General features: G+C 34.7%; 12 protein-coding genes and 2 non-coding genes across 25 annotated transcripts in view; 8 read left to right on the forward strand and 6 right to left on the reverse strand.

The window, feature by feature from the left end:
• The first annotated feature begins 3,611 nt into the window (after positions 1-3,611).
• LOC127063870 (uncharacterized) lies at positions 3,612-38,264 on the forward strand. Its single transcript, XM_050994138.1, has 7 exons — positions 3,612-3,790; positions 5,680-5,981; positions 6,468-6,797; positions 13,860-14,048; positions 19,410-19,483; positions 25,797-26,009; positions 31,381-38,264. The coding sequence occupies exons 1-7, from the start codon at positions 3,612-3,614 to the stop codon at positions 31,489-31,491; spliced, it is 1,398 nt and encodes a 465-aa protein (XP_050850095.1). The 3' UTR covers positions 31,492-38,264.
• Positions 37,612-40,186, reverse strand: LOC127064319 (protein farnesyltransferase/geranylgeranyltransferase type-1 subunit alpha). Its single transcript, XM_050995257.1, has 5 exons — positions 39,897-40,186; positions 39,357-39,711; positions 39,074-39,274; positions 38,797-38,980; positions 37,612-38,701 (listed from the first exon to the last, which is right to left on the reverse strand). Exons 1-5 carry the CDS (start codon positions 40,045-40,047, stop codon positions 38,603-38,605), a joined length of 990 nt encoding a protein of 329 aa, XP_050851214.1. The 5' UTR covers positions 40,048-40,186; the 3' UTR covers positions 37,612-38,602.
• Positions 40,187-40,206: 20 nt separating this feature from the next.
• Positions 40,207-41,267, forward strand: LOC127064327 (39S ribosomal protein L52, mitochondrial). The gene is made up of 4 exons (XM_050995274.1): positions 40,207-40,410; positions 40,545-40,614; positions 40,758-40,890; positions 40,990-41,267. Exons 1-4 carry the CDS (start codon positions 40,365-40,367, stop codon positions 41,143-41,145), a joined length of 405 nt encoding a protein of 134 aa, XP_050851231.1. The 5' UTR covers positions 40,207-40,364; the 3' UTR covers positions 41,146-41,267.
• Positions 41,268-41,461: 194 nt separating this feature from the next.
• On the forward strand, positions 41,462-49,729 carry LOC127064303 (5'-3' exoribonuclease 1). Of its 2 annotated transcripts, XM_050995200.1 has the most exons (18): positions 41,465-41,893; positions 42,108-42,545; positions 42,647-43,094; positions 43,196-43,446; positions 43,537-43,679; positions 43,807-44,189; positions 44,355-44,647; positions 44,729-45,015; positions 45,090-45,366; positions 45,511-45,774; positions 45,878-46,038; positions 46,114-46,499; positions 46,591-46,877; positions 46,950-47,030; positions 47,345-47,506; positions 47,618-47,857; positions 47,930-48,367; positions 48,441-49,729. In XM_050995200.1, exons 1-18 carry the CDS (start codon positions 41,819-41,821, stop codon positions 48,594-48,596), a joined length of 4,770 nt encoding a protein of 1,589 aa, XP_050851157.1. In that variant the 5' UTR covers positions 41,465-41,818; the 3' UTR covers positions 48,597-49,729. The 2 variants fall into 2 exon arrangements, with proteins under 2 accessions (XP_050851158.1, XP_050851157.1); XM_050995201.1 differs by lacking the exon at positions 47,345-47,506 and having other exon boundaries at positions 41,462-41,893.
• LOC127064307 (importin-13) lies at positions 49,157-53,620 on the reverse strand. 2 transcript variants are annotated; one of them, XM_050995219.1, is made up of 9 exons: positions 53,488-53,620; positions 53,227-53,385; positions 52,978-53,142; positions 52,668-52,817; positions 52,351-52,598; positions 51,503-52,265; positions 50,495-51,404; positions 50,257-50,403; positions 49,157-50,184 (listed from the first exon to the last, which is right to left on the reverse strand). In XM_050995219.1, exons 2-9 carry the CDS (start codon positions 53,365-53,367, stop codon positions 49,934-49,936), a joined length of 2,775 nt encoding a protein of 924 aa, XP_050851176.1. In that variant the 5' UTR covers positions 53,368-53,385; positions 53,488-53,620; the 3' UTR covers positions 49,157-49,933. The 2 variants fall into 2 exon arrangements, with proteins under 2 accessions (XP_050851176.1, XP_050851174.1); XM_050995217.1 differs by having other exon boundaries at positions 53,227-53,596.
• A 61-nt stretch (positions 53,621-53,681) lies between these two features.
• On the forward strand, positions 53,682-54,927 carry LOC127064324 (uncharacterized protein C1orf50 homolog). Its single transcript, XM_050995267.1, has 4 exons — positions 53,682-53,986; positions 54,068-54,180; positions 54,260-54,478; positions 54,544-54,927. The coding sequence occupies exons 1-4, from the start codon at positions 53,935-53,937 to the stop codon at positions 54,733-54,735; spliced, it is 576 nt and encodes a 191-aa protein (XP_050851224.1). The 5' UTR covers positions 53,682-53,934; the 3' UTR covers positions 54,736-54,927.
• LOC127064310 (dnaJ homolog subfamily C member 11) lies at positions 54,861-58,451 on the reverse strand. The gene is made up of 8 exons (XM_050995223.1): positions 58,248-58,451; positions 57,619-57,748; positions 57,270-57,513; positions 56,866-57,179; positions 56,553-56,760; positions 55,910-56,474; positions 55,694-55,823; positions 54,861-55,566 (listed from the first exon to the last, which is right to left on the reverse strand). The coding sequence occupies exons 1-8, from the start codon at positions 58,317-58,319 to the stop codon at positions 55,544-55,546; spliced, it is 1,686 nt and encodes a 561-aa protein (XP_050851180.1). The 5' UTR covers positions 58,320-58,451; the 3' UTR covers positions 54,861-55,543.
• An 8,606-nt stretch (positions 58,452-67,057) lies between these two features.
• On the reverse strand, positions 67,058-67,140 carry Trnal-cag (transfer RNA leucine (anticodon CAG)). The gene has a single exon. It is a non-coding gene; the product is annotated as a tRNA-Leu (tRNA).
• A 2,496-nt stretch (positions 67,141-69,636) lies between these two features.
• LOC127064308 (nose resistant to fluoxetine protein 6-like) lies at positions 69,637-83,163 on the forward strand. The gene is made up of 13 exons (XM_050995220.1): positions 69,637-70,099; positions 72,029-72,228; positions 73,219-73,427; positions 78,817-79,073; positions 79,173-79,343; positions 79,420-79,513; positions 79,584-79,703; positions 79,804-79,969; positions 80,857-81,032; positions 81,117-81,246; positions 81,724-82,041; positions 82,535-82,696; positions 82,803-83,163. Exons 1-12 carry the CDS (start codon positions 69,637-69,639, stop codon positions 82,658-82,660), a joined length of 2,430 nt encoding a protein of 809 aa, XP_050851177.1. The 3' UTR covers positions 82,661-82,696; positions 82,803-83,163.
• A 5,521-nt stretch (positions 83,164-88,684) lies between these two features.
• Positions 88,685-112,428, forward strand: LOC127064326 (uncharacterized). 3 transcript variants are annotated; one of them, XR_007781629.1, is made up of 5 exons: positions 88,685-90,221; positions 108,181-108,277; positions 109,683-109,868; positions 111,466-111,906; positions 112,060-112,428. XR_007781629.1 is itself a non-coding variant. In XM_050995272.1 (5 exons), the coding sequence occupies exons 2-4, from the start codon at positions 108,193-108,195 to the stop codon at positions 111,609-111,611; spliced, it is 417 nt and encodes a 138-aa protein (XP_050851229.1). In that variant the 5' UTR covers positions 88,685-90,221; positions 108,181-108,192; the 3' UTR covers positions 111,612-111,634; positions 112,060-112,428. The 3 variants fall into 3 exon arrangements, 2 of the variants coding, with proteins under 2 accessions (XP_050851229.1, XP_050851228.1); XM_050995272.1 differs by having other exon boundaries at positions 111,466-111,634; XM_050995271.1 differs by having other exon boundaries at positions 111,466-112,428.
• Positions 109,309-109,430, forward strand: LOC127064335 (U5 spliceosomal RNA). The gene has a single exon (XR_007781653.1). It is a non-coding gene; the product is annotated as a U5 spliceosomal RNA (small nuclear RNA).
• On the reverse strand, positions 111,284-114,295 carry LOC127064320 (surfeit locus protein 6 homolog). 3 transcript variants are annotated; one of them, XR_007781628.1, is made up of 5 exons: positions 114,056-114,295; positions 113,904-113,951; positions 113,273-113,760; positions 112,065-113,189; positions 111,284-111,663 (listed from the first exon to the last, which is right to left on the reverse strand). XR_007781628.1 is itself a non-coding variant. In XM_050995259.1 (5 exons), exons 1-4 carry the CDS (start codon positions 114,171-114,173, stop codon positions 112,968-112,970), a joined length of 876 nt encoding a protein of 291 aa, XP_050851216.1. In that variant the 5' UTR covers positions 114,174-114,295; the 3' UTR covers positions 111,284-111,663; positions 112,966-112,967. The 3 variants fall into 3 exon arrangements, 2 of the variants coding, with proteins under 2 accessions (XP_050851216.1, XP_050851215.1); XM_050995259.1 differs by having other exon boundaries at positions 112,966-113,189; XM_050995258.1 differs by lacking the exon at positions 111,284-111,663 and having other exon boundaries at positions 111,742-112,213; positions 112,966-113,189.
• A 36-nt stretch (positions 114,296-114,331) lies between these two features.
• LOC127064318 (uncharacterized) lies at positions 114,332-116,616 on the reverse strand. Its single transcript, XM_050995255.1, has 3 exons — positions 116,108-116,616; positions 115,849-115,950; positions 114,332-115,743 (listed from the first exon to the last, which is right to left on the reverse strand). The coding sequence occupies exon 3, from the start codon at positions 115,606-115,608 to the stop codon at positions 114,598-114,600; it is 1,011 nt and encodes a 336-aa protein (XP_050851212.1). The 5' UTR covers positions 115,609-115,743; positions 115,849-115,950; positions 116,108-116,616; the 3' UTR covers positions 114,332-114,597.
• An 86-nt stretch (positions 116,617-116,702) lies between these two features.
• Positions 116,703-143,483, forward strand: part of LOC127064314 (homeobox protein extradenticle) — a 46,967-nt gene continuing 20,186 nt past the window's right edge. For 5 of the 6 annotated variants that reach the window (XM_050995237.1, XM_050995234.1, XM_050995235.1 and 2 more), the window contains exons 1-3: positions 117,875-119,064; positions 119,600-119,673; positions 141,621-141,874. In XM_050995237.1, the coding sequence (XP_050851194.1) occupies positions 118,832-119,064; positions 119,600-119,673; positions 141,621-141,874 (561 nt within the window). In that variant the 5' untranslated portion in view covers positions 117,875-118,831. Of the gene's footprint in view, positions 116,846-116,914; positions 119,065-119,599; positions 119,674-141,620; positions 141,875-143,483 lie in introns of those variants that run through there. The other variant, XM_050995232.1, reaches the window with a different exon arrangement.

Consider the following 143,483-nt stretch of genomic DNA (forward strand, 5'->3'; position numbering starts at 1 on the left):
TATTTTTCTCTTTTCTTTTTTCAAAGTATAAACGTAGGTATTATACGATGGTTAAAAAGAAACGAGAAAAAGAGAGAGAGAGAGAAATCTCTTTAAGTTTTAAAAATAGAGAGCTGGAGTGTGCTTTTTAAATCAAATACGACTTAACAAGCGAGAATGATCGATACTGCGGCTTGTATTTTTAAAACCGTGCTCGATGTAATTATCTTGCCACTCAATTATCGTACGAAAACTAGGTGAACAAGTAATATCTATTGGATAGGAATAGGAATTGGAATGAAATAATTAGTCGTCGAAGTAACTCGTTAATTAGCTTTTATTGAAACAATATAGATACTACATAAATAAGTATACAAAAGAAAAAAAGAAAAAAGATACTTTGCAATTACGAAATCTTGGTAATCTTCTTCGAGAGACTTGAGTGATTTTAGTAAATTATTTCATTAGTATTACTTCCATTAGAGATCGAATCTTTGGTAGTACAATACTGCTATTTTAGTACAATAGAATAGTAGTGGTCAGGGAGAAGACGAAACCAACAATAGAGCCATTTGCAAGCATTTCGAAGTACCAATCCGATCTCTCAACGTCGTCCAATCCGATTGGAAGTTCGAGCGGTCTTAAGTCGTTTCTCCTTCCCAGGCAAGAACAATCGTATTTGCTCGGTCTCCGACGTAGGGGCTCGTCTTAGTATCTAGAAACGAAACGAAAAACGTGAAAACCTGAAACAATCGTAATAAAAAACAAAGAACGCGATAACCCGGTTAAGCATACAAAGTTACTCAGCTGGAGTTTTTATATAAGTAGAGAAAACTAAAGAAGAACGCGGAAAGGTAAAACCTACGATGTGGTTGGTAAACGTAGGTAGTCTAGAAAACAAAACAGGAAAGGGAAGATAGAAAATAAGAAAAAAAAAAGAAGAGAAAGAAGAGAAGAGAAGAAGAAGAAGAGGAGGAGGAAGAGAAAAACAACACAAAGGTTGCTCGTTTACCAAGGATTTTCTTAAGCGAATGCTATCGTTGTATCGAATTGTAGGAAAATCATTGGTACGATTTTCACGTCGCTCGAACACAAAATACATATATTGTACATATACATAAAGTACATATGTATACCTAAGTAAAGTGGTATATGCCGTTCGACCGGTCGTCGTCGTTCAATGTACATAGTATATGTGCGCGCGTCTTCGAGGTTGCTTTAATTTATGCCGTCCAAATCGGCAGCCGCGACTCGGTTTGGCGCATACGACAGAATGTTGTACACGATATACCTAGTACCTGTATAACGAGATTAACGTGCACCACTCGGGTTTGACGTCTTTGCCACGTAAATCGCACGACGGGAAGCCGAAAGTGTACTTTGCATTGGTTGCTTGCTGATGTACATAGCCGTGGAAGTGGTATCTTCGTGTTCCTCGAGGTCGATGTCGCTCACCGTTTCGAAAATTATAGGTCCGCACTTTGGAACAAAGTCTATGTAGTCCTTTCCTCGGAACATATGTTAGTATATGTTTATATACATGTGTGTCGAGCTGCCACACGCTTTGCTTTAAGATTTGTTGGACCTGACGCGACTTGTCCTCTTTCTACTCGACCTCCGGAAAAAGGACGAGAGTTCGGAGTTCATTCCAATTCACATAAATCATTCGTCTAACGTCGACTTACGCTTAATATTAAATCTTTCTAGTGTCTAATCAACAATTCAAAAGGAAAGAGATTTTAACTTTTTTTTTTGCTTCAGGAAGAATTCCTCTTTCTCTCTCTCTCTCTCTCTAGCTCTAGCTATCTTCTCTCTAGATCTTATCGAATTACGAAGAGCCGGTATTTCCTCTCCTTCTCAAACGTTTTCTTTCTCTCTTCACTTCATCGTGGAAATTGAGAATGGCGCGCGTCGAGTAGCGTCGAAAAGCAAAAAGGGAAGATTTCAAGGGAGAGAAAAGTGACCCATCGAGACGGTCGAGCAATCGAGATGGAGGAGGGTGGAAACCGATAGCACCCAGGGATGAACATTCTACCGTTTGAAGATGGGGTCCCTCTCTCTCTCTCTCTTTCTCTCTCTGTTTCTGCCCCTATTACCCTTAAAGTAGGACCAGCATACCATCGAATGATCGTTCATGCGAAAGAAAAAAAAGAGAAAGGAAGAGAGAGAAAGAGTTACACGAAAAGCAGTCACCGATATTATCCTTTCACTTTTTTCATTCTCTTTTTCTATCGGTCATCGTCCTGTTTCCTTTCGAAACAATTTTGAAACTGGACCTTCTTGCGGTCGAACGAGAAGGAAGATAAGAATTTTCTACGATAGGAAAGGTACATAAATGGAGTTCGATGAAAAAGAAGAAGAAGGAGGAGGAAAAGAAGAAGACGAATTTTCTTTTCTCAATTTCCGAAGAAGTTGGATTTTCAAGTAAATAAGATGGGCGCATCACGCGACGAGAAAGAGCACATAACTGTGGCTATATAATTTAAAGAGTATACATTCTTATGATTCGAAGTATTATAAGTGGATAAGTCCTTTTAAGAAAAGAAACGTAAAATTCTCACGAAACGATCTCATGTAACCCCTTTTTCGACGAACCTCAAGAGAGAGAAAAAGAATAAAGGAATGGATTAGAGAATTTAGTCACGTACAACACCGACTGGCTCGATTCCAAACTTAAGCCGCTGATTTTACTTTCGATGTTGGTCACCGTTTGTACATACATACATATGACCATTCTCTTTAACTACTATCTTTTTTGAAATAAATACGGATCCTGCTAGTTTCCACCCTTGTTCCACTTCAGTCTCTCAATTTTTCGTTAATTTAACGTTTCCGTTAATAACCTTCAAGAAGTTTGACAAGATCGACTCAATTCTCGATGAAACATTCATTATCTGTCCCGAGTCCACCTGCTTCCACTTCGAAGAATCGAAATTTTGAAGTTGCTACTTTTTTTCTTCGAAAACTTATTCGAAGAAAAAAGGAGAGAGCGAAAAAGAGAAAGAGAGAAAACTTCGTAATAACTCCGATATTGCATTTCCGACAACGTCGACTTATATCGCAGACAATATCATATAGTAATCAATCATCGTACGTACACATAGTCGTCCAACACAAATCGTTAATAACTTAGTTTTGATTTGCCATTTCATGTTGTTTTTAATTAAAGCAAATGATTGAATGATTAAATGATTATTTATAAAACCGTAAAAATGGTCGAATTAAGATGCATATATACGTTTGTTATTAAAAGAAACCAACTAAGGTTAATATACGTTGGTACCGTTCAAAAGTAATGAATTATTTGTGGTACTTTTCGTGATGTCCAGATAAGAGTAGAAATAATAACGAAACGACGTCGGTCACGGTAAATGAGTATCCGTCTCTGTGACTCTTGAAAATTTCAACGCCGTCGAGCACGACGAATCTCTCTTCCACGATCTTCATTTTGGCTCGATGACTTCGCCACAGATTATACTTATTTAACGTGCATACGTATATCTATATGATATAAAATATAATTTATTTTTTCTCCTTTATTTTTCTTCTCTTTTTTTTCTTTTTTTCTTTTTTCTTTTTTTTTCTTTTCTTGATCGTCTTATTTACATCTTTTACAATGTTGATATCTATGGATGTATATTTTGAAAAAATTCCAACTTGTGACTTATGTACGTTTGAAAGACGATCGACCTAACTATGAGATAACAGTAAACGATGCTTTATCGTTGTCTCTAAGGACAAAGGAGAGTCACCATGGTACACCTCGAACTCTCGGACTTCCTGTTAGTCCTTGGGGCTATGCGGTCGCTTGGTTAAGCCTTCGTGACACGCTCGCCGCACTGGGACACGCTTGTAGTCCTTGATTAGCTGGCCGATTGTTCCTGCCCATTTCGAGTCTACCATAGTTAATGCGTGTTCTAAGTGCGTGCGTTATAATACTTGTTGGTACGAGCACAACAAGAACAGGGAGAAAGACATGCAATAAGAGAGATAGAGAGAGAGAGAGAGAATTATTCAACATTCACGTCGATTCGCTTTACCTATTGATTTTTCTTTTTTTTTTTTGTTTCTTTTTTATTACAACATTAAATATATACCTACGTATCTACATCTCGACGATTATCCAGTTAAAAAGGATTTTCTAATAACAGCATAAAAGATAATATCTTCCTCATTACATCTCTCGTGGCTTTACTCTCTCCCTGTTATTTATTCGCTCCCTTCAAACTTTTTCTTACTGTTACGAGCAGACGTTGGAAAGTAAAAGTGCTTGATAAACACGACCCTTCGAAGATATTTTTTTTTCTTTTTTCTTTTTTTTTCTTTCTTTTTATTTTCTCTCTCTAATCTTTTGGTACCTACCGGGACTGGGGGAATTACGTTCGAGAATTATATATAATGAAGAGAGTAATCTGTAGTTAAGGTAAAAGTTACTTGCGAGTTTCTCTTCCTCCTTCGTGCTCTAACATTTTAACCTTTTCCAAAAAAGAAAAAGAAAAAAGAAAAGAAATAAATGAAACGGTTCAAAAACTTTGTGAGCTAGCCAAGTTTTCTACGTAAACTTACCTCAAAATTAACACTGCATTTTCTATTTCAGATACGAACGAAACATAATGAACGAGTAGAAATGTTCACCTCTACGAGACCGTATCGCCTTATATCTTGAATGGAAAAGTTCGACACGTTGCGTGCATATATCAACAAATAGAAACGCCCAAACTAAATCGTCCTCTCGATGAAGCCAATTTCGTCGTAGAAATAAAACGTGAATTTCCGAATATTTTTCTCGGCGGAAAATTATTTTAACGATCGATTCGAATGATTCGTTCTTGAAGGGAGTTCGCAACGGGTTTAAACAAAAAAAAGGTAAGTTCCTTTTTTTTTCTTTCTTTAAATTTCATTTCAACGCTTTTTATTTAAATCCGTACGATCATGAAAAAAGTCGAGGTTCGAAACGGAAACAATAGATGTTTATCGATCAATTCGAATCGATGAGAAGTTTTTAGCGTAGAATAGAGAGGCGGAGACGCAAATCCCTAAAGGATTTTCTACGAAATTCGAAAGTGCATGTGACCGGAAGGTCCATTCGCTATCGTTACGAAAAATGCATAGAAAGATACAGAATAAAAAAAGTCGTTTACGTAAAAGCAAAGTACATTGAGAATTATAAAATAGAATAAAAACATAAAGATAAAAGTTAATGATATTTAATTCCTTCGTATTGTGCTTGCTTTTAAGAGAATATTCGTTGTCCATTGTTCTCTTTGCACAAGAAACCCATGTCAACCACATTTAATGATACGTTCTAAATGAGTTCATTGCCTATACTCCAGAAACATTGGTCATTAAATTCGATATACGAGAATTCATGTACAACAATCTTCATCATCAACAGTATAAGATAAAATCACAATCATTAACGAACAATTATTATCAAGAAAATTTCTTTCTATCGTCAAAATGTCTGTCAATGTAAAAGCAAAGAATTACTTTTTATTATTTTGCATCACATCGATATAGATTAAAAAAAAAGAAAAAAAATATATATATATGGCTTACTGATAGGTCAATATTATAATCACTCATCTATAAACGAAATAATAATTAAAATATATTGCAAAGTAGTAAAAATAAAAAGAAATACAAAGTAAAATCAGCTCTATTGATTAGAACGTTGTATTTTTGTCGTTCGATTTAAAGGGTAGGAAAGGCGCTTGTGCGACTTCAAAGACGGAAATTAGCGGCGCCCTCCTTTCGAAGAAGGGGCACCGCGCGAAAAAGAGGGTGGAAACGTCCTCCTGGGTCCGTCGTGGTGTTGTCCGCCGGGGGTGGCGGTGGCGGTGGGGGCGGGGGCGGGGGTGGTTGCAGGAGCCGTGAATTGGAACGTCGTGGGGGTGGCGGCCGGGGTGCCCCCTGCCTTGCCACCATCAGCTCCTCTGTTGCGGGGAGCGCGGGGGGTTGCGGCCCGGTCGTGGGTCTACCCTCCTACAAGAAACGACAAGGTAAATAAAATCGAGTAAGCTATTAAACATTATAATATATTTTTATCTGAATGAATTAACGATTCAATCAATCCTTATATCTATGTAACAATTAAAAAGAAATTTCCAAACGAAGTGTACAAAATTCCAAAAGAAATTACATATGATTGTAAAAAAACCAAAGAACGAACGCAAGGTTTCGAAATTATTATTTCGATGAACCAAATAGGAAATAGTAAATATAAACAAAAAATAATAATAATAATCTTAACCCTTTAGAATCCCCCTTGATATTAAATTTAATTAACGAAAACAAATCGATAAGAAACATGTTGACGTCAAAAGATGTTTGACGTTTTCTTCGAACGTATACACGTATGTATATAATTAAACAGGACAATCAGAGAATTAGAAAAATAATAGAACAATAGTTATCTCCGATAAAAAGAGATATAGTAAGAAAAATATGTGAATCTGTTAATCGATTGGATATGTTAATCGTCGAAGGCAGCGGAGCAGCTTGGGGCCGTGGAACTCGTGGACGCGGGAGAGGTCGCGGGGGCGGCGCGAACCTACTTGGTTCCGGCGTCGCCCCCGCAAACTATCCTCAAGGACTGCAGGGCGTCGGGCCCGGACTACGGGAGGTCGTGAACATTTTAGGAGAGAGGAATCAAGCTGGCACCTTAACCGGTGTCGGACCACCACCGGGAACCTTGGATTCAGAGGGCACCGGAGACGAGGAAGAAGGAACTTCCACCAAGAAACCACCTAGGCCTCTCTATAGGAGGCTAATCAACTACGTACGACAAGCCTGGACTGGCGTTAAATTTGCTTTAGGTACGATCGATCCTTCACTCATTCTCTCTCTCTCTCTCTCTCTCTCTCTTCCTCTTTTTCTTTCCTAGAACTATTATCAAGTAAGATACTTTGAACTTGGATGCTTCCGTAGTACATTTCGGAAACACGACATAAATTATTCCCTATCTTAACTACTCGATTCCCAACGTCTTAACGCCAATTGATAAGGTCTCTTGCGGCAAAACTACTTTTCGAAGTACATATCTGTTCGAACAGGTAAAGGGAACCTAGTTATATATCTAATAGTACCTTGCCAGTCCCATGGGTCAATTCTTAACAGTTTGGTCAACACTTCATGTAGGCTACTCACGTGTTAAATCGAAGCATTCATATTGTATGATCCCTTACGTCTACACGTCGTACTTTGGCATCATGTGTACTATATATTATTACATCGACGAACGAGCACAAAATCGGTCCTCTTCGAAAGCTTCTTCGAAAGTTCGACGATAAATTTTCTCGAAACTCTTCAAATGACATTTTAAATAAGGTCCTAGGAGATTTAACAAAAGAGTTCTTTCGTCCGAGATAATTGAAGTTAAAGACAAACGAGAACATACTTTCATTTTTCGTTTTTACATATTTTCGATATTTCTACGAACTAGTAGCAGGGATCGTACTAGTATAAAGCGATAAATAGAGCTCGATATTGGCTCGCGTGCGTTCGCAGAAAGAATCTTTTCAATGCAATTCTCCAGAGAGGAAGAACGGTAGAATGAAAGAGGAAGAAAGAGAGAAAAGAGATGAGAGAGAAGTTTGCTGCATATTCTATCTCGACGTCCGGGACTTCTGGGTCGCGAACGGGTTTCATGAAAATTCATATAAATGGTACGGGCGGTTTCGTCCCTAAATTACATTTTAGCTCGCCGATTTATGAAAGAAATATTTTCAAACTGATAACGTCATATACGTGGCTCATCGTGCCGGAAAACAATGCTCCATTATTAAGCTCGCATGCATCTGTTTCGCCGATTATTATTGGAGCATGTAAATCATATTCAGTCTCTTTCATGGTTATTTTTTATTTACGTACTTACATACCTATGATTTGATTCTTCAACGAATATCACCATAATAACGAGTGAAACATAACTTTACGATCTCAAATTTAATTTAACAACGTTCTCGGGCGAATGATAACATTTTTATCAAGTCCAAAAGCGATTATAACAATAACGCGTTTCATCCTTTTGGATTTCCATCGAATCAGCCAAGTTTGATGCATTATCGAAGGTTCGCATCGGGTATTATTCGGCTCGTAATTTGTTTTAGCGAGAATATAATAGTCAGGCGTTAAACGAATCAAATAATAAAGGAGTGCTATAATAATTATGTAGACATGCATGACAACGAACTTGCTATATTTCATTAATATGCAATAATTTTCCATATCACGGATTTATCATATATATATATATATGATAAGGCAAATAGACAGGTAAATGATAATGTACCTGCAATAAAATAAAATAACATCGTACGAACATGTGGACGTATCATCGAAAAATATTCTGTGTAGTATTCGCGCATTCTCCTCTTCATCTTCTCTCGATTCATCGTTTATCATCATTAACTCCAGATGTGTATAAAAACGCGTATATAAACTGATATCTCGTTCGTTCCAGAAAATAATGATATTTTTCTGTCGGAAGTTAGTTTAATCTTTGCCTATGGTGTGAGAAAGATTTCTATATTATTATCATTATTAAACTATTTGTCATGGGGTAACGATCGAACTCGATATAATTTATTCCAAGTCCGTAAAAGGAGGGAAAGAGAAGGATAGATAGAGAGCAACGTAATTACTTTTCCCTTATCGCTCTCGAATATATCACCGATACGTCATCGTTAAAAATGGGAAGACTCTTTTTCCTCTCTCTCTCTCTCTCTTTTTTATTTAAATTTTTTTTCGAAGCCAAACGAAAAAAAAATGAAAACGAAACGTCGAAGGCACAGAAAAAAAAATAGAGTTAGTTTTTGTATGAATATCGATAAACCGATCGATATTTACTCGTTATCAAAAGCGCTAACTTATTTCTTGGCTTCGTTATTACGCGATCGATTATTCGAAGTCTATTATCATCGCATTTTCGTGCTCGTTTCCAGAAACGAGTAGGAGGAGCGAACATGTATCGACGCTATTCGTCGAATGAACACCAAGCGATTTTTCGACAACGTTTGCGAGCAGCTGCGTCCGACGCGAGACATCGTTTTAACCGCTAACGCTTTCGAACAAATGAGAGAGGAGAGAAAGAGAGTAAGAGAGAGAAAGAGAGAAACAGAGAGAAAGTGAAATGCGGCAGATTGCACATGCCGAAACAAGCCGACAATAGACCAACGTTCCACACATTTTTCATTCTCGTTTTCGCATGCGTTCGATGTATCAAAGAAAAAGAGAGAGAGAGAGAGAGAGAGAAAACAGCAAAACTCGCGAAAGCGAACGCATAACGTGGCGTCATTGTCCCGTTTCCGGAAAAGAGATATCGTCGAACAAATTTAATTCACACTGGTGTGCCGACGATTCGTTAAATAAAATATTCCATGTCGTTCCCCGTTTCGCTCCCGATACGCATTGATATCCCGCGAGGAAGTTATTTTGAAAAATAAAATATATGAGGACGTTGGGAGAAAAAAATCAACAAATTTTTTAACGATATCCGGTGGTACGCATAGAAGGATCGACGCAATGCGACCGTGAATTTTTAATTTGCATAAAAATAAAATTTATTCGACAACGACAACGTTGTTACTTGAAAATATAGACTATCGATAAATAATTCGTGATAAGAACGTGACGCGTTTCATGAAATAAAGATAAGGAGATATAACGACGTCTTTTCTCTTTCTCTCTCGCTCGTAGATCGTACGATAAGAATTATCTCGGATGTAACTTGTAATTATAGTCGCTCGTTGATCAATCCTCTAATAAGACGATTTTAATCGAACGATAAAACGTGGGTACAACGACGACATAACTCGACGAGTAATTCGAAGATTGATAAATCGATTAAAATATTTGTCGTTACATGAATATTCCCTCTAATCATTTATTCCGAACGTCAATCATCAATTTTATTTAATTTTCGATTGAAAATATAAATCACGAAGAAATATTTCGATTAAAATTTCTCATTCCCGTTTACATTATTTTATTCATAAAACGTTATCTCTTCGTATATATGTTTATAAATATACATTTACTCATTTACGCGTAACATGTTACACTGAACGTATTAATCTGCAATAGATATTCTACGTTATTTCTATTTTAATATCGTAAAGCTCCCAACGAAAAAAAAAAAAGAAAGAAAGAAAAGAAAAGAAGAATACTTTCGATCGTTTTTCATCAACGACCACTACAAAAGATCTCGGTTTCAACGAAGCGAAGCTACCTTACACGTGGATTTTGTAAGATCAAAGGACGTCAGTCGCACGCTCGCATCTCTTATCTCGAAATTCGTTCGTTCTTGTCGTCTTCGTCCTCGTTGTAACATACATATATCTACCTGTACATATCTAAAGCAAGGACGGTTTAGCCCGCGAGCATTTAACTCGTCCTTCTCACAAAGACGCATGATCCGGACAAAGCAGGATGCATCGTGCGATCGCATACACATCACCTGCAAGAGTCAGAAATCTACGAAAAATTTTTGTCAGATATCCATGGTTCTCTTGTCAACGCGAATATTCCTTCGCAACGAGATATTTAGCTTCTCTCTTTTACCTGACATTCGCAGAGAAAAAGAGAGAGAGAGAAAGAGAGAAAGAGAGAGAGAAAGAGAAAAAGAGACAAATGAGAAAGGGAAAGAAAAACAAAAAGTACCATTCGTCCAACGATGAGAAGAAAAGACGCGTCCATTGGGAACACCCGTCGACCTTTTTCGAATCTCCTTTGAGAAAGAACGAATCTCGAATATAAATGAACATCGGCCCCCTTTTACCTCTTTCGTCTCTACCTATCTACTTAGATTTCTCCGTCCGTTCGAATGCTTTTCACTTCTCAAATCTCACGTCATTTTTTTCTCCACCCAACCCCTAACCCCCCGCTAGCATACAATCCCATTCTCGTTTTCCCGTATATTCGACGATAAAAATATAAAATACGCAAGTTATCCTACATATATCGATTTCAAATTACAGCTGACTCCTTTAAACGGATACGATCAAGGCACACACATTTGGCGTCCGTTCCCATATAATCTTGTTCCAAAAGCGATGAAAATGTTCAAGTCGTTGGATAGGGAAAAATGGATAATCTCGTATCAGCCGTTCGTCTCGAATATCGTACGGGAACCTTTACCATATAGAAATGGATTATTTATTGCCAAAAGAAAATGACGTAACATCGTTTCACACAGCACAAATCGTTTCGCGTATGTATCTATGCCTGACCGAGTTCGTGCTAAAGCTGACAAGGAATATTGGAAGATCTGATCTATCGCGATTCGTTGAAATTTTCCCTTTTCATATTAGTAATACGTAAGTACGTTCGCTCGTTCGCTCGCTCAGGAGAAAAAGAAAAAAGAAAGAAGAAGAGGAAGAAAAAAGAAAGAAAGAGAGAGAAAGAGGGAAATAAGTCATGGAGCTTAGCAAAGCGTACCGACGCTACTTCAATGTGAAATTTTTCTCGTGAAAATCACCGACTACTTTTCGTCGAGTTGCGAACACGTTCATACTCTTCTTCTTCTTCTTTTTCTTCTTCTCGTTCTTCTCCTCCTCTTTCGACCACACTACCATCATCGTCACGTCTTCGTATACTCGTATTCCTATTTTCAATTTTTCAATCTTTCCGAAACGTTGTTCTAGTGTTCTTCTTTGAAAGATATCTTAGAGAAGTCACTCCGTTCTTTCGCCTTTCTTTCTCTTTTCTGATCCTTTGTATCGTCCGAAACTTCTCCTTCGGTTCAAATCACTTTTCGTTCGATACTGAAATCAAGGGAAATTGAAACGAATCAAATCTGTGGTTTGAAAACGATAGAGAGAGAGAGAGAGAGAGAGGGAGGAGAGAGAAGAGAGATAACAAAGAATCGGATGGAAAGGGTTTAGGTAATTAACGGACGCAACTACCGTAGTGCTTTTCTAGCGAACTTCAAGTTCAATTAGAAATTCAATCTCGCGGGCGTTGTTTAGATTCACGGTGTAATTTCAGTCTCGTCGCCAGTATTTCGAACGTATTCAAAACTCACATCTGTCAGCACCGTAACATCTGGTCTCTCCATTACTAAACGTATAAATATCAGGACATCGACAAACTTGATATTCGAAAGACCTCGAACTTTAAATCTCCTTTGGCATATCGTCCATTCTTTCGTCTATTCTCCAAAGCGTTTTCTAAAGGGAAATCGATATTTCTCCTTTATAAAAAAGAAAATGTAACGTTGAGATCTTCGTAGGATCTTCAAAGTTCAACAAAGTTTTCATCGCTATCATAATGTAAAGAGAAAAGCAAAGACTAACGTAAGTAAGAAAGCAAGAGCACAAATTTCGTATAGTTCGCGAAAACTTTCTGGGAAGATCTGCTAACCCACACAAAGCAATTTTCTCGTATACTTACGGTTCTTCGCGCAAAAGCCCAGAATGCTTTTGACTTTTGACATTCCTAATAACGTAACTATCAAGCGTGACAGTCTCTTCATTTTGTGAACTCATAAACTTGCTTGGTATTGCAAAGGGCAAACGAGAAGCATGTACACCGTACTTCCTCTGTCTTACTCTCTCTCTCTCTCTCTCTCTCTCTCACTTCCTTTTCAGAACGATCGCAGTCGCCTGAATTTCATGGTTAGCATCCCGGACACGAAGAGAATACTATTCAGAAGCGAACAAAAGCTCGCGCAATATTGCGAGTCTCGATTTAATCGAATTACAATAATCGTGAGGAAAGTTTCCAAAGTCCAAGAGGTTTCTTAAAAAGAGAAAGAACTTATCCACTCGTTCTTTATCTCTTTTATCTCGTTAACTCTTTCATCTTTCTTTCCTCGCATCAATAAACGAGTTACTCCTTTCGTATGAGTCTTCGAACGTACCTACCCATCTATCCGTTCGTAACTTCGATGTTTCAACATCTCGACGAAACAGAAAAGGGATGCCTCGAGGGAAATAAAGCACAACGATAGGAAAACGTCTTTCGTCTGACATCGAACTTCACGAATCGTCGTAGTTGTTCCTCGTAGGATCAACTCGGAAATTCTTCATAGAGAATTTTCACACGAAAATAAGGGCTATCCTCTACGTTCGCGTGAATGAGAAAGAAAATTTTTTCATAAATCTTTTCTTAAATTTCTTTCTTTAGTGTGATGCGTCATGTAAAAATATTCATACTAATTTATTATACATTCGCGTGATAACGTCATTTCAACTAAGTTCGTTTAAATACAAAATTACATTAGAAAATTCACTAATTGCAGTAAGTAGCATTTAGAAATTTCAAGTTCGAAGTTAACAAAATTGGCTGACCTATATAACAGACCTATATAACGCGTTAATCATTGTCTTTCTCTCTCTCTCCCTCTCCCTTTCCTTCGCACATAAATACACTCGTATCTACGTGAAACACACGATTCAGGCATTACTGCATATTATATTCGGAACGCGTTTCACATGGCTCATTAGTGCTCCACGCATGAACGTTAATCCAAGCTCGTCGTAACGCGAGCGTAAACGCGTGAAATCGCGATTTTATCACAAGGACAAGCAAACGTTATAGCAAACGTCCGAAGGCAAGGCTTCCCTTTGCTTTACTGCTGCACTTTACCTCTCTGTGATTAGTTAATTAGAGAATTTCTACGTACTACAGAGTACCTTCTATGTTTAGTTTTAGACTCGGCTATATCAGAGAGATTCGTGGGTCTTCCCTTGATAGGGCTTTTTAGTCTCTCTCTCTCCCTCTCTCTACTCTTTCCACTCTCTATTTATTTCTCTCTCTCTCTCTCTCTCTCTCTCTCTTTCCTTTTTGTATGTATTTTTTATCTCTTTCTCTCTATCTCTCTTTCTTTCCTTCTGTTTAAAACTCGTCAAGAAACTCCGTTCGCTTTGCGTTCACAGACTCAGAATACGAAGAAGAACAAACGCCAAGATACAGGCCGGACTCTTTGGCAAGTCTCTGCCGAGCGACAAGATTCACAGAGGCTGAGCTCAAGAGGATATATCGTGGCTTCAAGGCCGAATGCCCCACGGGAGTCGTCAGAGAGGAAACTTTCAAGTGCATCTACTCGCAATTCTTTCCGCAAGGAGGTGAGTATCCACTTTCCTATGGCTTTCCATTTTACTTAACTCGACTTAAAGTTAATCGTCTTTGTCGGTAAATCGTTAAAAAAAACCAATTTCTCGAACGTATTCGTATTAGTTAACGTTTATTTCTAACATGTTTACATTAATCTCTTATTAGTTTACAATTCCATTGTTATTTTAAAGCTATTATATATCGATGACGAATTTGACCTATTCAATATAGCAATGAGATATGACTGTAAACAAATAACAGATATCTAATAACTCAGTTCGTCGGCATACTCGGCTCTGCAAACATCGCTCCAGCTATTCGTAGGTTATATTAGAAAAGTAAGTTAGAAATATAAATTCTTCTACGGTTTTACATATAATTTTATATTTTATTTGTGATATACGTATATGCGCATATAAATATATATATACAATCTCCATTAAAAATACGTTTTAACATTGTAAACATATAATTACTCTCGCATGTAACATCATAGCGTCGTACCGTCGTAGATTTTTTTTTTTTAAATAGCGTATTTCAGAGAACCGAATTAAAACATATTGCGTAGTTAATTCGTACGTCGTGAATATCAAGAGGACACGGACGACATTTTTCAGATATTTTATATTCAATTTACAATTCTTTTATTATCTCGTGGCATAGCTAAGAGAAATAATTTCATTAGGATCGATTCGAGGTTAGCCGAGTCAAGTGGAGGTTTTCGGTAAAAGGAAACTCGTTTGAAAATAGGGACCAACGGTTCTCTTCCTTTACCTTCCTTCATTCGGAGCGGATACTATGCATTATTTACGGAAGGAAAAGCGTCTACGTTGTTTCCTAAAGCGCGTGCCTGAATAATCGTGGTATACTCGGGCCAAGGGAAAAAGGAAAGAAGAAAAGAGGGAAGTTCCAACAGCGGCTTGTATTCCTTGTTTATTCGTTCCTTCGATCGGTTAAGGCAACAGAATGGGTTTTTAAGTCACAAGCTTTTCGTTCAAGCCAAAGTAAAATTTATCTTGCTAAAAGGCTCTTCCACTTTTTCTCGAATAACCTTGCTGACCTAACCAGCCTTTATTTATTCGTAGCACGCGCATTCAAATTCGTAACGATGGTTTACGACATCGTGCTGGCTATCGCATAAGAAAAAAAAAAAAATATCAACGATTTCTTCATTTCCATAGAAAAATGACAGAACGATTCTATGCGTTATGCGTCGAGAGAAAGATATTTTCTTTCTTTAAAAAATTAATCGACGAGAGCCTGCAAAAATTCTACGATACGTATTCAAAAGAAGAATACAACAGAATTCCACGAGTCTCGTAATTTTGTTCTTTATCTTTTTCGTTTTCCTTCTTTTCTCTTTTCTTTTCTTTTCTTTCTTTTTATTTTCGAATAATACGAAGAATATCGTATACATGGGAAAGGAAAAATTCGTAGCGGCAACGTTAACGTATCTTTTGCGTGTAACGAAAAGCATAGGAAAAACGGAAAATAATGGGATGTCGGAGAGCACATTGCTAAAATTACACTGTGGCCGTAACTTAGCGACATGGTGGTGCCATTGCATTTAGCGATCGTACAAAGTATGGGTAATATGAGAGCGTGTGGAAAATTCGTAACGAACGGAGCTACGTTCCAAATTTTCTCGTGATTAACGGGTGTTTATAGTAGACAACATATATATATACATGTTTCGGTAATCGTCACTCGAGCGTATAAATTAAATTCATTTATCGCTACTCTTCGTAAGGTTGATAATTAATGGTTGTCATTTGGCGATTTGTAATTTACGAGAAAAATTATATCTCTTTTACGTCCTTCGAAACGGTCGGCACATCGGGAAATGGGAAATTTACGATTCACGATTAAAAGTAATAATCTAAAAAGCAGCTTGATTGAATGGGTTAAGAGAAGAGAAATTTATAAACTGTTAGTTAACACCTCGTGTTGATTAAAAATATATTTCAAAGCTAATTGAAAGAGAAAGGTAACGCAGATTAGGCTTGTTCCATTATCTTTATGTTACATTGCTTAATTATGTTTTCTCTTTATCGTTTCAACGTAGCAGCAACACTTTAAAGTCTCTCTTTCTCTCTCCTTCTCTCTCCTTCTCTCTCCCTCTCTCCCTCCCTCTCTCCCTCCCTCTCTCCCTCCCTCTCTCTCTCTCTCTCTCTCTCTTTCTCAGAGATAGAAATAATTTTGGACAAGAAGAGTAGAAAGCGTAACGAAAGTTACGTTTAACGTCGCTAACAGCTGCCGTTTGTTCCTCGCTTTTAATAACGTGCACTCTGTACGCGCGTTACGAGAAGTACCACAGCGGAAAATCTTGGCTAGAACTCGGTAGACCGTAAAAAAGAAAAAGTATATCCCCTTTTGTGGAGGATTTCATGTCGCAAAAAGAACATTTCTGTACTTATCTGTAGCCTTCCAAAGGAGAGAAGGAAAGAAAGAGAGAGAGAGAGAAAGTATGTTCGGTAGTACGTGAAATAAAATTTATATCCACGAGAAAACTGGCTTGGGACATATACATGTATATATAGATACAGAAACATACTGAAGCAAAATAAGAGCACATTACCGAGATCTTGTCGTTTAGGGTCGAATAGATAAATTATGAGTTCGCATTAAATTTCATAGTCGATCGTGAAAAGGACGGTGGTATCATCCTCCCATACGTATGCATTTATTCAAGCAAGTAAATCAACAAATCTACGTTAGGTCAAACAGGTAAACAGTTTGTAGAAGTACGAATGTGCGAACGAAATGAATGATCTTACGAAAGAGAAAAAGAGAAAGAGAAAAGAACATAAATTTATCCTCGTCTAGCTTCTAGACTAATGCGTTATCGAACTTTTTTCTTTCTCTCTATCTCTCTTTCTCTCTCCCTTTCGATTCTTCCTCTCATACTTCTTGCAAATTATTCTCGAGGTAACCAGATAAGGACGATAAATTTTTCGGAGTAAAAGCACGTCGTACGTCATCGTCTCTCTTTCGGAAACTCGTCATGCAGGAGTTTTAGTAAAACTCTTAAATCGGTATTTTCCTAACGAGAAATCCCGACTGTTTCCGAGAATTTATTTTATTCGCAACGCTACTCTCTCACCCTTTTCCTTCACCTCCTTTCACTCCTCTCGGGAAAGAAAGATATCGCATGGAAAAATGGTGGGCTTTTCCGCGACCTTGCATAAATTTTCTTTAGTACAGTGCGCTTGTAGTTAGTATCTCTTTGCTTTCTTTGAAGCATATTCCGCGGAATAAATTAAACGCAACGTATCGATCGTGACGCCAATGTTACGAGCTCAACTCTCTCTCTCTCTCTCTCTCTCTCTCTTTCTCTCTCTTTCTCTCTCTCTTTCTCTCTCTCTTTCTCTCTCTTTACAGAAACTTTATTTCTTTCTCTTATAATTTGCCGAAGGGTATGCAATGTTTCTGAACAAGAACATGTTCTTCTATTCTTGTCTATTTCTTTCTTTATTTATTTGTCTATCTCTCCGACATTATAGCAGTATCATAATTCTTTTCTACGAGGGCAATTTTAAAAAATCGCAGATATTTTTGTACTTTTCTTTCTTTCTTTTTTTTCTTTCTTTTCCTTTTTCTTTTTTTTTTTCCAATGTAGACATAAATTTCATTCTTAAAGTGAAACACGTCTCAAAGTGATAAAAAAAGACTGCATATTTTTCAAACTGTCCTAGTATTTCACCTTGAATGAGCCCCTTATGGGCTTCTTTATACTCATCGTATTTTATGTATATATACTTACTTCTACCTGTCCTGTTATAATCTCGATCGGACTAATTAATGAATTTCTTGCAAAAAATATCACGTTCAATGCGATACTATCTTTCGTAACACGAAGTCTTCTCTATACTTTGGATATTTATTTAATCGATAGAACATTATCGTAAGATAACTTGCCTCTCAATAATTACTTATGTATATGTACCTACCTATCTTAAGTAGGTAAAGGAAATCGATATTTTCTATGATCGATCCATCATTCTCTTAGAGATTCCTCCTTTTTATGTTTTTTTTTTCCTTTCCTTTCTTGTTTCTAGCACGTGAATGAGAAATTCTAAGATAGCCAAAGTTCACGTTTCCACACTTCTATTCCAAGCACGTCGGCCAACCCTAGACTTGTTTTTTCAGGGTCTCCGTTATTTCCTCCTGGGGTCATAAAAATGGAAAGTAATTTTCTGTTCCGACACCAAACGACAACAGTAATATTCCGCATGAGTTGATATGTGATTCCTGAAGAATTATGAACTTAATCAGATTAATCCATTTTGAGACTTTCGCGCGATACTTTAAGAAAGAAAACTAAAGAAAAATAGATAAATAGAGAAAGAGAGAGAAAGAGAATAAAGGAGTAAGTTTAGATTATTAAGATGACATAATTTAGTTCACAAGATAGAAGCAGATTATTCATTTCGATCGAACGAATTATATGCAAGGATCATCTTTCACGCAATTAAATGAAAATTAATCATTATGTAGGATAATTGTAAAGATGATTTAATGAGCATCATTTATTATTAATGTCTAAATATTGATCGATTAATCCATGACTTTATGGTCATTTATATAACAATTCATATCGACAGAGATCGTTCAGGATTTAATGTATTTTCCTCAAGGGAAAATAGATAATGAGGTAAATACAGTATGAATATTTACTAACGATTGTTTGCTTTATAAATCATTTAAGTTGTAAATTGCATTGAATTGATATCATCTCAACGAAGAACTATCAAACTGTATCGAAAGATAATCAGTTTAGTAACTATCCCTATTCTTAGACTTTTTCTTATCGATCTTGAAAGATCATCTAAAAAGGAATGGATCAGCTTGTTACTTAGCTTAGGAAATTGAAGTTCTTATTAAGGCCAACTTTCCATTTCCTCGAAGAAACCATCAAAGTCATTACCAAAGTCAAAGCATTTTTATATTTCTTAGAAAGTCGGTCGAACAAAATGCCATCATAATTAATATCGATTTGGAATATTCATGCATAGTAAAGATAAAACAAATATTCGGTTATTGACTTTTCGTAATAATTAATTTTATGATAAAAGATTATCGTTAAATACGTGATGATACCGAAATAAAACTCAAACGAAGAAGAAAAATTATTTTTATAGATTGTATAATATATATATAATGGCGGACTTAAATATTTATAATTACTATTAGAAAAGTAGTTAAATCCTCCACTGTATATATTCTTGTATATAGTCTGTATCTATTCACACACATACACACATATATATATATTTTATCTTATATATTTAGATATATTAAAAAATATTTAAGTATATTAAAAAAAATATTATATATATAAATGCATTCTGACATCGCTTTTCTTTGCACAGCAAACACCAGCCAGTATGCGCATTATGTCTTCAACACTCTGGACCAAGATCACAGTGGTCTACTCAGCTTCGAGGTAAGCTCGCATCCCATTTGTCATAGTTCTTGCTCGTACTCTCACATTATTCGTTCCGTCATTGTGGCACGTAGGACGTCAGCTGCAGTTGAAAGTGCATTTTTTGGCACTCTTATCGCGCATCCAGAATAGTCCAGTGTTAAAATATGAAAAAAGGACGGAGACTGCACTGAGAGGAGCATTCGACGAACGACAGATCGCATTCGATGCAATTTTTCATTCGACGCTTGAAATCGCTTAAGTACTTTCTTCTTTTCTAACCTTTCTTGCCCAATTATTCAAATACAATTTTCTCGAGAGATTTTCTTTTCCCGTAAATCGCTTCGAACGACGCGAATAATTCAAATCGCACGGAAAGGAAAAGCTTTCTCGTGTTTGTTCAGAAAAAATGTTCCATTCCGATGGAGATTACCAATATATGTAACTAAATTCGAACGCTTTTGAATGCTTAATTAATCGCTTATAAAAAAAAATTTTTTTTAAATAAAAAGAACAAAAGAAAAGAATAATTGACCCGTTAGTTATATCCTCGTGCGAATAACTAACTGAAACATGAGCATGATGCACACATTCATGTGTTAGATATTTCGGCTTTAATAGGAATATTTATATCTATAACTATTATACAAATCGGCCTAAAATGGATGACCCGTTTGAACAAAATCCGAGCGTTATACTCTTGGGAAATAACACGAAAATTGTTTGATTCGGAAATGCATTTAAAAGTCGTGACAATGGACGTGGGCTTTCGAGCGAGATGTCAACGGTGAACTGGGAGGGTTCGTTTTAAAGCTCGCTATATATTTTAATAATGCTAACGCGTTCAAAATGAATACGAAAAGAAAAAAGAAAAAAAGCAAAAGAAAAAGAAAAAGGATTAAGAAGATAAAAAGGAATAAGAAAAATATGAAAGGGGCCAAGGGGAAATCGTCGGTGGATTATTATAGGAATGATAGTGTTGGTAGGTTAAACGTATAGATAGGAGAGGGGAGGACTAACATAATTACCTCCCGTAGCTCGAGATCGTGATTGTACTTTGTATAATTAACCCGTGGAGTTGCCTCGAGCTGGCAGAAGCTTCGGTGGTCCCCATCTAGTCTTTCACATTTTTCACCATCGCCAACATTCTTTTCCTTTTACGGGAGATAAGGTCTCCATATTAACCTTTGCTATCCGGTCTCATTTAATTAAGTCGACGCGGATTCATTCGCGAATATAAAAATGTAAGTATGCTTTTTACAAACGTCATACTTTGAATTTTTCTCGATCGTGTACACGTCCCTATATCGATTTCGTTTTTTCACATCGGCATACCTACTATCCATATGAGTATATATAATATATATATATATATATACAATATATATACATAGATACGTGGCAGAGTGTTACCATAAAAAACTCTTTTTCCAGGATTCTCCAGTTCCACATTTCTTTTCTAACGTCCATAAGAAATGTTCGACCCTCGTACAATGCAACACGGTCACTTCGTTCTTATTTATAGCGTATTTAGAAAAGCCTTTATCTGTTCTTCTCCCGATCCTTCTTCTTACGACGACCCCCATAAACTTGAATCGTATAAAACGGGTCTCCCTAAAGTCTATAAATGCCAAAAAGATTACCTCAATAGCCAGTCGCCGAAGATCGTACTTTTCCTGGCTGATATTTCTCTCTTCCTGCCAACCAACAGGACTCTTCCATCTTCCAAAGTCTTAGACTCTTCTTTACTATTGTTATCCTTTTCTCCTTTTCCTCTCATCTTACAGCTACTATTCAATGTGCTTCTTCCGCGTAAAGTCCGGTGACCGTTATCCTTAATCGTATTACCCGCGTTCTCCCTACTCTCCGACATTTATCTATCTCTCCCTTTCTCTCTCTCTCTCTCTCTCTCTCTCTCTGTCTGTCTGTCTGTCTATCTGTCTCTGTCTCTCTCTCTCTCTCTCTCTCTCTCTCTCACCTTCTAAAGTAGCTTCAAAGTTGCAAGCACAACGCTTTGCCCTTGCAAAGCTCCTCCATCGTAATACGGTAATGTGTTCGCTCTCGAAAATCATACAATCTCGTCACTATTCGAGCGACAAGCTTTTAAATCCGTTAGGCATCTCCCGAATAAATAACAATTTACGTAGATACCGAAATTAAAAAGATTCCATAGTCCCACCGAAAGCAATTATCTCCGTTTTATTGTCTATCCTTTCTATCAACGTGAAAATATATAAACAGAGAATTGCATAGAGAGAAAGCAATATAGCCTCGAATTTTTCAAATCATTTTCCTTTTTTCTCCCTATTTCTCTGTTTCTGTCTCTTTGTCTCTGTCTCTTTATCTCTCTTTGTCTCTGTCTTTCTGTCTCTCTCTCTCTCTCTCTCTCTCTCTCTCTCTCTCTCTCTCTCTCTCTCTCTCTCTCTCTTTTATTCCTTTTATCTCGCATCAAAAACTTATCGACGAACGAATCAAATAAACGCATAAAAAATATTCATCTTATCGCTTTCAAAAGTACGCACTTTATCATTCGTGATAAATAAAATTTTTCAATTAAATGAGTGTTTATTTTCAATTCATTGAATTGAACAAAGAGGGGAAGCAAGATCTGTTCTTCGTAAACACAACAAATGGTCTCTGTAATAAAAGGTATTTATAATAACAACGAGAAGAGTAGAGTCTCATTCGAGGTCGTACCTTCACGCGAGTAACATATCATACAAGTATACGTCGTCCTATTAAAATTCAACGTTTTTCTAAAAAGCCGTAACGAGGAGAGAACTATATCGAAAACACAATTTGATAGTGCATTTTCGTTGTGGCCGAAGGCATAGCCGTTACTTAATATTCCGTAGTTGGAACTTACACCCTCTAGTTGGATGCCGACCTGAAATTATGGAGACAAACAACGGAGAAGGCGGTATGCAGAGAAGAAGAGAGAGAGAGAGACAAAGACAAAGAGTGATAGTAAGTAAAGGGGAATGGGATGAGGGGGTAGGGGGAAATAACAGAATCAAAGTCATTTGCATATCCGCGGAGTTCACATGTGAATCTGGGCCAAGAGGTTAGAAAGCATTTTCGTGTATAAGCTTTAAGTTTAAATGTCCCCCTGACAATGAATTATACCTCGTTTTTTTCCGAATTCTTCAATTTTTTCATAATTTTTCTTAACTCTTAATACGATACTCAATCGCTCTTCGTTCAACAGTTGTAACTAGGATCTTGTTGGAAAGTTTTGACAACAAGGAGTAATAGTAATTTGAACATTATCCTCTATCTCAACCGGATCGTCTATACACAAACGGAACAACCAGTATAGATCGGATTTCAGTAAACTCGCAAATAATTTGCATGGAGACTTCCATTTCGTGACTCTTCTTGTCTATCGGTCTGTCTATTTCTATCTCTATTTCTCTCTCTCCCTCTCTCTTTCTCTCGACATAATCACAGCGACCTGAATCAACAATCACTATTTGTTCTGACCGACAACGACTATTTGCCGTTAAGGTCGGTGTAAACGCGATCGGTGTATTTGCGGACTGGGAATTCCTACTTTGACGTTATATAGCATTTGATTACACCGGTAGGAAAGCTATGCCCACGCGTGCCTACGCCCTAACAGTACGCGAGTTGCCTTTAAATTCGGAAATCTACACGAATCTATCTGACTCGTTTCGTCAAGAGTTTAACGTTCGAAATTTGCTCAACGAACGCTACGATAATTGTAAAAATTTTCGAGAGTCAGAAAAAGAAAGAGAAAATGAGAGAATGAGAGAAAGAGAGAGAGAGAGAGAAGAGCAAGACGGTGAAATAATTATGTACGCGTGAACTATGTAAACAAAAACTTTTTCCAAGTAGATACTGTAAACTAAGCAAGAAGAAGAAAAAAAGCAAAACAACTTCGTTGTATCTATACGAGGGTATATTGTCCTTTCTCTCTCGCTCATCCCCATTCTATCTCTCTCACATTGTGTGTTAACATTACCGAGCTCGAAATAACAAGGACGATAGACGACGACAAGACACACCATATTCCCAGGATTATCCTGCATCATTTGCGTAGCAGATTGTGTCCGATAATTAGGCCGAGCTCGTAATGCGGCAAATGAAACGGTCGTGTGATATCGTAATGATTCCTGGCACCAGCAGACGTTTTTAATAGCGAAATATCGTTCGTTATCGTTTGTTTGAGGAGAGAATTTATGATTCTTTATTGTTCGTTTAATTTCACGAGATCGTCTCGATCTCGTAACTCCATTCGTCTTTCTATTCACTCTTAAATGAGTGGAGCTATTGAATATAGTCGGATTCGTTTAGATTCTGTCAACAATAAATACCTAGAGTTAGATAAACGTAATAAAGATATAAGAGGAAGTGTGAGGAGTGAAGATGAATAACGAGATAAGATATCGGAGTCGGCGCGTAAGTTGAAGAAGAGGAGCGATGAAACAAAGGACCACTAGGAAAGTTTGACTGCCGGAAGTAAGTAAGATTAAGTGTCGACGGCAACGATCTATGACCAGCTTTACCTGTTCTGTTGAAATTTACACGACATTCGACGACTTTACGCTACCCTGTATCTTGGCTCTGTTCCCTTCTTGCTTCTTTATCTTTACCTTTGTCTTTTTCTTCTACTTGTACTTCTACTTCTACTTCTATTTCTATTTCTTGTGTGCTCTAGATTCAACCTTAACACCTGATTTTTAATATTTCATTGTAACCCGAACTAAAAGGGGAAATAATTTGCGAAAAAGATACGAGCAAATATTATTTAACGACGCGAATAACTAACCGCGATTGTAAAAATTTTCGATATTTATTTGACTTGGATATTTATTTAAATTACTAACTAATTTTAATACTTACGTAAATTTTTCATTAAAGCGTTACAATTTCACAGAATTTTAACGAAACTAAAAAAAAAGAGAGAGAAAGAATAGCATTTCTCTATTTTATTCAACCAGTACTCTGTTTCGCGCTCAATTCCCAGTCATTTGATTCTTTTTCATTGCAAAACGCAATTTGGGCGCACTAACAGCTTCGACGTAAGCGCGTTTTGATCCGGTAAAAGCGCTTCGAAAACCCAACGACTCGTAACCACAAACACTTTACCAATTCTTTTTCGAGAAACGTTCCGCGTGCAAGGAAAGCAAACGTATTGTCGAATGTAAAAGCTCGCAAACGACGAAATCGTAGCGTGATCGAGCCAAATACGAATAAGTCCTACAATGGAAACTACGTGAAAGCCTGAAGCAACTCATCTATCTGTCTCTCTCTCTCTCTCTATGTCTCTGTCTCTCTCTCTCTCTGTCTCTGTCTCTCTCTCTCTCTCTCTCTATCTATCTATCTATCTCTATTTCTATCTCTATCTCTTTTATTCTCTCTTCCTCTCTATTGCAAGAGAGTACCTAGTATTCGCATTTCCATATTAATTGTTACGGTAGAGCGATGAGAAGCATTCAACTTCGTAGTCCCTCTTTCGTTCGCGTGTGGTTTACTCATATTATACGCTAATAATCCTTTCCACTTTACTATAGTCTTACCATTTTCCTCAATTCGATTCCCATTCGCTAACTTCACCAACTTTATCGCAAGAAATAGATATATATCGTATCTATTATCGTGTTGTCTTCGATACTCAAAGGAACGGTGTAATTATTAAACCCTTTTGCTTAATGCTACCTTGAATTAGAATTTCTCTTTGGTAATAATAACAAAAGGTTTCTTTTAACGTAATACCATATTTTTAATACTTTATTTAACGTTCTCGATGCCATCAAAATGAAACCATGTAATTTAGTTAATTAGAATTAAAAAAAAAAAAACAATTTTTTTTATAACAATGATTTAATTCAGTCTCTTCCCTATTATCAAAAGTTTCATAAAACACCAGTTATAAATTTTACGTGAATTACCGTGAAAACAATATTGTAATCCAATATATTCTATTATATTTCATTATCTAAGAAACTCTAATTGCCAGTCGTAAAGTTTGAAAGACGATGCTTTATAACGAATACTCGTTACCGGTTAAATCAAGAACGACCATTTCCATCGTTCTAGATACACCTACTACGTCGATATTTCTGTACATTTCTTAGTGAGTTCATTCGTAGAAAAGCGATTTCATTCGGAAGCATCGATCTTCACTTTTACTTGCCACGTTTTTTACAAAGTGCCTCTTTTGCTTCGCACAGTGGTAGTACCGAAGATAGAAGTGCACTCGATAAATCCGAAATGTTTTCACCATTTTCGGAAAGAAAAAAAAAGAAAAGAAAAAAAAGGGAGAGAGAGAAAGAGAGGAAAAAGGCCAATTCCGTTTTTATAACCGTAGGACTTTGTCATCGGACTCAGCATACTATCACGTGGCTCGATAGACGAGAAACTACGCTGGACATTTTCCCTTTACGACATCAACGGGGATGGCTGTATCACGAGAGAAGAAATGACGGACATTGTCACGGCGGTCTACGAGCTCATGGGAAAATTTGCTGATCCAACATTGGACCACGAGGGCGTAAGAGAAAAGGTCGACCGTATGTTTCAGGTGAGAAATACGTGGGAGAGAAAAGCGAGAGGGGGTAATAGAAAAAAAGAAAAAAAAAGAAAAGAAAGAAAAAAAAACTCGTCGAAAATCTCGAAACGATTATCGCCGTCGTTCGTTGGTTAAATTATCGAACTTATGGCTAATTCTTGGTAAGAATTAAACGTGCAAACGTTGTATGAGAAGACATTCCGCCAGTAGTAATAGTCCTTGCTATAGTCAGACGGTACTACTAACAGCTATCTAAATATAGACACCGCGCTTTAAGTGAATTACTGAGAAAATTGAGTTACCTTAGTTACGCGGAATGCCTTCCCCGTTGGAACAGTTTCGAGGTGTTAGGACTGCTCTCATTTAGCCATTTTGACGTTTCCTTACATCCGATTACCAGTAAGAAAACAAAGATCTAAGATGCTTTTAAAGAGAATAAGCTTCCAAATGAACATTTCGATTCGAAATGAAACTTTTGTTTCCTTTCTTTTTTTTTTTTCTTTCTTTCTTTTAATTTAAATAAATTGTTCGTAATTCGTAAGCGAATTATCCTATCATTTAGAAATTATGCAAACGTAGATAATAGAAAGGTCTGAAGTAACGTGTAAAGTAACGTCGATCAATTTGCATCGGAAGGAATAATCGAATGGAATGGAAAAAGTTTCGTCTCGTTTTGTAGAACTCGATTTCAACGTAGAAACTCGAAGATTGGACGATCAATACTTCATCGTTCGGCATATACGAAATGACAATGCGCGGAAACAATCGACGTCGTAGCACGTCGACAACTCCACTCGTTCGCTTCGGCGATAGAAACTAGTGTTTAAGGGAGGAGAAGGAGAAAAAGGAGAAGTAGGAGTAGGAAAAGAGAGGGAGAGAGATAGATATATATAAAAGAGAAAAAGAATGAAAATACGAAAAAGAAGATAGAGTGAGGAAATACCTCACGGGTTTGGGTGATACAAGAAGCGAAGATTTGTTTGTATCAGTCTGTCACATTGTTAGCAGTAGATGACAATGCCTGTGGTATTCCGCTTATATCTACTACCCGTCCAAACAACAAGCTTGAACCAAAGCTCTTCTTCTCATTGTGTTGTTTGCCTTTTTGAATTTTTTTCTCATTTGCTTTTTTTCCATTTTTTTTCCTTTTTCGTGTTCTTTCTTTTTCGCGAAAAGACGCATAGGAAACTATTCGTTACAGGAACGCAGATTTTCTCGCGTTAGTTTCATTTCCAATTATTTCATCTATCTCGTTTCTTTTCATTAATATGTAACAAATAAATGAATAAATATATAAATAACGATTGCGATTCATTGTCATTTTATCTTGAATACTTGTCTCGAGAATTTTATTCTATATATTTTAATCGAGAAATTATATAGTTCGAGTTTCGATACGTGCACTAAATTCCAATCATTATTGGCTTCTTTATCCTTTTTTTTTTATATAAGAATTTCGAAATACTGTCAAGAATTTCGGAGAGGTAACTCGAGTTCGTATTTCTTTGTCGATCGAAGAAAATAAAAAGCTCGCTTCTCCTCCTTTTTTCTTTTTCATTGTAAAAGTACTGAATAATTCGGTGATAATTTAAGCAAAAAGAATATATTACGTACTTTCTCGTTTCTCAACTATCAACGATAATGTAAAAATGTAATAAACCGAGAAGAATCTTACGATAAAAGTACAAAGGACGTTGCAAGAGAGAAGTACCTTACATAGGTCAATTTTATTCGACGATCATTCGATAAGAGTCAAAGTTTCTCAAACTTTTTGTATCGATGTAATATTAAAATGCATACTTTTAAAATCTGATATCGCCGCAGTGATGAAAAGAATAACGACTTTTCAAAAGTACTTTCGAAGTAGTTTTCTTTATCTTTTTATTTCCATTTTTTTTTTTTATATCTTTCTTTCTTTTTTTTATTGTTCTTCTTCTTTATAATTATTCTCGAAGAAAATTTATATCGCATAGGATATACAAATATTTTAGAAACATGCTTACTTTATAATTTTCTTAGCAAAGGAGAAGACGAATGAAAAAAGAGAAAGAAAAATGTTATAGTAAAAGAAGATGCAGAAGGAAAAAAAGTGGATGTATATAATCGACACAAAACTCAGGGATCTTCCAGGTTGTAGTTTTACGTTTTTATCATAAAGAACATTAGCGTGCGTTGGTTGCTATAAATTAATTGCTCGAAGGCCAAAGCGAATTCTAAGGTTGTTTCGTGAAGTATTTGACGTAAGACGAAAGGACTTTTCCACGCTCTAAACGAGCTTTTAGCGAAAGGTTTCCTCGTACACTACGATGCGCGCGTAACATGAACGCTCTTGAGCGATGCTCTTTACCCCCGCCAGCTGTATAACGTATAACACGTCAAAGAGCGAGACTCCACGAGGTCGTTAGCAACATGGAGACGGCGTGGCGAAAAGTGCAAAGAATGTAAAAAAGAAAGAAAGAGAATGAAGAACGATGAAGAAGAAGAAGAAGAAGAAGAAACTAGCTAGAAGAAACGAAAAGTAAAACCGTAGAAACGGACCATGTGTCTTATAATGTATAGTTAATTCTAGGAAACAAAGAGACAAATATTAAATCATTATATATTTTTATTGACAATCAATAACGATTGCTGAAATGCTAAGTTAAAATTAAAGAATTTGTATTTAGCAAATATTTAATCCTCGAATATGAATTAAATAATCAATTAAATAATTTTTATTTCAAATATATGTCGCATGACGTTGTCTAATATTTGCCTCTTTGTCTTCTACCGACACAAATTTTTACTACGAAAACACATAGTAAGATCAAAAGAAGATCGATCGATTTAAAATGAGTTTCCTACTTTGAATTGATTCCACGAAATTACGCTCGACGACATGCCAAAGACGTCTAATTATGCAAACTGTGAACTTGAACCGATCGCGGTTAACATTGGGTGCGAAAGCAAATTAGCGTGGTCGACTGAACCGCAAAGTGCGAAACGCTCATAGATTAGGTATGTCGTAGATAAAGTGCATACTTCGAATCGTTCTCAAGCTGATCGTCAGATTTGTCGTCGAGAATTTCGCTTTCGAAAGTTCACCGATATATTCACCTACGTACGAACTTTCGTAAGAGAACTTCTCTGAAGTTAATTACAAAACATTAAAATTTACAAAACAACAAAAAAAGAAACAAAACGAAAAATATAAGATGGAGTCGTAAAAAGATGAAAAAAAATTGTTAACAAGTTAAAAAAGTTCTTAGTTCAATGATTTTAGGTAACTTTATTGATAAAAATCGTAAATCGTAATTGTTATCATATACTTGACGTTCTTTATTAAAAATTTATAAATTAAATAACATTTTATAAGTATGCTTAATTAATAAAAGAAGAGAAAAATGAGTTTGTTTTAATTAACATATCGAATAAGTAGGTATATTAATTAGCTATTTGACGGTACATTAACCAGAACATTGTTCATGTGATAAATACAAATGAATAACCTTGTGCCTTTTGCCAAAGCTAATATGGTTAGTCTTTACTTAACGAAAACTGGGCCATGTGGAAGTAAAGTGCCGTTTTGACGGGCATACTATATAAACGAGTTATCGCCCCCAAATGAGATATACTATATATTCAGGCTTTAAGCTCGATGATCCTCCGTTAATCGCACACAATGACTCCATGTGTCCATCTTAGACTCCCTTAGAACAGTTTGGTATGGTTAAAGATCCCCTTTTATCTTTAATCTATAACCACATCATTCTGCATTACTAAAGGATAAATGTTTCATTTAATAAACGGTCCAACTAATTTACCACTATCGTGTTAAAGCTCGAAGTAGTAACAAATAAGTTATTATCCTGTTTATCTATATTTCTTTTTCTTTGATAGAAATTTTCATATAATAGAAAAAAAAAAATTGATCGGAAGAATGTAAAATGTAAAGTTTCATCGTATATTTCATCTTATATCCTCGAAAAGATTTTTCAAAAGACAGATTATTAGTGAAATATGTATCAAAAAAAAAATTAAAAAAATAAAAACATAAAAGAACAAAAATGTGAACGTGAAGCCTTGAAAACTGGCATATATTATAAGCTTTAATGAAATTTTCGAAGCTTCGATGATCGACCGTTACTCGTTGTAAAGCGCGATTTCAATTAACCACGCCTACCGGAACACGATTCTACATCGTCTACCACTACCACAAAGCGCACTTCGCCGAGGCGTACATGGTCGAGCTTTGTTTATCGCGAGAGCACGGTAATAATTTCACGATTCGCCCCTGTCGTCGTACAATTTAGTAGTAGTGGCGCAAAATCCACCGCCTACCCTACGTTCCTATACTAAGCACGAAGAATCCTAGCTGACTTTTAGACCGTGTTACGGCTCTCATAAACAAACCACCAACACTAACACTTTCTATAGGTAACTGCGAAACTAATCAAAATTTGATAATGAAAGCACTTCGAAATTTCAATGGATATTCAAATTGAAGTGATTTTGACCATATCCGTTCTAGTCGTCACTTTCGATAGTTCATGTAAAGAAATCAACTTGTATTTTAACTTCAGGTAAAACTATCGTCCTATAACAGTTTAAATTGGACAGTAATTTTCTTCCATTCAAAAAGTACCCTTGTGATTAATGAACTAACATAAAGTTCGTATTTATTAATTAGGTAATTTTAAATAAGAATATTTGTATTTTATTAACTATTATTTTTTTACCAATTCATTTATTATTAATTTGTTTATCTTATAGAAAGACGTTATTTATCATCGAAAGCTTATAAACATTTTGTTGCAGATCAGTATAAATCATTTTCTCATTTTCAATTACACTTTACATTTTACATTTACAATCGAATAGACAAGGAACATCCTACAATTGTGCATTGATGAGCATATAATCTTGTCTTTTGATAAGAAACCAATAGACCGTAATTATTACAGAATCATCCTCAACAGCCATTTCCTATCAGCTTAAAGCCATTACCTTAAGCCAATGATTACAGTTTATGAATTAGAGAGTCAGAGAGAGATGCGAAACCAAGTGTATTATTAGAGATGTAATAATTTATAGGTACCTCTGATTATAAATGATAGATTTACTCTCTCTCTCTCTCTCTCTCTCTCTCTCTCTCTCTCTCTCTCTCTCTCTCTCTCTCTCTCTCTCTCTCTCTCTCCTCTCTCTCTCTCTCTCTCTCTGTAATTTTAGTAACAACGAACTAATTATTAATAATCAATTGTCGATGTCAAACAATTTATTTTATTAATCCACATTTACTTGTAAAAAAAAAGAAACAATAATATCAGTATCAATAAAAAATTATTTATTTTAAAATCAATAAATCTTTCCGCAGGTTATTAAGAACCTGAAATTTATGTTTTAGAAAATGGATGGAAATAAGGACGGTGTTGTGACACTGTCCGAATTTCTGGAAGCTTGTCAAGCCGATCCGGATATTTCAACGAGTATGGCGGCTTTAGACACGGCCTTCTGACGCTCAACACGACCACGATACACACCATGGACCTGAGGGGTTCAGAGTCCTTTGGCTAGAGATCGACCGTTTGGCATTGTACAGTGCTTCCTGGAACAGAGGAAGCACCTTTCACGAGGAGACTCGAGTCTCCGTGTCCCAGAGGGTTGGACGTTGCTACTCGTACGTTGTTTTGGAATTGATCGTTTCGAGAAAGAAAAGTGTAGGAGACAAATAGAACAAGATAGAAAGAAAGTTACGTTATATATAACGATAGGAGAATGGCCAAAAGATTTCAGGGAATTTTCAAAGGAAACATTAAGACGTTTTCTTCGCTACAAAATGGAAGGATAGAAAGGGTACCTTTTCTTTGAGATCCTATGAGAAAGAAAGGGAGAGAAAGAGAGAAAAGAAAAATCACTTTCGATAGTCGTTGAAAGGAAATGAACGATGAGAGAGCTATTTTGGATTCACTTCGATGATGTTTTAACGATATATCTTACCGTGTTACATGTAAAGTCCGTTTGTAAAAAGCGAACATAAAAAAAAAATTCGTTTGTTGTAGAAAGAAAGAGGGAGAGAGAGAAAGAGAAAACAATTTAGAGATAAAAAAGGAGACCGATATATAATATAAAATATCTTTTCTTTTTCTTTTTCCTCTCTACTTTTTCGTTCTTTTTTTTTTTGTCCGAAGACTTTGAATCGTACAAAAGGGTTTCGCAAAGAGGAATTCAGTAAGGGTGCCAAAAAATTACCGGTGTGTATGAAAAGATATTTGATTATCTTAGAAAGAATTATCAGGGATGATTAATGATTAGAATGAATATCGTAAAACGTTCGTTTATTGGTCGACGATAGACAATACGAATGTGAAGATGTATAAGATTGAATTTTTTAAACAAATTTACAAGAGCTCAATAATTTATCCTGTTTAATGGCACTTCTACACTGAGAGAAAAACGTGTTACGTGTTACGTTACGTAAAAAAAAAAAGTAGAAAAAAATACAAAAAAGAATCAACGAGAGAATCGCGCATATAGAACTGACATTTTATAGTTCTTTAAAAAATCGTACTTATCATCGCGATAGCAGAGAACAAGTGGATACGAGAGACCAAGTTAAGTATAGGTGGCATTAATTTTAGCGGACGCGCGATAATTATAATACGATATTGTACGACTAAGTTCACTGTAAAATGAAATTTATAATTCCTAGTCACCGTGACCAAAGTACTTACACAAGGCAGCTTACGATGTGAAATAGGAAACAAAAAAAAATTAAAAACTCAACAAAACTAAACCAAAAAAAAAAAAAGAAGTAGAAAAAGGAGTGATAGTAAAGAGTTATTATTATATAATCGATGTTTCTTTCAGTGTAGACATCGCGCAAAATCGTCTCCTTTATTTATTTATTTAGTTTTTTCTTCTATACCTTTCGCTCTTGGATTTATTTTCTTCCTATTATTTTTCTACGCGTTTTAATGCGTAGAAACGCGATTCTTCTATTTTACAATTAAATGGCGACGCATCGACGCGATGACCGCATCTTTAACCGACGTCTTTGCGCTCCCTATTGATTATTTTAGAAGCTAGACCATGAAAGGTAGGTGCGACGGGTAAATGAAAGTCACTCGAGAGACGAGCGATTTTTTCGAATTTGTATCGTAAAACGAAGCGTAATGTCGTAAGCGTGTGTATATATATATGTATGTATACATATATATATACATACATACATATACACATATATATATTAAACACATACATATATGTATATATATATACACATCGCTGGTTTTCAGTAGGTCAAGTCAAAACGGGTAGAAGTAGACCTCGTACGATTTTTAACGACAGTTGTGCAATTTCGCCTACAGACTAAACGTACGAGAGTTAGAGAAAAAGAGAGAAAGAGAGAGAGAAATAAGAAGAGTGACTGTACGTGTGAGAGAATGTGAGAACGGCAAAATAAAAAAGAAAAGTATCATAAAGAGAGAAAGAAAGATATATATATATATATATATATATATATATATATATATAATTAGAATGGATGAGAAATTAAGTGAAAAGAGAGATTTAGAAAATTTATCGGTAAATCTCGTTCTGCTGCCAAGTACATAGAACAAAGAATAAAAAAAAAAATAAATAAATAGAACAGAGAAAGAAAGATCTTAAGAAAGAATAGCAAGGGATTCATTGTTTCTAGTAAATAAGTGAGTAGGTAGAGAGTAAATAACATAAAAGCATTTATTTTTGTGACTGGTAAGCAAACGTTACCCTTGATAAGATTTTAGCTCAGTAAGACTGCGTGCTGCTAAATGTGAAGCTGAATGAAAATTATAACAGAAGAGAATCGAAGAAAAAGAGATATAAAAAGAGAGAAAGAAAGATATGGGGCACGGAAAACGACAAAGGGTCGGTTGATCTTCCATTCGAACATTCTTCGGTCAAAACACAACCCGCGCGCATAATTGTTATCCACATACGCACATACAAATATAATATGTGAACACTTTCCAGCGATCGATTCGCGGAAAATGGACCAAGCAAGGGCGAGTGCGAATGACGATTAACTCGAGAGAGATTATACATACATACATATATATATGTACGTATATATATATATGTGTATGTATATTTGATTTTTTTCCAATCACTGCCTACTTCTGGTTAACTATAAATTAAGGAAAGGTAGAGCAAGAAAAAGAGAGAAAGAAAGAGAAGAAATAGAAATAAAAGAAGAAGAGAAAGAAGAAGATGGAGAAAATGGAAAAGATGAAAAGATTAAAAAATTAACGTTTCAATTATAATTACGCGCGCGAGAAATCATTTTTAGAGTTCACCGAGGGATCTTTGTTTTCTATTTTTTGTAAGCGTCTATCGTCGCGAAAGAAAAATCTCCGGCCTTAAGTCGTGATCGAAATAGAAAGTGTATGAATGAAAGAGACAGAGAGAGAGAGAGAGAAAGGAGTGAAAAAAAACGAAATATCGTTAGTCGAAGTGTTATTCGATTTTTAGCAGCGCCTATAGTTTTAGAGCATAAGATTTACGTGTAATACTTGAGATAAACATCGAATGTTGTCTCATATCAACTCGATCACTACCGCATGTCTTTGAAGTTAATTATGTAAGTGGATTGAATGGTAAATATAAGCAGGAGTAGAGGAGAGAAAGTGGAAGAGTAAGATTGAAGAAAGGAAAGATAAATAAATGTCGTGTTAACCACGTCGTCTAGATATTTTCGAATCCGACCTTGTGGAAAAAATAAGCGAAAAAAAGAATAAAAAAAAATAAATAAATAAAAAAGTAAAAAAAGAAGAAAAAAAAAAGAGAACAGAAACTCTAAGATCATCGTGTATATTAGTGAATTAGAAGATATTGATATTTCCTTGTTCTGTGTCTCGTTGGTCGAAAATGCGATAGATCAAACACACAGCGGATCGTCAATGCGCATCGATAGTTGCTTTCCTAAATTTTAACGATTATGTCATTAATTGCACGCGTAAAGAAATGAATTTAGCAGTAAAAAAAGAAACAAAGAAAAAAAAGCACAATTTTGTTACGCCGAATTAGACTGACCTTCTGATAAGACAAAAAAAATAAAGAAAAAAAGAGAAAAAATAAAAACGAAAGAATAAAAAAAAAAGGAAACCAATTTATTTGTCGTTAACGTTGATAATCTTTGTAACATTAGACCAAAATTATTAACGAAGGATAATAATGATAATAATAATAAATAATAATAAATAATAATAATTATTATTATTATTATTATTATTATTATTATAAAGAAGGCGCGACGGAAGGTCTTCATTGCGTGTTAGCTCTATCACATATTATACTTCACCGATGTAATATGTTCATATTCGTCATGCATAGTACTTACTACGTGGATATACGAAGCCTATCGTTGGCAAGCAACTTTTCTCTATTTTGCCGTGTTGTTTCTCTCATAGATGAGGCTTTACATATATAATGTCTAGTGTCTACGATTAGAAACTCTTTCTCTGTCTGTCGTTTACTGTAACTATCGTAATTAACATAACGCACGTCAGCGCACGCGGATCTCTTTTAAAAGGAAGCGTCACGAGCACGCATGGTTCGACGATTAGAATTCTATTCTCACAACACATGACAAAGAAAGAAAGAAAGAAAGAAAGAAAGAAAGAAAGAAAGAAAGAAAGAAAGAAATGGAGGACGAACGTTTTAATACCAATTGGCTCAACAAAATCGCGATCTTAAAACTACGTATGTATGTATGTATTTATTTATTTATTTATTTATTTATTTATTTATTTATGTGCATTCGATCGACTTCCAAAGGCTATATCATCTTTATCGAGCAACATCATCGATACATCATTCTCCTCTTTCGGCGTATAACGTTGCGAAGCAACTATCTTTCTTTTTAACGTATTACGATGATAGATAATAGATCAAAAAAAGGATACCTACTTATTTCGTCAGACGACACGTTATAAAAATCTTGCTATCTTTTTCAAATATCTTCCTTTCTTAATACATTGTTCTCTATACGATGATAAATAATCGATGATATTGCATCGAGTATTCGTTCGATGAAACGTATTTTTGATGATTATCCAAAAATAAAAAGGAATAAAAAGGAATATAAGAAAAGAAAAATATAACAATGTTCATCTTCTCGTAAAGGAAGAAGAAAAAAAAAGGAGGAGAAAGATTAAAGAATATTAAAGCAGGTACAAATTGCGCGTATTATCTTATATCTTACTCTATTACTCAAGAGATTCTCTCTATAAGTAAATAGAATTGTGAAAATCTATCTTCTCTATACAAAATCTATCTCCTTCTCGAAGTAGCTATAGCTCGAAATATCAATCGATACGAAGAGACATACTTCCCTATGATATCTTTTGTACGCGTTATCTTGCTGGACAGAAAGGAAGAAGGTTGATTCGATCAATAATTTAACTCGACTCCATCCTTCGTTAGGGCCACGATAATTAGAAGGATGATTTAAAACGAAACAAAGAAAAAAAATCATTAATGATCGAGCGTAGAAACTCGAAGGAATATTAAGTGATCGGGCTGTGCTTGTACTGGATGACAGATGGTCCAAACATAGACTATTTATTATAAGGGGAAACATAAACGAGAACTTAAAAGAATAGCCTAACAATTTTTTTTTACGTGGCACGTATCTAATAAATTACGAGAAAAAGGGCGTAGTGAAGCAAATTAAAAAAAAAAAAGATTTAATAAAAAATTGTGGATACTTTCTTAGCATCCTAAAGAATGCGAGAGCAAGAGAGAGAAAAGCACTTTTACTTGTAACTTGGTATGTGTCGCGTAACTAGACACTATAAATAATAATATAGACAAAAATCACTATACGATGTTAAATATGATGGATTTTAAACGAAAGATTATAATAGTAATAATAAAAAATAATATTGATGATGATGGTAATGATGATGATAAAGATAATGAGGATGATAATGACGATGATAAAGATGATGATGATGATAATGATGACGATGATGATAGTTAAGGGGAAAGAGTATTCAGACAGTGATATATTTTCAGTGTAAATCCAATATATATACATATATATATGTATAAATCCGAGATAAGGCCACGTATCTCATAGATTCAACATCTTGTCGTTGTAACGATGGAAAGAACCTTTGTGCTTCTTCGAAGAGACATCGTTTATCTTTGATGCATTCGATGGAAAAAAAAAAATATATATATAAAAATATGTGTTTATATATATATATATATTAGTATATCTAAATGTACATTGATAAAAAAAGCGAGCTCCGCTCGAAGAAATACAAGATCGCGCAGAGGAGTAATCGTTTGAATGTTGATTGTTAAATGTTAGGATAGATGAACCGTGCTTTAGGATCCCCTCTCAACGAAGAACTCAACTGCTGAGAGCTCAAGCTGAGAGCTTTCTTTCGATTGCATTATTATTCTTTAGCGTTTTATATAAATAAGATCGTCGGTAAAAGCGAAGCAGCGATCGAGTTGTTTTTCTTTTTTTATCACGTTGCATAAACAATATCTTTTTGTATATAATATGTACTAACGTTTTTTAAAGTTACGCTTGATAAAAAACGATCTTGCAAGTTTTACTCGAGATTTCAGGAAGGTCCGACTTCTTTTCTTTTTTTTTTTTTATTATCTTTTTTCTTTTTTATATATAGTAGCTCGTGTAACATTACTCATCAGATAAGATTTCGAACGAAGGATAGAAAGAAGTGTTGTGTTTTTTTATATATTATCAATATGTGTTATCCAAAATAAATACAAGTTTCGAAAAAATATGCTTTCCTATATCATTAGGGTATCGTTAGATCCTACGGAAGGGCCAGAAACTATTAATAAAAACAAAAAAACAGAAAGAAAGAAAAGGAAAGAAAAGAAAAAATTCTCATATCTAGACATAAAAGCGAATCGTCCGGCTCGAGCAACACAGTCACTGCCCGTCGCTTGTCCGCAACGAAAATCGCTTCTCGTTTCAGACGATCCGCTAACTGCCTCCAAAGAAGGCATATATACCTATTTTGAGATTAAAATCGTCTCACATTTTTTAGTAATGAAGCCTCGGTTTTCTATCAGTTTAGAAAGGGTACTAAAAACTGAGCATCCCTCAGAAATAAAAATGCTATATTAAAAGTTAGGTTTTTATGATTAGTTTACGCCAATGCCTAGCTATTTATTATAATGAATGATTATTGCCAATTACTTATGTATTATACACGGGAATCTGTAACTATTTTATAAATAAATAGATATTAATGTTCGTCATTGCACACTACTCTTTCTCCTAAAAACTCCATTCTGTATTTTTAAAAGGTTTCGTAATTGAGGTATCATTTTTCTAAAAATATAAAATTTTTATATAGTTTAGAGTTATTACATTTTTTTATTTCGTGAAAATAAAAAAGTATAGTATTTTCAGAAACATAAATCTTAAGTTACATCGTGTAAAATAAGATTGCCTTATAACCATTAAGTCTTTCCTTAGTATATACATCTTAGCATTGTAAAAGATAAATGTTAATGTATGAAAGTTCCAATAGTAGAACCATTTGACAATGACTTATATGAGCCGCTTGAGAAGCCATTGTTCGATTTAGAAAATATTACGACACCGTTTCTAACTTCTGTAATAATTGATGGCCAATATAATTCCAGTATCGTTCTCTGATCTTATCGTAATTTTCGGATAGCTCTTTGCACAGCTATAAAAAATACAAATATAGAAATAAAGTTCGTATATCAAAGAAATATATGTTTCATAATAAAAAGATGTATATTTATATTTTATAAATATTACCTTCAGAGCATTATTGATGTGAAATATTGATTCGGGTGATTCGTCGTTTATACAACTGTTCTGGCAAATATCAATGATACAGGCTAACAAATGATTGGTCCGATATCCTGCCTCATAAAGTTCTACACATTTTTTACGTACTTTGTCATTGTGAGTTAAACCAGCACTATCATGCATAAGTATACTAAGGACAGAAGAGACATTTTATGTACTTTCATGTAATGATTAAAGACAAATAATTATAACTATTTAAAATAACAGTAAAATATAATAGTACCCTCTAAGATAATTCCAGGCACTTTCATTTCCTTTGACTAAAGAAATTTTTTCCAAAGCAAAATCAACTTCTTTGTTGATTACATTTGATTCAAACTTAGTTGTATTACTTATAACAAAATAACGTTGATTCCATGCAGAATTATTTCTAACATCCTCATTTAATAACTGTTCTACGTATTCCAATTCCTGATCATATAAACTGCAATTAAATACAATACATTATAACTCGTAATCTTCTAAAGGTAAATAATTAATATAATAGAATAAATGTTTATACTAACTTAAATGTTTTAATGCACCATTGACGATGTTGCCAGGCATGGTAATTTTTTGCATCTTTTCGTAAGATAACCTTGGTAAATTCCAACTCTTCTGAAGCATTTTGCAGCCATTCTATAATAACTTTTCTGTGATACCAAACTTGATAATTCTTGGAATTGTATTTTATAATCTTCTCTATATATATTAACTCTTCTTTAAAATCTTTTCCTAAAGCTTTAATTATTTCCCTTCTGAATTGCCATACTGTGTAATTTGCAGGATTTAACCAAATACAGTCTTCTGTCAATCCTAAAGCACGTTCTGACTTTTCCCCAGATTTTAAAATTGCTCGAAAATAATCATATGAATCTTGAACTAAAATTTATAAATAATATATATAAAATGTATGCGAGTAAACATAAAATGAAAACAAGTACACCAATGTAAAAAATATAGTAAAAAGATATATATTTTATAATTTGAAATAAAATTTATACACATTATAATTTATGTTAGTGAAATACAATATGAAATTAAAATATTTGTAGAATAATACTTACATTTATCAGAATAAGCAATAGCAACAATTGGATTTGGACCATCATCTTGAGATAAAGGAGTCACATCGTTCCATTCATCACGATTTCGATATAAAACCCAATTTTCGTCTCCCTCTGCACCGTGTAATTCTTCGTCCGAACTATCCGTCATATTTTAACTTCATAAATTCAATTTAATTAAGAAGAAAAGTTTTATTAAGCCTTTATTATCAATAGGTTCGCTTTACATTCAGCACCGTGCTACACGCCCTCTACATTTATTGGAATACTATTTTGTCTAAACCTAAAAACGTGCTTCTGATTTTATTAGTATTTAATAAACAAATTTTTAGTTTTATGTTTGTGTTTTATCATCCACAATAAGTGGCAAAGTATAATATAAATAATAATTTAATTTCTTATTAAAAAGATTGAAGTAGTATTTAATATCTTTCATTACATTATTAAATAGTACATACAGGAATTAAAATGTTAACCACTATATCAAAAATATTTGGTTATAATAATTATACAAGTTAGTATACAAGTGTTATCATAATGAAAAATACAAAGTGTTTCCATATAATATGTATATTTAATTTGTATATATTAATTCATAATCTATTATAAAAACACACTTTGCAAGGTTATTATTTTATTAAATTTTAGATTGGAACATTCTTTCCAATAAATTTCATACATCTTACATAAAGTTATTACAGCAAGATTGGAGAATGAAGTAAGTTTCTCTCTCTCTCTCTCTCTCTCTCTCTCTCTCTCTCTCTCTCTCTCTCTCTCTCTCTCTCTCTCTCTCTCTCTCTCTCTCTCTACCTCATTGATTGTTTTATATTTTAAATATGTATTATAAATTCATCATTATAGAAAGGGATTAACAGAAAATCCAAATGCTTTTGGACCTTTGACAAATATGGCAGATTATTCATATAAAGATGGAAGACCTACCCCACTTTGTACAAATCAAAAAAGGCGCATGCTTAAACAACAAGAATATGCTGTATGTACATTATGCTTATAAAAATATATTGTTATACAAAAATTTTAATATTCTTCTTATAGATGACATAAAATCTATTAATGATATTTTATTTTTTAGAAAAGAATTCATAAATTAGTTAAAGAAATAGATTATGCGGTTGAAAGAAATATAAAATTACAGGAAATGAAAGCACAAAAACAACAACGTATTCTTGATAGCAAATTGAAACCAAAAGGAGATCTTTTATTAAAGACAAAAAAACCTACTAAATAAGATAGATTTAAAAGAAAAATTTGTAGATATAATATCCCATTAATGTTTTACATTGTATATATATGTGTGTTATAAATATATTTATTTAACATACATACATATTAAATATAAATTTAAGATGACATACATTTATTATTAATGAAATATAAAATATACCTCAAACAATCACAAATAAAAAATATTGGTTCATGGATGAATAATAGAATCATTAATATCAATAAGTTATTGAAAAATTATTCGATTTATATTTAACAAAAATTAAATTTTTTAAATTTACTGTTAAATTAGTTGTTTTGAATAATTTTCATATCCTAAAATAAGAAAACAATAAAAAAAAATTATGACTTCTTTCCAAGTCTCATCAAATATGATTGGTTGTTTACAAATATTTAATGTCTATATCTTTATATGATTGGTTACTTGGATATAGCAGAGTATAACTACCATACAATGTCGCGTGTTGAGTCTCTGCTGATCACAATATTAACACATCGACTTTCCTTTCTTTACAAGTGCGCTTCATCTCAGACGTGTATTAATGTTGGTATAATACACTTATAGTCAAAGTTTTTAATTTTTATAAAAATATTTAACAAAACAAACGATTAAAAAATTGTAATATACGTGCATATCATTTCAAATATTATTGTTGGGTAAAAAAGCACGGACCAAAATGGGCATACCCAAATTTTTTAGATATATAAGCGAAAGATATCCTTGTCTAAGTGAAATGTTGAAAAATTATCAGGTATTTACATATAAGTTGACAGTCTATACAATTATTAATTATTATAAGTAGCATATAAATATAATGTGTTTGTTATATTTCATTAAACCATTTATGACTAATTCTTTTTTAATTTTACTTTATTATTAAATTTAATTTTATTTAAATGTGAAGTGTATGTGTGCCGTGCGTCTATGTATTCGGAACTAAGAAGTTACATTTTTTCATTACACAGATTCCAGAATTCGATAATTTATATTTAGATATGAATGGTATCATACATGCTTGTTCACATCCAAATGATAGTGATATAAATTTTCAAATTACAAATGATGAAATTTATAACAATATATTTCATTATATTGAGATATTGTTTGGTATGATTCAACCTCAAAAGTTATTTTTTATTGCAATTGATGGTGTAGCCCCAAGAGCCAAAATTAATCAACAAAGAGCCCGTCGTTTTAGAACTGCTAAAGCAACAGAACTATTAGAGGCTGCAGCAAAAGCAGATGGTGTTGAAGTAACACCACAATTATTTGATTCTAATTGTATTACACCAGGAACAGTTTTTATGTCTGAAATTAGTAAGCGATTAAGATATTTTATTACGTACAAAGTCTCAACAGATAAACTTTGGCAAAAATGCAAGATTTTATTTAGTGGTCCAGAGGTATTATTTCTAATATTTTATTAAAGTATCCTAATATGAAAAAAAAAAATAAAAGTTGTTAGTATTATTTAAATTAAACATTTATTTTTTAATATCTGTAGGTTGTAGGAGAAGGAGAACATAAAATAATGGATTATATACGATATTTAAAATCACAAGTAGACTATGATCCTAATATTAGGCATTGCTTATACGGCCTAGATGCAGATTTAATCATGTTAGGTCTTTGTACACATGAACGTAATTTTTCATTACTAAGAGAAGAAGTAAAATTTGGCAAGAAACAAAAAAAGGTTTTAACACCTGAAGAAACAAAATTTTGTCTTCTTCATCTATCATTATTAAGGGAATATTTAAGTCATGAATTTTCTCCTATAAAAGATAAATTGCCTTTTCCTTTTGATATTGAACATATAATCGATGATTGGGTATTAATGGGTTTTCTTGTGGGAAATGACTTTATACCTAATTTACCAAATTTACATATTGCAAATGGGGCATTACCAATTTTGTATCATGCATATATGGAAGTCCTACCAACTTTAGAAGGTATATAACAAAATATATTTTTAATATTGTCATATTATAATATAATATTATAAAATGTACACATATAGAGAAACTAATAATAATAAAATCTAAAAATTTAGGTTATATAAATGAATCAGGAAGACTAAGATTAGATCGTTTTGAAATATTCATGGAACGACTAAGTCGCATTGACATAAAGAATTTTGCAGACTATTACTGTGATCTCAAATATTTAGAAGCTAAAATAAATAAAAATAAGACTATAGAAAATGAAGAACAAATTTCTCAAAAAAACGAGGATTCATCTAAAAATTGTTTTCCTTTAATAAAAGTAGGCAATTTACTAAAATTATCCGTGAATGTGGAAATGGTATTTATTTTAGCATATATTATATATATATACGTATATACGGCTTGAATTTTGTAGTCACTTTTGCTTAATATTTATCTTATTTTGTAGCAAGATGCAGAAGAAGAAAAAAAAAAATATTCTCGTGATGATGGATTAAATTATGAATCTGATAGTGATACATATAATATGGAATTTATTCTACACAAACGAGATTATTACATGAATAAATTAGAATATGAAGATGTTAATGAGTAAGTGTAGTTTTTATATTCTATATAAATTGTAAATATATTTAATTCCAATTTAAATAATGAAATTTATTTTTACAAGAATTAAACCACTATTAAAACCTACTTACACAATACAGTTGTTTTTTAGAGATGTTTTGCGCTCCCAAGCAGAATGCTATGTTAGAGCTATTCAGTGGAATTTGCATTACTATTATGATGGATGCTGCAGTTGGTCTTGGTATTATCCACACCATTATGCTCCATATATCTCGGATATAAAAGGTTTTAAAGACTTAAAATTGGATTTTGAATTGGGAGAACCATTCCAACCTTTTCAACAATTATTAGCAGTATTACCGCCTTATAGTAAAAAATTACTACCAGAAGCATTGCAATCATTATTAACTGAAGAACAATCACCTATTATTGATTATTATCCTTCTGAGTTTAAAACTGATTTAAATGGCAAGAAACAAGACTGGGAAGCTATTGTACTTATACCATTTATTGATGAAAACATTTTAATGAAGGGTAAATAATATAAAATGTTTTTTTATAATCTATATAAAATATATTTATAATTGATAAATTAATATAATTGATATTTGTAATCAGTGTGATATTTTATAATAATACTTGACATATTGAAAAAATTATTAATAAACACTTTTATTATGATAAAATATTTTCCTATAGCCATGGAGCCATATTATACAAAATTGACAGTTGAAGAACATGAAAGAAATAAGCATGGTCCAATGTATATGTATTCATATGATAAAGAGATAGTAGGTTTATGCCATTCACCTAGAAATTTACCTGTAATTGAGAATCATGCTCAAGTGAAAATAATAAATTGTGAAGATATCTATGTTCCTAAAGACAAATTAGTAAAAGGATTACATCCACGTATTAAATTAGATTTACATTTTCCTGGATTTCCCACTCTAAAATATATAAAACATACAGCAAATTTAAAGAAAGCCAAGGTATTTTTATATATATTTTCGGGCATTATCATGAACTTTGCATGAGCAATATAAATAAAAATCAAATATTGGATGTAATAGGTGAAAGTATTTGAACAACCATCAAGAGGTGAAAATATGATTTTATATATACAACAACAAGAGGAACCAAATTTAAAACAACTTGCTGCCTCTTTATTACATAAAAACATCTTTGTGGAGTGGCCTTATCTACGAGAAGCTCATGTTGTTGGTCTATCTAATCCTAAATGGAGAATAAATTTAAAGAATCCACAAATAGGATATTCTTCTGACAATATAGTGGAGGAAGAATTAAAAGGAGCTTGTGCAGTTCAATGGACTTCGGAAATGAAATCTATTGTTGAAACGTAAGAAAAAAAATTATTTTTATCAACTTTCTATATATTAGTGATTGTATTATAAATAATGTTTGTGTAAACAGGTATAAAAATCGTTTTGGTATAGACGTTGGAAAAACTAATGTTTTAGTCCATGCACAACCATTAATAGGCAGTAAATACATTTTTGCAGCACAAGGAAAACTGTCTCTAGAAAAACAGTGGCAAGAAGTGCCAACATTTTATGCTTATCAAACTATAGTTAAAGATATTTCTACATATTGTATAAATTCCTTGTTGTATAAAACAATTGATGAAATATTTGTACCAGGAAATAATTGCTTCATGTTAGGCCATCCACATTATGGTGCAATGGGAGAGGTATTTAATTATATTTGCCAATATGTTTAATAATAATTTTTTCTTATAATATGTTTAATAATGATTTATATTAGAAGTATTTTTAATAATACTAATATTCATATATGTTCGCAAAATTTTAATATTAAAGTATTTTTGAAATAGGTTATTGGCTCAAAGACCAGTATAAACTCTGGCAGGATAAAAATATATGTGAAAGTTGTAATTGAACCAGATTTAACTGTGGTGAAACAAGCATATACAGAATCAAAAATACAATATATTTATGGAAGTACAGCTGCTCAGCGACTAGGAATAAGCAGCCATCTTTTAAGTAGAATTACTGGGACAATTTATATTATGCAGAACAATATAAACGAAATTGTTAACGTCGGATTAAATCTGAAATTTAATAAAAAGAATGAAGAAGTAAGCAGTTTCATGGGACATTACAATACGTTTTAAATAATTATAAATTATTTTTTCGAAAGTATTGCGTATAACATAATTCTAAAATATTAAAATATTACAGATACCAGGCTATACCAAAAAAGAAAATGGTCAATGGTTGTATAGTACAAAAGCTGTTGATCTTATACGTGATTATATGGCAAAGTGCCCCAGTTTGTTTGAACGATTGGCTCAAAATATTACAAATGATGTTTTTAATGAAGATGAATTATTTGATAAATCGTATGTTATACACGCTTTATTATTTAATGTCAGATAATATCATATGTTAAAAAAATATTTTATTTTTTTTTGTAGATCAAGTGAATTAAGTAGTATAATAGCTTGGTTAAAAGAGCAACATTTCCGAGGAGTAGAGAGTCGTGCATGTGGAGCAAATATACTCGAAGCAGATATAGTACAAAAGCTAGAAAAAGAAGTGGACAGATATTATGAAATGTATAATGACACAAACAAAGTAGTCGTAATGCAAGTGAAGCCACAATTACTTTTTAAACCTGAATTATATTCACGTCAGCTTCCACCCGATCCAAAATCTCATACAAAACTATTCGATAGAATTGTTTGTATCAGAGGAAGCTTTACTGTACCTATTGGTTATAAAGGAACTATTATAGGAATTCAGAAAACGAAGGCAATTATAGAAAGTGTTTATGATGTCTTATTTGATAAATCATTTTTAGGTAACTAAAGACTCTATTAATCTTTTTCTTTGAAGATGTATGTATATAAATAATTAATGTTTCACTTCATTATTTTAATTAACTTTAAAAGGTGGACTAACGTTCAATGGATGTTCCGAGCATCGTGGTTATAAGTTATCCATCACTGACTTTATTAATATTAGTCATGGTGAACGAATAGAACGTGGAAAATCGGGAGTAGAAAATACATCCATTGAAACAACAGATTCTTGGAGACGATATCAAAATGCAAAAAATCAAGTACACAGTGGTGTTAAACCCATAACACAACATAAGCCTTCCTACGAATTACAACATGCTTCGAAACAACTATCCTGCGAATTTCAGCAATTATGGAATGACTTGCATAAAATAGAGGTCAGTTTAATGATCTCTATAAATATTTTAGGCATTTATAAATTTTATATATTTTTTTTACATATCTGGTAGGATTCAAGCGGATCTTCGAAAACTTCAACCACGACTATCGTAAAATCTAATGAAATCAGTAAACAAAAAAGTAAACAAATAGTAAGTATTCTATTTTGGTAAAAAATTTAACGATTGTTACATACTTGATAAATATATATTTGTATTCGTATAATTTCCTATCTCGTTTTACATGTAAAATGATAATAATTTGCATCAGTGAAACATTGAACTATTTGATGCATTGTTATCAATATTATGTTGTTCCTATCGTTTTGTGCTGCAGGCATATATATTTATTTTTTATTATAGAGTCTTTTATTATTTTATTTTTTTCTGTAGTGGTTTATTATTTTAAAAACGAAATAATTAACGATATTAGCTTAGTTTTTCATAATAATACTTCTAAACTTCAGTCACAAGATCCCAGCGCTTTTTTGAAAGAAGTGCTGAAAATTTCTGATGACAACACGCTGATAAATTTGCCAACTAAATCAAGTGGTACTTCCGCGAATAAAAATCAATCCCAAATCCATAAATCATCGGATGCCCCACCATTAGTTCAAAAGTTATTTGATGTAAGCATATTATTCTTATGCTTGAAGCACAGTTTCCACCAAATTTTTATGATTGTCCATGTTTAAAAAGATATATGCAAAAATATTAATCCTGCTTATCCTTATTTGCAGTACGCTAGACAAAAGAGAAACGAGGCAAAAGACGAAAAAAATTCTATTTGGTATTGTTCACACTTATTAAATCATTATCAAATACTTGGTATGGGTCTACCAAGATATGATTATTTTTTAAATGAACAAACGAATTTGATACAAGCTCAAATTCTTCTACCAGATGCAAAAGTATATTTAGGTGATCCTTGTTTGACTCATGCACAAGCAGCAGAAAGTGCAGCAAAAAAAGTATATGAGGTAAAATTTATGCGACGTAATAAATACGATGATTTCTTTGTTAGATTTTATTAACGATATTTATATTATTAGGAATTAAATTTAGATAAAGTACAGAAGCCTGATATGAAACTTTTATTAAAACCTCCGTCGCAACAATGGGTCAATATGCGGCAAAATAGTTCCTGGTCACAAAACATAAGACCTCCCATGGTATTACCATATATATCGAAACCTTATCAAACTTCTGAAAATCCAGTGGCACATTGTTCAAAATGGAATATGAAAATGCAACAAAATCCAGGGTTTGCCCATATGCCACCTCATAATAGTCAAATTAAAGTACAGGCGAGACAGAAGACAAAAGAATCTAAATCGGAAGTAAAAAACAGTACATCGTTCGTACCGTTGCAAGCCCAAAAGAAAAGTAGAAACGTTAATACAAAACAAACTAACAAAGAAACAACGCAGAATCAGTCGAGTAAACAATCAGCAAAGCAACAAGAGAAGAAAGAAACAACATTCCCTAAGGTTTGTTAACTTGTTGAGTGATTATCATATTTTATATGTACGAGTATACAAAGGACATTTAAATATTTTACAGCCTCCAAAAACACCAAACAAAGCTATTGAGAAAGAAGCACGTGTACAAAACAATTTACAATCATCGCCAAAATTACAAAAATCTGAACGACCTAAACGGTCACGCGTTGCTGCCAAATTCGTTTCACCTCCAGCGACAAATGGAAGTGAACAGTAAAGACTTTAATTCAAGGGGTTTAGGGTTACGTAATATATGTAGATATAGTTGTATTTATCCAATAGAACTCATTCTTTTTTTTCTGCAAGATGTGTAATGCATTATCGATGACTCATCTCTTTCAGCGATCCTTATAAAACATTTCTTTGTCTCATTTTAAAGTCTCAGTATACAAATTAAAGTTCTCCGTCCGAATGCGTATGCTTGTACGGTAACTATTTGTAAACAGAGGTTTAAATATGCTCATATAGTAACACAATTTAGTTATTGTATTATATGTAACAATAAGGAAGTATATGTGATTTTTTGTCATTCATAAATAACATATATTTTACGTTAAATCAACGTTCATTGCTTTTAGGAAATATTTACAAAAATTGTAATTACGAAAACAATCATATTTTAGTTAGAATTTGTATCAATGAGAATGTAATTATTATTATATATATGTAATTAAAACTTTTATTTTATGTATTATAAACAATGAGATTAATGAGAGTAGTCTTAATTCAGACTATCGATACTTTCGTTTTTGGCATGTAATGGATAAAAAAAGAAGATCAAGATAAATTTTACATTTAATACTTTGAGATTATTTGAATGTAAAAAATTTATAATATATGATCTCTACAAATTGCAGAATATATACTTGCTTTTTTGTTTATTTTTTATATGTGATTATAATTAGAATGTATCAGTTTCAACATTCGAAAACAAGAACACAAATATACTTCCAATACACTTTCGTAAAACTAATATATCGTGAAATGTGATACATTCTTTTATACCCCTATTTTATACTTTTACCTCCCATTTAAACATATTCATAACAATACTATGCACAAATACTTATAACACTTAACATTGCAAAAAGTTCGAAGGAACACATAGGAAGCTATACAAAAATGTACATCTAGGATAAAAACAAAAAATACAAACTAGCATTATTAAACAAAAATTAGAGTTGTACTAGAAATATATAAAATTATTTTGGCAGCCATTTTTAATTTAAGGTAAAAGTGTGAATACTCATAAATAAGAATATCACGTTATACTATGTAAATAAAATTAACATTTACAAGTATATAAAATACTGATAAACATAAGTTAAATAAAAATAATATTTTATACAATCACTTGTAAATCAACTTTCATTACTACACATGTTTATGTTTTAATATACACAATGTGGTCAAAAAAATAAAATATGATATTTTTTGACATAGAAGTAAATCCTTAGATTATATCATATTTATTACGAAGATATAATTTCTTAATGATTATACTGTTCCTTAGAATATTTTTTTTAATCTAAATCCATTTATGAAAGCGCATTGTTACAGTCCTATAGTTTTTTGTCGACATTTGAGACTAAAATCTTTTAACGCGTCATAAAGTCGCCGTCTACTTGTCCGTTCTCGTAAAACATTACGCATAAAAATTTCTTTATCCACATCACTAGCTGCAGGTCCAGATTGACTTTCAAGTGAAACACGAAGCCATTCTAACATCCATGCTGCACACATTTTATTTAATGAAAGCAAAACTTCCGCATGAGGTTCTAAATTATTTCGAGGCACTTCCCCTCCTGAAATTATACATATGATCATTTCTTATTACTGTACAACGACTTAAATATTAAATATTATTTTTTACATACCAACACACCGTAGAATTACAAAAACGAGTTCTCGTCCGATAGGTCGAATAAAATCTTGTAAACGTGGAGTTTGCATAATAGCATGAGTAAGAAAACATGCTGCTGCCTTTGCTGTCCCCACTTCGGGAAGTAATAGACAAGTAATACCTAAAAAAGAAAAACAATGTATACGTGATAAAAACAATAATTTTCACTTTTATTATATATCCATATACGTCGATAAAGAGAAGTATTTTACCGCATCGTAACATATCAGGAATTTGGTCTGACACTTGCAGCAACATTTCACCATTTTTTTTACAAATTTGAGCAAGTAATCCTAAATATGCTTCCATTAAATCTGACCAGTCAGATAAGTCACCATGTACTGATTGACATGCTTTAATACCACCTAAAGTGATTGAACTTAATTCTGCAAAAACAGGCCATATAATGCTGTCTGGATCTTTGCCAAATAATAACACCAATTGATTCAATAAATTCAATGCAGCAGGATGAGGCCAGTTCTTGTAAGAAGTTGATAAAATTGAAAGTAAAGGACGTGCATCTGTTTCTGGATGTAATAAAGATGACAATGATTTTTGTGCACATGTGTGCATTGCTTCTAATGTAGCATTATCTTGACTCCATTCAGGATGCACAATAATTTCATTAAATATTGGTAAGAGTCCGTCTAAAACAGCTTTTCCTATAGGACATTCTAAAGTTGAGAAAAACATAGTCGCCATTTTTAATTGATTTGTAACTGCCACACGAGCTACGAATAATGGTTGCTTCAACAATTCTTGTATTTTCATTATACATAGGCCCAATGTTGCATCTAAATGTGTTAATTGTTCTTCCACTGTTGGGAGTGTATTCAATAACTTTCCAGCAGCATACATAAGACGTTGACCTTCTCCTCCTTCCGACGTTACGTTTGGTAGAGTTCGTCCTATTGTATTGAGAATAGATGGTGCAAAGGGTGCAAGATACGCGCCGCATTCTCTCGTTAAATCTTTAAGTGCCATACTTGCACGAGGTGCTGTAATTGGACCTTTCCAAAGACCCAATGTTACAAGATGTAATACTCTCTCAAGCCAAGGATCAGGGTGTTCTCCTATCCACTCAGCATATGCTCCCATTGCTGAGCATGCACATGCTAATACCTATGATGGAAAGAAGAATTAAGTTGTATAAAAAAGATATATTGACAATAATTAAGAATATATGTATGATGTTTATTTACTATAAAAATTATACTTACTTCTCCAGGATAAAGATCATAAGGTATACGGGATACGATTAAATCCATCAAAGCAGGAATGTAATGGAATTCTCCCAAGCCAACTCTGTCTGATAAAGCTTCAAAAGCATGTAATGTAGATTCTACATCAGTCCATTTTTCTGAATTATCAAGTGGCTCACTCAATCTCTGTCCAAGAAGTATTAATAAATCTTCTCCTAAGACTCTATAAGAATAATCCAATGTATCTGCAGCATCTTGTCGATAACATCGAAAGAGTTCTCGTTCATCCGCGTCTCCACTTTCGTTTGGAGATGAAGGTAATGTAGATTTTCTTAATAATGCATTTGCTAATCGTGCATATATTGGTTTTAAAGCATTTAGTGCATGACTTTCGAGTGGTGAGTCAATTGTACCTAAATCGTCTTGCAATGTAAACCAAAATGCAAATGGAATAGAGCTACGAGTTTCATCTGTAGGATATCGTCCTTCTTGTTCTGAACACTCTAAGAGTAATTCAATTAATCCTTCCGATGTCCATTTTTGAGTTGCATCACCTTCGCCCGCGAGAGCAAGTAAAAATGTTCTACTATAGGCTTCTCCCATAGCTGTTAAAATTTCACAAAAATATTTTCCACTATGCTCCCGTGCCATTGTGACCAAGCTTCTTGCCCATTCCCAAAGTGTCTGTGGTCTTTTGTGTAACTCAGGATGTGTTAATATCATAATTAAACAATCTTGTACTATTTCCCAACTACTAGTATTGTCCTCATGTGAATTTTCCCTTAAATAAAAATAATGCATTAAATATAATGTATTTAATATATAACAGAAATGTAATTTATGAAGTATATATATTTATTATCTACCTGTTTGGTGCATAATGTGATGCAGCAATTAATAAATAAGGATAAATTTGTCCACTTATCTCCAAAGGTAATTGACCAAATTTAAGCCAAGAAAAGGCACATTCTAATCCCAAAAGATATAATGTATCATTTTCCTGGCCATTTGGATTACATGATGCAAAAACTTGTTGTAAAAGCCATATTGTTTTGTTCCAGCTACTAACTAATCCATCTCTCACTTTTCTTTTTACACCTTGTCTCATTTCAAACTAATGAAATTATAATAAGAATATGTTGATGTAAATATCATAATATTTTTTTAATTTATTTATAATTACCTCTCCAGGGATAGAAGACAATACTCTTAATAATAATTCCAATTTTGGTGGTGAATCATATGGTAATATTTCTATTAACTCTTCTACTAAACTCTTCTCCTTGTCTTTACTTTCAAAATCATTATTACTATGTGCCAGAAATGCAGCTAACTAAAATATATATTTTTACATTACACATCTGATGTATATAAATAGTAGTTATAGCTTTATAAAATTTTATAGAAACTTTTTATGTATCTTTAACTTTCTAAAAATATTTTATACTATTAATTTCTATATAAAAAAATAAGAAATCTTGTGAATACATTACCGCTTGGCAAAGTTTTGAAAGTACAAACTTTGGAGTATTTGATTGCTTGATACTACTAAGTAAACGTTCACGTAAAACAGGGTATTCATTTTTAGGTACTTCATCCCATTGTTTCGATATTTTTGCATGTAATGTTGTAGCAGCAAAAAACTGTACCTCCCGTGACTATAATATCAATCATATATAACTTATTAATAAAAATACTTTAGATAAAGATACTATTACATAGTATCTATCATTCGTACTAACCTTTGAAGGATCAAGAAGTTGCCACACAAAAGTCCATGCCTCGGGGGAGGCTTGAACCTGTAGCAACCAAGTGTGAGCTTCATTATTTCCTGCAGCATAAAACTGCTTGATTGCTTGATCCACAATAGTTGCATAATCCATTCCACGTTCTTGAGTCTCCTTATAAGGATTTGTTAATAATTGACAATATTTCGTATATTTAAGAATATAATTATCGAAGCGAAAAATAAGATTCTTCTTTCGTACAAAGTCAATACTAACATTGGTATCGTTGTTTAAATTTTTAATATTTTATCCATCAATCATTTTATTGTAATTTACAAATTCGAAGGATGCATAACCTATGTACACAACATTGAACACAGCTGATTCCGCTTCTTTTGCCTCAGTGGTTTATATATGTATGGATATGTACATGTATGTGTATATTTACAACGAACTACAAACTACGTAAAGAACCCATAAAATTTGTGTATTAGGCTTCATCTTATTTTATTCGTCTGTTATAAACAATAATATCATTTAATAATTCTTCAAAGTTTCATTGTATTACTCTTATTTGTTAATTTAATTAATTTAAAAGCTCGATAAAAAAAATAGATCGATATTTCAAGCATACTGTTATATCATGAGGTTAGAATGATTGTACGTGATGAATATATAAATTGATATGATCACTCCTTGTGTCTCTCTTTTCATATAATATACATGAAACGAATTCATACGAAAATGGACAATTGTGACGAATCACCTAACAAATGTATAATAAATTTATAATAATAATTTTTATGGTTATGTGAGTATTAAGCAATTATTATAACGATGTTATATATTTTTACAGTAGCCCTTGTTGAACGAAATTACATGCCACAAGGTATACATTTGGTTGATCCAAATGCTGTAGCCAAATCATCGAAACAAGATTTAGTTGCATTAGCAAGGGAAATACAAAAAGTATATATTTGTTAAGAATATATATATTTTGCTTGAATATACAAAGTCGATATAACAAATATAACTGTTTACTTTACAGGCTGATAATTACATCAAAGCCAATGCATGCAATAAGTTGCAAGTGATTGCAGAACAAATGAAATTTCTTCAGAGACAAGCTGAAAATATTTTATTAGAAGTTAAGCAAAATATGAAGTTGCATCATGCTGCTTGTAATTTTGTAAAACATCCTGGCCAAGTATACCATTTATATGAACGCAAGTCAGGACAATATTATTTTTCTATGCTTAATCCAGAAGTAAGTACTAAGTATAATCTGTTTTAATAATGTATCATTGTTATTTTAATATTTATATTTTATAGGAGTGGGGTAATTCAGGTCCTTCTCAAACCTATAAAGGTTCATACAGATTAGAACAGGATCATTCATGGACACCTATCTCTGATGTTCATACAAAAGACAATGAATTAAATCTCTTTAGTAAATTGCTTTCAAATAATGAAATGTTAAATAATAATCTAGATACACTTACTCTTAATATAAATTCTAAATAAAAAATATTGTTTTTATCATGAGGATACCAAATTTGTGATAAAAAAATATATAATAAAATATGATCTTATGTAAGTGTAAAAATATATAAATATAAGTATGTACAAAAAATTAAAAAACATAGTCATCCAATTCAACAAAGCAGGATTTATTTGAAACTTATATTAAATATATGTAGTATTCAATGTTTTTAATCTTCGAATAATTCTTTTTCTTTGCTTAATATATTTTCATAAATTTCAGATATTATCTACATAATTACATATGTATACTATCTTCAATTGAAGTATTCTATACATTAATCACTTATATCCTTAACTATTTTCTTTTTATTAATTCAGGTATTATCTTAATGTCTGGTTTTTATCTAATGTCGAATATTTGAATATATTTGGTAAACTTCCATATTTTTCTAAAGGCAGTCATTACATTATTTGCTTCAATAAAGAGCAATACAATAGTACATAAAAATTTTATTTTATACGATATCGAAATAATAATGTCGTAATTCCGATCGGTAGCCTTAATTCCAGATAGATTATTATTTGTGCAGTAATTTCTCATATTTTAATTTTTTGCAGTATATGCAATAAATTTTGTAATAAATACAACTGACAGCTACATTATACAAGAACATTATTATTAAAGACAAATAAAACTATATAAAGTATTCACCAAAGAATTAATGGAATTGTAAGATTTTTGAAAATGATGTTATTTTTAAAAATGAACAAAACCTGATTAAAATGATTAAAGTCACCAATGCAGAATATGACGGCATCTTTTTATATGTTCAACTTGTTCTGTACGTCATGTTGTGTTTACTTTGTGTGCTGAAAATATTTAGATGTTATTTAAATATATTATATTATATTAATATGCAAAGTAATTATTAATATTTTCTTAGTATTATATCATCAATAAGCAATATATCATAAAGATAAATTATATAGTTCTTACAAGGTACTGGTATCCTGAGAGGTTCTGTATCTTTTATAATACATTCGTGCGTTTGATTATGGAAAAGATACTGTATTAAAAGTTGTTTCTCTTCTCCAACACATGGATCGTAAAATCCAGGTAACTGACTCTGTAATATTACAACCGATGTATCATGAATACTAAATAATAATTAGGAGTAATTTGAATAGTGTGTAATAAATTGTAATCAAATACCTTTGATGTATCGTGAAGAATCAATCTAGAATCTCTTACTAAACATTGCAAAGGAATTGTTACGTCTATAACTTCATCTCTATTTCGACCAGTTTCTTCTACAGTAGATCTATCTTGTAAAGGATAAACAAATCGTCCATAAGAAGCTTTTGTTATAACCAATCCTTTCTTAGATTCTTCTTCTGCTCTAATTCTACTAAACGTAGCTCTCATTAATTCGATAGCAGCTTTGGCTTCTTTCTGTTTTTCTAACATTCTTGTCTTATTCATTTCTTTTTGTTTCTCTTTATCTCGTTCTTTTCTCTCTTTTACTATTGGGTCAACAACAAATTTCTTGACAACAGTCCATGTTATAAAGGGTACTACAGTTGCATAGAACACAGGAGCTGGAAGAATTTCTTCACTTATGTGAATTGGAAATGCATATGTTTGTGAAGCTCTGTTTAATTTAACTTTTAATGTCACTCCCGTTGTTACTGAAATTCGTACAGTGGCCGCAAGTGAACTATGACGAGAAACTTTCTTTTCTACGCCATATTCTAAGAATGCACCGAATGTACCTATTCTGTATGAAAAAATAATTTAAACATATGCTTAAGTTCTGTAAAGCAAAAAAAAGATGCAAGTAATTCTTTCTACTAACCGTATGTTTCCACGTATTTTGAGCTCCTTTTCTTTCATTTTATATACATAATGAAGATTAATGTAAGAATGTATAATACCTAAATGTATTAAAATTGATGTATAAGAACGAGATGTATCTCTTACAAGCATTGTACTCATTGCACTTTGAATTCCTGCTCTATATGTTAGGTATCCAACTGTATGTTTATCCAATTGCATAGCTAGGGCTGTAAACAAACAAATCTGATAAAATATTTTCATATAGTTTAAAAGTTTACATAATTTTATAAATTTGATTTTCAAACAATGTTTATAAAAATTACAAAACATACTTCCTACAAGGCCTGGTCTTACACCATGTGCTGTAAATTGTAATATTGTTTCACCATCACAAAAAAGTCTTTTTGTCAATGTTCGAAATCCTTTTAGCGATATAGTTGGACCATTGCCTGCACCTACATCTAATTCCACCCATCCTTTAGAAGACACTAATTTTTTTGCTGAGACATTAATGGTCCCATGACCAGTTCCATTCTGTGTCGCCAATGAACCATATAAAGTTATAGTATCTTTTAAAGTAAGAGGTGCCTCAATAGATTGTGTAAATGACATTCCACTGACTTCAATAGATGAAAAAATATCCATACTACAATATTATTTAAAATATTCAAATATTATATATAACACACTTGAATTAATAATAAGAATATATTAATCACTAGAAAATATCCATTACCTATTACTATAATCTTCATCATATTTACTAAACAAGTCTGTAGCATTAATATACACAGTTACATTTCCTTTTGGATTTGTATGCTCCTGAAGCCTTCTCTCTTCTCTTTCCCTCTCTAAACGCTCATATTCTTCTCTTATTTCTGAAGGTGTTTTTGTACGTTGAACAATTTCCCATCCTTCTGTTTCTAGTCCTTTAATTCCCACAGTATCAAAGATTGCTCTTTTATGAGGATCGCTAAGGACTAAAGCATAAAGTAGAAAATTACTTGAACAAAGTATTTAATTAAGTAATATATTATCTTAATATTATAAAAAGATAATACCAATATAAAAATTCAAATACATACCTTCATATGCTTTCTTCGTACGATTGAATAATACTTCTGCTTCCTTTTTAAGCACTGGATCCACATGTTTATCAGGATGATATAATCTACTTTGTCTACGGTAAGCATTGTTAATTTCTTCTGGAGTAGCCTAATAATAAAATTTGCAATGTTTAACAATATAATTTTGATAAGCTTATTTTGTATTCCATTAGTTCTATGTTGTATTCCATTAGTTTCATGTTCTATTCCATGAAATATCCATTTCCCATTATTTTTATATTATTTTTAAAATAGTAACAATTTTAATTCCATTACAACGTTTAAGCATAGAAGATCTTTGATGTGTTTGAATGAATATGGATAAGCCAAATAAATGTAAAGAAATAATTCATTTACATTTATTAAAAATATTATTTATATTTTTGTCACCAGCATTTCCGGCATTTTCGAACTAAACACATTGTCAAGATCCATAAAGAAACATATTTACTGATATCTTTGGCAATTGATAAATTCGATAACAAAAAAAAGTAAAAGAAAATTAATGTTTAGTTACGTCAGCATTGCAAAAATGCGTCATGTAAAGGGTTCAGAAATAATCTCTTGCCGGGAAGTCCTATATAAGAGGAATTGTTAATTATTCTCACATTTTTTGGGACGTTGAGAAACGTGTAATAGTCATCCTCGACTACTATTTCTTGCTCATTATCTTCCTCCATTTGAAATACCGCGAATTTTACTTCTTTTCAAATTAATTTGTTGTAAAAACAATGAAGGCTATTAAAAAGTTAATGATATTATATCTAATTCGACCTTCTGCTTTAACAGGTTACGAAGATTTCGTCAGCGAACCGGTCCAAAGGAAGGTGATATAATTTCCCGATAGATGGAACCATAATAGAAGAGAAGACGCGGGAAACACATAAAAAATAATTTCATCAAGTCATCAAAATGATATATATAATAGGCTATAATGAATATTATATTAAATGTACGCATAAACATTATATTATATAAAAAATTAAGTTAATATATATAATAACATCAAATTATGTACTGTAATAGTAAAAAAACAGAAATAAAATTTTAATGTAAAATTAATAATGGTGCATATTTCATTATATAATAATACCAATACACCCACAATCCCAAAAATATCCATACGAAAACAAATGATATTTAAAATAGAACAATACAAAATTCCAAAAACTGGCAAGCGATTAATGCTACTTCTTTTATAGTCATATTCTCCTGTTACAAATTTTGATTTGTGGAGAAATTTTTCCCTATGTCCGTAAACTGAGGTTTCTAACAGGAGAACATAAGACTCAAGGAGGTGGCACGTGTTCTCGTGCTACCTCTACTCTCGTCATATTCTCCTGTTACAAATTCTGATTGGAGGAGAAACTTCCCTATGTCCGTAAACTGAGTTTTCTAACAGGAGAGCATAAGACTGAAGGAGGTATCACGAGAATACGTGCCACCTCTACTCTCGTCATATTCTCCTGTTACAAATTCTGATTCGTGGAGAAACTTCCCTATGTCCGTAAACTGAATTTTCTAACAGGAGAACATAAGACTCAAGGAGGTGGCACGTGTGATCGTGCCACCTCTACTCTCGTCATATTCTCCTGTTACAAATTCTGATTTGCGGAGAAACTTCCCTATGTCCGTAAACTGAGTTTTCTAACAGGAGAACATAAGACTCAAGGAGGTGGCACGATCCCACGTGCCACCTCTACTCTCATCATATTCTCCTGTTACAAATTCTGATTTGCGGAGAAACTTCCCTATGTCCGTAAACTGAGTTTTCTAACAGGAGAACATAAGACTCAAGGAGGTGGCACGTGGGATCGTGCCACCTCTACCCCCGTCATATTCTCCTGTTACAAATTCTGATTTGTGGAGAAACTTTCCTATGTCCGTAAACTGAATTTTCTAACAGGAGAACATAAGACTCAAGGAGGTGGCACGTGTGATCGTGCCACCTCTACTCTCGTCATATTCTCCTGTTACAAATTCTGATTTGCGGAGGAACTTCCCTATGTCCGTAAACTGAATTTTCTAACAGGAGAACATAAGACTCAAGGAGGTGGCACGTGGGATCGTGCCACCTCTACCCTCGTCATATTCTCCTGTTATAAATTCTGATTTGCGGAGAAACTTCCCTATGTCCGTAAACTGAATTTTCTAACAGGAGAACATAAGACTCAAGGAGGTGGCACGATCCCACGTGCCACCTCTACCCTCGTCATATTCTCCTGTTACAAATTCTGATTTGCGGAGGAACTTCCCTATGTCCGTAAACAGAGTTTTCTAACAGGAGAGCATAAGACTGAAGGAGGTATCACGAGAATACGTGCCACCTCTACTCCCGTCATATTCTCCTGTTACAAATTCTGATTTGCGGAGAAACTTCCCTATGTCCGTAAACTGAGTTTTCTAACAGGAGAGCATAAGACTGAAGGAGGTATCACGAGAATACGTGCCACCTCTACTCTCGTCATATTCTCCTGTTACAAATTCTGATTTGCGGAGAAACTTCCCTATGTCCGTAAACTGAGTTTTCTAACAGGAGAACATAAGACTCAAGGAGGTGGCACGTGTGATCGTGCCACCTCTACTCTCGTCATATTCTCCTGTTACAAATTCTGATTTGCGGAGAAACTTTCCTATGTCCGTAAACTGAATTTTCTAACAGGAGAACATAAGACTCAAGGAGGTGGCACGTGTGATCGTGCCACCTCTACTCTCGTCATATTCTCCTGTTACAAATTCTGATTTGCGGAGGAACTTCCCTATGTCCGTAAACTGAATTTTCTAACAGGAGAACATAAGACTGAACGAGGTATCACGAGAATACGTGCCACCTCTACTCTCGTCATATTCTCCTGTTACAAATTCTGATTTGCGGAGAAACTTCCCTATGTCCGTAAACTGAGTTTTCTAACAGGAGAGCATAAGACTGAAGGAGGTATCACGAGAATACGTGCCACCTCTACTCTCGTCATATTCTCCTGTTACAAATTCTGATTTGCGGAGAAACTTCCCTATGTCCGTAAACTGAGTTATCTAACAGGAGAACATAAGACTCAAGGAGGTGGCACGTGTGATCGTGCCACCTCTACTCTCGTCATATTCTCCTGTTACAAATTCTGATTTGCGGAGAAACTTCCCTATGTCCGTAAACTGAGTTTTCTAACAGGAGAACATAAGACTCAAGGAGGTGGCACGTGTGATCGTGCCACCTCTACTCTCGTCATATTCTCCTGTTACAAATTCTGATTTGCGGAGAAACTTCCCTATGTCCGTAAACTGAGTTTTCTAACAGGAGAACATAAGACTCAAGGAGGTGGCACGATCCCACGTGCCACCTCTACTCTCGTCATATTCTCCTGTTACAGATTCTGATTTGCGGAGAAACTTCCCCATGTCCGTAAACTGAGTTTTCTAACAGGAGAGCATAAGACTGAAGGAGGTATCACGAGAATACGTGCCACCTCTACCGTCGTCATATTCTCCTGTTACAAATTCTGATTTGCGGAGGAACTTCCCTATGTCCGTAAACAGAGTTTTCTAACAGGAGAGCATAAGACTGAAGGAGGTATCACGAGAATACGTGCCACCTCTACTCTCGTCATATTCTCCTGTTACAAATTCTGATTTGCGGAGAAACTTCCCTATGTCCGTAAACAGAGTTTTCTAACAGGAGAGCATAAGACTGAAGGAGGTATCACGAGAATACGTGCCACCTCTACTCTCGTCATATTCTCCTGTTACAAATTCTGATTTGCGGAGAAACTTCCCTATGTCCGTAAACTGAGTTTTCTAACAGGAGAACATAAGACTCAAGGAGGTGGCACGTGTGATCGTGCCACCTCTACTCTCGTCATATTCTCCTGTTACAAATTCTGATTTGCGGAGAAACTTCCCTATGTCCGTAAACTGAGTTTTCTAACAGGAGAACATAAGACTCAAGGAGGTGGCACCTGGGATCGTGCCACCTCTACCCTCGTCATATTCTCCTGTTACAAATTCTGATTTGCGGAGAAACTTCCCTATGTCCGTAAACTGAGTTTTCTAACAGGAGAACATAAGACTCAAGGAGGTGGCACGTGGGATCGTGCCACCTCTACCCCCGTCATATTCTCCTGTTACAAATTCTGATTTGTGGAGAAACTTTCCTATGTCCGTAAACTGAATTTTCTAACAGGAGAACATAAGACTCAAGGAGGTGGCACGTGTGATCGTGCCACCTCTACTCTCGTCATATTCTCCTGTTACAAATTCTGATTTGCGGAGGAACTTCCCTATGTCCGTAAACTGAATTTTCTAACAGGAGAACATAAGACTCAAGGAGGTGGCACGTGGGATCGTGCCACCTCTACCCTCGTCATATTCTCCTGTTATAAATTCTGATTTGCGGAGAAACTTCCCTATGTCCGTAAACTGAATTTTCTAACAGGAGAACATAAGACTCAAGGAGGTGGCACGATCCCACGTGCCACCTCTACCCTCGTCATATTCTCCTGTTACAAATTCTGATTTGCGGAGGAACTTCCCTATGTCCGTAAACAGAGTTTTCTAACAGGAGAGCATAAGACTGAAGGAGGTATCACGAGAATACGTGCCACCTCTACTCTCGTCATATTCTCCTGTTACAAATTCTGATTTGCGGAGAAACTTCCCTATGTCCGTAAACTGAGTTTTCTAACAGGAGAGCATAAGACTGAAGGAGGTATCACGAGAATACGTGCCACCTCTACTCTCGTCATATTCTCCTGTTACAAATTCTGATTTGCGGAGAAACTTCCCTATGTCCGTAAACTGAGTTTTCTAACAGGAGAACATAAGACTCAAGGAGGTGGCACGTGTGATCGTGCCACCTCTACTCTCGTCATATTCTCCTGTTACAAATTCTGATTTGCGGAGGAACTTCCCTATGTCCGTAAACTGAATTTTCTAACAGGAGAACATAAGACTCAAGGAGGTGGCACGATCCCACGTGCCACCTCTACCCTCGTCATATTCTCCTGTTACAAATTCTGATTTGCGGAGGAACTTCCCTATGTCCGTAAACAGAGTTTTCTAACAGGAGAGCATAAGACTGAAGGAGGTATCACGAGAATACGTGCCACCTCTACTCTCGTCATATTCTCCTGTTACAAATTCTGATTTGCGGAGAAACTTCCCTATGTCCGTAAACTGAGTTTTCTAACAGGAGAGCATAAGACTGAAGGAGGTATCACGAGAATACGTGCCACCTCTACTCTCGTCATATTCTCCTGTTACAAATTCTGATTTGCGGAGAAACTTCCCTATGTCCGTAAACTGAGTTTTCTAACAGGAGAACATAAGACTCAAGGAGGTGGCACGTGTGATCGTGCCACCTCTACTCTCGTCATATTCTCCTGTTACAAATTCTGATTTGCGGAGAAACTTTCCTATGTCCGTAAACTGAATTTTCTAACAGGAGAACATAAGACTCAAGGAGGTGGCACGTGTGATCGTGCCACCTCTACTCTCGTCATATTCTCCTGTTACAAATTCTGATTTGCGGAGGAACTTCCCTATGTCCGTAAACTGAATTTTCTAACAGGAGAACATAAGACTGAAGGAGGTATCACGAGAATACGTGCCACCTCTACTCTCGTCATATTCTCCTGTTACAAATTCTGATTTGCGGAGAAACTTCCCTATGTCCGTAAACTGAGTTTTCTAACAGGAGAGCATAAGACTGAAGGAGGTATCACGAGAATACGTGCCACCTCTACTCTCGTCATATTCTCCTGTTACAAATTCTGATTTGCGGAGAAACTTCCCTATGTCCGTAAACTGAGTTTTCTAACAGGAGAACATAAGACTCAAGGAGGTGGCACGTGTGATCGTGCCACCTCTACTCTCGTCATATTCTCCTGTTACAAATTCTGATTTGCGGAGGAACTTCCCTATGTCCGTAAACTGAATTTTCTAACAGGAGAACATAAGACTCAAGGAGGTGGCACGATCCCACGTGCCACCTCTACTCTCGTCATATTCTCCTGTTACAGATTCTGATTTGCGGAGAAACTTCCCCATGTCCGTAAACTGAGTTTTCTAACAGGAGAGCATAAGACTGAAGGAGGTATCACGAGAATACGTGCCACCTCTACCGTCGTCATATTCTCCTGTTACAAATTCTGATTTGCGGAGGAACTTCCCTATGTCCGTAAACAGAGTTTTCTAACAGGAGAGCATAAGACTGAAGGAGGTATCACGAGAATACGTGCCACCTCTACTCTCGTCATATTCTCCTGTTACAAATTCTGATTTGCGGAGAAACTTCCCTATGTCCGTAAACTGAGTTTTCTAACAGGAGAACATAAGACTCAAGGAGGTGGCACGTGTGATCGTGCCACCTCTACTCTCGTCATATTCTCCTGTTACAAATTCTGATTTGCGGAGAAACTTCCCTATGTCCGTAAACTGAGTTTTCTAACAGGAGAACATAAGACTCAAGGAGGTGGCACGTGTGATCGTGCCACCTCTACTCTCGTCATATTCTCCTGTTACAAATTCTGATTTGCGGAGGAACTTCCCTATGTCCGTAAACTGAATTTTCTAACAGGAGAACATAAGACTCAAGGAGGTGGCACGATCCCACGTGCCACCTCTACTCTCGTCATATTCTCCTGTTACAGATTCTGATTTGCGGAGAAACTTCCCCATGTCCGTAAACTGAGTTTTCTAACAGGAGAGCATAAGACTGAAGGAGGTATCACGAGAATACGTGCCACCTCTACCGTCGTCATATTCTCCTGTTACAAATTCTGATTTGCGGAGAAACTTCCCCATGTCCGTAAACTGAGTTTTCTAACAGGAGAACATAAGACTCAAGGAGGTGGCACGTGGGATCGTGCCACCTCTACCCTCGTCATATTCTCCTGTTACAAATTCTGATTTGTGGCGAAACTTTCCTATGTCCGTAAACTGAATTTTCTAACAGGAGAACATAAGACTCAAGGAGGTGGCACGTGTGATCGTGCCACCTCTACTCTCGTCATATTCTCCTGTTACAAATTCTGATTTGCGGAGGAACTTCCCTATGTCCGTAAACTGAATTTTCTAACAGGAGAACATAAGACTCAAGGAGGTGGCACGTGGGATCGTGCCACCTCTACCCTCGTCATATTCTCCTGTTACAAATTCTGATTTGTGGAGAAACTTTCCTATGTCCGTAAACTGAATTTTCTAACAGGAGAACATAAGACTCAAGGAGGTGGCACGATCCCACGTGCCACCTCTACTCTCGTCATATTCTCCTCTTACAAATTCTGATTTGCGGAGAAACTTCCCTATGTCCGTAAACTGAGTTTTCTAACAGGAGAGCATAAGACTGAAGGAGGTATCACGAGAATACGTGCCACCTCTACTCTCGTCATATTCTCCTGTTACAAATTCTGATTTGCGGAGAAACTTCCCTATGTCCGTAAACTGAGTTTTCTAACAGGAGAACATAAGACTCAAGGAGGTGGCACGATCCCACGTGCCACCTCTACTCTCGTCCTATTCTCCTGTTACAAATTCTGATTTGCGGAGAAATTTTCCTATGTCCGTAAACTGAATTTTCTAACAGGAGAACATAAGACTCAAGGAGGTGGCACGATCCCACGTGCCACCTCTACTCTCGTCATATTCTCCTGTTACAAATTCTGATTCGTGGAGAAACTTCCCTATGTCCGTAAACTGAATTTTCTAACAGGAGAACATAAGACTCAAGGAGGTGGCACGTGTGATCGTACCACCTCTACTCTCGTCATATTCTCCTGTTACAAATTCTGATTTGCGGAGAAACTTCCCTATGTCCGTAAACTGAGTTTTCTAACAGGAGAGCATAAGACTGAAGGAGGTATCACGAGAATACGTGCCACCTCTACCCTCGTCATATTCTCCTGTTACAAATTCTGATTTGCGGAGGAACTTCCCTATGTCCGTAAACAGAGTTTTCTAACAGGAGAGCATAAGACTGAAGGAGGTATCACGAGAATACGTGCCACCTCTACTCTCGTCATATTCTCCTGTTACAAATTCTGATTTGCGGAGAAACTTCCCTATGTCCGTAAACTGAGTTTTCTAACAGGAGAACATAAGACTCAAGGAGGTGGCACGATCCCACGTGCCACCTCTACTCTCGTCATATTCTCCTGTTACAGATTCTGATTTGCGGAGAAACTTCCCCATGTCCGTAAACTGAGTTTTCTAACAGGAGAACATAAGACTCAAGGAGGTGGCACGTGGGATCGTGCCACCTCTACCCTCGTCATATTCTCCTGTTACAAATTCTGATTTGTGGAGAAACTTTCCTATGTCCGTAAACTGAATTTTCTAACAGGAGAACATAAGACTCAAGGAGGTGGCACGATCCCACGTGCCACCTCTACTCTCGTCATATTCTCCTCTTACAAATTCTGATTTGCGGAGAAACTTCCCTATGTCCGTAAACTGAGTTTTCTAACAGGAGAGCATAAGACTGAAGGAGGTATCACGAGAATACGTGCCACCTCTACTCTCGTCATATTCTCCTGTTACAAATTCTGATTTGCGGAGAAACTTCCCTATGTCCGTAAACTGAGTTTTCTAACAGGAGAACATAAGACTCAAGGAGGTGGCACGATCCCACGTGCCACCTCTACTCTCGTCCTATTCTCCTGTTACAAATTCTGATTTGCGGAGAAATTTTCCTATGTCCGTAAACTGAATTTTCTAACAGGAGAACATAAGACTCAAGGAGGTGGCACGATCCCACGTGCCACCTCTACTCTCGTCATATTCTCCTGTTACAAATTCTGATTCGTGGAGAAACTTCCCTATGTCCGTAAACTGAATTTTCTAACAGGAGAACATAAGACTCAAGGAGGTGGCACGTGTGATCGTGCCACCTCTACCCTCGTCATATTCTCCTGTTACAAATTCTGATTTGCGGAGAAACTTCCCTATGTCCGTAAACTGAATTTTCCAACAGGAGAACATAAGACTCAAGGAGGTGGCACGAGAATACATGCCACCTCCACTATAGTCATATTCTCCTGTTATAAATTCTAATTTGCGGAGAAACTTCCCTATGTGCGTAAACTGAATTTTGTTAGGTATTTTTATATTTGTGAATTGTAGCAAGGACTTTACTCAATTGTTTCTCGAAATTTGCATATTTTTTATATTTTTACTGGTACCAATGGTCGTATAGATAAGATTTTGTTCAATGGTCATGTATTTATTGTTTATAATCTTATTATTTCTCTTTTTTTAGGGAATTAATTATTGACATTCTGAGGCATATTTTTAGTTTTGTATGTACAACTTACCTTGTAAATATGTTTGATATAAGGTGATATTATAATTTGATACCTTTCAATGTATGTTGACAATGTTGTTATTACCTATATTTATGAAATATCTCGCTTGACGATACAAAAAAAAATGTCAGAAGTGGGATTCGAACCCACGCCCACAGAGTGGACTGCGACCTGAACGCAGCGCCTTAGACCGCTCGGCCATTCTGACATAGATAATACTGTACAAATTATCGTATATATGTTTGAATTCTTGTCTTTCAATAAATATATATGTTAATTGCTATTGTTTTACATTGTAATTGTATCTTTTATAATTCATATAATGCATTCTCTTAAATTATGTCGATGTATTTGATATACATTCATGTTTAATACATTGTGTAATGTTATGATTTATTGTGTCTAAATAAATAATTTTTATTTATATATACGTAATATATTTTTATTGTGTTTTATAATTACAGGAAGTTTTACACATTCCTACATTCTTCTATTTCCAGGTAGAAGATTTAAAGTGTAAATACTTATATTAATGTCAGTTGAGGTGAACTAATAAGAACGTAAGTATAATGATCGATCTTTCACTTCCGAGTTGTGGCCTGTTGCAAATTATATACGCATACGTTCGGTCACGTAGAAAGCTTCGTTGCATAAGTTGTAACCGGATCTTTCGAGACGTAGGTAGCTTCCAGGAGAGAAGCCGAGTGAAAACGGAAGAAATGTTACGACGAAACAAAATGGAAATTGGAAGATAGAATAATAAATTTGGAGAAACTTCGAACTTCGTAATAACTTCGCAATGGTTATATACGTAGTGAGAATAAGTAGTACTGAAAATTGTTGATATCAATTGTATTCCCAATTTCATTGTGCAAAGAACATATCTAAAAACGTTTAAGCCAAGTACATACATAAAACGTCTTGTTGAACGACAATACAATTTTTTATTTTATTTTATGAACAAATATCTCGCCAGTTTTGTTTCGTTTTATGTGAAGAATCATGTTTCACGAGTGTCCTCTTTCTTTATTTCTTTCTCGTCATTTTTGATCAATAGTTTATAGCTAGTATAATGATATCATTTCTAGCGTCTTATATTTCACAAAAACATAACAGATAATGCTTGATAATGAAGAAGAAATCGAAATAATTTTGAAGTAGGGAAAATTAGATAGCTGATTAAAGTTAATTTCATTCTCTAAATTACATACAAATTTATCCAGAAAAGGTTTCATGATTTTTCGTGTTCTATTTTATTGTGTCACCAAGGCTTCAATACCGGAAGATCGATAAGAACACTCAAACGCAATATCTTTTTTCTCTTTATCATGATCTATTCTGAAAGGAAGAATGACATTTATTTTTCAAATTACTTTTTATATTCTTTCTATTTATCGATGTATGTATATATATTTTGTATTTTACATCGAGAATATTGTATATCGAGAATAAAGGAAGCCACGAGCGTTTCATCCATCTATGATAAAGGGAAAATACTATCTCAATGATTTTCCACTCTTGAGAGAAAACTCTGTCACTTATTGTTAGGATCCCTGTCCAGATCAATCATATTGTTGGCCTTTAGAGTCTACTTCCACTATATTGTAATACCTATTGTATTACCCACTGTATTGTCTGATAAACTATAATATAATTGTAATACCTATTGTATTGTCTGATAAACTATAGCATAGAAATACAGTGAAGAACTCACGACAGCTCTTCCCCAAAATCTCTCTCTCTTTCTGTCTATCTCATAGGACGAAAATCGTCAGTAAGTTCGCCCTTGCGGAAATTTCAATTAAACTATCCACTGCAAGGTCGGTGCTCGTCAAAGACACTCGTGTTTGTGCAAGTTACTAAAATTCGTTCGCAAGCTCGCGTCCGTTTAATTGCGTTGAGAAAACGTTTAGGATAGACAATCTCCGTGATCCACGACATTTCCTTGGCTGCCAAAGAAGGAACTACACCGGCGGTAATGTGCATTGCCGAAAGAGAAAGGGGAACTTATTCTGCAGCTGCTGTAAGCCGATTCGCATCATTCAGTGCGTGATCCTTAACGTATATGTGCAAACGTTCCTTTCTTTGTGGAACAAGGTTCGTGAAAGAATTTCATTTGACGGAAGTGTTAGCTAAGTGTTCAATCTATTTGATTTAATAGAGATCCGAAAGAAGAAACGAACGTTTCTCATTAATATCGAGAAGAAGAATATCGAATCTAGTCTATTATTGAGAAGAAAGAAAAGAAGAATTAAAAGAAAAAGAAAAAGAACGTTACGAATTTCGTTCGTTAGTACGTTCGTTGGTACGATTCGTAGAACGACGAGAGAAGTGAAAGAATCGCTCTCGTTATTGTTGAATTGTTTATCGAAGGAATCACTCTTGGAAGTAAGAAAAAAAAAAAAAAACACAAAGAGCAAAAGAGGAAAGGAAAAAATCGGAAATTTCCGTATCTTTGAGGGAACGTGTCGCAGTTTTAAAGTTTCGAGGTAGGATCATTCAAGAATGTTGAGTAGATCGAGTAGATCAAGAAACGAAAGAATCTATCGTGATAATCTTCTAGCGTCGTTTAATGTTTTTATATATTAACATTGTCTTTTTTTGTGAAAATGATGACATCTTAAATAGTTTCATCGGTTTTTGCCGAGAAAGAAAATAGAAAAGTATAACTGAATCAAGTTTGTCGGTGTTAAAGGAAGTAAATATGGCTCGATATTTGAGTTGTTCATTGCTGATACTCGGAGTCGTCAATTTGGCTATTTCGAGAAACGAATCAAACATTCTACGATTGAGTAAATCCCCGAAAGTGATGGGTACTGTTGTCGAGGTGAAGGAAAACGATATTAATAATTCTAGTGATTATTTAGAAGAAAGAAACGTAACGAAAAGGAACGAGTCGCTCGTTGAGTTCAGCAAGCACAATCCTGAGTTAGATTGGAAAAATCATGTTAAGATCGCTATGGAAAATGAAGAGGAACATCATGATTTGGACGTTGATTTTATGAATGAAAAACTTGAGAGGACTGCGAACAGCATTCAATGGTTCTCGGATCTGTATGATCCACTTAAGTGGACGAGAGTACCCGGAAAACTTCAGGATGAGTGTAGAAAGGATATGGATTGTTTTCTCAAGTCTCTTAAGGATGGAAAGCTCTGGGCTGCTAAGAGTAAGTAGCATGCTTTTACTCTTATCCATGTATTCGATGTCCTATCTAATTCTTTGAATAACTTTGTCGAAACATTTTCAAATACGTCGATTCATCGATCGTCGAAAAATCTTAGAGAGAAGATGTTTCGAGCAGTACGATAGACAAATATTTATTAGATTTACGATTCCATAAATTTGTTGTTACTTTATGAAACTCCACAATTTACCGCCTTGTAACACAGTAATGACACAATGAACAAATTGCTTTACGAGTTTTTACCTCGCGACGCATCGATGGAGCGCGTCAAGAGGGAAATTGTATTTTCGATTTCTTTATGAAGCGACATAAATTGTTAACGAAGTAAACAAGAATTTTCTCGCCCAATGGTTTCTTTCTTTTGAACAAAGGTTGATCATCGTGAAAACTTATGAAAACGTTGACGGTCGGTCGTTAACATAAATTAGAATGCAGGCTCGTATCGAAAGATACATCGTATCCTTTCTTTCCTTTTTCTTTTCTTCTTTCTTTCTTTTTTTTTTCTTTTACATTTTTTCGTTTACCTCGACCCACATTTACTCAAGGATTCTCTCGAAAGGAGAAAGCATTGTTCCGATGCTGCGAACAATTCGAGTCAGGCTCGAAGTTCGAGAAAGAAAGAAAACACTTGCAATTGGCCGACGATAAAAATTTTTTATAGCCTGTAACACTGGCAAGTGTCAATCGATAGATGCACGAGATTAAAAAGTATTTTAGAAAGCGAAAGGATGAAGCAGTTGATTGCATGCACAAAGTTATGACGGAAAATCTTGCAAAATCGTTTTTTATCTATGTATATATCCTTTTCTTTTCAACATCGAGAATTTCTGGGATATATCGTTCCTATCGATGCGAGGAAATGACGAAACTTGAGAGAGTGCACAGGTGCTTGCCCGATGGATTCCGCTTGTCACGGAATAATATGTCTCTGTAGGAGTGGGAAGAGAATGAGCTGTAAGCGATGTTCATTGATTATCTCGAACAATACTGCGATTCTCTCGGCATATCAATTACAGACCATGACAGACACGTTCTGAGCGATACGATCGATCCTTTTAATAATATATGAGACAGAAATATGCTAGGTCATTGACCGGTTCATAATTAAAAAAAAAATGTCGAATATATGTAATCTTTCAACGCGAGAGGAGAAACAATAAAATCAAAAAAAAAAAAAGAAGTAAAAGGATAGATAGTCGTATATTTCGCAGTAACGTTGTTATTTCGAAGCATGTCGGTTGTTGCATTATTGAGTAATCTCTCTTCGGACAACTTCGTCGCGCTACGAATTATTTCATAACGTTCCTAATGATTCTTAAATATAGCTGCGTCAGTCATCGTGCTCGTTCTATTACGATTACCTTCTTACACTTGTGAAATTGGTACCTCTCGCTCTTTTACGTTTAGTGTAGATTTCATTTTTTTTTCGTTTTTAATCCTTTTCCTCATTCTTTATTTTCTTCTCTTTTTTTTTTGTTTTTACTTCTTATTAACGTTTAAGTATATCAAGCACGTCGAAACGATGATAATCTAGATTACATAGTCTATGCAAGATAATCGAAGGAAAGTATAGCTTGTGTGTGTGTGTGTGTCTATTTACTAAGAGAAAATAAGATAGAACAAACCATCGCGATGTAATTTGCGTCATCTCATTTGATGTAATCTACACTTTCTATCCAATACTATCGGCTTTAAATTGTCCGGGCAAGTTTATATAACTGATAATGAACCTTTCGAGTTAAGACAACGTAATTGAACCTTCGTATGTAATTGGATCCTCATATTTTATTTATCTCTTTCTCTCTATGTCTCTTTATCTGTCTCTAAAAATATCGAAGCCTCCGTTTTCTAGAATAGTTTGGTGGTCCACACACGATATCTATTTTTTCTTTTTTTTTTCCTCTTTTGCAGTGTCCGATGCAAGTGGCCGATATTCCTCGCAATTTCATTTTGGAAATGACTTTTGGTTGGGCTCGAGTACACTATGCAAAGAGATCAACGTAACGAACGAGAAAAATCTAACGGGTGGTTCGAAAAATGCACCACCTTATTCTGTCAGCTTTCACGTTGCGAGGATGTACCTGACTTTGCCGGAGGAACTTGAATTATCGGTGAGTGTCCTTGTAATAGTAGGAGAAAGGGAAAGAGAGAGAGAGAGAGAGAGAGAGAGGGAGAGTGAGAGGAAGAGAGAGAGTGAGAGTGAGAGGAAGAGAGAGAGAGAGAGAGAGAGAGAGAGAGAGAAGGAGAGAGAAAGGGAGAAATAACAGAAGAGAAAGAATATTAAGAGACACTCGTGCAGCCGGTAAAATGCGCAAAGCTCAACCTACCATTTACCTATTATAATGGATTTTACTATATACGATGGTAGTAACCGTAGGGAAAACGAAGTTACGAGCGTTCATGCAGATTTAAAGCGTATATCCGAAGGGAAAAATGAATCTTCCATCGAAAATATATCCAGAGGGATTATCTTGCTATTTTTAATCCACATGTAGAATTGAAAGGGTGAAAAAAGCATGCATCATTATCATTATCATTACTATTATTACTAATATTATTATGACATCCTACGAATCCATAATATCTAAGCTCGATTAATGTTAATCGAAAATTTTCTTACGATTAACATAATAATCTTCGAGCCTCATGACGAAATGACAAGTAAGTAGGTAGACATGGCACTTGGAGAAACAGAAGCTTTACTCTGTTATTAAATACACTTGAAGAAGCTTGAAACTTTAACGCAGCTGCTGACTGAGGTAAACTCTCTTCTCTCTGGAAAAGTAGTAAGTTCGACGTTTACGATAATCGGATTATGCAACGCCTTATATTTCGAACTTCTATAAACGGCAACATTACTAACGGCGAAAAGAGAGAAGTAGATAGATAGATAGGTAGATAGACAGATAGATAGATAGATAAATAGAGAGAGAAAGAAAGTTCTTTGCGGTAAGCTGCTAGAAAACGAATGAAAAGGAAAAGTAAATAATAAGAAAGGAAAAAAGAAGAAAAGAAAAAGAACACGAAAAGAATATTTCTGTCCTCACGCGATAAAACAGTCAATAGCAATTCTCGGCCATTGATTCACGTTTTACTTTCAGACACGACAAGTATTTTTGGGTCTTTGCCTGCCAAGTTCCTGCGATCGGCCGTCCTTGATGTCAATGTTAAGAGCCAGCGCGGATCGAGTCGAACGAGAGGGTAATTCTACATATCGATCGGTTGGTCCGAAAATTCACATTTTAACCGTGAAACCGGTGCCGTTAAGCGACTACACCGTTTGGCAAGACCCCAAGTTCTACGTGCTCGCGTGAGTGATCGTTAATAATAGATACTCGTGATATCGAAAACCGAACTGTTTGTTGTTGTTGTTTTCTATCTATATAGATAATTTTCTTCGGACCGGAGAACATATCTAAGTTGATCTAAACTTTTGATTAAATTTATGTTATCTTATATTGATTGCAAGATATCCGAACGGATGATTTTTTGGATTCGCTTGAATTAAAGTTATTTAATATTTACGCGATTATATTAAAAACTTCTTAATAATCTTTAAGTAAAAATTTAATAAAAAAATATTAATACGATATCGTTTATTGAATAACACTTTGCCGAGATTAAGCCTCCGAATACTTATTCATCGTAATTGATCGGTATGTAGGTAGCATTAAAGCAGTTCCTAATTGATTGGCCTATTTCCGAGAAATTATTACCGATCGTAACGTGCATCAGTAGCACGAGCTCGTTAGTTTCGCTAGACTTTCCTTCCTAATTATTTTTACAATATCGAATGAACGTCCTAATAAAACTGATGATCCTATTCGCAGCTGACACATTTCCGATCGATTCGACTTTTCGACAAGTAGAATGTGAGATTCGCGAGCCGTGTAATTATGTGAGGAATCGATTGACGTTCATTTCATTAACGGGTGGTTGTGGTAATTAGAAATCTACCCTTTTAATTTTCTACGCTCGTCAAAATATTGTTTTAATAATATCGCGAAAGTTTAAGGACCGTTGAATTTGACTGATTTTTATAATTAGCGCGTTTGCATTTTCTTCGCCAAAAATATAAACTAGTACGCTTAGATTTTCCTTGCCAAAAATATAATGATCTCTCGCGTTTACTTTAAGAAAATGCAAGGTACTTTTCACTTAGCTCGTTTCTACGTTTATTCGACGGTGCGTTGCGACTTGGCAGAGAAGGTAATTACATTTTCTATGAGTTTCTCCTTTGCACATTATATCTATTAACAAACTTATTTAAAGAGATAAAGAAACAGAGAAAGAGAGAAATCAGCAACTCGTCCAACGAGTTTAACAATCGTACGAGACTTCGAAATCTTCGAAATATTATTATCCGTAGCGATCTATAAAAGTGTTTACGTTCAAAATAACTTTCGAACTACATTCTAAAGTGTATCCGTATATCTACCTTTCTAATGTTACGAAACAAAAATAGCAACCTTATCTGCATGCCCGGAAAAGTTTGTATTTTCTTCTGAGAGAGAAAAAAAGACAAAGAAGGAAAGAATAAAGAAAAGCTTGAAATTTGCGATTCGCATGGCAGTATCTCGTATTGCAAATTTCAATAATTCTACCGATATACATGGTTAATGTTACGCGAGCAAAATTTGTACAATTGTTGATATACTTTTAGAAATTTGTTCTAATACAACTGAACACGAAACAAAATACGTGAGCATCGTAAATGCACGCGTTTCAAAAGCATACAGGGATAATACGTTTTTTCGAAATTTTATATTTATGTCCTATGACAACACACAATATTTATGAAGAGAAAATATTACGCGTAGATTCGTATCTGTTTACTTTTACAGGTCACGCAATTTTTCTTTACGAACTTGCGAAATGATAATACATCTTTTATCCGTGCAATCGAGTCTGTGAATTAACATTTCCTTTCGAAAGGTCAGTGCAAACGACAACGTGAAAAGAGATGTGACAAAAATTTATGCGAATCACGATTGTTATCGGTACTAAGCTTTTACTTTACGATTCACTGTCACTGATCGAACCTTGGAATCGTATGTTTACAAGCGTAAACCTTTCTTATACTTTCTTTCTTTATATGAGAGGTAGTATGTCGCTTATTATGTTAAAAACTGATACGTACATTAAAATCAATTCCGATAATAATTTCTTTTTATTGCGAATGTATTGAAATTTTCCATATAAATGTTTCGAGAAACAAAAGATTTTAATGTGAAATCATTTTTCTTCGCTTAAGAATTTATGAATAAAGGGGTTATCATCAATGACGAAATAATAATCCACACAAACCAAGTAGCTCAAATTATAATCCAAGTAACATTATTACTTTAACTTTTAAACAGAGTTTCTATCTCTAAACATTCTCTTTTAGTTGAATTCACACTGCAAAAGTTCTTCTTCGCGTTTCTCTGAAACAAGAGACAAAAGAGTTGAAAATTATTCAAATAATTTGTCTTTAATTTGTCGTACTTTAAGAGAAAACAAAAGTATCATGAATTTCTTGACGAACTTCACATTTTTTTTTTCTGAAGTAATTATCAATGTGAAATATTACGTTGGAAGGAGAGACTTTTCGGAGTTTGCTCTTCCAGAGACTCGAAAAATGATGGATTTTCGGCAATATATAATCCTCTTTATAGCGACAATTCTCTTACCCTTTTTAAACCCTCTTCTCGCTCGACAAATTCGTTTTGCTTTCATACATGACCGTGTCCATCGATCGTCGAACCTGCTGTGACTCTTTAAATTTTAATCAAACGCTTTCCTCTATTCTCTCTCTCTCTCTTCTTTCCTCTCCATCATCGATATGCAAAAATGTTCGACTATTTTTTTACAAATAAACGATGTATAATAACTACGTCTATTCAAACGATATAAAATGCACGATTTTAAATTTACATGAATTCCATCGTTTTAATTTTATCTTATAAAGATTTCATATCGACACTCACTGCCGTACAGTTTTGCAGAATTTATTTTAAACATAGATATATGTATGCAAAATTTATTTGTCAATCCAACCCTGTTTACAATTGAGAATTTAATTTTAACAATACGTAAATATATACAATAATAAATATAATAAAGTATTTATCTTCGTTTTTATTTGATCAAGATCTTAATTGATCGTAATTACTTTTACATTATAGAATATAAAGCATAATGATATATAATAATAATAAGAAGAAAAAACAAACGAAGAAGAATTTTTCAATTAATTGATTGATTAATCATTTTAGCATTCGCGACCTCAACCTATTCTTCACCATGTAAAATGAATAGAAGATTCAAACGTATTAGGATCAAGTTCGTTTTGCGAGCGAACGTAATTCGAAAAAAGATATGGTTCGACGAGCTTGATTTAACCTTTTTTTTATATAGCATGCCTGATTATAGGCTAGTCTCTCGTGTTTTCTCGCTTGCAGTAACAGTAGCAGCAACAGCAATAGCTAACTATTACGTAAGATTATAGAAAGCCTTAAACGTCTGACTTGTGAAAGTGCCACGTTATCGTTTGCATTCCATTGGTCGAATACGGGTTTCGATGAGGTCGAGTCGAATTTAACGAGGACAGACAGGTCATGGATATCGATCTCGAGGGTAACTTTTTATTTGAAATTATCTTATCTTTTCTTTTTTTAATTTAAGAAAGAACCTAACGTGTTCTATTTACCTTTACAAACTTTAAAACGAGAACATGGCGATACGAATTTGCTTCCATTATCGGGATAATTATGGCACTATAATGCATAAGTAATGATAATACGATATCGATTATCGTAAATCGGTCTTGAAACGAGCAACAACTGAAAGAATAGAACGTAAATATCTACATATATCGTGATAATCTTCGATCGTAAGAGAAAATGGCCCAGGCAAATGTTCTTGTAACCTTGGCTGCTGCGTTGTTGCGTGTCACGCCATCCTTAGAATAATTTTCTTAAAGTATTGTAATAATCGTAAATACTTTCTATCTGAAACCCATGGGTTTAGTCAGATGAGGTATTTTAACAAACAGACTCGGAAAGATCGAGATATAGACTTTCTAATATAAGTCTATATAGGTAAAAAGATAAATCAACTAGTTAGAAAGGATGTTTGTTTCATTAATTTTTCTTTTTATTTCGTATTATGTAATTAACGCTATATATCTATCAAGCAACGATTAAATGTTTTTAGTAATATCCTACGTATAAGTTGAATGTTTAAAAAGTAGATACGTATCTCGTAAAGTCGAAGTAAAACGCGATCGTGTTAATAAATCGAAACTTTTTTTTTCTTATTTCGCAAGATATTTTAACAAATTTTATTATCAAAAGTAATCGCGTATACTTAGAATATATACGAAGAAATATAGTAATTTTCAACAAGTGGAAAAGATTTAGTCTGAATGATTCGACCGTTTCATTTTCCATCTACTAACGAAAGTAACTTGGCACGTACAATACAGAGTAATTTTCCAAATAGAGACGCTGGGATTTTATCTCCCTTAGGTAGTACCTCTTCCTTAGTTTCTCTCTATTTCTCTATAAAGACGCATGGGACACGACAAATTTATGGTTTAACGTAAATTGCATCATGCTGCATCTTTCGACGCTCTCCCAAGAGAAAGAGAGAAAGAAAGAGAAAGACGGAGACTAAAGAGAATCAAATAGAAGCAAGAGATGTACGCCTTCAAAGAATACTAACGAACGTCTCTCCCCATTTTTTTATGATTCGCCAATTTTTAACTTGTTACGAGTTAATAAAAAAAATAATTTCATCAAATAAAAACGCGTGTTTACTTATATATATCACTATATATACATTTGTATAATTCACATATATTCGTTGATCAAAAACGATTTGTTTTTCTAAGAAAATAAAACCTATCTTTACTTCGATTTTTCACTTTCGTATTTCCTAGACGCCGATAAGAAGTAGTTCTAGTAAGTAGGTAATTTGCGAAGGTCGTCCTGCAGTAAACGTTCACCTACCAAGTGAGAATGTTATTTCTATGGTAAAAGGAAATCCATGTCACTCCACGTTCAGTTCAATGAATAATTCTAATTCAATCGAACAATTTTTCTACGCAAAGTATACTGATTTTTATTTTTCTTCTATAGTTCAATAAAAAGCATTGCACTTAGGAGAATTTCCTTTTTTCAATATTCATGTACACAGATACCTATCCATTGAAAATTGTATCTACTTTTATAGGTATAAGATCGCTTCGATGTAATTTTGTTAATAGTTTTTATTCGTGCGCTTGTACCGGAACAAGTAAATAGAAGCTTCGTCGAATAAACTATCAATGATATCGTGGTCCACTGAGAACGAAAACTGTTTTTTTTATTTTCGATTTACTCAATGGATTTTTCATTCGTTTAACTTAATTGAATTCTAATACAGAAGTTAAACATTTAAATGAGAAAATCTCTTGACGCAACTCCTTGGTTGGAGGTCGCGTCTTACACGTGTCTCTCACAGTGAAAAGAGGAAAATTGACGAGACTTTCCCTTTCCGAATACCGGTTGGAATAATAAGGAGTTACGAAAATGAAATTCTTCAACGTTATAGAATATATTTCATTTAAAAGCAACTCAATCTAACTTGCAGTGGTACAAGTTTTACTTAGGTATAAATATTAATGAAATATTTTTTCCCTACATTTTTTTTATTTTTTTCTTTTTTAATTCTAGCACCGTCGGCGGAGGTATACTTCTTTTAATGATATGTGCCGCGATCTACGAGCAAAATATCATGATAGAAAGTACAGATATCGAGTCTTCGAATGTAACCAATAATAACGAGAAAGTGATTAACTTTACGAATAAAAATTTAACTCAGGACAGTTGTATCTCGATAGTCCAAGAAAATGGAGAGGAATTGATCGACAAAGGATCGAACAATATACAAAAGGATTTAACTACTCAGATAAAGGATGCTAACGAGAGAGGTAAATTTGTAGTTTCTTTAATCTCTATTTCCTGTAATTGTATATGTATAACGTATATTAAAAAAAAAGAAAAGATTTTTAATTCTAAATATGTTTTAGGATTTTGGGCGAAATGTCTACTCGCTTTCAGTCCTACCGTAAATGGTGGAAAAATTATCAGCACCGAACCAGCTGCTAGAGACAGTTTGACCTGCCTTCATGGTCTTCGAGTCTTTTCATTAGGATGGGTCGTAATGGTCCACACGTATCTTCAAGTTTTTGCTATCGCAGGTGACTATTTCTCTCACGAATTCTTTTCTACAATTCATTCGTTTCTCCTAAAGTCAGCGAATATTATTACTTTTAGAGAATAAAATGCTACGTACTGTCACCGAGAGGAACTTTATGTTCCAGACGATCAGCAATGCTACTTTCTCGGTCGATACGTTCTTTTTCATCAGGTAAGTGATTCAAGTATATGAAATTCAGGTCAGAATAGAACAATGAAATTAATCTTATTTTATTCCTCAGTGGTCTTCTGGTCACGATCTTGTTCTATCGATCGTTAGGAAGCTTGAAAATCGATAAAAGCGATTTTCTGAAAACGAGCACGAGCAAGTTCATCGTTATGATTCTCTACAGATTCGTACGGTGAGTACTATTATCATAACGAAAAGAAATAACTGAGAATTATTTTCATGTCACGATTACTCTCGACCTAATTTTTTTTTTTTCCTTTTCATTCATGAAGATTGACACCAGCTTATCTTTTCGTCCTTGGGATTAACGAAATCTCTATAAAACAGATTCAAGCGAAGACTGTCTTCACACCGGAGATGGCTGATCATTTGAACTGCGACAAATTTTGGTGGAGAAACGCTCTCTACTTAAATTCTCTTTATCCTCGTAAAGAAATGGTAAGTCGTTCGTGCTTATTTTACATTATAATCGATGTAGGTGAAAAAGTTAACTACACGAATCAATTACGTAGAAATCCTTTCGTAATTTTTTCATTTTCTATAGTAGAAATATAGGGGAAAAAATCGCTTTTACATTTTTATATATATATATGTCTGTGTATGTGTGTGTGTGTGTGTGTGTGTACATATATTCTGCAATATATTACGTCAATGTGTTAATCTTATTACATGAATCATATTAATCATTTTAGAAAGGCAAGTCGATCGAGTTCACAAAAAACATTTCATTATAATCGCGATATTATTATATAGAAGAAACTCGATTACCTTGCAAATCAATCAGTGATCTAGAATCATCGCTTCGCTGATCGTTCGTATTTGCTAATTGTCTCGATTGGTGTAATCCTTAATGAGGTTTAACGATTAATGTCCAGACTTAATATTAGATCAGTACCTGTGTCAGAGAAAATGAAATTGCAGGTCTGTATTTAGTACGGTCGTCAGCACACCTGCTCGCGCCAAATGTGTGTCACCGAAATCTCTTCCTATGCGCCCTCGACAAATCCAAGCGAATACATCTACCAATTGGTGGAACGCAGAAAGGTGCTTCGATCGTTTTCCAATAATTAATTCTATCGGTGATGGGAAAGTTTCGAACCGATGAGACACGATCGAGCGTGACAACGAGGATCTCGATAAAAATCACCTTTACGAACGATCGAAGAAGCGAAGTAGTTAATTAGATTTTCGCTGACAGTTCGAAAGATATCCAACTTGAGAATTCATCTTTTACTACTCCAAACTTCTTGTGCGGATTCTATAGAATTATGAAACTTTAACCGTCGAGTTATTCCTACATTTCAATGCGAACGATGAAATTTCAGTGTATGCTGTGGAGTTGGTATATGTCGAACGATACGCAATTCTACGTTCTTGGTATTCTTCTCCTTCTTTTCTCCGTCAAATACAAGAGAATTGTAATCATCCTGGTGATACTTCTTATCATATCTTCTTGCTTCACAACCTTCTCTGTAGCGTATGCCAATGACTACGTCGCAAGGTATAAACGATCATTTAATCATTATTCTTTTTCTATCTATCTCTCTAACTATTTTTCTAAACGCATTGTTATCTTCATATCCAGAATACAAGAACCATTCGCCCTTTTCGACGAACTTTATGATAAGCCTTGGTTAAGAGCCGGGCCTTATTTCATCGGTACAATTACAGGATATCTGTTATTCAAAACCAACTGCAAGATCGAGTTATCTGTGGTAAGTACCTACTTACATAAAAACGTAATACGTAAAATTTTCAACCCTCCTCGAGGTTACATTACAAGATCGTCAATTCTACGAAAATTCTATAGAAGGTATTATAAAAAGCAGAAAATAGGACATCGCTAGACACAATATTATCGGGAGACGTATTATATTTCGCATGAATGGCGTATGCCTCTCTTAAGAGGCATACCGCCACCAAACGTGGCCTCGATTCACCGAATCGATCCTTCTCCAACGACGATTATTTTCTATTTCGCCAACACCAAGTCTAATCTTCGTATTTCAAAACTCTGTTCCATCTCAATATAAAGTACAACAATAATATCATACGATCTTCTTTTTTCTTTTCTTCTTAGTTCAACGACTAGTCTAGTACGAAACAATTAATTGAAATAATAAAAGGGAGAGAAATGTGAAAATAAAAAAAAAAGATAAAAAGAAGATAAAAAATCATCCTTTCACTTTCAGTGCGCGAAGTTGACAGGTTGGTTGCTGTCAGGATTGATAATGTTCTCAGTGGTCTACGGCTTATATCCAGCTAATTTAACGGTTGTGGTGAGTTCAATTTACGCGGCCTTGGGTCACACTGCCTGGGCACTAGCAGTGGCCTTCATCGTGATCCAATGTTGTACTGGTTCAGCTAAAATGGTAGACAGCCTTCTGTCTCTGAGGCTGATGTATCCGCTATCGCGGCTAACTTATTGCGCTTATTTGGTGCATCCTGTCATCATGACGATCACCGTTGCGCAAATGGATGGCCCGTTGCATCTTCATAACGGTATTGTGGTAAGATCTTTTTCTCACAATTATTTTTTCATTTCTAACATTATCAAAACATAACATAGTATACGGGATGCTTATAGGATTTGAATTTTTTAATTTGAAAATAATCAAAGAATCATTTTTCCTGAATTATTATTATTTTCGAAATAAATTTCACGCGTTATGTCTTATCTTATATATGGTATGTGCAAAGACTTGGAAAATACGAGGAAAAAGTGGTAAAAGATGTCATGTATCAAACTATGTGTTGCATCAAGTAGATAACAGGCTAACGCGAGGTAGCATTATTTCAAAATCATTTGTTCCTTTCGCTGCATAGATTATGCTGTGTATTCATATCATACAATTTTATATTCATATCCTTTGGATACTTTGCTTACTGCGTTTAAGTTTTCCAACGTCTTTGTTGCATAGATAAAGAGAAAGAAAATGAAATGCTCTCATAGAAAAAGATATTAAATTCTCATACATACGTTATATGTCTGTGCTTTTAAAGCTCATCGTTTACTTTGGCAATCTTGTCGCCTCCTACCTCATGTCATTTTGCATTTCCATCGCTTTCGAGGCACCAGTTGTAAATCTTTTGAAGATCTTCTTTACTGGAAAAAAACGGACGAGATAGGATACAAAATTTATTGGCTTTCGTCAGTGACATACGGTACGGTATAAATATTAAAAAAGAATAAAAATAAAAATACTTCTTGCATTTCTTTTTTCAATATTCATTAATTCTCCATTCATTAATTCATTCATTGATTTTTCAGAGAGAATCGAGAGAAAAAGCAACGATAAACTGGTGTATTCTTTAACGAAAAAATCCTGCTAGATGATACATATAATCCGTTCACGTTTTTGTAGAAATGTATAAACGTCGAAAAGGTAGTTATACACGTATACGTATATGTATCATTAAGCTTAGAATAGTATATTTTGTAAATAATATATTTTATAACATTTAAATCTTTTTAATGCAAATGAATGTGAAATATTCCGTAAATACGTAGCTAAATCCGAAACAAATGAGAAAAAGAGATAGAAAAATATTATCGTGTTCGGTTTTCTATTGGCCTTTATAACATTCGTTATTGTGTATCGACAAAAATAAAGTGAAGAAGTGTATACTGTGACAAACGAGTCGATTCTTTGGAGAAGAACTTTCTTTCACCTTTCCCAATCCGTTCCCTTCTACTCTGCTAAATTTGCCGATAGAACGTGAAGAACGTCATACAAGTGAACGGTTAGGTAAAAGACGAAATTCATTTAGTGACAGTTTATTTCCTCGTTTCAGTAGATGCGAGGGCAACATCAAAAATATCGTGATAGTGACAAAAGAGAAAAAGAGAGAGAAAGAGAGAGATTCAAGTTGGACATGAAAACACGTTGACTTCTCTCGTCTATCGTGAGATACGAAAAATTGTATAGGAGTATATATATATATATATATAGACACACACACACACACAAATACAAACGTATATATTGCGAATTGATTTTCGATGCTTCGACCATATGTGAATACTTTAACATCCTTGTATCCTTTTTCGCTTATAAATATTTTTATATACATATATATATATATATATATATATATATATATATATATATATATATATACACACACATAGAGTTACATATATTTTCTACGAAACAGACGTTTCTAGGGTGTAATAACTGATCCAAACGATATACTTCATTGATGTACATCGACGCTTATCGAAGTTGGAGATATTGATATATTGTATAGATATATATAGATATACATATCCACTCTCGAGATAGAATATTTCGGATTGAATAAAATATCGCGGAATAGCAAAATTTCATATCTTCGTATCAAATATAGTATACGATTAAATGTCAACCTTACGAACGGTATAATTAATCTTTCTCTCCTTAACATGCAAACGAATAAAATCGTATATTCTATCTTTTGATCAACGTGACACATTTTCTTTTCTTTTCTTATTTTTCTTGTCTTTTTCTTTCTTTTTTTTTGAAACAACGTCAACCTAATTAGATGATCCTCGAGCGACGTTGTCTCCTGTATCCTTTATATCCAGTTAACCTGACAGATAATGAGTATACACGTGCATATAGTATACACTTTCCGACAAGGTAATAGATAAACTTAGGAAGTAGGTAAATAAACGTCGGAAATTGAGACCGTTGATTTCACGTCTTCCGTTTAACGTCGATGGATGAAAGAGAGACGAATTTCAACTGGTACATAAAGATGATGAAATTAAAATTTATATTTCATCGAAAGATGTCGGCTCTAAATTAAGTTTTTTTTTACTTTTTTCTACTTCTTCTCCTTTTAAAATTCTTTTGCAATCAGCTTTTGATTCTAAAGAAAACGTCATTCGTATTGCGTTCATTGAGGCGGAAATTTGAAATCAGAAATTGGCGTAAAGTTTTCGATTCGATTGCATTTCTATCCATATTTCTCTTTCTCTCTCTCTCTCTCTCTCTCTCTCTCTCTCTCTCTCTCTCTAATTATTCCGATTTATTATCTCTCATTATTACGTTTACTCTTATCATTGTTACTCCCGTGATATGTAATGAACGAAAATAATGATGTACAATTAACCCATCAATTAATTTCATGTTACATCCGTTCGTATTTTGTCAATAATAAATATGATTAATATCGATAGTCGTCGAAGAAAAAAGTAAAAGAAAAATAACAGAATTTAATAATTGTAAACGATCGTTTACCCGCGCGATAGTTAATTCTTGTATCCTTTTCTCATTTGTCACAGAGAACATTCTATTTTTCAAACTAAACGATTCTAAATTCTTTCAATTTGTTTTGACTAAAAACATACCTTTTTTCAGACGCACTGTTGATTTCAAATTGCTGCCATTATAAACGTTCTCTTATTTGATAAAGAAGAGGAAGTGCAACGGTAAATAATTGCCCGCATGATACAATCTATTTCGAGTACGCTTGAAACAAAAGTTCGTGAAACGTTTTTTAGAATGGCACAAAAAGTACATTGACAAAAAGAAGTTGAATAAAAGACCATTAGTTTTTGACTCGGACCAATAGCTGAGGATTACATAGTAAACGAAAAACAAGAATAACAATTATTTTGAAAATTTGTTTCAAAAAATGAATAACCATTATTGACAGCGGAAATTGTTGTTGGTTACAAATAATCATTATTGATGACGAAGAGTTATTTTTTGTTTATCGTTAATCATTATCGTTTACAAGAGTTTCGTTTTAGTTAGAAGTAACCAGTATCGATGACGGAATTTCTGTTTCAATTATCGATAACCAATATCGATAGCAGGTTTATTGATTCACTTATGTTCATCATTAGTTTCTTTTTGTTTTTATTAATATTACTAATAATTAATATTTATGTATAATGAACTATAGAATTTATATGTTTTAAATTAAATATGTGTTTATATATATACTATGCATATTAATCTATATTTATATTATAATTTATGTTTTATATGGAGTCATCAACTAAAATAAATAAATGATATATATATATATATATAAATCGTACTTAGCGTAAATATCTGTTTTTGAAGATGCAGCGATTTTGTCAATTATTTCTTTCTGAGAAGAACTCGCTAACGTTCAGGGATAAAATAAAAACAATAGAAAAATAGATATTCTTTATTGTTACTTTCAAGGAACACAATGTTTCTTTTTTTAAATCCGACGTTATTCTATCTTTTATTTCTCTCACTTCATTTTCCTTTTCTATACGAGTTCAGACCAGAGAGATAAAGACAAATAGACACAGTCCAATAATAATTCTTTATAAAAGCGAAAGCGAGAAAGAGAGGATATCGCTTGTTGTTTTGCCCAACTCCTTCGATGTCATCGATACAAAATGTTGGATAAAGTTAATAACACCGTTGGAATATCGGCTATTAAGAGTCGAAACGAGAATTACAGGAAGTAATTCAAACGGTTATAACAAAAAGACTTCTACACTATTTTCTTTACAGAGCTTGACAAAATTTCAAAGATTAGATCAACAAACGATTGCATCGTTAAGTTTTACTTTTTAACCATTAAACATGTAATCTCGTTTCACTCTTTCATCGTTGCCTATCGTCCATGCATTTATCTAGCATTTACTACTTCTAATGGCTCATAAAAGAAATCCAAGTATATTTTAAGAGATTTTGAGATTTAGTAAATTCCAGATAAAAGAGCGAATACAAGTTTAATAGGTCACGCGAGATTTATGATGTCGTAATGATAAATATTATATACATATATATATATATGTATGTATATATGTATGTACATGTGTATATATTAAAGTTTAAACTCTGAAATGTATTATTGTTTAATTATCATAAATATATATATATATATATATATATATATATATATATATATATTCAATTACAAAGTACGAAAACATTATTATACACCAAAATAATTACAGTACAATAATGTAAATTGAAGAGAGATCATACTTATGACGAGAACAAGTAAATCCATTTCACCCGTATACCTAATTCGTGAAACGTTGCATGTTGCTGCTTTCTAAGCGGCTGCTCTACGATGTCCTCCTCTTGGCCTAATGGCTTCTGACACGTTCGCTTCGATAAGGAATTAGGTACGATGTTCGTCGTCCTGCTTGCGATTCACCTCTTATCAGAATCCTCTATCGACCCCTATTTATCGTCCTTTGCAAATACTTTTCACAAAGGAAAGATTATATATATGTAATTTCGTGCGAGTTAACTGATTTGATATAATTTCTGAAACGTAATCTTTTGTAATAGAAATACAATGTTAAATTAAAGGACTAACTTATAATTGATAACAAGCTCATTTTAGGATCCTTATTTCAGTAAAGACAAAGTAACAGTCATAAGGACATTGTCCTTTCATTTGTTCTACGAAGACTCAGGAGATCCTTTGTATACATTTCTCTGAATCGAGAGTACGCATTTGTTTACATCAAGTTAGTTAGAGCGAACTCATGAAGTCTAATTAACGTCTCTTAGAATGCCGACTAATCCACGAGACTGGGTTATAAATTATAATCGGTGGACACGGGCAAAGCATATACACACGCATACACACATTATATATACATATCTCTATCCATGTGTGTATATAGGTAAGCCGCAATGCATATGTCTATTCTTGTATTGGTGTATACCTATCTAAGTATATCGAGTTGGTCGAATGTTTGCTCGTTCGAGCGTAAATTATCTTCTATAAATAACGCGGAACTACGAACCACTAAACCATGCGGAGAAAATTGCATTTCGATGAATCATATTATATTTAATAATGTTTGAAGACAAAATTTCTTTAGAAGCGGGAAAGAAAAAGGAAGAGATAAAAAAAAAAAGAAAAAAGATGCAGAGAAAATGTAAGTATGCATGGTTTGCTGACTCTATTTTCTTTCGGATTTTGTGTCCATTTCGGTTTGCTTTATCATCATCTTCCTCGTCGTCGTTCAGACACTTCCATGCAAATGTAGACGTGACGCAACGAACGACGCTTTCACGGTGTTACGTGGATTTGGTTAGGATTATACGAGCATGTATTTGTGAAAAAAAGTAGAGATAGTAACGGTCGAAATCGTGCGGAAACGGGCCAACCACATTTCGTTCGGAAAACCAATGCAGTATAAAGCCCGATTGTTCGACTAAAATAAAATGAAAAAATGTAAAACCTTATACATATATATGAAGCCTATAAATCTCTATATTACAATATAGGTAGGTGGTACGTATTCTATATATCACATATTATATGTGATATTTCAAAATAGTTTATATTGAAACCACGAAGCCGTACTACGAAATACGAAGGTATATTCTCGTTGATGGACACGAGGGGAAAGTCGAATGATGTTCTGCGTACTCTCGAAAAGTTCGGCTAGATATATAGAGAATCAAAGAGAGAGGATGGGAGAGTGAGAGGGAGGGGGTGAGAGAAAAGGTGGGAGTGGGGAAGTGAGTGAGGCGGAGGGAGTGAGAGAGGTGGGGAGGAAGGGAGAGAGAGAGAGGGAAAGAAACTGATAGACCCTATATATATCACATAGTCAAACCTTTATGTATGAATCTTTACTCTTCTGCATCTTCTATCTTCCTGGTGATGTGTTTGCGTTTTTTAAACAAGCCCAACGTAACCTACTTTCCTTTTCGCGAAGAAAAGGTTAAAAACTTCCTCTTTTCTCTCTCCTTCTCTTACATATATATAGAAACGCAGAATTGATCAACAGTTTCATCTACCATCGAATCCTACACTAAATGCAATAATATTCCTGAGCTATTTGTTATCCGCGTGTTTCCGTAATTATGTTTGCGATCTTCTAAGCCCCTTTGCTCACGAATATTACGTTGATAAGTAAAACCATTTGGAATATACATTACAACGATATCGTATATCGTATTGCTTCCTCCACACCTTCTCTTAGAATAAAGACTAACCAGAGATATCAAATACTTATATAATGATAAGGTGATGAAGTCGGTGTAATAATAATATTCGTAAGGTTCAATAAATTCAGAGAACATTTACGAGGTCGTCCTATGGGGACGTCAGAATTCCGCGCGGAATGTACGCATGTGCGAATAACACCGTGGCGCGCACTGAAAGAGCGCGAGTGGTCTTTGCGATTTCGCAATCAGTCGGCCGAGAGCCGTCGTTCGACGAACATGCGATTTCTTTTTTAAAATAACATTTAAAAAGAGAGACAACGCGTTCGTAGTAACGTGCTCGAAATAGTTCGCATAATACCGATAAACGATTCGTAACAACGTATGTTAACGAAACCGTTGATAATAGAATCGTTTTGAGATAACGTTGTTTTGAAGGAAAAGAAAAAAACAGAAAGAAGGAAAATATATTCGAAAAGGATCATTTAAACCAAAGCGTTAGAACAAATACTCGATCGCTTTTTAACAACGTTTTACAAAGCTAAAGCTTCAAACAACGCATTCGTTAAAAACGCGCTCAAAGCAATCTATTCGAAAAAACACATTTCTACGAAACGCTCGAAGCCAACTATTTCTTCTATATAGAACGTTAGAAAAATCGTTGTTAAAAAAAAAAGAGAAGGAGAAAAGAGAAAAAAGAGAATGGACAAAAATAATATGGGATTGAAACAAGATCTTTAAAACAATTCGTACAAAACGATTCGTTAGAATCGATGGCGATCGAAAAGACAGACAAACGTGTTTAAAAAGAAAACTCTTGGAAACCTTTTTCGAGAAAAGAAACGTAAGGAATACGTAAACGGATATCCTCGCCTCGAGTACAACCGCGTTACGAAACATTCAAGGCTTGTGATTAAATGCCCTTAGGTGTAGAAAAATATATCATTATTCCTACGGTAAAGCCTTCGTGGTCGTTCGAATTTTCAGAAAAGAAAAAGAATGGAAACGTGACTAGATTTCGTAATGGTTTCTATACAACAACCCTTGCGTCGTATGCGACTATATTGACCAACCGAACAACCGACCGACCGATCTACCTCGTGGCTATGCTGAAATTATCGTGAATAGCACACGCACACGCATCGGTGCCTGTTGTTAATTGAATACGGACAATAATACTGTTAAAAGACATACAGTATCCAAGAGAGCGTAGATACGAGATTTCTGTGAAAAAAATATCGATCGAATAAGACTCTTGAAAACGTATTGTTATCGAGTTATCGATATCGCGTACCGAATTCTCATTTTGTTTTTTCATATATATATATATGTGTGTGTGTGTATATATATATGTGTGTGTGTACGTATGTATGTGTGTGTGTATATGTATATACATAAATAAAGAAACAAAGAAAACTATAATAATAACCAAAAAAAAAGAAGAAAAGAAAAAATAAAAGAGGAAAATAAAGGGATGATCGATATCAAGCGTTAATGTAAGTACTAGCCGAGTTTTTCGTGAGTGAAAGAGTTGAGGACATTAAACCTAGCAGATGTTCACCTTTAAATGAAAATGGATCGGCATTAGTTACTCGCGACGTTAAATGCGAATCAGGATTAATTTCCGTGCGGTTCGGTGTTAACGACGAACGAAGAGGAAAGAAGAAGATCGAACGGAGATCGAACTAAAAATGATCACGGTGTCTATTTTCTTGCTGCTCGTCAACTTCTATCAACTTCTCGAGGTCTCGCTGTAACGAGTGGATTTCGGTCATCGGCTTCATTAATAAACTATCTGGGTACGTTGATGATGAATTTTCACCAAGTGCTGTGGAACGAACGATATTTTTATTTTCTATTAAATCGTTACTTCATAGAAGAAGATAAAGCTGTTTGAAAAATATAATGAAAAGTTAAAACGTGAATTAGAGTGATTTGTGAGATATATCTGTATCTCATGGATCGAAAACCAATGCTTTTTTCGAGTATCCATAATTTCACGCACACGTGGGCACAATCTCGATGATAGACATTTTTTTTGTTGGACGGCACATATCGGCTTTCGATACTCGATTTCATCTGCGAGTTACCTCACCAAATAGCCCAGACAGAAAGTACATTTCGTTTTGTTCCTTCCAATCTTACCCTTCGACGATCGACCGAAACCCTCCGGCCGTTATAACGACGAATAACTTACGTTCCCATTTCAATTCTCTTTTTCTTTTTTCCTTTTCTTTTTCCACCTTCTCTTATATTCCTTCTTTTCATTTTAAATGTACCAAACGGTTATTGCCGATAAAACGTCCCCAACGATCTTCCAACGAGCTCGATAAATTTATTAGAAGTCTATTAAACAAAAACGACGATGCGTATAAATATAATCTTCTTTTGTATGAGAACAAGAAACAAAATAAGAAAAAATGTAATGAAATAAAATATATAAAAGAAAAACAGAAAAAGAAAATGGAAAAGATGGAATAAAAATCAATGTTGTTTGTCGCGATCCATCAAGCTCCCATAAGTTCTCATATTTGATCGGAATTATAGGAAAGAGTAAGCGAGTATTCACTCTCTCAGGTAGAATTCTATCTGGAATTGATAATGGCGAGGTCAACGGGTTAACGAGACGGAAAACTTGAATCTCTCAAGAATTCAGTGCTTTTGCCTCTGGGTATCGTTCCTGTTGGGAGAAATATGGTATAAAGGGAGAGAGAGAGAGAGATAAAAACACTCGTGAGCTCACATTCCGAACGATGATCCTTCTCTACGAATTGCATTCGTGTCCTGACTTTCTTCAACAATTTTTTTTTTTATTTTTTTTGCGAGAGATAAAGAAAAAGAGAAAAAAGAGTTGAAAATATAATCTTTCACGTTGAACCTTGGAAATGTTAATCTCTCGAGAGATTTAAAAAGATATCATTGGAACAGGTTAATTGACAAAAAAATTATTTTTCGAGTGATCATTCTTAAAAATTACGATCTCACGTATCAATGCTGCACGATAAAGTGTAATAATGTAATCGTAAAAATTGCTTTCTATTCGGTGCAAAAGAATTGCCCTCGTTTTTTATCCATGTGTGACCTTATCATTCGACGATGAACCGAAATCCGAGTAATCTCGTTCGTGTGACCTTCTTAAATCTCTTACTACGACTACTTTATATATGATTCTCGTATTCGTTATAACAGACAAATATATCTTTATAAGATAAATGTCAAAGAGAAAATGACAAAAAAGTTAAATAACTTTTTTTTTCGTAACAGATAAATTGGATTATCTTGAATGTCGAGAAAACAATTATCATAAATTATTTCGTAATAGATGCGTTAATAAATATATATAGATGAATTATAAATCAAATGATTGATAATCATGAGAATTAAGCATTTGTAATGTAATTCATTTTTATCGCAAATATTTTAATTAACGCCGGTGTTATGCAAAGAGAATGACGACGACTACTACGACGACTACGACGACTACGATGACGACGTTAAAATATCGTTCCATTATCGCGCAATAGCCGAGAAAATACGAGAGTTTAATCGCAGCAGCACAGCACTCTTTTTAAGCTCACTTTTTCCTTTATTCATTTCCCAAGAAAGTTCTGCCTTTATTTATGATAATTTGTCTGTCCCGCTTATTTGTTTGGTGTGAACAAAATTTTATTTCAAAAATAATTAAAATATTTTTTATTAAAGTTTATATTATTATTTATATAATTTTATTAATTTATCAAAATAATATAAATAGAATAAAGTGAAACTACTTGATATGACTACTCTCTCTCTCTCTCTCTCTCTCAGTTTCTTTGTAATTTTATAAATACTCGCACGTATATCAATGCCAAGTGAATCAACCGTACCAATTAGTTCGTATAAAAGCTAGCGGAGTGTGATTATTTCGAGTTAACAAAGTGTCAATATTTCATCAATGAAAGAGTCGATAACAGAGTTTTACCAGCTAACAAAAATTTATATTTATTTTCTTTCTTATTTTTCTTTTTCTTTCTATTTTTCTTTTTTTGTTTTTTTTTTCATCATTCTTTTCGAAAAGAAACAAGGAGAAAAGAAAATAAAAGAAAGAAAGATCATATCTGCTTTCTGCTATCCGCTTACACGTCAAAAGAACAAAAGGAAATAGTAAGAAATTTTGGAAGGGTTGTCAACATGATCTCTCTAAAGAAAAGATACGAAGAAACCGTTTACGGTTATTTTTGTGCTGTCCTACCTTCTATTCTTTTCCGGTACAACGAAGACAAGATATTACTTTCGAAAGGCTATCATCCTTCGTAGAGATCACAAAAGAATGAAATATCAGCTCTAAGACATTTATATACAACCGTCATGAGTACTCATATAGTGTGGATAAAGTATTTCAATCAAGGTTTATAGTTGTTTCCTGATGCGTTGAGATATAATAGATAAAACGTGAGGTCGACAGCTTTTGGCGTAACAAAAGCTTGTCGAGTGAAAGAGCACATAAATCACAAAGGTTTCGAAAAAAAAAAAACAGAAAAAGAAGAGGCACAGAAAGGGAGGAAAAGACAGAAAGAGAGAGAAAATACGTGGATTAGTCTGTTTGGTATCTTCGGCTTTTTCGATTAGTTCATTCACAGGGAAGATCCAAAGGTTTTTTCAAACTCACCCTATCTTATTTTCTTTTCCCTTCGATTAATCACCAAAGTCCCCTTTTTTTAACATTTTTCTTATCTTACTCGAAAGAGAAAAAGGACAAAAATAAAAAAAGGTTCGATGGAATATCTATGAAGTTATATAGTGAGTATTACAAATGCTTGAAGGAATATCGAAGGAAGATTGGATCTTTGTACGCAAAGAAAAACTTCTAAAGCTGAGATTAATCAAATTCGAACGAGATTTTGTAATGGAGGATTGAGAAGGATCAAATAAGTTTGTCCATTTTCTTTTCAGTAGTTCGAATATGATGAATGAGAAATTACCGAGATACTCCCTCGAATCTTCTCGATGATCGAAAGAAAAATGTCTCTTTTTGACGTTGATACGTGCGAATTAAAAGATTTTATGACTCAAATCGTGACGTTATTATACATATAGAATCGAGAAACAATCTAGAAGATAAGTTACGTCTATGTTAGGATCGATCTTCGTAGCTTTTTAAAACGCGACGGGATAGAGCTTTACGACTTTCTATTCCTCGAGACGCTTACGAGCTTTCTTCTTTTCTAGAAAATATATAGTGAACTATATTTTCTGATCTACCAAAGAGTATTTACGAGGATATTTTACGGAAAGCTCTACATCAAGCTTTTAAATGGATAAAACGAAAGGAAACTACGAGTGAAAGTATACAATGGAAGTATCACAATAAAGAAGATAGGTCAACGAAGAATTTATTAAACAAAAATACACATACGAAGAGTTTATTAAACAAAACAGAAATTACAAAATCACAAATAATTCTATTGTAATAATTTTTATCAATACCTACATGAAGAGATAATAATTGTCACGTGTAAGAAGTTTCAAATACTATTCCTATTTTATCAGCCTTCTCTAACATTATATCATGAAATAACCTCTTAACGAAATATTCGCGTTACAAGGAAAGTCTTGTTATACCACCTGTTACACATCATGTAAATATCTCTATATTTTCGACGAATATATACGATGTTTACGAGTTCTCATGTATCATCATGTATAAAGGATACACGATCTAGTAAAAAAAAACAAAAAAAATATATTAAAAAAAAAAGAAAGGAAATTAAAAAAAAAAAAGCAAAAAAACCAACAAGTAATAAAACTATAAAAAAACAACTTGGAGAGTCATAAAACTTAACAAATCCAATTTCCATTTAGGATCTTTAAAAAGTAATTTGAAATGTCGAATAAGATCTCGTTAGTATAGAGAAGAGAAAAAAAGTCGAACGAGGATAATCGATGTGATCAAGATATGATAAAGGAAAGAAAAATTCTCAGAACGAAGTAATTCGCAGAACGAAGACGAGATTACGACGTCGAAGTTTCGATTGTAAAAGGAACGAGCTTGTCGAACTTTACGAATAGTAGAACGAATCTTGCGTGAAAAGCTTCGAAATGGCTTGCTATATGTAGTACATATACATATATACATACATACATACATATATATATATTTTACCACTGACAGAAATCCATGGGAACTAGTCCAAGCTTCAAAAGTTGATCGTTCTTCGGCTTGTCGTCTAAATCTTTTTCTTTTTATTTTTTATTTTCTTTTCTTTTTTTTTTTTTTATTTTTGTACAAAGAAGGGAAAGAGAGAAGAGAGGTAAAGGCAGAAGCAAAGTTCTTCGAAAAGAAGAAGAAAAGAAAAAATTATGAATTCAAAGGAAAGAGAAGAGATAGATAATGGAATCATTCTGGCGTGTATGTATGATTTATCTCGTTCTTCTTTCACCCTTCAAATCCTTTTCGCTCCTTGACGATTCCTTTCATTCCTTTTCTCTTTTTTGCCGTTGCACGTTTTCAATCGCTATCAACCCCGCAAGCATACAAGATTAAAAACCGGCAAAAATATTCTCCTTAGCGAGGAAGAGGAAGACGGAAATCGAGAAATTAAATCAAATTGACACCACGGAAGAAAGTGATTCGAGAAAACGTCGCGAATATATTTTCGATTATTAAGAATACGTAATCATTTTATTTTCATTCGATATCGATTACAAAAGCCAAAGACATATTGCCTACTTTCACTTCTTCATTTCTTTCTTCTTCGATTTTTTAATTGTACAATATTAATAATAAAGTAGAAATGTAATTTTTAAAAAATGAGTAAGAGAAAGAGAAAATAAAGAAAAAAAAAGACAGGTAACTTTTACAAATACTTTCTATATCTATTGTATTACATATAATAATTATCGTTTAAATCAATTATCTCTAACATTTTTAATCAAATATATTGTTATATCGTAATACTTTAATACGATTGAATAGATTTAATGGAAGGTCTATTGTCCAAAGGATCGACAACAACTAACGATGAGAACAACTCGTATAGAGAAACTTCACTCTATGGTCAACTTCTACTAACGCTCTTTCTCTCTCTCTCTCTCTCTCTCTCTCTCTCTCTCTCTCTCTCTCTCTCTCTCTGGGATGGTCCGACGAATATCGACAACTTTCCTACAACAAACTTTAGAAAAAAAAATAAGACATAGATAATAAAAACAAACGACCGGCGTAAGCATAAATTCGTGTCGCAGGTGTGTGCTTAGAGAAAGAAAAGTAGATGAAAAGAGAGAGAAAAAGAGAGAACGAATTGATGAAAATATACGACCACTCAGTATGAACCATAAATTTGAATATGACGATGACGAAAAATCGCTAGCAAAATCTATTGTCGTGACAGTTCTCGAAAAGAAAATACACATAAACCAAAGATAAAATGGTTTTCGATTTTTTTTGTTTTCTTTCAGTGAGAAAAACGATAAAGGAGAAAAAAAGAAAAAAGAGAAAAAACCGAGAATATACAAGAAAACAGAAAAAAATCAAATCTTTTTTCTCCCACAAAACCACCCATCCTCCCGTCTACCAGCAATCAAGAGCGTTACCTTTTCTCCTACACAGTAAACGGTGGGATTAGTTTGCGTGAGCTTTACAAGAACGTCAGTCAATACTCGTACTTACTTCCTTTAACCGGTATTCCTCACGTTGGCTTCACGTTAACCCAAATCTTCAAAACAGATTGATTCCATACAAAGAAGAAGCTATCTCCTTTTCTTCTCTTCTCTTCTCGTTGTCACGGTCGATCGATCGACTCGAACACATTCTCCTTTCTTTCCCCTATTTCTATACCTAACCGAACGATTGATTTTATTTCTAATTCGTTGAAAATAAGAAGACGTTGGATGTCAAGTAATCTGATACTTGAAATCTCTCTACAGATAGTCGATACGACATCGAACAATTCCAAATGCTTTTATCGTTGAACCATAAAATGGAACGAATTGTCATTGTATCCCAATGTCTACGTAGTTGTCGTCCTCGTTGTCCTCGTCATATTCGTCATCTTCATCGTCTTCGTCGTCGCAGTCGTGAAACTTCAGACTTAAATGAAAATTCCATCCCTCGATATCACGAACGTCCAGAAGCCAGTCCGGAATACATACTCGGTGACTTCGCACGTAGGTATAACGCTAGCTCGTTAATTGCAATTTTCATTGAAGCGAGCCAGCAAGCACGCGAGAAACGCTACAGAAGAAGGAAAGTAAATGGGAACGGAAAGTATTAATGAAAGTGGAACGAACGGCAAAAGATGAACCTATGATATTTAAAGGGAGGAAAAGAGTGACTCGTGATATTCTAAAGACGAACCTATACAAAATCTCTTTCTCTCTCTCTCTCTCTCTCTCTCTCGTTCTCTCAACGGATAATCTTCTTTCTAATTTTGATTCCTGCATTTATCGATCCTTTCAATATATTTTCTGTGTCAAGGTTCGCGTAGGAAATTTAAACGTTCGGTGAATAAACTTACATATTGTGTTTGCACACGATCGTTAAGCGTAGAAAATCGAGAAAAGAAAGAAAATAAAAATAAATGCAGCCATTAGCTCAACAGTACTTGCGTTGTTTACAATAATACATAATCGATTTGATAACGGAAGTAATATCGATTGTCCTGGTCTAACCACGTGGAAGTTGCTGCGCTCGAAGACCCACTTTTAAATGAGACCAAAACGATTTCAACGTGCCGAACGAATAACTATCGAACGAATAATAATAATACTAAATTTATAAATAAATAAGTAAATAAATAAAAAAGAAATAAAAAATAAGAAATGAAGGAGGCATTCAACGATGACGAAATCAACATGCGATCGAAATTAAATGTCACTCTAGGTTGGCTTTCCCGTTAATGAATCTTCTCGCATATTTTCTGTTTTCCTTTCTTTTCTTTTTTTTCATGTACTTTTTCTTTCTTTCCACTGAAAGGTTTTCATAACTACGATGTCATAGAAAACGCGCACTTTTAGAGAATCAAATAACTCTTTTTCAACGTCTACCATTTTTATACGTTGAATATAATCATTACCATGCTTTCGTAAAAATCTTGTCACGAAAGAATCGAAATCATTTGTACGATAGAACTGCTTGTAGAAGAAAAAAAAGGAAAAAGAAAAAGGAAATAAAAATAAGAAAAAAATATGATACTATGATTTTACATCTGTACGATGATAGTTTGAGTTTTGATCGGGCTCGACACAACGTCGAGCATTTTACGACACGCTCGGAATTTAATACCTCCAACATCCGCATTCTTCTTCCTCTTCCTCTTCCTCTTTCTCTTTCTCTATGTATATCTTCTTGCCGGATACTTCTTCGAGAAGCTTTATTTAGAATTTGTTCAATGAAAAAAATATTCTATTTTTCAATATATCGAAAACTATAATGATCTAACTGAAGTTCGTTTTTGCTACAAAATAATAATAAATAAAAACGATCGACTAATGTTTCCCTATTAAATTGTTTATTTCTCTCAAACGGCATCGTGAAAAGTCTGATATGCAGACGAACTTTTTCAGTGAGAAACGAAGTTGCAGTAGAAAACTATATCTAGGCTGCTAACGAGAATAAAGTGTGAAAGAGCCAGCGAAAGCATAAGAGATAGAGAGTGTGAGGGAGAGAAAAAGAAAGATAGTCTATGCCAAAACGAAATGCAAACTTACGCGTTCCCAAGAGAATGCTCTACTTTAAAACCATCTTTTTCAATTTCACCAAAATTTCCTTCATATCGATCGATTTAATAAGTAATTCGAAAAAATATGTTAATTTTTTAACCTGAGTTTATATGGAATAAAAATGAGGATACTTGTTCTTTAAAAATATTATATTTTACATTGACCCGAGTATACGAAGAAAAGAAGGAAATAAAGAAATAGGAAGGGAGATAGAGATAAAGATAAAAATAGAGAGATAGAGAGAAAAAGAGAGAAATGGCGATCACGAAAAGGATGTACCTACTTACTTTCGTGTATGTCCGACTCCATAAATTTACGTAAAAGCCAGGACAGTTTACTATGAAGTCAAACGAAAGTGCCGCTTGAATGTTTAGCCAGGCTTGCTGCTATTCTCGAGATTGTTTGGATAATATACCTAACGGGCTCGTTGGCCATCCACATACCAAACTGTCTAATAGCAAGGGCGTTTCAACTATGAGAAACAATAAACCGCAGGGAATAGGAACACGTTCGTAAAGTAGGTATTTTAAATTCAACCTGACATGCCACATACATGCATAGAATCGAGATATTTTCTTTCTTTTTCTAGTTAAAATCTACGGGAAATGTTTCGATCCGGTTAAATCCGAGAAAAATCGAAGGTAGAGAGAGATATATATAGGGAGAGAGAGAGAGAGAGAAATCACTACGAGAAGAGATTCGATATATTTGCGGAGATTGCAAACTCTTTGTATTCTCCTTCGAAGTTTTCATCCTCGATTTTCTGCGTTTTCCTTCTAACATGAATCTTTTACGAGAGAAATGAACTGAATCGTACAGTTGCGAACGTATAAACACAATTTCCGCGGTATTGCTTCGGAAAATAATGCTGAACCTATCGTTTCGATATTCTCTTTCTCTTTCTCTCTCTCTCTCTCTCTTTTTCTATATGTGTATCGGTCTCATTATATATTATAGATCTTGTTAAATCAAGTAATAATTTTAAAAATAGACGAACCTATCGATCTTTAAGCTACTGCACGTTATAACTTATGATTCAGTAACTGAGTTATGTATCTATCTCGAGCAAACTAGAATTATAGACAATACGTCAGTCCTATATATCTACTAATTTACGATCTAATGATTTCCAATGGCAGTCTTATCATGATTATTTCAGATTCCAGATTAAATTAATGCATAAAGTATTTATCTATACAGATAGAATTATTTATGAGAAATTGCCTCTCCTAATTTGGACATGTAAATTGAACGCTCAAATAGAAGCCATTAATCGATCCTAAAAGAATGAAAAAGAGAGTAAGAGAAAAGGAAAGAGATGATAATGAAAAATATGATACATAGTATTATTTTTGAAAGGGATATTAGAGATTCACAAAGACGAAAAAATTATTTATTAAAAAAGATATCAAGAACGTCGAATAAACCTCTCCAATATTTTCTTCAAAGAAATGGAAAATCAACTGAAAATTATTGAAGTATAAATATCGGAAAAGAAACTCTTTCAAAATAGAAAACCTTCTTGAAAGATGGAAACAGACAAATCTAAAGTAGTTGCTATTTTCTCTAGCAAGGTCGAAATTGGAAACAATTTTTTATCCTACAGAGAACGTGGCTGGCTTTTTTTTCGTACCAGAGTGAGTGAGTGAGTGAGAGAAAGAAAGGGAAAGAAAGAGGGAAAGAAAAAGACAGAGATATTAAGAGGGGTGAAAATAAAAAAAAACGGAAGACGAAACGAGCTCAAATATTCTCTGTGCAAAAGTGCAAAACTGCATTGCGTCACAGTGAGAAAACTAAAGCGAAGTAGGTATCTCACCACCACAAAATCTTTGTCTCTTTTCTTCTTGTGCATGTGTATATATATATATATATATATATATATATACACAACATACATATATTACTCTAAAGAAGAGAGAGAGAGAGAGAGGAATGGCGACAATTTCTCTTTCATACAAGCACCTTATTTCATTCTCATTCAGTTCATCAACGTCTTCCATTCTCTCTCTCTCTCTCTCTCTCTCTCTCTCTCTCTCTCTCTCTCTCTCTACCTCTCTCTTTCTCTCTCTATCTATCTCTATCTCTATCTTTCTCTTTCTCTTTCTCTTTCTCTTTCTCCTTCTTATCCACAAGCTTTCTCGATGACGACGTAATTTAACCCACATTAAACTTCGAATACGTATCTAAGAACGAGCTAGGAGAAACTCAAATGTATTTTGTAACGCGCACCACTGCCAAAGGATTTAATTATTTATTTATTATTCGAATAAACCATTAAGATTATCGTGTATGGAGTAATTTTAACGAACCACAATGGATATAGTCGAACAATCAATTCACTTGATTCGATTCGACTCGATTCGACTCGACTCGACTTGGTTTTGAGATTCGTATTTAGATATCTAACTTGACTCGACTAGATCACTTAAGATTGAGTACCTACTACTAAATTCGAGTTGTAGTTTATAAAAAGGATATTTAAAAATTGTCGTACCGTGAAAAAGCAGGCTTTTATTTTATTTGGAACATAACAGCTCGATTTTTAGAATTCATATATTTTATCACGACAACACGAACCGACCAATCAGGAAAATATAAAGGAAAATATTTTTAAAAAATTTTGTGATTTCTGTTTTACGATATATCATAAAATACATATATCCATGAATTTTATGGTACGCCTTTTTATTTACAATTATTTTAATACAAAATGAAATACGATTGAAAAAACTTTTATCGATTATATTTTATATATATATATATATATATATATATATATATATATATATGCGTGTATGTATGTACGTGCATATAAAAGTAATATGAATGATATTAAGGTACCCGTCTAATCTCTTAACGATAAAATTAAATAGTTAAATTGTATGACCCTTTTAGCGAGGACAAGTTGAACATGTACGGAAAATTTGTTCGTAGAACCATGAATATTATATTTCTGGCATGATTCATGACATATATGTATATTCAAGCGTATTATTCATTACAATAGAATATGTATGTATATCTAACAGAATGTACTCTACAGATAATGAGATATTCGGAATATGTGCATTATAATAGTCATAGATCATAGTCAATGATGCTTTTTTCGTATTCATCTTTTATATCGACTATGTAACCAAAGATATAGATAAAATTTATAACTATTATGTTAAAGCCCGTACTATACGGCTTTTCGAGAAAATATTTTGAAAACAAATTATATTATACGATGTGTTCGTAACGAGGTTTCTTTCAACGTTTTCGCATAATTCGTATATCAACAGATTTCGTTTACTTCCCACGTAGGATGGAGTTAAAAAAGCATAAAAACTATAACTCTGATTATCATTAAATAGACATTTATGCGGAATAAAATAGAAATCCGATCAAAATGGAACAGTTACAGAGTTGGATTGGATATCGGATATATTCGATGGCATATTGGACTCTTAAAACACCTTCCGATTATATTTACCAGAATTTTATCTAAAGGATTTTATATATATATATATATATATATATATATATATATATATATATATATATATATATTTAGAGTATTAGCAACGATAAAAAACGATAAAAAAAAGATGGTATATTTCTCTAATCGTAGCTATATTGTAAAAATTTATAATAGATAAAAGAAGGTATTAAAAATCTATGAAATATCGATTGAAAATGTAAGCGATAAATATTAGAACAAACTCACTTACCTCCCCTTTTATCTATGATGTAATCTCTTGAAGGAAGATCACGGGGAGGATAAAAACTGTTAATCTTCGTCCTTTGAGAAATCTCGTGTTTGTGTTGATGGTCGATCGCCGATATTATTTCTCGGGAAAGAATCTTTACGTTGACCTCTATGATTTCTTAGAAAAGAACATCTGAACAATGATTAGGTAACCACAAAAAAAGATCATCTCAATTTTCTTCAAAGTATTTTCTACATCTATTGAAACAATATCAGAAAATTATAATTAATATGAATAAATTAATATGTCAGGGAAACGAACTGTTATTAATGATCTTTGTTTGATAAAGGTACACTGATGATAAAGACAAAAATATATAACGAAATATAAAACATTACAAAAAAACCTGCATATAAAATATTAATATCGATCGTTATATTTTACATGATAGCAACGTTAGGGCGTTAGATAAGATTCTAAGTTAAATGAGACGTGGTACATTATGACAAAATTTATGATCGAAATGTAAAACTAACTTCGTAGAAAGACTGCGTTGTTTACAGGTCGAGATAACGCGATAGACTGAATTGTTGCCAAGCGTTCAGATAGACTCACTATCCGAACGTGTTGTTGTTTATATTCTCGGCGGGAAACAAATGTATATGTAAATATGTGTTACGCGAGTTCTTGTATTTGATTACTAATTTTTAAATTACATTGAACGTATATAGTACAATGTAAATATATATATATATATATATATATATATATATATATTTATCTATGTTAATATATTTAATTAAGTATATATTTTGCATATAAAGAGAAATGAATTATTGAAATGAATTATTTAAATAAATTCTCGTAAATAATGGTCGTTGATATATCGAAATACTAATTAATGTTATTAAATCGCGTAATATGAATTAATGCAATTGCAACTGTATGTCGTTCGTTGTGTATGTGTATATATATATAAAATTATTCAAAGCTTAATATCAATCATATTCTAAGAAAAAATTTCTCACTGAGATATGAAGGAACAATGACCTGATACGAAAAAAAATTTTATAATTTTTATCCTAACTAATAAGATTTGATAAGGCATACATAGATACGTATGTATATGAACGAACCCTTTTATATAAGTTCCGTCTCCCCAAGCTCTTTGATCGTTGCTTCGAGTATCGACTGACCTTTGCACGTCGGTACCACGATCCATTAACCAACGAGGCGTGGACATCCAATATCGAGCTCTTCGATACTTTCCGTAGAAAATTTGTAACCCATGAAAATTAGTGACCTCCCTGTAATAAGGTAAGCCGTGCAACCACTAGCCTTTTCCTGAGAAAATCTATTGCCATGAACAGATGTTATCAGAAACTCATATATATATAATATATATATGTATACAAATATATACATATAGAAATGTATGAGTGTGAGTATGCACTAGTTTACTGTATCAAGTGAATTCGCGAACGAGCAATCTTTCTTCACTTCGAAAGTGTATCATTCTTCTTCCTTCAAGTTAATTATTTTTACGAACAAAAAAGAAAATAGAAAGAGTGAGAGTGAAAGAGAAAGAGAATTTCTTTGATCGAAAAAAAGGGATTGAACGAGCCAAGAAGGAGGTATATTTTTAACGAAATGCCTGAGTATAAAATATAGCAGGAGCTCTTAAAGAAGGAGCCTCTCAGCAAGTAATGTCTCATCTCACTTGCTCGAGGCAGTTTCCACTGCCTCTCTTCCTCTCGTTTCTCTCACCCTTACTTTATTCCACACCATCTTACAGCGTATCCTAAATTAACGCCAAAGGATTCTTAGCCGAATGGAAGGTACAATAGTCGTTTTTTTTTAAGTATCTATATCCTCCTGAACAGTCGTTCTTCTTTATTTCTTGGAGAAAAAAAAAATGTCGAAAGGTGTTATAAGGAAAATTAAAATTTTTATATAATTAAAAAGTTTATTTATAAATATTTGAAAAGATGGAAATCGATTATGGGAGGAAATAAATGGGAGTAACATGATAAGATATCATCGTTATGCAAAAGAAGGAAAAAAGGGAAGAGAAAAAGAAAGAAAGAAAGAAAGAAAGAAAGAAAGAAAGAAAGAAAGAGATAAAAAGCTTTTTAAAGCACTATGAAGGTGTGAGAAGACGTGACGAGCTTTAACGGTTACTCTTTAAAGATTCAACGCCGGGAACAACGTCAACGCGGAAAAAGCTAACAATAAGTACTACGTGCGAATACGTACGTGTTCTGGATCAGTATGGACGAAAGCTCTATCTCGCAGGATATTTTATAGTAACGAAAGAATAAAATCGTAATATTTGACTTTACTTTCGTTTACCTTTCCCATAATTTCTGTGAAATAGCAAGTTAGCGTGGAGGCGAAACAATGACTTGAAAAAACATGAATGTTTCATTTTTATCTCTAAATTCTCTCTCTCTCTCTCTCTCTCTCTCTCTCTCTCTTTTTGTTTTTCTGTCAATTTATTTTGTTTTTGTCCATGAAAATAAAAAGAGGTTAACACATTCAAAATTCATCATGTCGCATAATTAATAGCCAAATTTCCACATACATAGCTTGCATTCTATGCACACGAAAAGCATCATTTACGTGAGAACAGTTAAACGTGACGGCTGTCGAGATTACATGCCACGGAATTCGCCTACCAATTTCTGAGACTAACCACGCTTCTGTGTGACATTGCAGTCCGAACTTGAGAGACTAAACGGCATCGTCGATCTTAAAGCCAGTTGTAGAATGCTACGAAAAGCAAGATAGAGAAAGATCTATATATATAGAGAGAGAGAGAAAGAGAGCGTAAAATCTACAAAGAAACTGAAAGCTAAATAGATTTATCGAACAATTGATTGCGAAGAAAGGAACTTTTTCGAAATGATCGAAAATCGATCGGAGAGAAGATTATTGAGGATCGTCATATAAAAAACGCAAATATTATTTTGCAATATTAATAAATAATGATTAAGATTTTATGTATCATCATTGATAATCTATCGAAATTCTAATAAAAGCGGATAATTAACTTTAATATCGTGCTCGTACGTGCGCCTTTATATGTCAAGTACTTACGTACATTCTTTGTTTTTTTTACGATCAAGAACGAGAAATAAAAATTCAATAACGTATTAATAATATTGTTAGTTCTCTTCATAGATATTATCTCGATATCGATTTCAAATAGCATTTCAATTTACAATTCACTAAAGAATTCTATATATTGTACACGTAACTTAATTAAATAACATTAATTAATATTCTTTTGTCGTTAGAACCGAAAGAGTCTATCTACCTGCTAATTAAAATAAATACACATGTATGTAAAAAAAAAAAAAAAAGAAAAAGAGAAAAAAGAGCTCAATATTCGTTTGAAACTTTGGATGACGGGAAATAGAAAGAAGGAATAAGTTTGAAAACTGCATCATTTTAATACATCATTTCGATGCATCGTAATATCTAAAATATAGTCGAACATCGATGACTGTATACCAGCATCGTGTTTCCGGTTGACTATTTAACGAGGGTAAACGTCGACCTAGCTGCTACGACCGTCATAGTGATTTGCAAGGGTGAAAACCGCATAACTGGGACGAGCTACAAGAGATATCTTCTCTCTCTTTCCTATTCTATATTTTGCTTAGTTCGTTCATTCTATTGAGCCATGTGTCTTTTATTATTCATTCTTGGTCAACTGTCCTCTTTTCTTTTCGTTTTTTTTTCTTTTTCCTGTTTTCTCTTTTTTGTGTTCCTTCTTTCTCTTTCCTTTTCTTTGTTCTTCTCTTACTACATACAAATTTAATACTTAATCCCCTACACATTCTAGAGTTTCGAATTTACGAAACGAGAATTATTTAAAGTTTACAAATGGATTCCGAAATAGCAGGACGAAAAACGAGGAAACCGAATACATAGTGTATCTCTTCTTTCTCTCTTTTTTTTTTTTGTTTTTTATGTCTTCTTGATCTCACTAACTTCAATTATCACAGGGAAGTAAAAGGAAAAAAAACGAAGTGATATCAAACGTTTAGATGAAACATCCCATTGAAAACAATTTTCTCTGAAGCAAACGTTGAAAGTCGATACCTATTGGATATTGGCTTCTCCATCTCTCCCTTCATAATTAAAAGCATTCTATCAATCTTTTGTCCCTATCGATATTTCGTACTTCGTACGATAATATTTCGATATTGGAAGTACCTTTCTTTTTCATTTACTTATGGTCTGACATGATGAAATAAGATATATATATATATATCTTATTTAAAAAAAGAACATTTAATTGTGAATTAACGAAAAAAGAAAATTTATATTTGTAACTGTTCAAAGATAAGATAGAAATATCGATTGTATTAGAAACATCGTAACTCTAATATCGAATCTAATTTTGCGAATATCACTTGATGAGAAGGGCTCGTCATGGTCTTTAGACTTCGATAACGATAGACGTGACAGATTTGAAGCGTATGTGTGCTCGTATATACATATATACATATGTATGTATATATATCTGGATTAGGAAGGTGATAGAAGGTGCTCGTTAAACGTGGTCGGAATATTCTCCTATTCATTGATCCCTGATCGTTGTTACCTCGTCATCGAAGAACGATAATGATGTATGTAGACGTAGGCATTTTTATTACTTACGAGCATATAACCAATTATTATAAAAATAATCTAAGTTATTTGATATATTAAAAGACATATTTTGTCTAATCTGCTATTCTTAACATTTTTCATTTACATTTTTCTCACCAATAACATTTATCATTATAACGAAAAATAATTTTTATATAATTCAAATCCAAATATGCAAATATTTCGAAACGAAAAATATATAATTGTTAGATCACATTTACGATCATAGACTTATACGTACATATACATACATATCCCTGTGTAAGACGATTTCGTATAAGACTACGAAAAAGTTATAATTTATATCTTAAAGCATGATAAAAAAGAAAAAGAATTTATATGAAACTTAATCATTTTTAATATCACCGTCGATATGATGCCATAATATGTGTCTTAGAAAATAGAGAAATATATATAACGATATTATATAATACAGAATGTATCGTTCGTGTTATACTGTACTCTATAGGTATAAACATATTGTATGCAAACAGACTCATATAATATACAAGCAAATCTTGTGACAGGTACGACGATGAATCTAACTGCGATTGCTAATTTATTATGGAGACATAAAGTGCAGTATTAACAGTAACAGTAGCATTCAAATGACAACGCTAGCCGCGAAGGACGATAATGGTCCGAACGTGTACAGTATTGCTAAACGAAAGAGAAAGAGAGAAACAGAGAGATAGAGAGAGCATGGAAAGCAAACGTCAATGTTTAAAGGGGATCGTCATCGAACTCACCAAGAGACCGCGATTAAATTGTATCTGCAGAGACACGTTGATATCTAACAGCAACAAAAAAAGAGAGAGAGAAAAAGAAAGAAATAGAAAAAAAGAAGAATAGCCCGTATGTCAGTGGTTGGAGTAGCGGATCGATACGACATCGTTATCCGTTTCCTTTTGAATCCCATGATCCCTTATACGAGGAGCTTTTTGATACGTCAAAGTCGAGATTTCCTTTATGGTTTCTAACGTAAGAACTATGAGTGCTGTTCTTGTAACGCAATGATCAAACGGATCTCAACAGAAAGATCTCTATCTTTATTTTTATCTCTCTCTTTCTCTCTCTGTTTTACTTTCTTCCTTTTTTCTCTTTCTCATTCTCTTTCTCCGTCTCCTGATATCAAAACGAAATTATGTTATTACTTTATTACTTTGTTACGTCATTAATTTTTAAAGTAGATACTAGTAACTAAGTTATGCGACAAATTCGCACGATGCCCTTTTTAAAGAAAATATGATAAAGTCGCCCTTCCATTTACCTCGTGTTCTCTCAACTATAATTTCTTTCTTTTTTTTTTTTTTTTTTTCTTTTCAACGCACGTTTATGCGTTTATGCGCACTTATGTAGGCTAATTTATAGGTAGAAAGCCGTATATACGTATACATGTAGGTATATAAAAAAAAAAGAGAACTACATAATACTAAAGAAAATGGTGCATTAAAATGAGAGAAGCTCGATATACATAAATACCTTACTATGTACTACTAAACTTTACGAGCGACTACATTCAACGATTTTTCTTTTCCCTTATATAATACAGCTTTATGAGATTTAGTTTGTTAGGAATGCTTGATTCTGTTTTTTTCTCTTCTTTTTTTTTTATTTGTTAAAATTCGTTTATAAAAAACTTTGTACGTATGTACTCATTTACCTATCCATTTACGTATTTATATAAAAGAATGCATTTCGATTGCAGGTCAATTAAAAAATGTCAGCCGACGTGAAAGCTGGTCAACCTACAGTGCCAACTATTTCTCAATCTAAAAGGCCTACCGTTTTAGTCTATCCTACAGGTAAAACCGATTTTATATAAAACAAATTAGTATTTATTTCGAGCTAGAAATATTTGTACGAGAAACAGAAAAAATAAAAAATGAAAATATTAATATGCCGTTGATCCGAGGTGACGATTTGAAATTTCTTATATTTCGAGGGTCAATTAAAAGTTTTTCATTTTCGATCGAATTATTACGAATGTTCTCACTTTATAATGTACTTATGTAGATAAGTATATATGTGTATATCTTCGTAAAATATTATTCGTACGCTACATCTCCCGTTGAAAACGTTTATTTGAGATGCTCGCCGGGGATCGTCGTATTTCATGAAAAGCTGGCCTCGTTAACACGTACTGCCTGTTAGGCTTCAGATATTTCAGTGGTTGAATTTGAGAAGCTAATTAACCAAGGCTTGTTTCTCATGATTTGCAATCTACGTTACATTCACATTTGCAAATTGAAGTTGTAATGCACATTCGGAAGTACTCCGATTATATGCACTACTTCGTTGCTCTATATTCCGTGGCCCTGCTACAGCTTTACATCACCCTTCACCCCTACTCGCCAACAACGCCGCCAACCTTTACTACAATTTTGTCGAAGCGAAAATAAAAAACAAAATAAATCAAAAAAGAATATCACGTGTACATCTGTCCTAATCAGATTTTCTTTCGTCCGAACAAATCTAAATTTGTAATTTTTTATATAATTTCATCGAATATACATTTCTTTGATAAAAGGAAGAGAAAAATGTTATAATAATGCGATATTTTTGAAATTTTTTTTTTACACAGAAATGGGCTTGCTTTACCGATTATGGTGAAAAAAGAGAAAAAAAAAAAAAGAGACGAAAGTAACTAACCCGCGCTTTCTACTGGGAACAGAGCTATCCCACCATTACCTCTGCTCCAATACCAACCATTGGACTCTCGCGCACGCACGTCATCCGAACGTTTGCTTGCAAGACCAACCACTAGGTGGATTTTATTCTCGCTAGCAAAGAGAACTCTCTTCATGTATAATACCCGTTTCGGTAGCGGTGAACTTCACTCTGGTTTCCCTTCAATTCACGCATAAATCTTTCGCCTTTTACTAAAGATTTCCGTGGAGGGGAACAATTGATGAGTCTATAGACTAATTTTTTGTAGACCTGACGCAAGTCAGGTCAATAAGCGTATACCAAACATAAAAACTTTTTTATTTTCAGATATTTCTTTAAAAAGAAAAAATTTTTTTGGCGGAGTTGTTTTCCTAAAATTTGTTCCATCCTAAATTTTTCTTATCACTATAGGTATATATCCCGTTGTTTCCTAAAAATCTATACAGCTCTCCCTCTCTCTCTCTTTTTCCTATTTTTCCGACATTTTTAAAATACGTAACAAATTTTGTTTTTCAAATATACGATATTACTTTTTTACAGTAACTCCAGAGAGCATTATTATTCCCATTGTATCTTGCATACTTGGGTTTCCATTACTGGCTTTAATGGTAATCTGCTGCTTAAGAAGAAGAGCTAAATTGGCAAGAGAACGTGCGAGAAGAAGAAATTGTGATTTGGATCATGGCGCTCTTAGTTTAGTGCGTTTTAGTCCGGTTCATCGTTTAGGTGAGTCTGAGTCCCTTCGTCCTCTTCCTCTCTTCTTTCTTCCTTTTACTACATTACTCTAACTATATAAACTCACTCTGCTGCTATAAAAGCAGGGGATGAATATTTAATTACAATGGATTAAACTTCTTCTACACAAAATTAATCACTGTGATTTCCTCCTTCTCTCGGTTGTATTTCGTATAGTGATGCGCGGGACAAAATAGCTGGGCAATATTGTGTGTTGTCTTTTTCGGTAGGGGCAAGAAATTCATTTAAATCTTCAAGAAGAAAAACTGTCTTGGTTCTTGCTGATATATATATACATATATATATATATATATATATATATATATATATATATATATATAAAACAGATAATACTACTGCATCTATGCCAGGATAGTGTTGAGAGAAAGTGTATAAATAAAAATAATATTTTTCTTTTACTTTTTTCATATGCGTGTAGAAATATTTAAAGCAAAAAAGTTTTATTAATTACGTAACTTTACTCCGGTGTTTGACTTAATGAAACATACTTTCTGTTATTTCGCATCCTGTCAAGTACAGCATCCGAAGAGGATTTAGGTAAATTCTCTTAAGCGATTTTACCTCTATAACGTTTGAATGAAAATTCTAGCGAGTTCTATTCGGATATACATATATTACGCGTAGGAAAACGCTCGTTTCTCCTTTATGATGCTATATTTCTAACGTGCGATTGCGAGTGCCTTTGTTATGCTGCTACCTGGTTACGTTTGGAATTTAATTTAAATTTTGTGAGGGGATGGGAGGGAAATAATGAATATGATTACGCGTCTCTTGTTTTTTCTTTCTTTTTTTTACTTTTCTTAGCCATTTTTAAACATGGCGCATGATGAATAACGATAAAATACGCTTTTACACTGATCACACACTTTATCACACGCTTGACATATGAAAATAAAAGGATGAAAAACGAAAAGTTACTGGATGATTTTAAAAATTAATTTTTTTTTAGCATATAGACTTTCAAAAGCTAGGCTGTATGAAAAATTGGCTTAAAGTTTTAGAAAAATTGTTTTAAAATCGCCTAGAAACTTATGACCCCATCTTACACACATACGTGTGTGTGTGTGTGTGTGTGTATTGGAAAAAATATTCTAGAACAAATGTATAATTTTTAGAATATGTTAGAATAAATGTATAATATAAAATAATAACGACGATAATACTTCCATTCGCAAACTTCCATTCAGCAAAGATGAAGCAATTTTCTTAAGTATTTTCTTGCGTTCGAATTTTATTTTTTTTTTTATAGTGCAAATACTAAGATCGTAGAAATTTGCAAGAGTAGTATAAAGAATTGTTATGCATGCGTATATTACTAATTAAAAAAAACAGAGAGAGAGAGAGAGAGAGAATCCATTAAAAAATGATCAAAGAAAATGCAGTGATTCAAAAGATTTTTAAAAGTCCATTTTTATAATATATAATTAATGGCGGACCAAGATGGAACACAACGTGAGGTTTTAATCTCGCATTTATTAATATTAATTCATAGTAATTATTTAAAATACCTATAGATTGTGTCTTAACTTACTCTCCGAAATTGATGATAATTTTTTGTTTTCTTTAGCTGGCGTTGATCGTCCAACGAGAACCGTATCCTTGAAAAGTGATCGTGGATCAAGAACATTTCCATCGTTAGAACTGGATACCGTTGTCGAGGAACGATCTGATCCTGAGCAAAGTACTGCATTGGAATTGAGTAGTCCTGACTAGCATACAATATTGGCACCGCCGAGGTTATATTTTATTTTACAATATCTTGACTCTGTAAATTTAAGAATAATAAAGTACATATAAATAAGAAATTTTTTGTCACGCCTTTTACGTAATACAATGATAATATTGATCGTCGTATTTTTTATCGAAAAAATAATACTGAATATAAAAATAAAAATCTTCACGCGAAGAAATTGCTCAATGACGCCATATCAATATCCTATAGAACGAGAAAGCGAGTCCAGCGATTGGTTCATGCTTACAGCCAATAAGAGATACGCCATATTTAAAAGTAAGAATTACCGCGAACAATGGTTATTTTCGAAAGGATGAAAATTTTCAAACTTATTGTATTTCTTCATGTCAATTGAATGTTAATATTAAATTTATAGTTTTATTTAATATGTAATTAATATTTACTAATAATATATATTTTTTTTTACAGATCACCTAGATCTCCTAAATCTTTAGCGGTGCCAATAGATCATAGTCCTCTATGGACAGCTTTGACTCAAGCTAATACGGTATCTACTACGTTTGGAGATACCTAGCAGGAAATTGAAGGCGAGGGTAGTTACATCGAAGCTCTCGTCCTTGATCTGCCAATTATATATTAAAATAAATTTATATTCGCGATGGGATATCTTTCTCAAATATCAGAGTAAAGAAAATTGAACCTAATACTTTTTCATGTTTGAAAGTGTAATTTAAATCATAGAGTAGTAACGATAATTAAAAAGATAAAAAGAAATAAAATCTAAGATCAATAAATAAGCTTTACATATGAGAAAAAAGAAATATATAAAAAATTAAATTTTATACTGAAACAATCATCGAATACGATGTATCAGCATTATACACGTTAGCAGCTACAATGATAATTAATTTAATAAGTAGAGATATTTACTGGATATGCTAATCTAAATATAACTGCTAATATAACACAAAAAAGAGAGATAAAATTATATTAAGAATCTTATGAGTAAAGTCTGTATAAATGATATTTCTTTTGCATTCTTTTTATAATTTTCTAATACGATTCATTTTAATTATCGCATGCATTCTGAATGAAAAGCATAGGAAAATATGAATATTGAACTTTCATCTTTGTAAACGTTTACATATAAATAGATGTTGTCAACTCATAAAAATTATATCATCACTGCAAAATCATTGGTACATAATATTAAATATTAGTATATTAATAGTAAATGTTTAAAAGAAAATATTTATATAAGGACACTTTTTACAAACTATTTTCATTTCTTTCATTTTCTTAATAAATGCATATATGCACCATGATTTCACTTTTCACATTTAAATGTTGATAATATGCAAACGTTTATATTACATTTAAAATCCTGGTATCACTCTTCCTTTTTTTGCAGCTTTTTTAAGTTTATTCGTTTTTTTCTCCCTTTTTCTTTTTGTAATGTTTTCTTGTCTTTTCTCTTGTCTTTCTTGTTTAGACTTCTGTACAGACTCTATTCTAGATTCCCATTTTTTGGAACTCTTCTTCCTTTTTAGTTCTTGTCGTTTTATTGTGCGTTTTAACAAATCTGGATCATCCTTAACCTAACATTTTTATGTATTTACATATTACTTATTCTAATGTTAAATAAATGTATTTAATAAAAAATTTAACAAGTATTATTAACCTTTTCCCCGCTGGCCTTTGCAAGAGCTGATTTCCAAGCTTCTTTTTCTTTGATCTCTTCTACTTTATCTTTTTCACCAGACTGTTCTAATTCCTTTAACTTTTCATTCTTCTGTTGCAATTGTTGGAGAATTTTCTTCGGATCTTTTTCACTTTTCAAAGATTTTTTCTTTGTTCCAATTTCAGAAAAATCAAATTTACTAAAAACCATCTTACCTTCAGAGTTAAATATTGGTTTAGGCTTAGGAATTTTTTGCATCTCATTATCTTCAAAATTAAAGTTGTTCAAATCAGTTACTTGCTGTTCCGTTCTTACTGACTTCTTCTGTATTAAACGTTCTTCTTTTCTTGTTTTTTTTTTAATTTTATTCTTTAATGTTTTCTTTAGAAGCTTTTGTTTATACCCTAATTTTTTCACGTTTTTTAATTCTTCTAATTTGGCATGTAATTCTTCGAAAGTTTGTGCCCTTTTTGTTGTTGCACCTGGAACTATTAATATCCTACTATTATATATACATTATTATATACTATTATATGTTATTTATATGTAAAGGAGTTGAATATATACGAAGTTGTAACAAAAATACAAATATATCTTAAATATAATAAAAATTTGTATAAAAGATAAAAACCCCTTCTTATAACATCATCCTTCTCTTCTTCATCTTCATCCTGGTTGACTGTAATAAGAGAAAATATTATAATACAAACGCTATTTTTCATATAAAACATTTTTGTATACATTCCATACTTTTAGGTTAAGCAATCTAAAAGACATTCTTACCTAACTCGAACATAGGCAAAGGCATTTTCGAATATATATTCGAAATAAATTTGTTTTCTTCTTGAAGTATATGCTTTGCTAATTTCGCATTAAAAGTTTTTACCATTTTTAATTGCATATTCTATAAACTCACGTGTAAATCGTCAAAACCTGAATAATCTAACGGAGACGCAATACAGTACTGCAGATACGTTCGAGGTTATCACATGTGAGGAAAACGTACACAGCGCCGCCATTCGTACGTTCGTAGAATTATGCAGGAAAAAATATCTTGAAAATTTTTCAAATTTATTTTATTGACAAATGATTACTTGATTATAACTACAACGATGTAGTTATATTTTTTATTTTCATTGTACTGTACGTAATACACAAATTATATAAAGTCTATAATAGACACTTGTACTATATTTACTGTATACCTAATTGTGTTGTAAATTGTGTATTTTTCATAATACACATGTTACATGATTTTATTAGCGACAACATATAATAATAAAAATAATATTATACTTATACGTTATATAATTAATTTTTAAATTTCACATTTTATCGATTTCATCGATTAATTTGTGATTTCTCAGTACAATAAGACTTTTACCAGATATAACAAACTTATCATACTTTTTTTCAATTGCTAATGCTTGTTCTGGTGTTTTAAAATAAACATGACAATATCTTATAAAAACTTGTGGAATCGTTCTCATTAATGATACTGCAATTGGTTCATATTTCTCAAAGAGATGTAAAATATAGTAAATACTGCAATCTTCATGCACATTAGCGACAATTACATTTTGGGCAGGAATAATTTTAGAGTTTGTTAAATGACTGTTTGCAGAATAGATAAGATTAGAAGGCTCAGTAGTCTGATATGTAGTTGGGTTATTTTTCGGATTATTTAAATCATGTTTCTCGTTGGACTTTTGAGACAATTCGTCCGGATTAGTCGGAGAAATAAATGACTTCCTAGAAATGGACTGACATTTTTCATTTTCAAAAAAGAATTTGGATAAGTTGAAATTATTAGTTGTGCTATTTATCAAGGACGCATCATCCACATCTGAATGTTCAGTGGTATTACATTTATTTTGACATATATTTTTCTCATCAAGTTTCTTTTCATCGGTGATTGATATATCCTTGCTTGATTTATTTGAATTATTAGAGCTATCCATAGTAGCAATATATCCCAATTCTTTCAATTGTGCAAATCCGGAAATAATTTTTCTGCATTTTTCATCTTTATCTATAATATCTTGGATGTCATCATTATCCTTTGTATTATTAGAATTTTCTTCCAACTTCTTTGGTAATAATTTTATTAAATCATTATTTTGTAAACCTTTTATACAATGCATCGCACCTTTTAGATTTTTATACGTTACAGAGTATAAACCATTGATATTTTTAGCAGCATTTACATAAAGTACATTTCCAAATTGATCAAATATATTTTTTATTTCTTTGATGGTTAAGCATTTTTGATTTTCGAATTGTACGGTATAAAAATTTCCTTTCTTGAAGTAAAATTGATGAAAATCCATCGCCATAAATAAGAATCGTCAAGATTATGATGTTTAAAAATGTAACTTCAATGTATCTCTCGTAACTGAGAATACTTTCATCATTTTGTTGTCATACATTCACTGAGACACGAAATCATTATATCTCATAATATAACAATTCTGAAAACGATATCGCAATATTTTTGTCGGCTCTTTAGATTGTTCATCTTTAAACATAACCAATTGAAAACAACATTTAAAAAGATAAATGTATATTATAAGTACCTTATGAACGCAATACGTATGTTCCGAAAAGGTTAGGATTCAGGATTATTCAAGTTATACTCTATCGTCGTCCATGGATGTTTCCGCAGAAATTTCTTATTGCTATCGGATTGATGAACGATACGAATAAATAATGAGGAGGAAAGGAAAAAAAGAAAGAAAGAGTTCAACTCGAGACAAATCGTAAAGAAATAAAAAACGAAACTTTTAACGAAAATTTTATTCGATCGAGATGAGTTTTGGCATCGGAAGGGCTTACCGCTAAAGGAATGTAAAATAATATAAGCACGATGACTTAATTATCGAGTATAAACATCCGTCCAGCTCCGAGGTTCGCGCGAGTTTAAAGAACAAAACACGTACGTTTACAGTTGAGTTACTAATATACTCTCCCTCCCTCCCTCTCTCCTTCTCCCACTCCCTCTCTCTCTCTCTCACTTTATCTATCCGTTTGTCTATCTCTCTTCCTCTCGAATTCCCAAATGGAAAAGGCCAAATCGACAATCGACCACATAAGCTCGAACAAAATTTTAATCGCTAGTCGAATGACGTCACTGCTACAACATCGAAAAAAGAATCTTAGAATAGAACGTATTTACGAATTTTTCATTTTCGTTATAACGCGTTAAAGAGTTTACTGGTTCGACGAGTTATAATAGAAAATGACATCTCATATCGAACTACTGCGATCGATTCCGAATAGAAGGGACGCGTTCATAATCGACATGTTTTCCCGCCATTTCGTAATGGCCGATCACGAGGAGTACGTTGGCTGGAGAGTAACGTGCGTAGTAGTCGGCATTGAGGAGCCGCAAACGCGAGCTCTTCGTTAAAGCCGATCGGTGTTGTTTCTGATCGTAAGTTCGGAGGTACACCATCGTCCGACGTTTCTTTTCTTTTTTGTTTTTCCTTCTATTCTCGCTTTTGGCTCTTTTATTCCAACGAGAGGGGAGGGGGGCGGGGATTAACGCGCGCGTTAAGAGAAAAGCTGTTGGAGGTAGGTGGAGTCGGTATGCGAGAGAGACAACATTTTTCGTCGTAGTTACCTGTTAAATATTTCTCGCAGAGAGCAACGGAGGGAACGGAGAATTGCGAAGGAAAAAAAAGAAAGAGAAAAAAAAAGACGAAGGAGAAGAAGGAGAAGGAGGAGTTGGAGGAGGAGAAGGAGAAGAAGAAGGGAAGGCGTCGACGTTGCGTCGTAAATAAAGAAGGCGCGCGGCAAAGCGACGGCGAAAGAGAAAGAGAGAGAGGAAGATAGATAAAAATCAAGCAACGTGCGTGTGTGCGAGAGGGAGAGACAGCTAGGCTGTGTGGCGAGTGTGCTCAAAGGTGATTGGTCAGTCCGTTGGCTATTATGGCCGGCGATTGGCGCGTGCGAAGGTAGCGCGACGTAGGAGCGCGTAAGAAGAAGCGTCGAGTAGAGTGTGCGCGGAGCGCGGCAGTCGCTCGCGGCCGAGAAGAGTGAAAAGAGCGAGGAGAGGAGAAGAGACGCTCGTTCGCTCGCTCGCTCGCTCGCTCGTTCGTTCGTTCGTTCGTTCGTTCGTTCGTTCGTCGTTGGTTCATCCGCTCGTCCGTTCGTTCGTTCGTTCCTTCCTTCGTTCGTTTGCTTGCTTGCTCGCTTGATCACGGTGGCGCGTTGCCTTGTAAGGCGGAGGAGAGCTCGTGCGCGCTTCTGTGCGCTAGTGTGGACGCGCGTGGAAGTGTGTGTGTGCCCGCGTGTGTGTGTCCTGTGTTGTACGTCGAGCCTGTACGCACGCCGGATGTTCTAACGACGAAGAAGACGAAGACGAGGAAGAAGAAGGAGACGAAGACGACGACTATTATCTCGCGAGGATACGAAATTACGAGGACGAAAAGGAAAAGGAAGAAAAGAACGGAGGACGATCGCCGCCGTCGCCGAGGAGGGCGCGCACGGTTTTCCTCTCGTGGCAGTAGTGCCAAGAAGAAGAGTAGAAGAAGAAGAAGAAGAAGAAGAAATAGTAGTAGTAATAGGAGTAGTAGTAGTAGTAGTAGTTATAGTTATAGTTATAATAGTACTAGTAGCAGTGGTGGTGGTGGTGTGGTGGTGGTGGAGTAATAGTAATAGTAGTAGTAGTAATAGTATTAGTAGTGGTACCAGTGCCAGTGTAGAAGCGGCATGCACGCTTCTGCTGCTGCTGCTGCTGCTTGCTGCTAGACTTTTTGAAGGCGATCGTTCGGGAAAAGATCTCTGGGTGTTGTGTAGCAGACTACGAGGAAGAGTTTAGGGTGCTGAGATAGTTCGTTGAAAAAGGAGGTGAGAAAAGGGTGTCCTCACGAAAGTATTGCTCGGGGAGAGAAGAGCCAAAGGAAAGAAAGAAAAGGATCGAGAGAAAGCGCGTGAGAGAATATACGAAAGCAGAGAGGAAGAGCGAAACGTCGAACGTTAGTACGCAGAGGAGACAAAGGCCACGGTGACGGCGACGGCGGCGGCAGCGGAGGTGGAGGTGGAGGAGGTGGTGGTGGAGGTAACGGAGGAGGAAGAGGAGGCAACGGTAGCGGCGGCATAACCTCCAAGCAACGAGAGACCGACGAAGCTGAGTTTCGTGTCGCGCGCGCGTCACGAAAATATCCATCCCCCCTCCTTTTTTCCGTTCGTTGCGTTTTTCGGACGACGAGGACGAGGACGACGAGAACGAGAACGCGTTTATCGAAGAAGAAGAAGAAGAAGAAGAACAAGAACGTTGCTCGTCCGATAGTAAATCGTGAATCGTTTATTCGAAGGGTTATTTTTTCTCTCCCCCTTCCCCCCCGTTCTCTTATATCATACATCCGTCTCTCCGGGCTTCCATAACGTCCCGTGTGCGAGCGAGAGAGAAAGGAACACGTGTATGGAACGACGCGAAAATTAATACGAACGAAGAAGGAATTTTAATAGAATAATCAAATAAAACGTGGTCGTTCATACGCGATAAATAAACGCGATCCTCGGTTATTATTATCTTAGTGCTCGGCGAAATAGTTGATGGATGAGACTGGCAGGATGCTGCAGCACGGAGGTTCGGGTGTCGGTTTGATGGGAGCTAACCAGGGTCAGGGGGCCCAAAATACCGCCGGTTACGGCACCATGGGACCCGTCGATGGCTCGGCCGCCCAAGGTCCCGATCAGGCTGTCGAGGCTAGGAAACAGGACATCGGCGAGATATTACAACAGATAATGAACATCACCGATCAAAGTCTGGACGAGGCCCAAGCGAGGTGAACCAAAATTCTCTCTAATGATTATTTTCATTTCGGATCGGACTTTGCTCGGATATTTCTTTCGTTTTTTTTCCTTTTCTTTTCTTTTATTCTTTCTAACGCTTTAGAAATTCAATTACTATTCCCAGGTGGCAGGAAGGAAAAAAAAGAAAAAAAAAAGAGAAAGAAAAAAATTCTTTGTATACGCGCGATTCGATTACACGTTTTTCATTGGATATTTATTTCACGATCCATATATATATATATATATATATATATATATATATATATATATATATGATATATGTATGTACCTTCGACGATTTCAACGCCGATCGAGAGAACACGCTCGAGAGCGTACGATAAGAGAGAGCTCTTTATCTCTGCGAATTAATATTTGCTTATAATCGCTAACGTCACGGATCCTCGTGTGCGCCGAATAATCCCTCGGAAACGATTCGTGTTCCGATCGTGTTCTCTCTCACTCTTTCTCTTTCTCTCTCTATTTTTCTCCTCTTTACACTCTTTATATCTCGTACGTTTTCTGTTACAGGAAACACACGCTAAATTGCCACAGAATGAAACCTGCCCTGTTCTCGGTGCTCTGCGAGATCAAAGAGAAAACAGGTGAGTGATTATCCACATGCATAACAATTTTTCTTTTTTTTCACCATTATTTTCTTCATTAAATGTTCACTATGTTTCTTCTCCATCGATATTTTACGTATCGTATACGCGCATGTCGATATATGATATATTTTTATTAATCTTTAGTAACAGGAGAATTCGTTCGACCGTCGATAATCGAACGAGAATCGAAATTGTTTTATTCTTTTTATGTGATTCGATAGCGAACGCTTTTCTTCTCGTGATTACTCGTCAACGATTACGATGACAGTCTGCAGCTGTTTTTTATATATACACATATATATGTATACATAAGATTACATATATATATATATATAAATGTATGTATGTAAAAATCGTCTACCAGGTTCACGATAACGTTCACGATAACTCGAATTAATCAGGTCGAATAGACTCAGATCTTTATAATAAATATTTTCTAAACATTTTCTAAATGGAACGTTTTCTATTTATTCTTTCTTTTTTATAAATATTTCCTTGTAAGAAAAATCGAAATCATCCTTCGGAAAAGAAAGAAACTCGATAAAGAACGAAAAAGAACCAAAATTTGTTCCGACTGCATCATAAGATGACATTTTTCTCTTAAAAGGGCTAAAGGATCAAGGTAAATATTTCCTATGTAGGATCTATTATCTTTCTTCACCTTGACGATCAAATCGGCCACACCCTTTGCTCTTTCCATCGTATCAAAGTTAATCCTACTAAGTTAATCTCATACTCTATTCTATTTCTGTAATAAATAATCCTAATAAATATTAAGTAAGAGGAAACATATAATACGAATCGACGAGACGAATGGCGGCCGATCCTTTCGTGACGCTTTCATTGCGTCGTGTTTCTTGGAAAGGAACGTGAACGTTCTAGAACTAGAAGGAATATTCTAGTTTCTAAATTGTTGCACGATGCTTAATGTTATCTCATTATTAATAATTTTCGAGATTAAAATCGATTCATAAATTTCAATTCAATAATACTATAAATATTATAATACATCACCTGACATTTTCTGTAATATCTTCACTAACACGAGAATGTACAAAATATTGCAATTTATTCAGTCATAAAAAAAAAGAAAAACCTTCACCGACATCGTTGATTATCTCGAACAATTTCTGACACAGAAGAAAAATTATGACGATTGATGATCGAAATAACACACACTTAGAACGAACAAAAATGTGTGTGAACATGTTGTACCTTTAAATTACGTCGTATGTTAATATTAAAGTCACTATGATCGAACAATTGGAACGAAGATCTAACTTAGAACGTATAGAAATTTTTGAATCGATCTTTATATTTCTTTCTGACGATATAGAATCGATTGGACCAACACGAACCCTCTCGTGACTTCTTTATTTTTTACCAAAAATAACTTTGCTTAATGTCGTCGAGCTAATAAGAAAAACTTGTGTTTTCTACGCAAGATGGTGAGAATTTACATATTTTATCGTGCGTTTACCGAGACAATCGACGATAACGTGATTATCGCGTTACTGTCTTGATCTTTTTGAAAAGATGGGGTGATTCTTAAAAAGAGCGAACGAGAGAGAGAAAGAGAGAGAGAGAGAGAGAGAGATCCCTATCTGGAGAAAAGGAATATGTCGTTTGGACCCCTTCCCTTTCTTTTTCTCTCTCCATCTCTCTCTAGCTGCACCCTTACGAGCCCGACCCCTGCGCACCCATTCGAAACTCGTAAACATAATTTTTATGCGATGTTTGGATTACTTTTACGCGCGGATCAAGAGACCACGAAACGCGCAATTATTTTTCGACCGTTCTGCGGGTGTGCTCAAAATGAACGAAATAGAGGAGGGGTTGTTTCTCCCTTTCATTTCGAAGCTTTTCCTACGAGTACTGTTAGTAGGGTGAATTATACTCTTACACTCCCTCCCCTCCTCCTTCCCACCCTTCTGTATTCGTATTTCTTCTTTTTATTTTTATTTATAGGATATATATATACATATATATATATACACGTCGAATATCGAAATTTAGTAAAAGTCAGGATGCTTATGACCGAGCAATCGAAGGGTGCGAATGATTGTTTCTCTCTTTTTCTTTCTGTCAAGTGGACGACGTTTTCTCGATGATAATATACTTGCTAAGGGAAGATACATGAAAAAATATATTTGTGGGCGCACGTGAATTATAGTTAAGTAAGCTCGGAAAGTGGTAGAGATCGAAAGAGAGAGAGGAAGGGATAAAGGAGGAAGAGAGTTGGAAAATGTGGGAGGCGAAGAGAGAAAATGGTGGGTTAGGGAAAAAGAGGGAGGAGAGAGACAGAGAGAGAGAGAGAGAGAGAGAAGCTGTGGTGGCTTGCGCCGGAGTTTATGGGCAATGCCTGACGAGGCAGTGAAAAAGTACTAAAACCAAGAGGAACAGATAAACGCTATGTTAAGCAGACCATTTTACCAGCCATTTAATATAATCGGCTCTCTCGCGAAGCCTCGGATAACTTCGGATCAGGGCCGTACGAATTTGGATCTCTCTCACTCTCTCTGTCTCTCTTGTTCTTTTTCTTTTTTTTTTTTTTTATAGATTTCTATCTCAGTTTTTCTTGATCGAGTAACATCGATATTTATTCGAACTTCTTCGACGAAGAGTGGTCTCGATTTGTCACGGACGAAGGGGTCCGAGTTTCACCATTTGACACTACCACTGATCTCTTTTCTTCCGTTGAAAGAAAAAAAAAAAAGAATAAGAAAGAGGGAAAAAAGGAAAGAAAAAAAGTCGTTTTGGATAAACCCTCTTTTCGCTTCGTCTCGATTTCCCGTGGGAGGACCACGATAGAAAGAGACTCCTCTCGAAATCCGTGGGATTTTCTTTGGCCTACCTTCTCTCTGAACGAACTTCTAATCCCTTTTCCCCATTTTTTCTCTTTCTATCTATTTATCTATCTATCTATCTATCTCTCTTTCTCCCTTTCTTTTTTTCTCTCTTTCTCTCTCTCTCTCTCTCTCTCTCTCATCTTGGACACCCTTACTGCTTAGTGTGGATCCTTTTTTACTTGGGACGATTTCGAGCCTTCGTCCGAAAAGTTCACGAGTTCACGCTCACGCCTCGATCTTTTTTGATCTCGATAAAAAAAGAAATGAAATGAGAGAGGGAGAGAAAGAAATAAGAAATTAACTTATTCGAGTAAAAAAATGAAAGAGAAAGAGACATATGGAATTCGATTTGTTAAAAGCAAAAGAGTCGCAACGCGCTAGTTAACTCCGATTTCGCGGCTTTAAAACAATGCTAACGCGGTTGAGTTCCGGTGCAACAATTAAAAATCCATACTCGATTTGGACGACGGCCAGCGGTATGTAATTCTATTTCGTTGTAACACGCATACATGGTTTCACTTTTGCTCGCTCACACGTTGACACTTTTCCTTTCCCCTCTCTTTAATATCTCCTCTCTCTCCCTCCCTGTCTTTCTCCTACCTTCAGAAGAAAACGACGACGTGGAGGTCATCGAACTTGGCGATTTCGATTTCTTCGATCAATAGATCCATCGATCGTTCGACTGATAGATGGATGGATCTATTGATCGAAGGTAACGATGTTTAACGAGCTAATTGGACGGCATGTTGCTTTAATTAGAAGCAATCAGACGATCTTCCGCATATTATTCTTTTCGTTTTTATTTCTCATTTTATTCGTTCGATTATTTTTTGTTTCTCTCTTTGTTGATCCCTTTGCAGTCTAAGGTGTACGAGGGAAAGATAGCGGAAAAAGATTGTGGTCCTTCTCGAAGATCCTTAGAGGAGAACTCGCGTTGCTGGACCAACGGGAAAGAGAGAGAAAGAAAAAGAGACAAAGAGAGAGAAAGAGAGAGACTTCGTTTCGCATTCCTCTACGTATCTTATTCGTTTTGCGATTTTGCTCTCTTTGCGGCACGACTTTCCTCTTGGCGGTTCCCTAAGGGCTCCGACGGTCCTAAGGCCCTACTACCTACTCCGATATATTGTCGAGGAGATCATTATTTGCGCGCTTTACGAGTCTCTCTTTCTCTTTTCTCTCTTCCTCTTTCCTTGAAAGATCTTTCTCGCGTCTTTCATTCGCGTCGAAGTCTTTCGACAGATACTAAAAAAGAATTGACAATGTGAGAAGGAAGAATCGTGGGATTTCATTTCGTTGTAACTTTTCTTCGTTTAATAAACACTTCGATATCGTACGTCGTAATAATATTAATAATTACAAACTGACATACATAGTAATCGTATTGTTAGCCAGCGCAATGTTCTTATTATGACTCGTTGCTAATTATTACATTTCTTTCTTCTCGTTAATCATTTTCTACATTTGTTTTATTGACGATAAAACGTTGTTACATATGTAGAACATGTACATATGTAAGTCGATGAAAGCGCGAGTCTAAAGGGCGTGCTCTCATTTATCTCGTTACTCGCGAAGATAATTATTAAAATAATTTCGTTTTTCTTTCTTTCATTTTTTATTATTTTTACTAACTTTGTAGAGAGAAATAGGAAGAGAGACGGACAGAGAGAAAAGGAGAGAGAGAGAGAGAGAGAAAGAAAGAAAAGAGCTTTCGATTTTCCAAGAGATGACGCCACTCATCTCGACTTTGCTTGGAATGTCGCTCCCCTAGCTTCGACTCGTTTTCCTCTTTTTATTTTTCCTTCTCTTTCTCTCTCTTTATCTTTTTCTTTCCTTCTGTATTCCTTCTCTCTTTCCACCACACGTCCAGTCCCCACATGCAGATGGGGTTCCAGCAGCCAAGGTGAACCAGCCAGTTCCTCTCCCGAGATTCGAACTTCTTTGGTGCTCGGCTAACGAGATTTGTCCGATTCGAAGCCGTTCTCGCATTGTGCGTTGATTTATTACGAAAGAATTTTCAAAGGAGCAAGAGATTAAACTACGCTTCACATTATAAGCATATGTATGTATGTATTTATGTACGTACGTACATACATATATGTATGTACATGTATGATTGTATACCACTTGTCTCCGCGATCGTTTTATCATAATACGAGTGCTTTAACGAACCTCTCAACGTTCAGAACGAGAATAACATGAACGAAGTGTATAGGATAAATAGACAAAGGAGAAATTCGCAAATTCGCACGGGAATTTGCATTCCCCGACTTTTGCGATGCAAAAGAATGAATTGCACTCGGATAAGCCCCTTTTATTCGCACGGAGTTACTGACCGGAAGCGATTCTCGTCATGGTCGTCGCCCTCGCGTTCTACTCAAACTATACCTTTTCTTTCTTTCTTTTCTTTTTCTTCTCCTCCTTCTTCTCATTATTATTATCCTTGTCTTGTTAATTAATATAGAAACGTCAAATCATGAATCAAAATTTGAACGGTTGTATCCGGAAGAAGAATCTTTAAGCCACACATCGAAAGGTTTTTTTCTCTTGCAATTTGTTTTTTTATTTATTTTCTTTTTTATTTTACAAGTCCACGAGGAAATTCTCTTTCTATATTAGAGAGTCGATTTTTAAAAAGTAAACTTGTGAAATTTCGAGTCACGATTTTATTATCATCGTATTTAAGCTTTATCAAGGATATTTTTTTTCTTTCGGAAAATCGGAGTATTTCTCGAGAGTCGATTCTCGAAAAAATAATCGAGAACTCTCCTAGGTCGTCGGACCGAGCGATAAACGTCTCGAGCGTCGCGACGCCGATGAGAGAGTAAGAGAGACCGCTTTGCGGATTTCCTCGTACGTATGTACTTACACGGTCGTTCATATATACGCACAGAAATACGCGCACACACACATAAGTGCTTACGCGGAGCGTGGTGTAACACGAGAGTGTGTGAGGCTGGATTTAACAAACCATACGTTACGCCGCGATAAAATCTCGCAAACCTATAAACTTCAGGTTCTCGGACTAGGTGCGGGTACGTTATATCATAAAAATCCAGTAAAATAAGCTCGTAAACCGCGAAGGAAAGAGAGAGAAAGAAAAAGAGAAAGAGAAAGAGAGAGGTATCGTACGGTATAAGCTCTCTTGACTTTTGTACGTGTAATTCACGTGCCGGTCTTTTACGCTATGCATAAGAGCATAAGAATAATTTCTAGTCTATTGTGATCGATGACGTTTGGAAAAGAGGAAGAGAAAAGAAATAAGAAAAACGAACTTTTAATTAGATTAATTCTCAATGGCTGGAGAAAGGGATATAATTCTTATATTTCAGTGACACTTTCATTACTATGAATATACGTATATAAAAGAGAGATAAAGGAAGGCTTATATCTAAATGATGAAATAGAAATAATAAGACAAAGTGTGTGTGTGTGTGTGTATTCATTAAACTCTGAGTTCATTAAGAGACCTCATTGAGATCAATCACGTTTGAAAAAAAAGAGAACAACAACGCAAAAATAAAAAGAAAAGGAATGTTAATTAGACGAATTCTCGAAAGATGCTTTCTCTATCTCTTTCTTCTTCTTTCTTTCTCTTCGTTCCTCTTAGCACTGATATGTATACGTAAGAAACAAAGAGAAAAAGAAAAAGAATTTTTTCTGGAGGTAAGAGAGGCTAATTGGAAGACTGTCGGGGAGCATTCACGGTCCCGCAGACGTGCACCAGGGGCAGGTATTCTTAATCGTATGGTAATGTTATGGAGATTGCATGGGCCGTGGAGAAGCTCATCGAGTGCTGTGATCGTTAGGCCCTTTTCATCGACGATGGATATTTCGTGACCCTAGTACGACGATCTTGCAAAGATTTTCGACGATCCTCTTGCTTTTCACATTTTATCTTACTCCAGATGATAATTAGATATTTTATAAATACGATATAAATAATTCGATAAAGTCGCGAATATTATTAATTCAATCGAATCTTATCAACAAATTCGTGCGATCCTTTGCGAATCATTGAGATCACGTAAGGCAAAAACGTAGGAAGTAGAAGAAGAGAGATAGAGAGTGAGAAAAAGGAAGAGGAGAGAGCGAGAGAAGAGGAGAGAAGAGAAGAGAAGAGCGAAACACGAAGCTCCGATCTCCGGCTGGAGATTTCATTAAAATTCATGAACCGTGCGCGACTTGTGCCTCGCCGCGGTGGTCTTTGAGTTTTGCGCGTTACGAAGAAACGGTCGGTACATCCTCCTCTTCTTCTCTCCCTCTGTCTCTATTCGAAGACGAAGGAACGAGGAAGAACGGCGTTAGTTATGAATAATACAGGGAACTTCTAATTGCGCGAGAGAAAACTCCGTACAAGTTCGAAAGTCTCGAAGCCGAGCCGGAGTAGAAGGAAAACTTTCGAAACTACCGCAAAACTTACCACTTGTTTCTCTCTCTTTCTCTCTCTTTCTTTCCCTTTTTCTATCTGTCTCTTTCTTCGTCTTCCTTCTCGAAACCAACTCGCGAAGTAAGCGAAGCTGTCTCGACAAAACTCCGCGGCATCGAAAATCTAACCATCCCTATCTCTCCTCCCCCACCTTCTCCCCTACGTCCTTCTTCTCGCCAACTTCTTCTGATTACTCTTACGGTAAGATTCTCGATCTCTCTTCGATCTCTCGAAGCTCTCGCTTCTTATTTCTCACCGAACAAACTCCGAGTTCGTGTTATCTCGCTCCAAGACTCATGCCGGATATTCTCGAGATCTCCGAAATACGCGAGGCATGTGCTTACTTATCTTCTCTCTTTTTATCTCTCTATCTTTCTTTTTTCTTTTTTTCTATCTTTTATATACGTACTATGTACCTGTGTATCTATTTCTTTACAATGTATACGCGATTGGTTTGATTTCATCGTGTCTAGAAAGAAAAGAGATAGAAAATGTTTCAAGAATATAGATAGAAATGGAGAATAGAGAAGGGAGTTCGCCTAATTGAAGTGGACAAGTTAACGAACGATTCAAAATCGTTCATCTCCTGCCGCAAATGTGCGACAAATCGTCACCTCTCTTCTTTCCTCTCACAGTTATCGTTCCCTTCCTCCCTCTCTCTTACTCTCTCTTTCTCGTTTTCTCTTCATAGGTGTCGGCAATGAGGAGAACAATATCGTTTCCGCGGGGAGGGTACGCGTTCAACCCCCGTACTCAGGGGTCGCTGTAACGTCGCTCGTAAAAACACCGTAAACTCGACAGCAACAGGTCCCGTGTGTCTGCCGCAAGAGAGAAAGAGATAGTTCCTGTTACTCCCTCGAATATGTTTCGAGTGCGCGGGGCACCCTGTCCTAGCTGGCACGCTCCTGCGATTCCCAACTACTTCTGATAGCATAGAGAGAGAGAGAGAGAGAGAGAGAGAGAGAGAGAGAGAGAGAGAGAGAGAGAGAGAGAGAGAGAGAGAGAGCGGGAGAGGAAGAGAGACGAAGAGAGAAATAGATGATCTGGGGATTAGATTTATTTTTTAGACTATTAAATTCCATTTTACGATCGAAGTTACTTCACCGGAGAAGTAAGGTTTATTTTTTATTATACGATCGATTTTAATCCATTTCAATGGATAAATTATAATTGACATTTGAAAGACTCTGTCTTATTGTCCACATTTATGTTTGCGTTCATCAATACGACGGACTATTTTGTAAAACATTTATTTATCCTTTCGTAATTTTTTTTTTCCCTTTTAATGGTAAGAAACAAATATGATCTATATGGATCGATCTTATAAATGTTGAACAAAATTATTTCATATATTCGCTAGGTTTATATTGAATAAATACAATACTTATAGATCGAGATTATAATTGCTATAGGGTAGAATCGTTCATAGTAAACCGATATTTAATGAAAAGGTATTATTCGTTAAGTTTTTGTTATATAAATTTCTTCGATGGTGTCGAATAAATTGGAAGTCGTTTCAGCACAGTCGCTGAGGAGGGTTTTATCTTTCGGGTATTTTAAGAAGCGAAGGGAGAAAAGTAGGAGGGGAAAAAAAAGCGAAATAAAAGTGTTCGAGCGTGAGAAAGAGAGAGAATTATTTTTATTCGAGGTGCGAACGTTTCTGTTTCGAAGGCGCCCATGAAAATGGCCGCCTTCTTCTTCTTCTTCTTCTTCTTTCTTTCTTTGCAGAGAAAGAGAGTAGAAAAAAGAAAGAAAGAAAGAAGAGAAGAAAGAAGAAAGAAGAAAAATTTCGAATTCTCGCCGCGTAAGGAGTCCGCCGCAGCCTCCGGGTTCTCTCGCCTGCTCGGTTGCATGCATTATGCATGCACCACCGATGCTACGAGAAAAATGTCTCGGCAGCCGCGAAAGCGGCCGTCCGCCTCGCATACGCGCCCTTAACATTTATTCTTCTCTGCATAAAGTAAACACTACGCGTCGCCGTCTTTCTATACGTGTCTACGATCGTACCCTCTCCTTCATATACTTATCTACTACCTCTTCGCCAAACTAAACCGCGTTTACTATATTTCTATGATTTATTAACGATTCAAACAGAATCACGGCATCAAATAAGAATGATTTATTTTATATAAATTATTATTTTATTGAATTATTTCATCCATTATTAAGTATACGTATATTATTCTTTTTTCCTCTATTTTCTAAATTACAAAGCTTCTTACCAAGTTAAAAGGAGAGTACTTGATACAAAACGAAAATTTCGTTTTTATTTTGTTTATTAATTGGCAAACCATAGACAGAAAGTGAGAGAATAGTTTTTTATTTTTTTATTTATCTTATAAATTTCTCGTCGAAGATATGTACATATACATGTGTGTATATATATATCGATCGACTGTAGAGTAATTGATATAAAGTTTATTGTGATGAAAATGAGTTTTTTATTATGCAGTATGTCGACGAGTTCATTCTAGAGGCTTTGAGAAATGGCGACGAGGCGAGCTCATCCTCGCTGTTTCTGTCGATGGTTTTTCCACCATTTGTTATCGAACGCTTTTCCAACCCCGTGAGCAGCAGTAATGGAGAGAAAGTAAGAAAGAGAGAGAAAAGGATAGAAAATAGAAGAAAAAGAGAGAGATAGAAAGATAGAGAGAAGCTGAGCCGACAGCAGCGAAGGTCCACCCTTCTTCAGGGACGGATTACCTACTCTGTTCTCTTTCGAAACCGTGCTCCCCGTCTTCGATCCGATTTCTATGGCTTCGTTAGATCTACTGGAAGAAGATAGAGTTTGATCTTTTACCCTTAAAACGACAATCGTGTTCTCTTTCTTTCTCTCTTTGTTTCTATCCATATCTCTTTCTTTTTCTATCCTTGACTCGATGATAGAAAGAAGGATAAGCGTAGGACGTTTCGCCAGTTTACAAGTAATAACTTCCGATGGAACTTTCCACGACGGTGATATACGAGATATCGTTCTCGTTAGCTGGAAATCGAATCGAGGGGTCGCAGGATAAAAAGGTGGAGAGAAAGAGAGAGAGAGGGTAGTAGTAGGAGTAGTAGCTCGTAGTTTTCTACGTGAGACATGGCGAGTACCTACAGCACCATTGGGAATCACATTGGAACGAAAATGAAACGCTTGGAATTCTTCTTCGATCTTTCTCATCTTCCGATAGTAAATGAAAAAAAGAAAGAAAAGAAAAGATAGAAGGGAAAGAAAAGAAAAAGAAAGAACTTTAACGCGTAGTATAAAATGTAAGTAAGTATGTACGATGTCGCCCGAGTCTGCTCTTTTCGAGTTTGAAGGATTAACGTGAGAAATATGAAGGAAAGAAGGAGAAGAAGAGGAAAAGGAAGAATAAGAAGAAGAAGAGATAGTAGTCTCTGAGTGGAAAAACTCAGCGGGAGACTAGGATCTTTCTTCTAGAGTTTTAAATTTTCACTAGCATGAGATACATCGAACCTCAACTTTCTCTCTCTCTCTCTCTCTTTCTTTTCCTTTTCTTGACAATCAAGTCGATGTTTCGCGTCCGAAAAACATTTATTATTTTTCTGACGACGAAGAACGACGATCCCTAAGATAGGACGATAAATCTTTTCTACGAAGTTATTTCCACGAAGAGAAAAGAAAATGGAGAATCTTGAATAACGTAAAGAAAATACAGGACACATACGCCTCTTTTTAGTGTTTCTTTTTTTGTTTTTGTTTTTTTGTTTGTTTTTTTTTTATCACTTTCATCGACGTTTATGCGTTCTCACGAGGGAGTGCGAATGTCGTATAGTGTGAAACGTTCAATGTACGTATTCGCGTGAATGCACTCTAGAGATTTTCCGGAGAAAGTCTTGTCGCGTCGTTACGTTCGTGGTACGCTTACTTCTATCAGGATCCTCGCATACCATTCGCATGCGACGAAAGTTATTTTCTGACCGCCTCTCCCTCTCTCTCTCTCTCTCTCTTTCTCTCGTACACATATATACACACGACTACGTTTTCTCTCAGTCCTCTATCTCTTTTGATCCAGCATCGTCGCATAAGTCCGAGTAGTAGATACTCCATGATGTTCCATGGAATTCCATAAAAAGGAATCGAAATAAATTTTTACACATACCTACTCCTCTCTCTCTCTCTCTCTTTTTCTCTTTCTCTCGGCTTATTTATTTGCGAGTCAGCCGGGCGATTCTGTTGGAAAGTCCTTATAAAAGAAGAGTTGCTAGATATGTGTGTATATTCTATATATAGGTAGCGTATATATATATATACACACACACACTTATATATAGATATACGTTTACACGTTTGTACGTATATGTATATAACGTGGGTGGTTAGAGGAAAAGAGAGAGAGAGAGGGTGAAGGTGAGGGTGAGGGTGTGGGTGCGTGGCGCGTTCTCACCGACTCAGAAACTCACTCGCGTGTTGGTCGACGCGAGAGCCACTCGATCAATACGCCACGTTGCCTCCTGCACCTCCACCCCCAGAGAGAGAGAGAGAGCGTGCGCCCTTTCTCCCCACCCTTTGGACTCCTCGTGGAAAAAGGACGAATTCCTTCCTTCTCTCTCTCTCTCTCTTTTTCTCTCTTTCTTCCTTTTTTACAAAAACGCACGGAGATCGCGTTCAACGATTTATATAATGTCGATAAAACAACGGAAAAACGCTGCCGATTCTTTTCTTACGGCATTTGCTCGCCGTCGGACCGGCAACCACAGTTAGATTTATTCTCCAGTCGATAATGTCCACGTTCGAGTTTCGCGTGGGCGTATCGTGGCGTTCGAAAAAGGAAAGAGGTACACGTCGTCTGTGGGAGTCGTCGTCGTCGTCGTTAGTCGTTCCTTCGGAAGCTCTTATTCGAAGATACCCCTCGTAAAAAGAACTATCATCGTTTGCATGTGCCCTCCGAGTTTGGCTGTTTATTTAATCGATTCCCTTTCTCTCTTTCTCAACTTCTTTGAATTTTCCATTTGTGAACGTGCTTACGTTCCGCGGCCGCCATATCCTTCGAGAATACGTCTCTTGAGTTACGTTCGATATTTTTCGAGAAAGACAGAAAGAGAAAGAAAGAGTGAGAGAGAAAGAGAGAGAGAGGTCGAAGGGTCGAGCTCTGACCAGCACCAAGCGTGCACGGACCTTCTTTCAACTACCCCTTCGTGAAGTAGAGGAAGAGAAAAAGAGAAGGAAAAAGGGCGTGTATATAGTACGGCACACATTCGGTACACCTGCGCTGTATATTGCGGAAAATGCCGGACTTGCCAGGCAATAAGAATTTCTTTTTCCACCGTTCCCTCTTTCCTCGCTTTGCGCAACGTTTTATTAATACCATCACGTTTCTCCTTTCCTCTTTTCCTTTCCCATCCCTTCTCTCCTCCTTCCTTTCCTTCTTAAGATGTGACGTCCGTGAACTCCTAGAAAAGGACTACTACGTCGTGTCGTCTACCATCTCGTGTCGTAAGTTCTCACGAATCCTCTTTCTTCTCTCGTTTTAACAAGCCGAATCGCGAGAATTCTAAATGGCGTACGAAGAGAATACGTTCTAGCCAGCTGCTCGAAAAGTCATCAGATCCTCTTGTAGGAGAGGGCGGACTTATACCGTAGGACTCCTCCGAGGATTCTCCAGATGCAACGCTTCAATAACGAAGTCGAAGCGAGAAGCTTAATTTACCAGGAACACTCTACCATCTCCTTCTTCTCCTTCTTCTTCTTCTCCTCCTGCTCTTTCTCTTTCCTCTACGATCTTCTACATATATTCCACAGAATGCTTTCTCTCTTCTCCTTCACCTCCGTTTTCCTTTCTCACAACCTAAGTCGTCCTACTCGCTCGTCGTTACGTTCCTGCATTTGTGTGCATCAAGAAGCCAGCCTAGCTGGCTTAGTGTATATAGTACATCCACCGTGTGGAGAGTACATAGCACGCTGGACCATTTTGCAGCATTCCTGGTTCTCTCTCTTTCTCTTTCTCTTTCTCTCTCTCTATCTATCTCTATCTCTATCTCTCTCTCGCTCTCGCTCTAACATTCGCGTTTCATTAAAAGATCTAGCTAGAGCTCTTGGCGCAGTTACCCGTACCAGCGTACATGGACTGGCTGTCAAGTCAAGCGTATCGAGTTTAGATACTGAGGGAGAGGGAGAAAGGAAGAGAGAGAGAGAGAGACGGAATTTGAAATTTATCGTATCATGAGTTCTATCAATAGGAAATGGATCTAATGAGAAAATAGATATGTGAAAATATATATAATTTCGTGGATCGAATTAGATTATAGTATTTGATGGTTGGTATGAGGTTTTGAATTTAAATTATTATGAAATGAATTGATCAGATAATATAAAAAGAAATTTGGATTAAATGTAAATTAGAATTTAAATTGATATAAAATATGTGAAATGTATATTCTATGAATAATTATAAAGGAATTTCTGAAGAAAAGAAACGAGAGAAAGAGGAAGAGATAGAGGAATGCAAACATGCTAAATAAAAAATCGAGTAGTTTTTTAATCTTGAAATTATCCACTCGAGGTTATTACGATTTTCGATAAATATTTGAACGACGTTAAGTTCGGTAGCCACGTAGAAGACGAGGATGCTTTAAACGAGAGCCCCGACCGATGTTTGCCCCCGGCTTCGTGTACTTGTAGAGCGAGCGGCAACTTTATTAGAGTCGCTTTTATTACTAGCCTCGCTCGTGGTAACCACAGAGCGGTGAGTTATCGCGGCTGCGTTGCAGCCCTCTTCTCTTTTTCTTTCTCGATGGTCCATGGGAAAACACCATAGAGAAAGATAGATAGAGAGATAAAGAAAGAAAGAAAGAGAAAGGAGAAATCCACGAGATAATTTTCAGCTAGAAAATGAAATTTCCTTCTTTCCTTCTTATTTTCTTTATCTTTTATTATTATATTTTTTTTTTGCAACGGCAAAATTACGTTCTCTCTCCGCATGATTTTACGAGGTGCTGATTCGAAAATTTTCTATTTTTCTCTTTTTCCTTACTAGGATAGGAAGAAAAGGGGGATAGGAAAGAGACGGATGAAAGTACTTACGTACATACTTATAGAAGCGTGCGTGCACGCGCGTGTGTGTATATATATACACACACACACACATATATATAAATACATATATATAAAAGCGATGAAGACGCAAACGCAGCATCGTCCGCGATAATGCGGTATAATGTCGAACGTAAGGCACCATAGAGGAGTTGGAGGTGGAGGTGGGGTAGCCAAGAGTAATTTCCCGTCGGCAAAGACGGGGGGTCGCGTCCCTTTCGACGTTTACGACGTGTTTTACGCGATCAAGGCGAGCAGTAACAATTATTGGGCGATTTCGCGGCCGTAAAATTTTATTCGAGCTCCGCGCAATCGCCATCCCCATTCCTTCTCTTCCTTCCTCGTGCTGTAGCAATACGACGGAAAGAACGGGGTGGAATCCCTGTTTTTTTTTTTCGTCCTCATCTTTCTTACCCTCGACCCCCGCCTGAGACCTCCTTCGGCTCCGCATCTCGAGCGTCGACTTTTTTTTTCTACGTTACGAAGTTCCTCTTTGTTCTTTCCCAATCAAACTTTTTGTTCACGGTATACAGCGGCAATTTAATTCTTTAATATCTAAACGTAATTCTGTTTCCTTTGATATCGACAAAAACGTGGCGAGTAAGCAAATGAGTAAGTAAGTACGATCGAGTAATTTAGAAATTAAAACGGCGTAACGAAAGTTATTTTAAAAGAAAACAGTTTAATTGATTTACTTCGAAAAATAGTAATTTATATATTGAACAACTTAACGTAACAGAATAGATCCGTCGCATTATAAAATTAAACTGTAAAATAAAGGAAATTACGAAGTTACGGTATGGATTATATTTTCTTTTTTTTTTTTACACACACACGCACACACATAGTATGATAACTAGTGCTTCGTTTTTTCCTTTTTTTTCAGAATTATACAAGCACGCCATTTTTAATTTTACGAAGTTCTACGATGGACTTCATTTCGCGCTACTGATAATGGTGGCTCGTTATTCAAACGAGTTAATTACAATTCAACTTGTAGAACATACACCTGTCGTAACATCTGCTCGTAAGATACTTTAATCTTGCTGCGATGTAATTTCAAAATTTTATTAAAAGTACAAGAGTCGTAAGGTGTGTAAGGGAAGAAAAAGAAGGGTATTTCTCATTGAGTAGAACGAGATGAAAGAGAAAGAGAGAGAGAGAGAGAGAGAAAAAGAAAAAGAAAAAGAGAAAGAGAAAGAGAAAGAGAAAGAAAGGGTAGGATCGATGACCGTGAGGTCGTTTCAGACAGCCGGTGTACGTCGGGCGCCGCTTGTCCTCAGCATTTGGCCGCGTTTTCGCGTCGACTTTTGATTTACGTTAGCTGGAAAAGCCACGGCGAAGTGAACGGAAGAGAGAAGCGTCGCCGGAAGTTCCTGGCAAGAGAGAGAGGTAGAGAAAGAAAGAAGAAGAAGAAGAAGAAGACGACGACGACGACGACGAAACCGGAGATACGGTCCAATGAGCTCTGAGTGTACCAACAGAATAGAACCTCCATCCCATTTTCCCTCCTTCTACCCCCTCTCTCCCTTTCTTCTACCTCGAGAAAAACATTACCTATCCTCCTCTCTTTGCTCGCTCCAAGATCGTTTTGCTACCGTGCGAGAAAAGCTACACAGAGAGAAAATTCTTCTGGTCGTTCGACGGAAGCTTGAAACTGACGTAAAGCTCGAAAGGAACCGAACTTTTCTTTTTTCGAGTCACGATGTCGATGAAGTGTATATCGCGTATACCCCTTTTTATCCTGAACGGGATCAGGAAGATGGTATTCGCTTGTTGTTACATCTCTGTAGGATAAAATATAGGAGGAAAAGAAGAAAGAAGAAAAAAGAATAAGAAAAAGAAAAAAAATAAGAGTCGAAAAGAATAAGAAAATGGTCGAATGCATCGGTTGCATCGAAAGACGCGTTAATCTTACGAAGATAATTGGAAAGTCTATCTACCTATCTATCTATCTATTCGTGTCTTTTTTCGTCGACGATGATATTCCTCTTTCTTTCTTTCTTTCTTTCTTTTTGTCTTTCTTTCTTTTTCTCAAACGTAATTGAAATCGGCACGCGAGAAAGGAAGAAGGAGGACCCGACAGGAACCAACCACCGCCGTAGTCGCCAACGAAAGAATCGAATTCGACGAGGGAAAGAGTGTGAAAGGCGATATCAACGGGTGCGATAGAATATCTCTCGTGGCTTGATTTCCTTCCTAAATCAAAAGAGGGCGGGATATTCTTGCAGTTCGGTGTCGATATCAGATCCCTGGGGCACTGCTCATCCTCTTCCTTTCTTTTTCTCTCTCTCTCTCTTTCTCTCTCTTTGGTGTTTCTCTCTTTTTCTATGTCTCTTCTTTCGCTTTGCTATACGAGAAATAGAGTGGAGAGAGGGAGAAAGAGGGAGAGAGGAAGAGAAAGAGATGGAGTTCCCTGCTGGTCGGATTCGCCGTCGAATTAAAAGAGCCGCCATTTCGTCCTTTCTTTCCCTCCCCTTTTCATCCTCTTCTAACCAATCCATGATGGTTCTTCGAACATGGCTCCGCTTAGATTAGGAAAAGCATGAGAATGGACGAGTGAGAGAAAGAGGAAGAGGAAAAAAGAAAACAATGTCGAGAGTTCTTTCGATGCAAAGTTTCTTAAACGAGCTCGACGATCATCGCGATCGTCGTCATCGAAATTGACGGCTTCGACTACTCGAAAAATAATTCGTACCGATACGTTCCAACAGCAAACAAGTATACTGGATAACGAACGAAATTTTGTCCTTTATTTCCAAGGATCATTCTCTCTTACTCGGCAAAAATTTCTGCCGTATCAAGCACTTCTCCATACACTTTCCCTCTTTTGAGTTTTTCCTCATCCACCCTTCCCCCTAATTTTTTCTCTCATCGTTTCTTCTCATTCTTTCCCGATGTTTCTTTTCCTTTCTTTCTTTCTTTCTTTTTTTTTGAAGGGGTTTTCCCTTTTTTTTTTCTTTCTTTTTTTCTTTCTACTCCCTCTCCGCCCTCTCCAGAACGCGAAAACCGGATAGTGGCGAGCGGCCGACAACCCTTTGTTAACGTGCCTTATCTTAATTGCTTTCACGGCTTCCCGTTTAGATCAATACACACAGTGTCGCAGTGGCACGGCCGTTCTGCAACACCATCGCCCTGAACCCGCTTCACGAATCCAAATTATCCCGAGGGTTGTTTCGACGAAGGGTAGAAAGAAAGATAGAGATAGATAGATAGATAGATAGATAGATAGATAGATAGATAGAAAGAAAGAGAGAGAAAGAGAGATGGAGAAAGGAAGGCAGAGAGAGTAGTCTTTCTCTCTTTCTCTCGCTCTCTCTCTCTCTCTCTCTCGAAAGCGTTAGCTCGTTGCATATTTTAGAAGCGTTGCCTCGAATTTTGCATTCCTCTTCGCGAGCCCTCACGCTATCCAGCTCACTGATTCATTACATCTACGTTCCAACGCGGCTGGATCGGGAAATTAGATTTGCAAACGTCAGGGATATCGATTAATCGTTCGTGCAGCATCAATGGATCACCTTTACGTAGTCAGCTTGACTTCGTTAACTTTCTATTGATCGTTAAAATTTCGGATACTCAAATCTCAGTTCAATCTGATTATTTTTATTGATCGTTTTTTACATACGGAATATATTCCAAAAGTTGTTGCTTTTTATTCGTTATTTTAAATATATTCAAACGATTTTAGTTGACATCGAAATCTTTTACTCATTCACAAAATAATTATATATATATATATATAAAATGTATAAATATAAATGTCTATCTATCTATATGTAAACATAGCGACGACGATGTTTTTCTTTTTTTTTTAAAGAGCCTTTATTCGAAGGAATCATTCTTTACTTGTTTTTATCACTTAATTAAATACGTAATCACAGGACCTATATTGCCTATGAATTAGTTGCATCAGAGAGATCAGCGATCTTTAACGGGGTGTCATATTAATACAACTTGCTTACGAACGACCCTCAAAACCGACGAGCGTTTACGTTCACGTTGCACGCGTGTACTCTTGTGCATTGACCGAAGAAGAGAAATAGAGAGAGAGAGAGAAAGAGAAAGAGAGAGTTGATATGTTTAAAAGGAGGACAAGAGCGAGAGAGCGAGAGAGAGAGAGAGAGAGCGAGAGCGAGAGAGAGAGAGAGAGAGAGAGAGAGAGAGAGAGAGAGAAGGAGAAGGAGAAGGAGAAGGAGAAGGAGAAGGAGAAAGAGAAGAGACATCAGGCAGACCGTCTGAGTCGTAAAATGTTAACTGCTAGTAAAACTGAGTTTACGCGCTTGTAAGGACCCCCGTAGGAAGCTGCCACCCCCTCGACGTGGCACGAAGGGCCGCCCCTTACACCCCCTAATGGCCAGATTATTGCCCGTAAGCCACCCCCGCCTCTCCATCGGCCGAGCTTCGTCGTGTCGTCTCGAAGGCGTGCACGAGCGTACATTCGCCTTCGAAATTCTTTGAAAATAATTTTCGTAGGACGTTTAATTTCTCCTGACACGCCTTTAAATATACTTTCCTTCTTCCTTTCTCTCTCTCTCTCTCTCTCTCTCTCTCTCTTTGTCTCTCTCTCTCCCTGTCTCTATCTCTATCTTTATTCCTTTTTATCCTCTTATTTTACTTCTTTTTCTTCTCCTTCATTTCGCTTCGTTTAACTACTCGTTCTTGTTCATTCCCAACGACGCGACGCATTAAAATCGACCTACATGAGTCTCCTTGGGTGGTCTTATTCGATCGCTACTTTTACGATCTTGATCCGATCGAATGATCTTTTTAAGATGTCGTATGCGTGTATCGATGCTTCGGTGAACATGATATATTCTTTTGCGATTTAACCATCGTCGACGATTTCGTTTAAATAAATAATGTGAAAAACGAATTCTGTAAATTGAAGCGTACTTCATACACGTATTTTTTAAAGAAAGAAACACATATTAAAATGACAAAAAAATTGCCCTATGTATTATCTATAAGAATCGATTATCGATTTATTAACCTAATGCAAGAGTCGACGTTGCTTTATAAACTTCTTTATCGTTTCTTTTTTTGTTCATAAGCAAACCGTTTCTGTCTCTTTTTTTTTTGGAACAACTGCATAGGAAATCTTTTATTTTTAATTATTCGTACTCCCGTGTAAACTTTTCTCCTGCCGATACAACGGCACGAGACGGAACACGAACGAATATAAAAGTTTTAATAGCGAGTCGAGTCTTTTACTCGCCTATCTTTAACTTATTCCTAACTCGTTCGTAGAAACGTCCAAAAGATTCTTCCTAGTTACGAGTTTGGATCTTTGAGATAAGCGTATTCGTCTGATCGTGTCCATTGCTTTCTCCGGTCCAAAAAAAAAATGGCAAGAAAGAAAGAAAGAAGAAGAAGTTGAAAGAAGGAAGGAAAAAAAAAATAATGAGTTGCAAATGAAATCAATCGTTTACTCGCTGATAATTCAATGATATCTCGCGTATTCTTCAACTCTTCGATCTTCAAAATCCCAAGAGAAAAACTTCTTTCTCTCTCTCTTCTCTTATTTCTTTCTTTCATCTCTTTCCCTTACAAAATTACACGTTCTAATTGTTACACTTCGTATAAATGCATTAGCCTCGTGCATTCGTTTCACGGTCTCTCGGAGCTCGACTAGAACTTTTACCACCCTCTCTTTTCGATCTCTCTAGAGACTTTTCTTTTCTCTTTTCTCTTCTTTTTTTTTATCATGCTAACTGGAAACTCCTCGGAGAAAGAAAGAGAGGAATAGAGAGAGAAAGAGTGAGACATTGAAAGAAAGGTGCTAAGTTTTAACGAATTTAAATCACAATTTAAATAATAACATTTCTGAAATCACGTTAATTCGTCGATAAAATTATCGAATCGAAAAAAGAAGGAAAAAAATACACACGCACGTACAGCGAAAGAAAGAAAGAGAGAGAGAGAGAGAGAAAAGAAAGATATAAGTTCAAAGTTTGCTTACGCTTGGTTTGATTTTTACGAAGAGGAAACGTAAAATCTATGATTGAAAAGGTTAACTTTTTTCCAAAGTTTTACATTCTGATCGAATCGATCGGTTTTTCGTTCGGAATGAAAGTGCTCGATTGATTTTTACGATGTCAGGTTGGCTCCTCCCGGTCATGGCAAATTTAAAGGGAAACCCTTACGGTGTTTTTATGGTAAATTTAGTATCGCCCTACGAGGAGAAAAGTCGTCTTTCCTCCTCTCGTTTTTCCTCCTACTTCTGCTACACCCCTTGCCTACATTCTTCCGAATTGTCGTCTCGTTGCCACTGGAGACAAAAATTCTTGAAATGGCTTCGTCGTTGCAACTTCATCGGTCCAACCGTAACCCTTTTCTGGGAATCCTTATAGCGCTTACTAGGATTCTCGAGTATTCTATTCTTATTTCTAACCGGCTGTGTGCGTTTTTTAGTTCACGCGAGTATACGTATATGTCTGTGTTTATGTACGTAGCAAGTGGAATAAAAAGTGTCGAAGTCGCGTCTTCTTCGAAGAACTGTCAAAAGAGGATAGGAACGTGAAAAGAGAGTATGTTAGAGGGAGAAACAGAGGGAAAGATACTATTTCTATCTTTCTCTCTCTTTCTCTTTCATTCTTTGTCGTTTTATAGCTCGTCCAGCTCCATCATACCTCGTAAAAGTACAATAAAAGCTCTGTTACGCCTTAGGAAAGCACCCGTTCTAAACCACTGCGTGCACGGCTCCTTAACGGAGAAAACGGGGAAAAGAGACGGAGAGATAGATATAAACGGAGAAAGACGGAGGAACGAGTAGGATGGAACATCGAACTAAAATTGATTCTTTTATGATCAACGAACGTGCTGCTCTCGATTCGTAGGATCGACGATTTTCGATGTATCTACTACCACGAATTGACTGCTACTATCTTTGTACTTCATTGTACTGTTCCCTATTTCATATTTTGTTAACGATTCGATAAAAAAGGAATATATATATATATATATATATATATATATATATATATATTAAACGATAGAGAATGTTGAGTGACCGATGGAAAAATTATCGTATCGAAATAATTCTGATAATTTTTTTTTCTATTAACCCTCTATAATACAATTCTTTTTACGTTCCTAATAAAAAATTAACTATATATAACTATATCAACTGCAGTAAACTTTCGGATACGAACAATTAATTTTGCGTCGAACAAAATGAGATAATCTATCATTTACATTTATTCGATCGACATTTTTTTTAATTATTTTTTATTAAATAATTAAATAAAATTTTGTAAAATAAACTATCACTATATATGAATGTTTTGGTTAGTATTTATAATAAAATATCAACACGTAATATAAGTGGTCAATATAAATAATTAAATATCAAAGTGGCGTCTAGATTTCTTATAAATAGCGACCATATGTTTAAAATACTGACGTATTATTATATCTATATATATTTTAATTAGAATCCTGATAGTTTTTTTTTTTTTTGTATCAATCGATGTAATATTGATCGCTTATATTATTTCATTATACGTATGTATATATATATATTAATACGTGACTTCATAATTATCTCATTTTATAAATATGATAGAAACTATTAAACTACGTGTTATCTGAAAATAAAAAAGATATGTTACTAAAAAAAAATCTTTCGTTATAGTACTATCGTTGAGAAATACGCAAGAAGAAGAACCACCAGATCCGCAATTAATGAGGCTGGACAATATGTTGATTGCCGAGGGTGTGGCAGGTCCAGAAAAAGGAGGTGGTGCGGGGGCTGCGGCGTCGGCATCGGCAGCTGCTGCTGCTGGACCACCTGGACAACCTGACAACGCGATCGAACATTCGGATTACCGAGCAAAACTCGCTCAGATCAGGCAGATCTATCATCAAGAACTCGAGAAATACGAACAGGTTTGTAAATGTCTTATCGTTTCTTCGATCTTAATACTTGTATGTCTTTTATAATCGTCGATATTTAAGGGAGAGAGAGAGAGAGAGAGAGAGAGAGAGAGAAAGAACAATACTTAACTTTGTATAATCTTATCTTTCGTTCTTTCATTTTTAGAAAAAATATATATATATATATATTTATAACGCAAAGATATAATATAATTGCACTATATCAAAAGCGTAACTTCTATTAATTTATGATACGAATTATTAACAATAAATTTTCAGCGACGAAGATAAGATAAATAATTGTTATAGCGTATTAACTTACTTTTAATCGTAGCGCTTATATATAATAAATATTCCTAGATAGAATAATAATTAACGAAAATCTATCTATTGTTTACGAGTACTACGACGAATATTTCAAGATTACGTTGCTTATATCTAAAATATTATGAAATAAATAATATATAGAATAAATGGAAAAAAGGAAAGAAATATGATGTAAGAATTAAATTAAAAGTTTAACAGTCTTCGTAAAACAATGGTAATTTTTTCAAACGGAACTTTTAACTTTTTTTTTTACTAAGGGTGATAGACACGATAAGAATCCTAGGTGCAGGTCGTCCTCCCCTTATTTTCTCTGGCGAATTTGCGTGTTAATAAACGAACGACGCATACGTGTCACGCGAGATCAGCGACCTTGCGTGACTTTGTTTTCCTTTTTTCCTTTCTTCCTTTATTCTTCTTTTATTTTTCTTCTCGTCCTTCGTAGAATATCGTGTAGAAACTTTCGTGTACTTTTCCCTTGGTAAAATTCCTCGGAATACTTTTATACATTTACATATATCGCTAATAATGATTACGAATAATTATTACATTAATTATTATATTATTAATCGCATAGACGTCGTATAGATTTCGTTCGAAGTATTACCTAGGGAAAAAAAAAAGGTAAAAACGAGCAAACATACATTTGCGTTTCGTGCGATTTACGTACAAGTATCTTGTACGAAGAAAACCAAAAAGAAGAACAAGGTTACAAAGTAAAAAGAAATAGAATTTAACGGTTAAACGTGGTTCGTGTGCTAGACTCACGCGTATTTTAATTACCACACCCGTTTCGACCCCATATTTCAGGACGCGTGTCAGCGGTGGTCTCGATGTTTCTCTTCGCAGTAAACGTTATCGTGTATGTGTATATACGTATGTAGCTATACATACATACATACATACATACATACATACATACATACATACATACATACATACATACATACATACATATATATATATATATACACACGTATTTATGTATATATACATACCATCTACAAATAACATATGCGTTAGCGTGCACGAGAGGATGCATCGTAGGGTGAAAAAGGGGGATTGGTTGGACTGCTGCACCCCATCGATAATGACACGCGAGAGCCCGTTGGTCTAATGGCGATTCTTGGTGATAGTGACGATGTTAGTAGTTTTGTGAGAGGAGGAAAAGTCGATCGGTTCTTCCGGACTATATCTGAGATCCTACCTTGTCGGAGTTTTCGATAAGACTGACGCGTGTCCTTTCGTTCTTACTTTGGTATACATATGTTTACTTTCTTGCCGACTTCGAAATATC

This window comes from Vespula vulgaris, chromosome 5 (genome assembly GCF_905475345.1).
Source record: "Vespula vulgaris chromosome 5, iyVesVulg1.1, whole genome shotgun sequence".
In the NCBI taxonomy this organism is placed as follows: Eukaryota; Metazoa; Arthropoda; class Insecta; order Hymenoptera; family Vespidae; genus Vespula; species Vespula vulgaris.

Excerpts from the sequence above, each read along its gene's own strand:
- LOC127064326 (XM_050995271.1), top strand. The coding sequence starts at position 108,193 with ATGTCAGCCGACGTGAAAGCTGGTCAACCTACAGTGCCAACTATTTCT. Across the intron at positions 108,278-109,682 it reads CGTTTTAGTCTATCCTACAG|TAACTCCAGAGAGCATTATT; the intron begins GTAAAACCGATT and ends ACTTTTTTACAG. Across the intron at positions 109,869-111,465 it reads TAGTCCGGTTCATCGTTTAG|CTGGCGTTGATCGTCCAACG; the intron begins GTGAGTCTGAGT and ends TGTTTTCTTTAG.
- LOC127064308 (XM_050995220.1), top strand. The coding sequence starts at position 69,637 with ATGGCTCGATATTTGAGTTGTTCATTGCTGATACTCGGAGTCGTCAAT. Across the intron at positions 79,074-79,172 it reads AAAGGATGCTAACGAGAGAG|GATTTTGGGCGAAATGTCTA; the intron begins GTAAATTTGTAG and ends AATATGTTTTAG. Across the intron at positions 79,344-79,419 it reads TCAAGTTTTTGCTATCGCAG|AGAATAAAATGCTACGTACT; the intron begins GTGACTATTTCT and ends TATTACTTTTAG.
- LOC127064318 (XM_050995255.1), bottom strand. The coding sequence starts at position 115,608 with ATGGCGATGGATTTTCATCAATTTTACTTCAAGAAAGGAAATTTTTAT.
- LOC127064303 (XM_050995200.1), top strand. The coding sequence starts at position 41,819 with ATGGGCATACCCAAATTTTTTAGATATATAAGCGAAAGATATCCTTGT. Across the intron at positions 41,894-42,107 it reads AAATGTTGAAAAATTATCAG|ATTCCAGAATTCGATAATTT; the intron begins GTATTTACATAT and ends TTCATTACACAG. Across the intron at positions 43,095-43,195 it reads AGTCCTACCAACTTTAGAAG|GTTATATAAATGAATCAGGA; the intron begins GTATATAACAAA and ends CTAAAAATTTAG.
- LOC127064319 (XM_050995257.1), bottom strand. The coding sequence starts at position 40,047 with ATGACGGATAGTTCGGACGAAGAATTACACGGTGCAGAGGGAGACGAA. Across the intron at positions 38,981-39,073 it reads GCCTGGAATTATCTTAGAGG|TATACTTATGCATGATAGTG; the intron begins GTACTATTATAT and ends TTCTGTCCTTAG. Across the intron at positions 38,702-38,796 it reads ACATCAATAATGCTCTGAAG|CTGTGCAAAGAGCTATCCGA; the intron begins GTAATATTTATA and ends TATTTTTTATAG.
- LOC127064324 (XM_050995267.1), top strand. The coding sequence starts at position 53,935 with ATGAAACGAATTCATACGAAAATGGACAATTGTGACGAATCACCTAAC. Across the intron at positions 54,181-54,259 it reads TAGCAAGGGAAATACAAAAA|GCTGATAATTACATCAAAGC; the intron begins GTATATATTTGT and ends TTTACTTTACAG. Across the intron at positions 54,479-54,543 it reads TTTCTATGCTTAATCCAGAA|GAGTGGGGTAATTCAGGTCC; the intron begins GTAAGTACTAAG and ends TATATTTTATAG.
- LOC127063870 (XM_050994138.1), top strand. The coding sequence starts at position 3,612 with ATGTATATTTTGAAAAAATTCCAACTTGTGACTTATGTACGTTTGAAA. Across the intron at positions 6,798-13,859 it reads TGGCGTTAAATTTGCTTTAG|ACTCAGAATACGAAGAAGAA; the intron begins GTACGATCGATC and ends TTGCGTTCACAG. Across the intron at positions 26,010-31,380 it reads AGGTCGACCGTATGTTTCAG|AAAATGGATGGAAATAAGGA; the intron begins GTGAGAAATACG and ends TTTATGTTTTAG.
- LOC127064320 (XM_050995259.1), bottom strand. The coding sequence starts at position 114,173 with ATGCAATTAAAAATGGTAAAAACTTTTAATGCGAAATTAGCAAAGCAT. Across the intron at positions 113,761-113,903 it reads GGATGATGTTATAAGAAGGG|TTCCAGGTGCAACAACAAAA; the intron begins GTTTTTATCTTT and ends GGATATTAATAG. Across the intron at positions 113,190-113,272 it reads CAAAGGCCAGCGGGGAAAAG|GTTAAGGATGATCCAGATTT; the intron begins GTTAATAATACT and ends TAAAAATGTTAG.
- LOC127064327 (XM_050995274.1), top strand. The coding sequence starts at position 40,365 with ATGTTAACCACTATATCAAAAATATTTGGTTATAATAATTATACAA. Across the intron at positions 40,615-40,757 it reads CAGCAAGATTGGAGAATGAA|AAAGGGATTAACAGAAAATC; the intron begins GTAAGTTTCTCT and ends TCATCATTATAG. Across the intron at positions 40,891-40,989 it reads TTAAACAACAAGAATATGCT|AAAAGAATTCATAAATTAGT; the intron begins GTATGTACATTA and ends TTTATTTTTTAG.
- LOC127064307 (XM_050995219.1), bottom strand. The coding sequence starts at position 53,367 with ATGGATTATGCAACTATTGTGGATCAAGCAATCAAGCAGTTTTATGCT. Across the intron at positions 52,599-52,667 it reads TGTCTTCTATCCCTGGAGAG|TTTGAAATGAGACAAGGTGT; the intron begins GTAATTATAAAT and ends TAATTTCATTAG. Across the intron at positions 50,185-50,256 it reads TGTAATTCTACGGTGTGTTG|GAGGGGAAGTGCCTCGAAAT; the intron begins GTATGTAAAAAA and ends GTATAATTTCAG.
- LOC127064310 (XM_050995223.1), bottom strand. The coding sequence starts at position 58,319 with ATGGAGGAAGATAATGAGCAAGAAATAGTAGTCGAGGATGACTATTAC. Across the intron at positions 57,180-57,269 it reads GATGAAGATTATAGTAATAG|TATGGATATTTTTTCATCTA; the intron begins GTAATGGATATT and ends ATAATATTGTAG. Across the intron at positions 56,475-56,552 it reads AAAATACGTGGAAACATACG|AATAGGTACATTCGGTGCAT; the intron begins GTTAGTAGAAAG and ends TTTTTCATACAG.